Source organism: Magnolia sinica, chromosome 1, assembly GCF_029962835.1.
Source record: "Magnolia sinica isolate HGM2019 chromosome 1, MsV1, whole genome shotgun sequence".
NCBI classification, from domain to species: domain Eukaryota; kingdom Viridiplantae; phylum Streptophyta; class Magnoliopsida; order Magnoliales; family Magnoliaceae; genus Magnolia; species Magnolia sinica.
In genome coordinates, this window is record NC_080573.1 from 119176959 (window position 1) to 119321137 (window position 144179).

Below are 144179 nucleotides of genomic sequence, written 5' to 3' on the forward strand. Positions count from 1 at the left end.
CCCACTTTGATGTATCTTTATCCATGCCATCCAGGGCAGGCACCCCATTATGATATATATATCAGGGCCCATGGGTCGAGGCCCATTAGTGCTGCCTATTTGATACAACCCACTTGATGTGTACGAGGCCCATTAGGGCGGCCCATTGATGCAAGGCCTATTGTGACATGTATTAGGCCCATGACGCGTGACCCATTTGATGTGTATAAGACCCATGGGTAGGGCCCACATATTATGTATTTGAAGCCCATGAGCAGAGCCCACCTGAGGTTTATATATGGGCCCCATTAATGTGGCCCACTTGTATTTGAGGCCCACGGGTTGCGGCCCATGGGTCGTGGCCCATTGTGATATATACTCGGCCCATACGTCGTGGCCCATTGAGATGTGTTTCCGACCCATTTAGTGAGGCCATTGTGAAATATTCCTATTCTTGTGATGAGGCCCATTGAGATATATTTTTGGCTCATTGATGCGGCCCACTTGTTGAATTGAGGCCCATTGGTGTGGCGTGCGGCCCAATGTATCGACCCACCGTGATGTGTAGGTCCACGTGCTGTATGTGTAAGGCCCACCTGTGATGACTATTTGAGGCCCACTTGTTGGATATTTGGGCCCATCTTATGTTTGACTCTATGTGGACCACTCCTTGGGAGCAATATTGGTTAAATGTCCACATTGCTGGGCAGTGATGGTTGGATGTCCACATTGTGACCCTTCCTTAGTCCTTATCAGGCCCATTCTCATCATTCTCTTAGTGGGTTAACCCAAATAAGTGGGCCCCATTTACCATGGACGGATGGCTCCATGCTACCAGATTTGATATAACCATGGTCGAGGGTTGATCTTTATATTATGATTGATCAGATGTTCATCTATGGACCCAGTCTTGTCTATGTGACCGGTCGTCGGTGTTGATTATCGAAGCTGATTGTCGGTGCTAATTATCGATGTAGATTATCGGTGTCGATTTGTCGAGGTCGATTGTATTGGCCGGTTCCGATTGTCGAGGCCGATTCTGAGTATCGAATTCGATTGCCATGGCTGATTGTCGAGACCTGCATGATGTATATGTGACCCGTAGTTGAGGGCCATTGTGATATGTATTAAGCCTATGATGCATGGTCCATTTAATGAATTCAATACGCATGTGTAGGGCCCACATGTCCTGTGTTTGAGGCCTATGGGCAAGGCCCATTGTGATATGTATTAGACCCATGAGCAGGGTCCACCTGTTGTGTATATGTGGCCTTTGAGTAAGACCCATTGTGTTGTATATTAGGCCCTTGTGTGAGGCCGTGGGCCCATTATATGTTTGACTCTATGTAGGCCATTCCTTGGGGGCAATGTTGGTTAAGTGTCCACATGGTCGAGGTCGATTATCGATGCTGGTTGTGGATACCAGTTATGAGTATGTGACAGCATAGCATCATGATACATGCCCATACGCATCATCTGCATGTTTGTTATGAGAGGTGGTTGATCATTGCATATGTCATTGAACATGTTGTTATGAGACTCCCTGATAGGTGGAGGTTATCTCACATGAGCACACGGTATGTGCAGGACTGATGCATGACTGGATTGTATGACTCATGCATCTCATATTATGATTACTATACGCCCTAGCGACATCAGGGTCGTAGCCTCCACAGGCATATCGTGGATGGCCAAATAGACACCGAAAATATTTAGTTCTAGCATACGGGTGCCATAGATGTCTCTGGGTGAAAATTTCTAAACCTCCGTGGTCAGGAGACGCCCCGACGTCGAGACCGAGTGGATACATGAGGGCCCGAGTGCCTAATACCAGGAGGCCGCGTCTCCCACCGTGTCATGGTCGGTTGGGAGGGGGTGTGGCCTTACCTGCCCGAGGGTAGGGGGCAATACTAGCCTAGGTTTGACCAGCTCGTGAATGGGTCCGCTATCGACGTGCCAGATAAGTATTGGCATACTATTGGCCAGGTGAATAGTGAGGTTTCTTACGCTTACTTGGACTGTGCGGCTGGGAGAGCGACAGTGCCATTTGGAGTGTATTAAACCCCGGTGATGATCCCAGAGATGAACTGTACTGATATGTGGATTTAGTAAGCAGGAGTTGCATACTCATTCATGCATTCATCATTCACTATTTACTTGGGTTGGTGGTGCGCAACTATTTGTTACATATGCCTTCGCAATGGCCAGGATTTCGGTTGGGGCGCGCGACTAACCTGAGATCAGGAGTTTACCACATTGAGTCTGACTATCCAAATTTAGGTATGAGACTGGTTTGGATAGAAGTCTCTTGTGATGGACCCCATAGCCTGCGATACTACGTACTATCATCCCGACTTCACACTCCAGCATGGTCATTCCATTCGCACTGCACATTGCATTACATCCGCGGCATATGACATATTGGGTTACTGTGTTTCTACATTTATATGGTTTAGATATGGCTGACGTGTTTGTGAACACATAAGGAATTATATACCCAATTGCATTTATATGGTTATATGGTCTAGGGACGACTGATCCTATTTCTGTTACTCATCAGAAATGTATATTGTATTGCATCCTCTACATTTGATATTTGGCTCTTTATGACTCCTCGTTTGCGTAGCTGTTATATATTGCGTATATATCGATTGGCTCATGGACTTGTTCATATTTCCGCTTACTCTGTTATCGTATGATCTATGATCTTGTGAGTATTTCTGTTTACTCAGATAATTCATGATCTTGCTAGTATCTTTGCTTATTCCAATATTGTACGGTTTATGGATTACCAGTACTTCCAGTTTGTATGATAATGGCATTGTATCGAATACTTGGCACTTACCTTGTGCACACACTTACACCTCCCTCTAAGCTTTCTATAAGCTTATGCACGATAGATGCGTGCAGGTGTTTTTAGGTTGCAGCAGCGTTGAGCTTGGAGCGTGCAGTTGTATTCTGGAGCTTTGATTTCGATTTATGTATTTCCCTTTCAGCATTGTATTCAAATGATTATATTAGTGGATATGTGATGATGATGTTGCCTTTATGATTTGGGTATACTTGTGGTTATGCTTATTACGAGATAAATGTACATTGGCAAAAAAAAATCCTCCTTGTAGGATCCCAGGATCGGAATCTGGCGTGTGAACGCTAGGATCCGAGAATGGGGTACTACGGAGGCTGTCAGCACCAGATTCGGCAATCGGGATTTCTATGAATCCGATTTCCGGGTTTGGGGCGTTACACTCTCGGATGCTAATTTTTACCAAAATACCCCGGATGTTAATTTTTACCAAAATATCCGAAATACCCCCGGATGCAGATTTTCACCAAAATACCTAAAATACCCCCCAGATGCTAATTTTTACCAAAATACCCCTGGATGCTATTTTTACCAAAATACCCCCGGACGCTGGTTTTTACCAAAATACCCACAGATGCTAATTTTTACCAAAATAAGGAGTGAGTGACCCTGGAAAAGATCTGCACCATGGAATTCTCTGACCAATGCAATAGAATATTTTTTGTGCCTCAACAAGCAATATTACTATTAAAATTTTGAAATAAAATAACATAACAATTAACTGAAAATGTTAAATTTCAAGTTAAGATCACCTACTTTAAATTTTGAGGATCCGGCCCTTCTCCAATCTCTCTCTCTCTCTGATTCGATTGTTTCTTTATTTTTTATTTTTTTATTATTAAAGGAGGTGAGTAGTGAAATGGAAGAGTGGGGAATGTGAACAGTTTCAATTGGTGGAAGGGTTCAGTGCCCATTACCATACGAAAAAGAAGGAAGAAGGGAGAGAGTGGGTTGGTCGGCGGTGACGTGCTTTCACATGTCACTGGAGATAATTCATTCTTCTTTTTTTCTTTTTTCTTTTAAAGATGTGGTGGGTCTTACTAATAATGTTATAAATCCACTCCGTCCATCATCTTGGCTTGGCTATGAGAGGACATGAGGCCAAAAATGAGGTTGATCCAAAACTCAGGTGGGCCAAACGCAAGCGGACGGTGGGGTTGGTTCCCACAAAAAAAAGAGTTGTTACATTCTACCCCCCCTTAACAAAAATTTTGTTCTCAAATTTTAACATACCTATCATATGAAGAAATGAGGGTATTTCTCTCGTATTTCATCCTCTCATTCCCACGAAGCTTCATCCTCGCCATGATGCCCCCACTAAACCTTCACGAGTGGTATTGCTCTTATTTGAAGTACTTGCTCCTTTCTGTCGATATGTGAATCGGTTGCTCTTTGTATGAGACGTCCTCCCGAATTTCTAGTGGCTCCCAGTCAATAATATGTGATGCGTCTCTCTCATACTTTTGAAGCATAAATACATGAAATACGTCGTAAACGTCAAAAAGCTGAGGAGGTAAGGGTAGTCTGTATGCTACGAGATCTACTCTCTGCAAGATCTTGAATGGTCCAATTTTCCTTTTTTCCTAAATCATATTACTCCTTTCATCAGGGATACCTTCAGGAACACATGGTCTCCTGTGGCGAACTCCAAGTTCCTTCAGCGATTGTCGGCGTAGCTCTTTTGGTGACTATAAGCGGTACGTAGACGTTCTTTGATGACGGCAATCTTCTCGGATATCTCTTGCACTAGTTCCAGTCGCAACAATATTCTTTCACCCACTTCGGTCCAACAATTTAGTGATCTGCAAGGTCTTCCATATAAAGCTTCAAATGGCGTCATGCCAATACTAGATTGGAAATTATTGTTGTAAGTAAATTCTACTAAATAGAGGTAGTCGTCGTAATTTCCCTTGAAGTCAAGAATGCAACTATGAAGCATGTCCTTTAGTATTTAATTTACCTGCTTCATTTGCCTGTCAGTCTGCGGATGAAAAGTCGTGTTGTAGTCTAGCGTCGTTCCCAATGCCTTCTAAAGACTCCTCCAAAAGCGTGATATAAACCTGGGGTCTTGATCAGATATAATGGACACAGGAATGCCGTGAAGCCTAACAATCTCCTTGATATACCATTTTCTTAACTCGTCCAGGGATGGAGAAATACGTATAGGAAGGAAATGTGCTGACTTTGTTAGCCTATCAATGATCACCCATATTGCATCATGATGACGAGTTGTTTTCGGTAGTCCGACAATAAAATCCATCAACATGTGCTCCCACTTCCATTCTGTGACTCGTAACAGTTGTAAAAGTCCCAAAGGCTTCTGATGCTCCGCTTTAACCTGCTGGCAGGTAAGGCACCTTGCAACATAGTTGGCTATCTCCCTCTTCATATTACTCCACCATTATTGACGTCGCACATCACGGTACATCTTGATTCCTTATGGGTGGATAATGAATTTTGTACGGTATGCCTCGTCTAAGACTTCTTGTTTCAATTCAGATATGTCTGGAACACATAACCTCCCTCGCATTCTGATCCCACCATCAAAGCTTACTCGTCACTCCGAGTTGTCCTTTCCCGCTTCTTCTGTTATTTTCTCTTATACCCATGCATTATTCTTCTGCGTTTTTATTATTCATCGTACCTATAAAAGAAAATCCTAAATAACTACATCCTAATATAAGAATTAAATGGCTAATTTAAATTGATAATTAAGAGATTACTTACCAGAGTAGGCTGCACCCCTAAATTACCGATATAAGCTCGATGTTCATCAATACGAAATCTAACATCAAAATCTTTAACTATATCAAGCATCTCCCATTCTTTAATCATTAAACTTGCCACCAGCTTACGTGTCTTCTTGCTTAACACATTGGCTACAATATTCACCTTACTTGGATGATAGCAGATGTCGAAATGATAATCCTTCAAGAATTTCATTCATCTCCTTTGCCGCATATTTAGGTCTTTTTGATCAAAAGATACTTAAAACTCTTGTGATCCGAATATAGTTCAAACTGCTCACCATAAAGATAGTGCCTCCAAAATTTTAAGGCAAATACTACAATTGCAAGCTCTAAGTCGTGAGTGAGATAATTCTGCTCATGTGGTTTCAACTGCCTTAATGTAAATGCTATTGCTTTACCACTTTGCATCAGCACGCATCCCAACCCTTGATAAGATGTATCAATATATACCACAAATCTTTCTCTTTCAGCTGGTAAGGAAAGTGTTGGAGCTTCCGTTAATCGCTTCTTCAATTCAGAGAAAGCTTCCTCGCAATTTTCATTCCATTTAAAAGAAGTGTCATTCTTAGTCAAGTTAGTTAACTACTTTGTTATCTTAGAGAATCCCTCAATGAATCTTCTATAATACCCAGCTAATCCGATAAAAGTGTATACTTCTGTCACATTGGTGGCTGCTCCCAATTTAACACTATTTCGACTTTCGATGGGTCTACCGACACTCCTTTTTTTGATACTACGTGCTCCAAAAACTTTACTTCATTCTTTCAAAAGTCACATTTTGAAGCTCTGACATACAACTAATTGTCCTTTAGAGTCTGAAGAACTATTCGAAGGTGTTCAACATGATCCTCTTATGTCTTAGAGTAAATTAAAATATCATCTATTAATACTATTACAAATCGATACAAATACAGTTTGAAGACCCCGTTCACGAGATCCATAAATATTGCTGGAGTGTTCGTTAGTCCGTAGGGCATCACCAGAAATTCATAATGGTCATACCTAGGGGAGCACATGGTTTGGTTCGGTCCGGTTCTGGGGTAAAACCGGAACTGAACTGTTCCTACGGTTCCAGGATTTTCAGAACCAGAACCGGACCGTTAGCACCCTAAAACCGAACTGGAACCGGACCATGAAAACCGCTTCGGTTCCGGATTGGTTCCACGATTCTGGGCTTTTTATAATCCAGCCCAATTGCATGTTCTATTTTATAATTTAGCCCATGTCCATTCATGTTGTGATCTACTTGATGAATGATTTAGATATTGTATATGGTGTGAAAAAATACATTTATGAAAATAAGTAAAGGGTGCATTGTAAACCATAAATCATGAGTCAAATATACAATTAAAATATATTGTAAACTCACGGTTCTAGGTTCGGTTCCACGGATCATAAATTAAACAGTTCTTTAATTTTTGGAACCAAAACCGGAACCGGTGCACTCTAGGACCGGACCAAACTGGACCATTTGGTCGGTTCCGGTCCAGTTTCATGGTTCTACTGGTTCGATGTGCACCCCTAGTCATACCGAGTCCTAAAAGCAGTCTTGGGTACATCTTCATCTCTAATCCTCAACTGATGATATCCAGATAGTAATTCTATCTTTGAAAAATATTTAGCTCCCTTCAACTGATCGAATAAATCATTTGTCCTCGGTAAAGGGTACTTGTTCTTGATAGTCGCCTTATTAAGTTGACGGTAATTGATGCATAGCCTCAAAGATCCATCCTTCTTTCTTATAAATAATATTGGTGCACCTCACGGCGATGTACTAGCCCTAATGAAGCCTTGGTCTTGGAGCTGCTAAAGTTACTCCCTCAATTCTCTCAATTCAATAGGAGTCATACAGTATGGTGCTCTAGAGATTGGTGCAGTCTCAGGTACCAGATAGATTGTGAAATTAACATCTCTCTTTGGAGGTAATTTAAGGATATCTTGAAATACTTCTGGAAATTTATTAATAATCGAAATTTGTTCTACTCTTTGAGGTTTAACTTTTGAGATGGCTGACAAGCTAACAAGTACTCCCTTCCTTCGCATCCCATGGAATTATAACGGTGGTCGCCCATCGATATTTAATATGACTATCTTCCTAAAATAATCAATTTTAGCCCGATATAAAGATAACCAATCCATACCCAATATAATGTCGTATTCTCGCATCGGCATAACTATAAGATTAGCTGGTAAATTTACGTTCTCGATCATGATTGGATAGGATTTACAAATCTGACTTAGTTCTACTGAATTACAAGGGGGTTTGCTACTGTTAACTTTTTATCTAATAGAGTAGGTGATAACTCAAGTGAGCATAAAAGGTAGAAAGAAATAAATAAATGCGATGCTCCAAAGTCAAATAATGCTCTAGCTAAAGATGAATAAATGATGATGGTACCTTTGACTACATCGTTGGTTGTAACGCTCCGGTTTTCAGAACCCGAGTATAGAACTCATTTCCCAAAAACCCAAGTTTTAATAAATCTGGTAAATGACAGTATTGCAAAATCAAAGTGCGATAGCATAAACAAGCGTAGATAATATCATATAATCAAATATTAAGATCCTAGTCCACTTAGATGGGGACCTTAAATACAAAATTCATAAGTTCCAATGTACCAAGACAAACAAAAAAAAGTAATACTACAACTGCTGATTAAGCTCATAATATTTTATCACCTCCTGATGCGGCTCTTCTTCGTAGTACCCCTCCTCCGATCCTCATGCCACGACCTCGGGACTTGCACTGTAGTCACCCCCGTCTAAACCTGTATGCTCTGTGCGGTTGAATATTCGATGGATGAGTGACTAACTCTGTGTGAATTTTCCTCAAGATTACACACTGCCGCCTTATTTAAGCATTGTTTAAAAACAATAAGACATTCAAAACAAAACATAATGTAGTCTTATTTAAATGCATGGATGTGTGAATGTACATCGACTTGGGGATGCTCATCCAGTCAGACTTGGGCTCGTCACCCATGCATATGACTGGTCACCAGTGTAGCACATCACGTGCGTACATCACGTACAACATAATAACCAAGCCATTGTACATCATGTACGTAGGTCGATAGTCGATGATCTGGAAGTTAACGAAACGATACCCCACTAAACCTAAGGGCACGTGCTACGACATCCAGAATTAGTCACCTGTCATCGACAGTATGCTATGAATGCATGATTAACCAAACTATTATTATTCCAATTACAATCAGCCAATTTAAGTAACTCAATAGTCACTACGAGGGGCTCGTCACCTAGCTTAGGCTGATAGCTCGGGAATAATGTTCCATGACCACCATCCCTGGCCCATGAGATTTCCCCATCTTAGGATGTTTAATGGATGTCCGTCAACCAGTGGCTAATCAAATTCAATAAGGATTACCATCGCATGGGTATAGGCAATCGAAGCGACGCTGGGCAAACATCAAAACAAGGGACATGTTAAATCGCGGCGGTAAAAGGGTACTCGGAACATTAAATCGAGACGGCAAAGGGGCCAGTCAAGGTTAAATCAAAGCGGTTAAAAAGATGTCATTTCTAAGCCACTCAAGGCGTATAACCTATGGATGGTAAATCCCACATTAATGTTCCATGTCCCATATAACCTCTAAATCGAGGGTCCATTTTTTACCGCACTCCATCTTGTTACATCCTAAGTATGGGTTCACATACACAAGAGGGAGTTGCCCACTAGTAAGTGTAGTGAATAGAGATTCATAAGTGACTTACAATAATTCATGTGAAGTCATATAGTTGTAGCATACCAGGCGTATGTCAAGCATTAGATTCATAATAATTTCAATAGATCATGATACGAACTATCTATTGAGAATCAAATGGAAGCTATCATGTAAGTAACTATTGCATGCAATCATGGTTCATAGCTATGCACTATAAATCAGATATAAGTCATGTCTTAAGAATTCATAACTAGTGTAAGAGATCGCATGCTATGAGATAACAATTGTGATTATAAGAAAGACTATTACTTAAACTAATTTAGAAATGGAAAGCTTAAGGGGAAGAAGTCATCACCTAGCCCTATAGCTTGATCTAGTGGCAAGTTATCTCGCCTTTAGGCTATTCTTTTTTCTAACTAGCACAATCCTTTTCTAAGTTAGATATTTCACGACTGTTATAGGCTTTAGGAAGGAGTTTCATATGTCATTTCATATGCGTACCTATCAAGCCATTCTAATGAAGTTTGGCCTAATCACAACCTTTCTGTTGCGCCTAATTTGCTGGAGATTTGGGGATAAAAAGGTCCTGTAGTTGTAATGGAGTTAGTAACCACATATATTACAACTTCTTATCCTATGAGTTAGTTAGGCTCTACCTGTGTGCAAACCCACTATGGTTTGGACCTCAAGTCAGACTCAGCTGAACCTTACCCTAAAATGAGGAGTTGGCTAGATTAGTTTCGAGTCTGAACCAAGGTGACTTGGTTGAGGCCATCCTCATGGGATGGATCACATACGTGGGTAGAGACCTGGACCCATGGTTGATGGTTATCCCTGAGCTGGGCCGGGCTGAACTTCGTCAGTTGGGAGGCCCATTAGTTAGGTTGTTAACCATCTAGATACAACGTGGCCCATCAACCCAACTGACTGAGTTTTGACCCCGACTCGGTCCAGAACTCACTGGCGTGACTGGGTTTGGCACTACCAGTTGAGATGGGTTCTCCCAAACTCGGATCCACTACCCCAGACACACCATGCTGGCACGAATTGGAAACCATCTGTGTTTTCAAGGCGTCCTTGGGCCGCACCTACTGTTACGACTAGGTTTCGCTCGACAATCGGTTTCACCCATGGCTGTCAACTCCCATCAACATAGGCTATTGGATGGGGGTTAGATGGGCGAATGCACTTAGCTAACACAATGGTAGGGTGTTGGGACATTATCCGTGCTGTCCTTAGCGTCCCGTTGAGTCGACTCCGTGTGTCACACAATTGTTGCAATGGGTCGGACGACACCACACCTGGTACTAAGGAGTGGTTGGAGTTTAGTTACTCGGTCCTCCCTTCTACCACAATCAAGCCACCTGATCCCTGTGTGACTACGGAGTGAACCCGGAACTGGCCGAGTCGACTCGATGGGTTGCAATGGTTGGTAGCCTCTCCCTTCTCCACGGCTGAGAGAACCAACCCACTCCTTCTCTCCCCTTTCCTCTTATCTCTTTCTTCCTTCTGAATCCCCTAGACCTCGGAGCTACTGAGTTCACTCTAGCTCGGCCAGAGTCGAACCAACTCGGATAGCTCGGTGCAGTGTCGCACCGATGATAGCACCAACCTTTCCTTTTTCTCTCTCCCTATTTCTTTCCTATTTCCTCTCCCTCACTCCCTCTTTATCCCTTGTAGCGGTGCTACTGGTCTGTACTGACCTAACTCGGTCTGAGTTAAACAGGTCGAGTCAGTGTAGTTCGGCACCGAGCTCACTATTTCGGCACTCACCCTCTCTTTCTGCCCTTGGTGCGAATCCCGTGATGCAAGCCATCCTTTTATAGCCGAGAGGGGTGCTTGCATGGCCCATCCAATGGTCAGGATAGGTGGTTATATTTTTGTCCCCACCTTCGTTTCTTGGATGCATGAGGTCCATCCATCACGAGGGATGGACTTTTGCTGTCGCGAACCCTCATAAAAGCATCTTTCTATCGCCAGTGAGGCCCACCCCATCACGATGGGTATCTCGATCTAATAAGGAAGATGACGGGATGGTAATGGCAGATTTTTGGTTGTGACTTATCAGGATGATCTGGTCCATTTGAATGGCTCGGATAGGGCCATTGATCACTACGAGGCCCACTAATCCCGCCATTCATCGCCATTTCCCTATGTCTCACGAGATTTTTCGCCTCTGACGGTTTTCTCGTGAGATAAGAAGCTTCTGACTACAGAGCTGTTGCTGTCCTACAGGGGACGGCTAAGATTATCCTACGGGGCTCAGGGAAAGGCTTAGATCGTGCCAGCGGGACTTTCCCGAAGTGGGAACGTCTCCCACACCTTTCCGTTCCGCAATCGAATGTCTGTTCGTTCTTGGCACTGAAGGGAATGCTGAGATGCACCCTTTGTGGACTGTCGAGATCGAAGAGAGGCCTTTGCCTCAGATCACTGACGTGGCAGCCACCCAACTCTCTTCATTGGAGGGAGATCGACACACGCCACCGACTGGTTTCTTCCCAAATGCATGGGTCTACCTGATCGGCGTGGGTCCAGTTGGATCTGCCATCCGGTCAAGATGGAAGGTCCTGATCATGGTGGTGGGCCTTAGATGAGCATCGCCCAGTTCAAACTTTGGGTTGACAGGAAAACGAGAGAGTTCTCTTTTTACAATTTCTATGGGGTCAAATGTTGTTTGACCCGATGCTGTGTTCGGTGCGTGGCGGGTGTACGTCTCAAGTGCACACGCGCCATGAATGTGGGGCCCACCGTGATATCTGTGGGAGATCTGTTCCGATCATCTCCTTTGAGGGCCATTATCAGGGCCCTTGGTCGAGGATTGGCCATATCTAAGACTCAAGCGGGCCGAACTATGCGATCCTTGGCTCTATATAGTAGATTTCTAATAATCCCATGGTTAGATTGGTTTAAAATTGTTATCCAATGATCATACAAGACCCTTAGTAATGGTAGCAGTTTTAGTTAGTTATTCATTAGCTCCCTTTTGCGATATTTTTTATTGCATTATTTTCTTTCCTTTGCACTTCAGGATTGGATGGTCGTCCCATTGGTGAAGTGATGTAGAGCGGGTTTCGGACAGTTTCATGGCCAAGATGGATTAGAAAAGGCCCGGTCGATGACAGAAATGATTCGGACCGTCGGACCTTAGATCGGGCGTATCTCACAATCCGGAATAAGTTATCGGGCATAAAATATATGATTTTGGGGTAGAACGAGCTACTTTAGCCAACCAACCCACTACGCTAAGTTGCGCAAGCCGGATTTGCAAAATACCCCTGGATCGACAGTCGTTTCCCTATTTTAATTTCGTTTTTACTATAAATAGTAAGTTTTAGTTTGATTATAACTCTTCATCCGTCGGGCTTTAGGAGTTGCATCCAACGTGAAAAGAGCTTAGAATAATTAGGAAAATGGTTTGGTGAAACCAAATAGGACACTTACTATTTTTGGCCGAAAACCACGACCGTCTATAAATAGTAAGTTTACTATTTATAGTAAGTCGTAAATTTCAGGAGTTTTAGTTGTAGTTTGCTTCTGATTTCTCTCCCATTGTTTGGAATCCCTATTTAAAGGGTTGTGAACTCGTTTATTGATATTCATTAAATCAATTTTGAATTTATTAGAATTTATTTCTATTTTCTGCTTTCTTTCCTCGTGGATTCGAGAAGTCTTTGTGAGGAGTCCAGAGAAGCTCCATGGATTCAAAGTAGCTATCCTCTTGAGGAAGACGATGATCGACCTCATCACGTTCATCCCTGCGTCATGAAGGCTATTCTGAATCTGGGGTGGTTAGTTGTTAGGTTTACTCACGTGGCTAGTGTATGATCTTGTTTAGTTTCTAGGAGACTTCGGTGACGTGCTGATGTAGGGAAGGACCTGAGGCGAGCACCATCTTCCTCAAGAGGATAACTATTCTGAATCCATGGAACTTCCCTGGACTCCTCACAGAGACTTCTTGAATCCACGAGGAAAGAAAGTAGAAAATAAAAATAAATTTTAATAAATTCAAAATTGATTAATGAATTATTGATAATCGTATAATGCGTCTCCTTACACCATTAATAAAGAAACAATAAACTAAAATTCGTAATTACCAAAAATAGCAAAATTCTAACTCTAATAAAAATCCTAATTCTAATAAAACTCTTCTAATGCCTAATTTCTAAAAATAAAAATTCCAAATAAACTTTCTCTAGAAAAGTCCTAGTATAATTAAAAGTTATTTCTAAAAGGGAAGAAAATCTAAAACTCTAAAAATAAAAAAATAAAAAAATAATCGGAATTACTAAAAATAGTAAAATTTTCCTAAAAATCCATTTTTGAGTGGAAAGCACACGTTTTTTGACGAAACGGACAGAAGTGACCCACTATGTGGGTCAGTTCACCTCAAATGGCCCGTTTCAATAAAGATTGATAGCTTGTGCGCCCCATAATGATACCCGGATCAAAAGTTATGGTCAATTTACGGTCCATCTTCTTTTGACCCAACCATGCTAGGAACGTATCTATGACATGTTCTACATCAGACCCCTCCACTTGAAAAAAACTCTTCCTCGAGTTACTCAAGAGACTTGGCACATGAGTTTGAGATAACTTCTGACGCCGATGTTCATTAGCCCTTTTTTTGTACTTGGCATTAAGCTCTTAAGCTGACATAATACACGTACTCATGCTTTCCTTGACTTGACTAATATCGATCAGTTCCTTCACATCTGCCTTCAAGATCTTATATTCTTTTTGATAATTTGGGCAATTAAGCAGACTTGCCCTTAAGACAGGATCAACATGATTTTGTATATTTCGTATAAGAGGTAATTTATTAAGAAGTTCATCGAGCACAACGCCCTTGAACTCCTGCGATATTGGTTCCAAATCCTCTAAGATATTCACAGGCTCCACATATTTTTTCTTTTCACCTAATGGATATATATTTTCCGTTTCCTCATATTGTTTAACAAAGGCCTGTTCAATTCTGAGATATTGTCCCTCCACTTTAGAAGTCTTGGGTTGGTTCTTCGTTCCTATAGAGGCCACATGTTTGTCACTGATGAATCTTTTGGCCTGTCGTGTTTCCGTTTCGATGAGGTTGTTTCTCACGGACCAATAATAGAATTTTACTACATAACTTTTTACTGATCGACTATCCTGATAATAAATTAGGTTTTGTTGGAATAATACTTGATGGTAATCTCGGGGGAAGAATCGCATGCACAATAACTGCTTCATCCGCGGCCACGTGTGAATTGACGCTTTCATTTGTTTCATACGCTCGAGTTGAAGTTGTTCCCACTAAGTTGAAGTCCGCCCTTCAATTTGTAGGCCACAAGCTTAACCCTCTGTTTCAGGTATTTTCATATATTCAAAGAATCGCTCAACTTCATAAAGCCAATCAAGAAAATTCTTAATGTGAAGTTGGCTATTGAAGTTAGGAAGATCGACCCTTATCTTGAATTCTCGATCCATCCGATCACTACCTCGTCCAGGATATTGTGGAATCATGTTATTAGATCCCACCTTCTCAGGAGTGATCCTGTGGTTCACTATTCGCACTATCCTACGATCAGAGTGATTACGAGTGTCAACAATTGTTGGTGGCGGATCACCACCAGGAACATAGAGTTGCCCTAAGGCCTCTGCTATGCGATCTGCCATGCAGTCGATGGAAGCCTGCAGCCCTTGCATGGCTTGTCGATTCTCTCGTTGCGCTGCTTCGAAAGCTGCCGCCGTTAAAAGTAAATTTCCTGGAGCACCACCCATGGGATTGTTTCCCGACCTGTCGTTAGAAGCCATCGATCCGAGGAGAAACCTCGCTCTGATACCAAATTGATGCAGGGAAGGACGTGAGGTTGAACATCGTCTTCCTCAAGAGGATAACTATTCCGAATCCACGGAACTTCTCTGGACTCCTCACAGAGACTTCTCGAATCCACGAAGAACGAAAGCAGAAAATATAAATAAATTCTAATAAATTCAAAATTGATTAATGAATTATTAATAATTGCATAATGCATCTCCTTACACCATTAATAAAAGAAAAAATAAACTAAAATTCGTAATTACTAAAAATAGCAAATTTCTAACTCTAATAAAAATCCTAATTCTAATAAAACTCTTCTAATGCCTAATTTCTAAAAATAAAAATTCCAAATAAACTTTCTCTAGAAGAGTCCTAGTATAATAAAGTTATTTCTAAAAGGGAAGAAAATCTAAAACTCTAAAAAAATAATAATAATAATTGGAATTACTAAAAATAGTAAAATTTTCCTAAAAATTCATTTTTGAGCTAAAGGCGCACATTTTTTGATGAAACGGACAAATTGATCCACTTTTGTGGGTCAGTTCACCTCGGATGGCTCGTTTTAGTAAAGATTGATAGGTTATGCACCCCGTAACGATACCAGGATGAAAAGTTATGGTCAATTTACAGTACATCTTCTTTTGGCCTAACCATGCTAGGAACATATCTGTGACATGTTCTACATCACGTGCCTAAGTGTTGATGGATGGTTTCGACAAATGGTTGAAGGTTTCTCCTTGTCTTGGTTTAAGTTAGAACTATTTAGTAATTAGGTTCACGGTTATACTAGCAAGGGTTTAATAGTAACACCCATGTATCAAAGGTGGGGGGTGTTACACTGGTAACCTCGATGTCAAGCTGATATAATTTCATATGTTGGCGGTGTTGGATCTCATATAGGGGTGCGACATCATCATAAGTTTGAGTCACTTCATCATCAGACTATACTGGAACATCATAACTCTGAATTGGACCCTCATATTGTTGTGTCAAGTTTTCGTACGGTTGCATTGTGTTGTCTCTTGACTGTACTAGGGCATAGACTCGGCCTTGGGCTTATAGTTGTGGCACCTGACCTCCCTGCCTCGACTGTTGGTACTGTTGAGGTCTAACCGGTGGCTGTTGTTGCTGAGGTGGTCTTTGATATACTAATGAAGGTCCTTGCTATGGTGGCCTCAAGTACGACTATAGTGGCCTTTGTGTATATGACTGAGGTGGTCTTGAGGAAAGCTATGATGCGGAAGGATGTAATGGAGGTTACTGGGACATAGGTGGTGACACATGTTGTTGGGGAGGCCTGAAAGACTGATGTAACGGTCTCAACCTTTGTGGATACTGAGTGTACTGTGGTCTGGAATAGAAATGAGCGGTGTGGCTCTCGAGTCCACAATTATAGCAGAATCCCGAAAATCATGGTGCAGGAAGTGTTGTCGTCGGTCTGGCCATCGATGTCGATGTTGTTCTCTGTCTCTTAACTGCATCTTGTTGGGCTGACGATATGTGGGTAGCAGTTCTAGCACCACTCTTTATGTCCTTCTTTTAATCACGATTCTTCCAATATTTATTGATGTCTTTCTCCGCTGCTAAAGCACACTCCAACACTTCGGCATAAGTATTCTGTACGAAAGGGGCTAATCGGCTACGAATGGAGGTTCTCAAACCTTCCTCAAATTTTTGTGCCTTATAGGTTTCATCGGACACCAGAAAAGTTACAAATTGCGATAGCTCTGTGAACTTAGCATCATATTGGTGCACTGTTATGTCACCCTCCTCTAATTTTAAAAATTCTCCCACCTTTTGATTTTTCATATATAAAGGAAAGTATTTATCGTCAAACTTTTTGCAAAACCGGGCCCAGGTCTAGGCTTCAACTCTCAAGTTCTTCCTAACGACCGAGTCCCACCAATGGTCTGCCTCTCTTTCCAGCATATAAATAGTCAATTCTGCTTTTTAGTAATCATCGTACTTCATAACCGTAGAAATCTTATCAATCTATTTCTTCCACACTTCAGCCTCAAATAGGTCAGGCCCACCCTTAAATACAGACAGTTCTTGTCTTTTGAACATTTCCAATAAAGTTCTTATCCATTCGTTAGCTACGTGAACGGTTTGGGTTTGACCTTGCGTTTGAGTTTGTCTTATCTGATAGCCCACAAGAGTTGTAAGATCTCCTATGGCTTTAATAATTCCACTCATAAATTACTCGTTTTCAGTGGTATCAAGAACAGGAGCTCCTAATGAGGATTCGACATCAGTGTTGTGATCCGCCAATCTATGATTGATTAAACATGTAAGCTTTAGTGTGTGACAATTAAGGTAGATTGTAGTAACTAAATTAAATTCTAAGTATCATTAAGGGAGTGTATACTGTTTAAGGTCTCTAGGATCATGAAAATTTTATTAGATTGCAAGAAAGATTAAATATTCTAAAGACTTATATACGAAGGTTAAGATTATTCAAGCAATGATATGTATCAAGGTTGTAGTGTAGAAAATTAAGATTCTTAGGATATTATTCCCGTTAATGTTTCTGGTACTTGTAAGTATCGAATTGATCTAAAACTTTTTATGAAAATACTTATATGAGTCTACTATAATTTTATAAAATTTCAGCCCAATATAAAGTCTACAGAAAATTCTAAAATTCGGATAATTAGGTCTGCCCAGAAACAATTGATTTCTGACTAATATAAACATAACTTAACATTAATATAAAATAAATCTAAATTTAGATTTTTGAATTATTTTTTACTAAAAATACACTTGTTAATATACGACTGAGATTTTGAATCGACTTAAACGGAGCTATATTAATTAGTTATGATTTTTATAAGTTAAGTGTTTTCTACTTACAATTGTTGTCCAATTTATCGTAGTATGCTAAAAATTCTTAAAAATTTTTTAGGGTCTAGATTTGGGTTGTCAGTTCAATGTAAAGTCTAAACAAGATCATTTTTGATGTTAACATAGATGCAAATAATTCTTAAGTTTATATTTTTAGTTTTTATATCATAAAAGCAAATGAATTTATGTTTGGATCACTAATTTGAAAGACAACCCTAGGTCTACGGTTTTTAATCTAAACTTGGCTTTGATACCAACTTGTCATGCCCCGACATTCGGGTACCCAAATAGGGTATTCGGGACTCGAATCCCAAGTTTGTGAGTTTTAATATATTGATATTTATTACAATCTACGTGATTCAATCAAATTTAATAAATATTCAACATCATCTAAAAAGAAAATACTGCTGAAATGTTTATTAAATTCAACTCTCTTGATAGTTTTTCTGTTTTTTTTTTCTACATCAAAATCTAGAATTTAAACTAAAGCTAAATAACAAAAACTGAATTGAATTTAAACTATACCTAATTTTCTAGAAAAATAAAACTAATAATAGAGGCGGACCTGCTCATAGTATTCCAGCTATGCATATGTGCATTTTCGTAGTAGGGTGAACATAATAGCCTAATAAAATCATTTCTTACCCAAAATTTAACGTATTTAGATTATATTAAATTTTTATAAACAATAGAGAAAAATATAATACAGATAATAAAAGAACATAAATTTAAGCAATAAAATTGTAGAACTTTGATGTATGTGATACTTTTTATGAATTCTCATAAACAATATATATAATTTCATATAACATCGTATCCAAGTGGATGACTACGTTGCAATAACGCCCACGCACTGGTATCTTGTGGTGATGGATCCATTTATATATTAGCTGGTTAGACTACTGCTCCAGTTGTACCTCTGACGTATGTCCACGTACACAATTGTACTCATACGTCGTACACAAAGGAGACTTTAAAGGATTCAGTGGGTTCTAGGGTCTTTTACCAAAGGGACACAATCACCCTACTTGCTGGCTTTAGGGTCTTACACCCAAAGGACACGATCGCCCTATTTGCTTACATTACATCCAACATATAAAAAATGATACTCAATGAATGCTAGATATACATGTAAGATGAATCATTGTTCCGCAATCGAAAATATCAACGACATAAATTTTTATTTCTAATTAATAATTCTATATATAATTTTGTTAAAACTTTAATAATTAAAACATTTAAATAAAATATTATTTTTACTATTATTAAATTTAGAAATTACTGATTTAATAATGTATAAGAAATTTATTTTAAATTCTAACTTTAATTAAATCAGAATTTTTTGACTTAAATAATATTAAATATTAGCATAAAAATATTTATTATTTTTATTCACTAAATTCTAAAATTTAAATTTTATTTTAATTATCACATAAACTTAACATATATATATATATTATTATGATATTAAATTAAAATTTAATAAATTTATACAAATAAAGTATTTTTACAATTTATGAATTAATTTATATTTATTTGTTATTTTTATTCACTAAATTCTAAATTCTAAATGTTATTTTAATTATCATGTGTGTGTGTGTGTGTGTGTGTGTGTGTGTGTGTGTATTATTTTGATATTAAATTAAAATTTAATAAATTTATATAAATAAAGTATTTTTACAATTTAAGGATTTATTTATATATTTTTTATTATTTTTATTCACTAAATTTTAAATTTTAAATTTTATTTTAATTATCACATAAACTTAACAAATATATATATACATATATATATATATATATATATATATATATATATATATATATATATATATTATATTGTTATGATATTAAATTATAATTATATAAATTACGCAAATAAAGTATTTTTACAATTTAAGAATTTATTTATATTTATTTATTATTTTATTCACTAAATTCTAAAATTTAAATTTTATTTTAATTACCACATAAACTTAACAAATATATATATTTTTATATTGTTCTGATATTAAATTAAAATTTAATAAATTATTAAAGTAAAGTATTTTTACAATTTAAGAAATAATTTATATTTAAATTTAACTTTAGATTTAAATCAATCAATTTATAATCTAATTTATTAAATAAATTTCAAAGCTGATGAATTTAATTATTTTAATAACAAAATTTATTTAATTTATTAATTTCTAAAAGTTTAGAATTAAAATTAGATTTTTTTTTTATCAAATTATAATATAATTAAGATACACATACACAAAAATAATTTGAATATTAAATTAAAATTTAACTATGAATCAAACCAATTTAATTTAAGAATTGTTTTAAGGTATATTTCAAAATTTCAACAATAAAATAAAATAAATAAATAAATAAATAAATTTTAAATAAAAATTTCAATCACATAATGATTAATTTAAATAATATTACTATTAAAATTTTTAAATAAAATAACATAACAGTTAACTGAAAATGTTGAACTTCAAGTTAAGATCACCTACCTTAAAAAATCTGATAATCCGATCTTGTTCCAATCTCTCTCTCTCTCTCTCTCTCTCTCTCTCTCTCTCTCTCTCTCTTATTCGATTATTTCTTTATTTTTTATTATTTTATTTTATTTTTTAAAGGAGGTGACAACTAAATGGAAGAGTGGGGAATGTTGACAGTTTCAATTGGTGGGAGGGTTTTGTACCCATTACCATACGAAAAAGAAGAAAGAAGGGAGAGAGTGGGTTGGTCGGCTGTGATGTGGGGAGATAATTCATTCTTTTTTTTTAAAAAAAATATAAAGATGTGGTGGGTCCCACTAATGATGTTATAAATTGACTTCGTCTATCATTTTGGCTTGGCCATGAGAGGACATGAGACAAAAAATGAGGCTGATCCAAAACTCAGGTAAGCCACACACAAGCGAACGGCAGGGTTGGTTCCTAAAAAACAAAAGGGTTGTTACACTAAGAGCTAGATCAGGCGACAAATGGTCATTTAAGAGTTCGATCAAGTAAACGAGCAAAATGCAGTCGAATTAGAAAGGAGTGGATAAAGGGACATGTAGCAAGGAAGTCTCTAAAAGGTTTTGTAATGCTGAAGGGTCGCAATAACTATTAGAACGTGGAAAGCATCTAGAAAGCCAAGTAGTGCTGAACGGTTATGACAATCGTTACAACGTGGGAATGATGCAGATGGTCGTATTAAAGATATAAATAGTAAATGAACTAAGTAAGAAGATTTTGTATCATACCAACCCAATCAAGCCAAATATTATATTTTAATTACCACTCAATATACATTTCATAGCATAATCTTTTACTGTTTTTGTCAAGCAAATTACATTTCTCAGTGTAATTCTTTATTTCCAGCTTACTATTTAAATTATGTAGTGTAATCCATAGTGCTAATCAAATAACTGATAATTTTAGTTGCAATTTAAATATACGATCGCACGCTGGATTTAGTTATTCACTCAGGAATGTGTTTTGCAGTTGTTCTTCGCAACCTAATGTAAAAATCCTTTTATCATTTAAATTTATTTATACTGAAAAGTCATTTCGTACATAAGTCAAATGTGTAACCCTCATTATTGTTAGGAAAACTTCTTTTGGATACACCGAAAAATAAATAATAAAATAAATAAAATTATCACTAGGCTGAATCACGTATAAAATACGCTGTCCTTAAAGCGTGATTTGCCCCCTTATCAAATGCTGATGGGTTACAGGCGAATTGCTTCCAGGATAAGACAAGCCTTATCTGGATCCAGCGTGCAGCAATCACGATAGGTCCACTATGGAACAATTTTAACGCAGTAGATTTATTCTGGCAGACTTAGACTATGGAGATGATAACAGTATTCTAGTATAAAACTATGGACTGTATCTGATTTGATGGGGAGATGGTGTGTTAAGATGATTAAATCGGACTGGAATGGTCTAGTTTATATAGGCCTCAGGTTTAGACCCGTTGCTGTGTGGTATTCAATGGTCCAGAACGTTTGAAAAACGTTTCTGGCCGTTGTCCATTAATCTCAGACGTTTTTGGTCATTAGATTTGTAGATCTGACTGTTGGATCATTCTGGCCCGTCCGTTTTCGGACAAAATGAATCATCCCATTCATCTTTAGGCTAGCTATCTAGGCGGCCCAATATCACCACTTCCAAGCCGTCTGGGCCCAACAATTTAGAGTCTCTAAGCCATTGTCAAACCGCGACTCGCACCAGTCTCACGACGGTTTGTGTAAGGTTCTGAGGGAGTGACCCATCCGAGACACGATGCATAGGTGTGAAGTGCGCCACTACGACCACACTACCTCATATGGCCTTGCATCAAGACCAAGATTGAGACCATACCCGTGCACGCACGTGTTCCAGTGCGCGTGCGTGTGTTCCAGTGCTTCGCATTGGAACACGCAACCCGTGTTTCATCTCTTCTAAAAAGCTCCAAATAAGAATACCCTTCTCAACATCTCATATAAACTACAAAACTTTTCTCTGCATTTTCGATGTGGGACAAAACACACACACCGCACTTTTTAATTTAAAAAATTCAAAAGGTATTTTGGCGGGAAAATCCCGAAATTTTGAAATTTTTTGAAATTTCATTTTTTTAATTATTTTTTAAAACCACAAAAAAGCAATAATTATTTGAGGATAAACCACACCATCTGAATATCGCCTAATTCTGTTTACATATTGAGCGAGTGACTGAATAGGTGGCCGATATTATCAAATATCGGTCATACATTATGTTATGCCTATCTCGGCACTAGGGTTATAGTTGTTCAGCTTGAATTAAGCCGCACACATACAACCGAAAACTGACCACCAACAATTTGTTGAGCACAATTTTGTTTCTACTACATGTCTATGGCATCAGGCAGATCATGGACGGCTCTGACTACTCGTAGTCTCTTCATGTCGAACCCATAGGGGCGACCCACGCTGGTAGTTGTCAATCTCGATGGTTCCGGAGAAAAACCGATTTTCTTGCAGTTGGCTGCATATGCCTGAGCCGGCCCTCTAAAAATCCGCGCCTTTGTCGCGTAGTAGCATTGGAAACTGATGAAAAGTTCATCAGTGCCCCGCTAAGAGCGACATGGGTGCGTATTACGCATCACGCGTCCTTTGGCCACATCCCTAAAACACGAGGAGCCGTTTGCTAGAATACATCACAGCGTGCTGAGAAGGACACGTTGGGGATTTAGACTCGAGAACATGATCTTTACAGTGATCCAAACCGTTTATATGATGGGAATCACTTTGAGTGAAATACATCGAAAAAATTTCTTAGATTTAACCGTTTTAAATTTTGACTATTAAAAGTTTAAACCGACTGTCGAATTCTAAGGAAGAGAGTCAAATAATCGAAGGTTAGATATTCCAATCTAAGTGGTTTTATCTTTGGCTACCAGTGTTGAAGATGAGGTCCATCGTATAGAGAGATTGGATCGTTGAAATATTAGCTCAGATAGAAAGACTAGTGTCCTGATGTATCCTGTAGCAGTACATCGGGATGTACTGTAGATAACTAATGAAGATTAGTTATCTTGTTTATTATCACACGGCGAACGAGTGGATTTATTATAACATCTCCTTTAGTAACGAGGCATTTACTATACTCTACAGGTGTGTAGTCATATATAACGCACGTGCAACGCCATCGTTCATGTGTGGTGCGAAAAGTAGATCCAATCCGTCAAAATAGTGGGAACTGCTTAAAAGTACTCAATATAACATTATATTAAATGATTATCTTAAAAATTATTCTATAAAAAGGCATGGAAGAATCAATGGCTTATTAATAAGAAATTTAGGATTATCCAATGAATATAAGATTTTTTTTAATCCTTAAATCAGTGTAAATATAATTTTAACGGTTTAGATTGATGACTTTTAATGAAAAGTGTATAATTACTTGTGAATGTGTATGAGTATCCATACTCATGCGGAGTATATATATATATAAATATAACACCAAAGTAATTACTTGCCACTAGTGCTGGGTGGTTTTCTTCGATCTGGGTTCTCTAGAGAATCCCATCGATTTTCACGCCGGAAGTTTAAAAGAAGAAGAAGAAGAAGAGAGATTGCGGTTTTGGGTGGTTTCGATCATTTTTGGGGGTTTCTTTTTTAAAAATTCAGTTCCTTTTGAGCAGTTTTGGGCTGATAAATCAGCTTTGGGAGCATTTTCCCTTCTCGTTTTGGTCGTCTTTTTATCAATTTTGGGCTTTTTGTTCAATTCAAGTTGTCTTTGTAATGGTGTTTTTTTCTATCATTTAAGTGGTTTGAGGAGTTGGGTGTCTGGTTTTAGACATGGGTGCTGCTTCTGCTCAGTGCCCATCTGGAATTAAGGCTCTGATTCAGGGAGGATTTACTGTTTTACCCCCCAAGTTGGAGTTCTTTAAGCTTTCTTACAACCCAAGAGGAGAATCTCTGAAATTGGGTTTCTGCCCAAGTTCCGATTCCGTTAGTTCTTCCAAGGTATGTCGAAATTTCTGCATTTTTCCATGTTTATGTTCTTGAAATTTGATGGTGAATTGATTACTATTTTTGTCAATTTTTGGATGCATTATGTGAACAGAATGTGTTACATTTGCAGTATTGTTTGCTGATCGTTTACGGGCAAATTCTAACTTACCTGCTGTTCCATATATGTGTAATAAGTATGTATGAGATCTGGACCTCTCATCAGGCAGGCCCCACCTCGGATTTTTCCTGGCCAAAAGAAAAAGGCCCAGTTGGGTGATCCCAAGGATAAAAATAGGTTGTGTGAAAAGTTCAGTGTCTCTCCAAGAATGTGCAAATCCAGCAGTTTATACCATTCAATGGGCATTGAGTTTTGAGACAAGGCACATTGATGGTGGAGCCCACCTGATGAGTATCTCGAACTTGTGTGTCATGTATGCAGGGGACAGCAATTAGGTGTGCCTGTGAGTAGGATATGCGTTCTTCTAGTACGTAGGGACCACTTGGTTACCATCAAAGTTATGTTTGGGTAGGCTGCTCTGGACACATCAATCTAGCTTAAGCTTGTCTGGACAGGCTTGTATGGATAGATCACGATGTTGTATCGGTTGTAGTTTGTTAAATGCTGGGTATAAGGATGGATGGACAGGCAAATGCATCTCTTGTAAACATTCACATTGGCACATTTGGGCATGTGGGGTGCTTGTAGATTGATACTGGCATGTGTGGCACATGTGGGATGCTTGAAGATTCACAAGGACATATGTGGGTTTCTTGAAGATGTATGGTGGCACTGCGGCTAATGTAGGTCGTTTGAAGGAGGGATGTCCGACATGTGGGCTGCTTGAAGATGGCAGTGTTGTAAATAGCTACGCTGTGTAGTGTGTAGCTTACGCTACATAGAGTAGCATAGTCTTAATGCCACGTAGCATATGAAAATAGAAATCGGATTGCGTACTGAGTTACTCAGTACCTCAGTACGCTCTTATCGTACTGAGTAAACTCAGTTGGGCCCACCACGAATGCATGTGGTTTATCCACGCCGTCCATTCGTTTTTCCAGATCATTTTATGGGTTCAAACCAAAATTGATGCATATACAAACCACAAGTGGACCATACCACTGGAAAAAGTGGAAGTATTGATTTCAACCGTTGAAAACTTTCTAAGGCCCCCAGTGATGTTTATTTGTCATCCAACCTGTTCATAATATCAGAAAGACATGGATGAAGGGAAAACACAAATATCAGCTTGATCTAAAACTTCTGTTGTCCCCAAGAATATTTCAACGGCAGATGTTCAATTCACACTGTTTCCGGTGGTGTGGTCCATTTGAGGTTTGGATATACTCCATTTTTGGGATAAAGCCCTAAAATTATGTGTTAAAAGAGATGGACGGAGTGGATATAATGCATGAATGACACTGGGGCCCACGGAGTTTACTCAGTACGCTTACCGTACTGAGTTACTCAGTACGCAATCCGCTTCCATGAAAATAGCTTAAGTCGCCTGTATCCAACACTACATGATAATTTGCATGCGCTACACACTATATAGACTACGCTATGCTGCATAGCTCACACTACAAGTTATTTTTTACTACAATATTAAAATCAACTAAATTTTCAATGATTTGTTACATTTTTCTATTTTCAATAAAAATAGTTAATCTTTTTAATGCTTTTAGTAAAATAATATAATTAATAGTACTAAATCAATTTCGTTGCTCTTTCATTACCTTTATACTTAATCATTGCCCTTTCTATTACTTTAGGTTGTTTTTGGTTGCAGCAAATATCATGAAATTTTGTTAACTTTCATTATTAATCGGGTCTAATTTGGAGTAGAAATCATGAAATTGGCGCAACCAAGCACAACCTTGATAAAAAATCTAGAAGTAGCGTAGAGCTTATGCCTCACGCTTTAGAGGGGTGAATGCTACACTACACGCTATTTTCTATTTAAAACACTAGAAGATGGTTAGTCTCGCTTATGGTGCATTGGCATGTGTGGTACATGTGCCACACATGTGTACAAAGAATAACTATGCTAAAAACAAAATTTTATCCAGGTTGCTTTATGTAAGGGAACAACTATTTTTTGGGGTATCGTTATTTTTATGAGAATTGTTGCCAATGATGGTTGACAAACTATGGACATGCCACTATCTAGACAAGGTTATTGGACTAGAACTTTTAATGTGATTTCAGGGTATATGATGTAAATATTGGATTTATATGATATCAAAACCTACATGCTAAGGTCATTAAATTCAATGATGTTTAATCAGTTCCATGTTTGGTTTTGTATTTCTTTTCTTTGATCCAATATGATGCTGCTGAAGATCAAGGTGGCATATGCCATATGTAGAAGTCGTCGTCTCATTGCTTAAATGCGGTTTCTCAAGTTTCTTGTTGTTGATGTGGGGTCCTGAAACTTCAATACCGAGTTGACTCATGTTGGCCCTAGTCTTGACGATTTAGGGACCGGTTCTGTGCAGAGGAAAGACTTGGTGGACTGAATTGGATGAGCCCCTTGGTATTCATTCTGATTCAGCTGAATCACATGGTGTGACTTCTCTGTATTGACTATATGCACAGCGCGACTGGGTTGTATCAGCCATGTCACATGGGAATCATGGTATTGAAGTTTTAGACCAACTTATTGTGACTCTCCCAATTTGCAGGCAATACAACCTAGACACAACAGACAACACTGACCAATTCTGGCAATGAAACTGCTGTTTTTAATATATGGTTCTATCTTAGTTGGTCCACCAAGGCACTTGGCTTGGTTCTCAGAAACTTTATAACTAGCCCGTTGATGCAGGACAATTAACCACTTGCTCTAAAAGCTCGAACTGTTAGAGCATGACGAATTAATCCCTTTATCTCATAGCCCAGGCCCTAGATCCATGGGTTATGCTGGCCACCCACCCCGAGTGTGCCCCTACATCCCACAGGCTACTCCACTCGAGCCCGGTGTGAAAATGACCCCGCATTAATCGCCCTCAGTGAGGAGTCTCGAATATGAGACCTCTCACTTTAATACCAATTTGATGCAGGACAATTAATCACTTGTTCTAAAAGCTCGAACTGTTAAAGCATGGGGAATTAATTCCTTTATCTTATAGCCCAGGCACCAAGTCCATGGGTTAGGTCCTCGGCCAAACCCTCCCCGTGAGCCCCAAATCCATAGGTTCCGCTCCCTTGTGGGCCCTGAATCCATGGGTTATGTGGGCCACGCACCCCGAGTGTGCCCCTGCATCACACAGGCCACCCCAATCGAGCCCGGTGTGAAAATGCCCCACATTACCCGTCTGTAAGGATAGTCTTCCATAATTCGTTCTTTGATTCAACTCAGTAGAGGCTCGCATGACTACTAGAGTAATGATTGTTTTGATGAAATATTTGGTTGGATTTATCATTCGTAAAACGGAGAATGTAGAGTATTTCTATTTATCGAATCTAATGGGTGAAAGTCATGCTACCCTAACCATATCCAAGCCATTTAAGATTCCCTTTTTAGTTATCTTTAGTTTGAAACTTTCAATAATTTATTCCCCCTTTCTCTGTTTTATTTTATTTTATTTATTTTTACATAAATGTAATTGAACTGCAAGGGTCAAAACTAAGCCCCCAAGTAACTTGGATCAAGGCAAAAGGATTGAAAATCGGTTTTGGTGTATTGTTTCAGTCACCACCAACACTGGGTCATATTGCCTTGTATTTGGCTGTTTCGGGCTGATACAGCCATATTGTTTATGGATGAGATGACTTGGTATTGGTCAATTCGTACTGGTTTTGGATGATACCTTAAATCTTGATTGGAGGAGTTGGGTAATATTATCGTAGGATTAAAACAGTAGGCGCCGGCTGGAAAACAGGCCTAAGGGGCACTATTATTCTTTTATATAGAAAATAGTAGTTGTTTTGCTCTATGCCATTTTGTTTGCTAACATGGATTAGTTTATTCCAGTATGTAAGAAACCGTAGTTTTAGTTGACCTTATAGAATGTCTCTAAGTGGCACCTCTGGTTTTGATTTGCATCTATTAGGCATTCACGTCTGGGCTTCCCCTCGCTATTTAATGCTGGAGCCTGGAGGTGCTTTAATGTTTCATCTTCCTTTGATGTTCTTAAACAATGGCTTTACACATGTCATGGAGTTAGTCTTGATCCTTGTCATTGTTTGGTGCATGCAAAGAAGGAAAATATTGTGGACAAAACTAAGAGCTTCTCTTCCATCGCCCGAACTGTTAGATGAAACTTCACGTAGAAAGATCTTCTTTCATCATCATCATCATCTAAGCATTATCCCAACTAATTGGTGTCATCTAGAAGGTCTTCTTTCATCAAAGACTATTTTTTGAAGCAACAATCAATGCTGCAGGGGTGGTGTGGTTTGTAAAAATACGGTCTTCTTCCAATGTGCACAGGAGAAAATGCTTTGCCAAGGTAGTCATAACCAGTGTTCAAGTTGTTGGCGATATTATCGAAATATCGCTGATAATATCGGTATCACTAGTCTTGCGATACCGAAACCCCCTTATTTCGTTTCTCTTTGGATTATCGGCGAAATATCGCAGATATCGGTGAAAAATCGGAGATATCGGCGAAAATCTTAGATTGTCGCCAATAATATCGAGATTTTCGCACTGTAGCTACCAACCACGATCCCTATCACGGGAAAACTGTGGCCAACAACCCATAAATCCGTAAGAAAATCCCTCTTTCAAAAAAACGAAAAAAAATATCGGAAATAAGAAAACCCTTCTTTCGGAAACAATATCGGAATCAAGAAGATCGCCTACTTGTTGATCGGATCGGAAGTTGGAGCTCGGAAGAACGCATCGATCAACAGTGCCCGGTGCCATTCTGTTTGGATTTTCAGGTATGAAAATCCCCTTTCTGCATCAACCCTCTTTCAAAAATCTCATTTCTTCGGCGGAGATATCTCTTCCACGAAATTTTGGTTTTTTTTTTTTTCTTTTCGTAAAGAAAAACCCGTAATAGATATCGGGATTTTTTTTTACTTTTCTTTTCTTACCAGCCTGATGAGGCATGCGCACCTACGCACATGCGCACCTTTGTACACGTGTCATGGGAGTGTAATCTGGACGGTCCATGTGATGCGGAATCACATGAAACCTTGTAGGGGCAAATTTCATGCCGATCTAAAACTCTGGTAGGCTATAGAAAAGAGAAATGCAAATCAATAGATGAAACATTTTTCTTCTTTCATGGCCCACCAAAGTTTTGGATCAAAGTAAAAGTTTTACAGGTTTCATGGGGTGCTGCATCACGTGGACCGTTCAGATTTTAGACTCCCATCATGTATGATGGCCCACCAAAAAGTTTGCACCAGTTAGGTACGAACGCAGTGAGCGTATATCAACGCATTACGTGGAAAACAATCCGCGCGTGTATAAAGGCAGCCCGGCCACCGCATGTAAGGCCCACCATGATTTATTTATTTTATCCACTCCGTCCATACACGTTAACAGATAATTTTAGGCCTTTATATAAAAAAAATTTGAGGCATATCCAATGTTCAAATGGACCACACCATAAGAAACAGTTGAATTGAATGTCTACCGTTGAAAAATATTTGGAGGGCCACGTAAGTTTTGGATCAAGCTAATATTCGTGTTTTCCCTTCTTTCGTGTCATTTTTAACTTTTGAACGGGTTGGATTTCAAATAACGTTATGGCCGGCCTTAGGATAGTTTCAATTGTAGGAATCACTCTTGAACTGTTTTCTGTGGTGGGGTCCAGTACAGATTTTTATCTACCTCATCCTTTCGCTCATGCCCTAAAATGATATCTCAAAATGGATGGACGGTGTGGATACAACACATACATCGTAGTGGGGCCTACAGAACATGGTGACGTCACTTCAGTAGCCGACCGCTACTCAACCTGTCAGTATCTAAGCCGCGTCCGCGCGGATCGGAAACGGATTGGCTATTCCCCTGCCACCAGCCATTGCTCTGTGGGTCCCACCATGATGTATATGTTTCATCCATGCCGTTCATCTATTTTTATAGATAATTTTACGGTATGAGACCAAAAATGAGGTATATCCCAATCTTAAGTGGACCACATTACAGGAAACAATGTTGAATGAACATTGACCATTTAAAACTTTTTGGGGCCCATAAAACTTTTTGGGGCCATCCAATGAACATCTCGCCTCTTTTTTTTACTGTAAACATGTCTTTGATAGTATATCAGATCCATGAAAATGGTGGGACACACCATGATGATCAAGATGAACCGATTTTTGGGTGGGCCACAACTTCAAAATCAATGGGCAGCCGATGGAATACTTAGTGTACATGTGTGCCAGCCAAAAGAGTGGATTGATCTGATTTTCATTCCAGTTGATCATCATGGTGTGGTCCACCTTTGGCACGTAACCGATTTTGTATAATTGTGACACTTTTGTTAGAAAGAAATTATTGTATCAGAAAATAACATCCAGGCAGGCCCTAGTTTAGTTGAATGGGGATAATTTCTTTAAATTTCTACTCAACTCCTATTTTTGGGCAAAAAATAGAAAGCTCCAAAAATGATATTTTGCTGATTGGGTCAATGCATGCTTTTTGGCCCCCATTAAATGGAAACTTTTAATTTAATTTATTCTTTTTATAAATTTTTCATTCCTAAATATGTAAATATATGTATTTAGGCATGTCCTGAAGTTTCACTGAAAAATTCCACCATTTTCTCCATGTTTCCCCCTTTTTCCCTGCATTTCCGGTTATTGGCGATATTATCGGCGATAACGATATTATATCTTTATCTCCGGCCAGCGAAACTTGTAGCGACACCGGCAACTCGAACACTAGTCATAACAGGCCTGAGGCCCCTTAACCTGCCCCTTAACCATGGTAAAGTCACATCAAATCCACATTAGCTTTTCCTTAGAATTTAAGGCCAACAATGGGTGAACCAAACTGTCTTTTTTCAATGATAAAGACCATGTTTGGATTGGATGCACAGTTGGTTTTAATTGGGGACACTAATTCAATCACCAGGAAATGACAAAACAAAGAAAGAAGAAAAATGGATCCTTAGGATTTGAATTGCTGGTACTTTCTTTCAAACCTGACTTGAAAGCAATGCTATTGCAATTTGGATCCCAGATCTCAACATGAGTGCCAGGCAAGGAATCACAATTTTGTGTGTGTGTGTGTGTGTGAGAGAGAGAGAGAGAGAGAGAGAGAGAGAGAGAGGGAGAGAGTTTTTGATGCAGGACGATCTAAACTAGGATGCATGTGTGAGCACAAAAATTATCTAGCGAAATAAACTAAACAAATCAATTGAAATATTCTACATTCCACGTCATAGTAAAGATAATAACAAAGGAAACATGCAATGGTTGAAGACCATCGTCACAATCCTGCAGTACCGCATTTAAATCATGCGTGGATTGTATCCGGCGAGGGATGGGACCTCCTGATCTTGCATGGTTTCAATCCAACAATCAATGTAGCTTCTCTAGTCCAGGAAATTAAAGGATTTTTGGAATAAGGGACGACTGAAAAATATGAGAGAGGGTTGGGATCAATTATTAGATTTTCGGGGTAAGGGGACTAGGGCTATACACAAACCAATTTAGCTCGGTTAGCTCGCTCGACTCAACTCGAAAAAGCTCGATTTGTCTTGGTTCGAAATTGAGTTCGAGCCGAGTCGAGCTGATTTTTTAAGCTCGAAAAAATTTCAAACAGAGTTCGAGCTTGGCCGAGCTTGACTCGACTCGGATCGAACCCCAACTTGATTCGAACTCGGATCGAACCAGTTCGGTGACTCGTTTACTTTGATATTGATGTTGCTCACCAAGTGTTTGACGAAATGACTTAACGAAGTTTCGGCTGGTGGTAAGGAAGGTATGTATATGAAACAAATACGTTTTTTCTTGATTTTGATGTTGCCTACAAGGTGCCTACAAGGTGTTTGATGAAATACCTGTAAAACTGCTGCTGCCATTTTACATACAATGAGATTTTGAAGGTGTAGTCCATGCGTTTGTGGAAATGCTGCACAGGCGAATTCGGCTCGATCTTGGCTCAAACTCGGCTTGAATTGGCCCAAGCTGCTGACCGACCCAAGCTGAGTTGAGTTGAGTTCGAGCTGGGGTTAGCTAGTGGCTGAGCCGATAGATCGACTTGTGTACACCTCTAAAGGGGACTTCAAAGAATCTAATTGTAAACAGTAACAATTAAAAAATATTAGGCATAAAAAAAGAAGAAGAAGGTTGGAGGGCTAGAAACAGAATTTAGAAGAAGAGGAGATCATGGGAGGAGAAGAAATTACCATAGAGAGAAAGGGGAAGGAGGCACCAACCTTTCATTAAAAAAACATTATTAGGTTTAAGGTAAAAATCACCCTATTTATAAAATTCGGATTTAAAAAATGACTAAACTATCCCTATAACAAAAAAAAGAGCCCAAAACAAAGCCTTCTAAAAAATCCCGCGTAACATATCGGTCTTCTAACTCATCCTACACGTGTATCCTCTTAATGTGGAGCCTTCAATAAATCTAGGGACACATGTAAGGTCTTCAAAATCCTCCTTGGTTGTGCCACAAACCATCATCGAGCCATAAAGATGTATTCGTCAGCCACCTTCATCTTTGATAAACTTTGAAGGGTTTGATGTCCTCATCAGTTTTCCATCGTTCTAAAAAGCTAGCAAACTAACTGTGGGGATTGTTGACATTATGCCTTCTCTTTTCTGTTGTTTCCTTTATTTTCTTAGAGAGAAAGGGAGAGAGAAATATGGGATTGAGAAAATTCAGAGAGGGGTTTTGCTAGGGTTTTAAATGATGATTTGAACCATTTATGTTATGCATCCTATGCTACCTGGGCCATGGAAAGAAATATTTGTTGAACGGGTGATTGTGTATAAAGATGAACATTCAGTGTCTCATATTCTAATCAATGAAGCATGATTGTAAGACTTTAGCTTCCATGTGGTCATATTGAGAACATGGACGGTTCAGCTCAATCTAAGGATGCAATCCAGGGATGTAAACCAGCCACCATATCATATTGTGTTTAGGGGCGACCATACTGTAGCAAAACCCTTAGAAAAAACTCTTTTCGTGGAAAAATCCAAACCTATGGCAGGCTTTTTTCAAGTGAAACCTGAGCCATTCGACCGACAATAGTCACATTTTTCAGTTCCCAGAATACCCCTGACTTCGCTTGAAATGTCTTCCCATGCCTATTGAATATTCGAAGTTTTCTACCCTTCAAAACTAGTTGAGGGGGCCAAAATGTCCAAAAGCTGCTTGTGTTATATATATATATAGTATATATTTGATGTCTTTATTGAAGTGATGTTATGTACATCTTGATGCTGATGCAGGGGTCCCAGACGCGAGTTAGTGCTCTACCTGATATCGACGATTTCTTCTGGGAAAAAGATCCAACACCATTGCTGGATATGGTAAAAAATCCAATTCATTTGAAGAACTTATCTCCCAAGGTATTGATAGTTCTCTTTGAAAGCTTTCAACCATTCAAATTTGAACTTCTCTCAGGATTAGGTGATTATTTGAAATGGTTACAATGCAGGAACTGAAACAGTTAGCTGATGAAATCCGTTCTGAGATCAACTTTTCTATGTCAAGAACACGGAGACCCTTTAAAGCCAGTCTTGGGGTGGTGGAGCTGACCGTTGCAATACATTACGTTTTCCATGCCCCAATGGACAAGATACTGTGGGATGTTGGTGAACAGGTAGCTGCTACTGTTTAGAATTTCCTTACTAGGATAGCTGTTGGTATATTTGAGAACTCAGGAAATTTGGTGGCTCAATTGTGTTTCTGACGGAGTAAATTTGTTCATTTTGAGTAGTACCTAAAATGAACAGTACTATTTATGGGAAGGAAATTGGAAAAACGGCAACCCGCATGTTTGGATTTCCTTCTGGTGCCGCCTAAGACTTTCAGTAAATACAAGATGAATTATCCCCACCCCGCTGGCATATTCAATCAAACAATGATTTCAGTTCACTTGTAGGGGTGGTGTTAGGGTTGGATCCAGGCCCAGAATTCTGACCCAAGCCCAGCCAGTGATCCATTATCCTATGGCTCAATATGACCCTCTCAAAAATTGTCAGGCCCAACCCGTTGGAATTGGATTGGGGTTGCTCAACTACCCTGTATGACCCGACTCAGGTTATGAATGGATTATAGGGCTAAAGGTATGCCCAGACTGGCATGTTTAGTTGATACATACAGAGACACATACATCGTATGTATGTATCTATGCTTCTGTTCTTTTATTTTCTTTTGGATTTTGGGTCAAGTCAAGTTGGGTCATCTGGCTGACTCTACTGTAATCCTACTTGGCCTCTTAAAATTTATCAAGCCCAGGCCAAACCCATTGGAATTGGATTGGGCTCAACTACTCCGCACGGCCCAACTCAGGTTATGAATGGAATATGGGGCTGGAGGTATGCCCAACCTGTCTTGGTTAGTGGACACACACGCACACATCTTATGGATGTATCTCTGCCTCTATTTTATTTTGTGTTTTGGGTCAGTTGGGGTTAGGCCATCTGGCTAATTGTAATGATAACCTATATGAGCAGGTCAGATCAGGTAGGGTTCTACCTGAGTCCAACCGATTTACTTAAATCAGCCACATTTTATTGCCCGAGCCCACTGCCAATTTAGCTTGTCTCGAACCTGCCTCAGAAGCTGGTTGCACTAGCATGATCCACTGTCACAACTATTCACCACCATTTTAGAAGTGGTGGCGACTCATCGACCTTACACATGGCATGGTTGTACAGCTTTCCAGACCATTGAAAGTGCTGACCTATCGTGGATGGAGAATAGCCTAAAAATCACACTCTGAATGAATGATAGCAACTGGCTGATTTTGCCCGTTAAACTTGGACCACTCACCATTTTAGTTTTGACCATGCATTTGATGGCCACCAGTTGGATGGTTAGGAATGCTAGATCAATGTCATTTTTGAGCCATGCTCCATCCACATTGTGCACCACAATTTGGGTAATGTGGGTAGGTGTATGCTTGTGCCACATGTAAGGAGGTAGGGAGGATGAGTCACCACGTCCTGAAGAACAACTAGAGTCTTGTCCTTGTTTATGAAGGAATTTTTGATTGAAAGGAGATAAGTTTGGTTGTTTTGGTTGAACAGACATACGCACATAAGATTCTCACTGGAAGGCGATCTCTTATGCATACACTAAGGCAAAAGAACGGTCTCTCAGGTTTTACATCTCGCTCTGAGAGTGAATATGACGCATTTGGTGCTGGGCATGGATGCAATAGTGTCTCTGCTGGACTTGGTAGTTTCTCTTCCTATCTTTCTTTCTTTCTTTCTTTCTTTTTTTTTTATTTTTTTATTTTTTTATTTTTTTAAAAATAAAATTAATTAATTAATTTTTTCAGCAGGGATCAACAAAAACATTCATGCATGCATTTCTTGAATATCCTTCTCTTTTACATGCATTTCTTGGGGCATGAGTACTTATGGCCATTTTTGGTTGGAAGATGACGATTTTCCAACGAATATTTTTGTTCATTTATTTTTATTTTGAGAGAACCGTTTTCCATCTTCTGACGTCATTAAGTAAACCATTATAAAAATGTAAGTTGTTCCAAGACATTTAATGCATCGGCATTTTGACACTAGGCTCGAGCGAGGTGGTCCGTGGGATGTGGGGGCATACTTGGGGTGTGCGGCCCGTGGAACCCATGTGATTTGGGGCCCACGAGGGGGCAGAGCCCATGGATTTGGGGCCCACGAGGAGGGTTCGGCCAAGGACCTAACCCATGGATGTGGGGCTTGGGCTATCGCTTGGGCTATGAGATAAATGGATTAATTCGCCATGCTCGATCCGTTCGAGCTTTTAGAGCAAGTGGTTAATTGTCATGCATTAACATTGCAGAAGAATTAATATCTATTCCATGTTTAATGTGAGGAGCTTTTGGAGATTTTTGCCCCTTTAATTAGTTATACGGAGGAAAAAACCCTTTAGTTTTTTCATTGTCGTAGCCCTTCAGCCCAATGGCATTTTTACTCCTCATTCCTGGGAGTAGCCCACATCCACCCCTTCTCATGTTTGCATGTAGCCTATATGGAAGATTGCAGTGGTAGAGAGCTCGTGCGACAAAGTATTTGTGGGGCACATTGTGATGAGTCTGCAACATCCACACCATGCATATATTTTACTAGCTCATGTTGGGATGTCAGCCCAAAAACTAGGTGGATCTCAGGCTCAAGTGCATCACAACACTGGCAAAAGTGGGCATACATCACCCACCGTCGAAACCCTTCTATCCTCTGTGTGTGTAGCCCCACATACGTGTAGCTGCACCCTTACCCTCATTCTCACTTTGTTATTCTCTATCCTACTCTCTTTGCGTGCGTTGCACTTGCCATAGCCTTAGCAGTGTTTTAAATAGCTTCACTATGTAATGGTAACTCACACTACATAGCGTAGCTTAGCCGTAATGCTAGGTAGCTCATGAAAATAGCTTAAGTTGTATGTAGCTTACACTACATGCTAAATTGCTTATGTACACAAATTATTTTTCACTAAAACATTAAAATCAATTAATGTTTTCAATGATTTGTTAAAAATTTCAATTTTTAATAAATTTTAGTTTTTTCCTCATAGATAAGAATTTATTAAGAGGGGTATCAAAGGTTTGAAGAGAAACTACAAAAAAAAAAAAAAAAAACCCAAAGCCCAACCTGCTCACTACAAGCTACAAAAAACCTCCCATAAGACTACGGAGCCCAATTGCGAAAAAAGATTAAAATCTTATAGAACACTAACGCCGATGAGGCACTCTGGTTTTTGAAGACCTTATTATTCCTCTTAGCCCACACCCCCCAAAGAACAACCATCATAATAGCGCGCCATTTCTTTTTGCCTAGCGAACCATCCCACTCGCAGAACAGATTGTCGAGGGAAGGCATCACTCAGGAAATATCTGCCAAGCAAAGCACGCTCCACCAAAGGTTAGCAGAGAAAGGGCAGTGGAGAAACAAATGGTCCATCGATTCTTCGTTCTTAAGGCATAGGGGACAAGCATTCAGAATAATCATCCCTAGTTTATGAAGGTTATCTACTATGGTCAGAACTCTGTTTCTGATAGCAAGCCACCCGAATGCCGCCACCTTAGGCGGAACAAAGTAGGCCCAAACCGCACCAGTATGACAACAGGAGGATGATTGTCTTTTAGAGGAGAGGAAGTTGTAAAGGGATCTTATTGGGAATTTTCCAGACTTTGACGACTTCCACACCAAGGTATCTTCTGCGTTGGATCACGATGGAAATCCTGTAGAACGGAAAAGAGCGAAATGTCATGGCCTGAAATTCGAGTACAAAATGTGCACCCTCAGACCTGAGTTTCGAGTCGTAACTCGTACATTGTGTACTTAACTCATTCCATTATACGATTATTTAGAGGTAAAATAATATTCATTTTACATTCCAACTAGGTTCATTCACAATCATTCACACAAAATGATTTAAGCACCAACATTCGCCCATTCTCAACATCCATTAACATTCAATAAGCATAAATTAAGCATCATTCATCAGTCAATACAGCTTACTAATGAATACTTACTATAGATCTAGAACAATTCAATTAACAAATGTTTAAAATCCTATAACTAATACCATAATTCATTATATATAAATCAGACCATCCTAACAAGTAAAATTCTAATTAAATAATCAGGAACAGTCCAAATGCAGCCATTCCCTCTTCTGATAAGTACAACCACGTCTCACGTGGGTTGTGCACTAGTTCAGCCACAACTTCCTGTTCCTGCACCAACTCATCAGCGAATTGCTCATGTTTACGGTTTTTTCATCAATAAAAATGTAAGCTGGCCAGGCTTAGTGAGAAAACTCAGCATGGTTCGTGCTTATTGAAATTAAGATATAATAAAAACAAAGAATGCACAATGATATGCATCCCAATGATGTATGAATGCATTAGATAAGATGATCGTCCATCTGCTTGGGTTGAAAATCGTCAACTTGCTTCCACCCGTTGGGTAGGCTTCCACCTTCTGGTAGGCTTGGGCATAGCCCGCATCTGGTAGCGATTTACCAGGATCAACATTCTTCCACGGAGGTCCCCCAGGATTGATAACGTAATGTGTTTGTATGATGGATAATGTATGGATGCATCATTTTCATAACTGCCCATAGATACTTGTCTTGATCAGAATGTTTATATGTGAATTCAACGTACAATTTTCATAGTTCATGCAACTTGGCATGTGATTTACCATAACATATATTCACATTAGTGAAATCAACAACATTGTAACAAAACACTCCAAATATTACATCACTGATGTAGGGATGAATGTGATGAGGTCGATCATCGTCTTCCTCAAGGATAACTACTTCGAATCCACGAAGCTTCTCTGGACTCCTCACAGAGACTTCTCGAATCCACGAGGAAAAAGCAAGAAAATAGAAATAGTATTCATGAAAATTCGTAAATTAATTGATATATGAAATAAATGAGTCTACAACCTTTAAATAAGGATACCAAGCCTGGGAAGAAGTTTAGGAATTAAACTACAACTAAAACTCCCTAAACTTTGTAACTTACTATAAATAGTAAATTTACTATTTATAGTAATTGTCCTATTTGACTTGACCATATTATTGTCCTAATTATTCTAACCACCAGTGTTCGAAATATCGGTATCGCGTTGCGTATCACATTCTTGGGATACGGATGCGTATCGGTTATCGCATGGGATATATTAGTTGTATCGTGGAATGTATCGCTGTTGTTGGAAACATGGGGAAACATTGGGAAATTGGTCAAAATTTTCAATGAAACTTCGGTGATTGTTTAAAAAGACATCAATACAATTTATAAATTAAAACATTACAAAAAACAAGTATACATGATAGGTTTTCTTTGTATTGGGGTCCTAATCTATGCGTTGTCTAACTGAATTGATGCAAGTAAATTTAATGTCTATTCATATAATTTATAAATGTAAGAAGACATGTGCAAACACAAGCAATACACTCAAAAGCAAAAGAAGAATTACTAGATTAGGTTACATACATGTTTGATTTGATGTTTGGACACAAAGATTACAAACGATTTGCAAGAAATTAGGAAAATTTGATTTTTTTTTTTCAATTTTTCGCAACTCGGCCCATCTCCTCCAAATCTCGAAATCGAAGCTCCCAATCCATGATTTTTCATGCAAAACATGAAAAATCGTGGATTTGTAACAATTTGACACTAATTTAACATGATTTACAGAAAATAAAAGGACTGAAATTCGAAAATGCTCACCAAATCGAACATGTGGGATATATCGCACTACTTGTGCGTTTTGTATCGCACTGGTGGGATACAAGATATATCGTGGGATATATCGGCCGATATCGTCGATATTTAAAACACTGCTAACCACTTTTCATGTTGGACATAACTCCTAAAGCCCAACGGATGAAGAGTTACAATCAAACTAAAACTTACTAAAAATAGTAAAAACGGAAATAAACAGGAAATTCGACCGTCGATCTGATGGAATCTCGCAAATTCGGCATGTGCAACTCGGCATAGCCGGGTTGGTTGGCTAAAGTAGCTGGTCCTACCCCAAAATCATATATGGTATGTCGAGTAACTCATTCTGGTTTGCGAGATATGCCTGTTTTAAGGTTCTGACGGTCTTGATGACTTCTACCTCCGATCGTGCCTTCTTTGGTCCATCTTAAACATGAAAGTGTCCGCGACCTGCTCTACATCAATCAATCAATCAATCAAATAATCACAAACAATCTATTTTAATTCCAATGAATATGAGACACGATGGGATTACTCACCTCTGTCCAATAGTGAAGATTTTACAAGAGGATATGAATGATTTGTATCTAGAAATCCTAATAATTTATACCCATAATATCATTATTAATCTGATTATTTCACATTGGAGCCCACCTTGGATGAAACACCTTAGGTGATCTGACCATCTGCATGTCTTAAGATGATCAAGGTTTATGATTATTTTATATGATTTAGAAATTGAATGACAAATGATTAATTGGATTAGTGTGGCCCATCAATTTTGATTAATTAGATTAGATAATTGGAAATTTTGATATATTTGATTCCAATGATTGTTTGAACCAATCTAACCCGATCAATCTCATAAATTCAAGAGTTTCTACATGATTCGAAATTAGTATTAGATATATCATACTACTTGATCGGGTGGCCCACTGGATGATTAGATCATCCAAATTCTTGAGGTTTGGGTATATTTTGCCTTTACAAATTGGATGAACGGTGTGGATACCCATATCAACGTTCTATGCCAAGTGATGTCAACACTTGTGCATAAATTTAAGTTTTCTTTATAATATCCTCCAGCTCTAACAACACAATACCCGTACTCATAGAAGCAAGTAAGGCTCTTAGACTCGTCCCATGAAACTTCTCCCTGCACTTGAGGAACCCTTTCTAGATGTGTGATCCATTTTGAACAGGATTGATGTAGATGTCATGCCCATTAGGAATAGAGCTGTTCGTTCGGATTCATCAATAGCTAATTCCTTCCTTCTTGAAGCGGGTAAATCAAGTTTAGTCACTTCCCCATCAGCGGCGGCTCTTAGTGTTACGCCTTCGAGCATTCCAATTTTGAAGTATTTCTAAGGGCTCTTTTGATCCACATACCTTCTTATTTCTTCCCCACCAGCTCTTTGATATGCACCAGTTGATTAGTCTCTAATAACTACAGTTGATCCGTTTCATTCGTCAGAGTCCTTAGTGGTATATAAGGCCTTAACGAGTCCGTCAATTTGTACTTAAGGGGATTGAGATTAACGAATGGATGGAAACCTTTAGTAGGGCGAGCTATTTGACAGTGACTTCTTTCTTAGGGTAGGGCGATGAAAGGCTACTTCAATGACGGAAAGAGCCGAAAACTCGAGAGGGTCGCCTTTGGAAGGGTTCTTACTCATTTTTGTATGCAGCTTTTGATTTTCCAATTATTTCTTCAATTGAGAGAAAGAAAGAGAATAGTAGGAATTCTCTTATCCTTCAACTGATGCTCGGCTGCTCACTATGCTCCCCATGCGGCTCACTCTGCGTTGAGGTGCTGTGCCTCCACTAGCTCGGATGCTTCATTTGGGCCCGGGTATGAATCTGCGTATGTATTTGTATCCGCATAAAATACTGCTTCAACCATTTGATCAACTAGCTCTGCTACTTGCTCAGATGTTGCTTTGAGGGGAATAATGCAGAATTCATATGTTCCCAGTGCGAAGAATGCATCGTAACATAACAGATATGCATATTTGCCTCCTGGGGAAAAATCGATTGAAATGAATCTTAGTGACCCAACAATTGAGCCCACATTCGGAAATGGAGGAGATAGGATGAAAAAAAGAAGAAGAATGAATATCGACCATTCCAATATTCCCAATCGCATGGGAAAAATGAGAGGGAGAGAGACAGGTATTTGAGGGATATATCCATCCATATTGAATTGCAGATACATTAATGATAGAATCATTTCCGATTGGACCAAATATTGCAGATAGGCTTTACCTTAATTATCAAGATTCATAAAAACTCGATCTATCTTAGAACCATAAATTGAATCATTCATTATTGTACGAAGAAAGAAAATTTCTGCATGTAAGTTAAATTGTGCAGGAAAAGATACTTCTTATTCAAGCATGTATGATGGGTGTAAGGATAATCCAAACCGTCCATTGCACTGGTCTAACCAAATATTACATTAAGAATATTAAAATTACAAAGTTACTAACCTGAAGTTGCTTTTTCACGAATTCTCTCTCCTAGTTGTACATAAGGTATATTTTGGTTTCAATTGTAGTTGGATTAAAGCACCTCCTGCGACTCTTTTCCTTAAAAGGAAGAATCTGATAGGAAGTTGAGAGATACAGGGAGGGAGTTAGAGAGATAGAAGGGAGAGATATTATGGATAGATAAGATAAGAAGTTAAGACTAGATAGGAGACTAAAGATAGGGTTTTGGATAAGAGGGAGATATGAGATACAAAATCTTTTTCTATCTCTCCCAATTTCAAATTTAAAATAAGTATTATTATTTTATTTTATTAAAAACCACGGGCGTTACACAAAGTAAACTTGTGGACCTCATCATTTGAAAATTTTCTTCTAAAATAAGGGATCCAGATTCCACCACGCCCATTATGGTAGAAGCAATCTTGGACAGGAGTGAAGGGATTGGATGAGACAGCAAACAAAGAGGGAAAAGCCTCAGCCAATGTGGACAAACCACACCACCGATCAAGCTGAAATTTGATTCTATTACCATCGCCAAGGGAAAAGGACACATTCTGTTGAATGGTGTAAGACACCTTAACAATGTTTCTCCCAAGAAAAGAGGATCTGTATAAGGAGGGGACTCCTTCGTCCACCAGCCAGACATAGAGGTGCCATTGTTTGCCACTATCACCTGCCTCCACAAACTGTTGAATTCATTGCTAAACCTCCAAACCCACTAATAGCCGAAAGGGCTTTGTTTAAATATAAAATTTATTTAATCTTACTTAATTTTAGTAAAATAATATCAGTAACATAATTAAACAAGTTATGTTGCCTTTAAAAAAAAAAAAAAACCTTAATCTGTCTATTAATTATTATTATTTTAGGTTGTGTTTGGTTGCACCAAATATCATTAAATTTCGTTGTTAATTAGACTAATTTGGTGTGAAATATCACGAAATTTGTTGATATTTGGTGCAACCAAGCACATAATTAATTAAACATCTAGAAGTAGTGCATGCTATCTAGCTTATGCCTCATGCTTTAGAGGGGGTTGAATGCTATGCTACACGCTATTCGCTATTTGAAACACCGATCCCTAGTAAATAATAATGTATATCATCTGTTTCTTTCAAGGTTTGCAGATGTGGTATCTGGTATCGGAATAAGGTGGGGGCCATTTTGCTAAGTGGCCCCTCTGAGATAATTTGGAATTAGTAAATTTATACAATTGAAAAAAATTTAAGAATCCTAAAAATAAAATATTAGGAACAAGAACAGAACACTCAGCCTGAAAACCATATTAAAGGAGAACATATTTTCTGGCAATCCAAACTGTTCATGTGGAGGTCTGTCATCACGGATGCACGGTCCATATTATTTCCCATCAGAGGATTCTAATTGTCCGATTAATGGACCTTTCTCTGAATGCAGATGTTGTATCCTATTGAACCATGCATTTGAAAACCTGTAGACTGTAGTCAAGAAGGATAGCATGGTTTGATTGTAGAGATTTTGGTACCCTGATCATCTGAAGACCAGCTGACCTGCGTAACCTAAAAGGTTGGTAGGGTTAGGGAGACCAATCTTTTGCTTTTTGTAAAGGTAAGCAGAATAGATCGATTCTGTTGAGTTGGTGGCTGATTCACCGATTCAACATGGGAATTGGTTAGTTCAGGCTAATTCTGATCAATTCCTTGGTCATCCATTCAGACCACTGTCCTGGGTGCTCATTGAATTGGGCAGCTCCAAGTAGAGTTAATTGAATTTGCTTACTGAGGTGTCTAGTACATTGTAACCTCAATTCACTTCAAAAGATAGACGGCAATGTAACATCTTGTGATCCCTTTCTTGCTGACTTAGTGATTTTTCTTCATGGGTTTCAGGTATGGCGGTTGCACGTGACCTGAAAGGGAAGAAGGACCGCATCGTTACTGTGATCGGTAATGGGACGACTATGGCTGGTCAGGTCTATGAAGCGATGAGCAATGCGGGGTATCTAGATTCCAATATGGTTGTGATTTTGAATGATAGCCGACACTCTTTACAGCCAAAGCCAGAAGAAGGCTCAAAAATGGCGATCAATGCTCTATCCAGCACTCTAAGCAGGCTCCAGTCCAGCAAATCCTTCCGGCAGTTACGAGAAGCTGCCAAGGTATTCAAATTCATGCCCCCCCCCCAATGTAATTTTCGATGGTTGTTATTTTGGTTTTCTTCCTCCAAGAAAAAGGTCAATTTTCTGCAAATCACAAGTTAGCCAATGAACCCTTTTTATCCGTTTACAATGACCTTTAAAGAAGATTAATGTGTTGTTCCTTGTAATTATCCTAGAGAGCAAGACTCCTACACGTCTTTGTTACAAAGTGCTAAATTTCCGAGTTGCATTTTGGTTTTCTTCCTCCAAGAAAAAGGTCAATTTTCTGCAAATCACAAGTTAGCCAATGAACCCTTTTTATCAGTTTTCAATGACCTTTAAAGAAGATTAATGTGTTGTTCCTTGTAATTATCCTAGAGAGCAAGACTCCTACATGTCTTTGTTACAAAGTGCTAAATTTCTGAGTTGCACCCAACTTGGACAAGTCTTAAAACCATGGGTTAAAAGGAAAATGATTGGGGTTCCAAATTCAAGGGGCAAAATCAGATGGCTGTGATCTTTCAGGTTGTGCTCCACGCCTCCACCCACATTGGAGCCACAGATTTTGATGTTCTGGGTTGGTGTGCTTCCCTGCCATGTGGATCATGGATGAGTTGCCACCATTTGGTACTTTCTGGCAACTTGCATGGGAATCTAACCCCCTGGCTTCAGTGTGGCCAGGTTTTAGTAAATGTTAACATGGATTTACTAGGAAATTCTTTCTTAGAAGTTTTTTATAACTTCGATCATCCATCAAAAGAATCGATTTTTTAGGTGAAACTAATGTAGAGAATTGGACCTAATTCATGTTTGTTTATTTATTCAACTGCACATGTATTTGAATGTGGATAGTTGGTCGATTTTTCTAACCATCCATTTCTAGTGATGTGCAACCATTGATTAGTTGACTTGTCTGATTTTTGGGCCCAAACATCTACCTGTTGGGGCCTGCTTGGTGAGCAGCTTTGTTCTTGCACATGTGTGTCTTCACATGTGAGCCATGAGTCCCACGGCAAGTCTAAAGATGCATGTCGCACTATAGAATTTTTTTTGTTAATTTGTGATGGTAAAATCAAATATCTTGTTTCTGATACTGTTTATCGCACGCATTCGTGATCCCTATTATATTATCAATCCAACAGATTTTTTCGGCTTGCTTTCTTATAATCCATAGTTTCATGATTTATCTCCATTTCACATTCGACTTATTCTCTTGTTTCCTTGTATATGTACTACAGGGTGTTACTAAGAGAATTGGTAGAGGGATGCATGAGTTGGCGGCCAAAGTTGATGAGTATGCACGTGGTATGATTGGCCCGTTGGGATCGACTCTGTTCGAAGAACTTGGTTTGTATTACATTGGCCCTGTCGATGGACACAACATTGATGACCTCATCTGCATACTCCAAGAAGTTGCATCTTTGGATTCTTCTGGGCCCGTGTTAGTTCATGTTATTACAGAGGAGGGCGATGGTTCAGAAGAAGGCCACAAAAATGGGATGACAGTCAAACACCAAGGTTTGTGTGGACGGTCAAACAGTCAAAAGTGGCATTTACTTGGCGGAATGTAATGGAAATTTTCATGTTTTATGGGGATCATTGAAAGAGGAATTGTATGATCCTCCCCTATATGCATAGTATCCTTGGTTTCTGTTTGCACAGGTGGGCCCCATGGTTGGGCGATCCATACCATCAATCTGATGTGCCCCACTGTGGATGAACCATGCGCCAAAAGCTAACCAGAAGATCGTGTCCAGCCAATGCTTGCCCTTTTTGAGTCGAATGTGGATCGTGGCTAAATTATTTTCTTAACCAGCCATTTGCCACTACTAATGAAACCAAAGAGGAAATTTATAAGATAGCTATAAGACCGGCCTTTACGGGATAGGATGTTGGGCAGTCAAGGTACAACCTGTTCATTTGATGATTGAAACTGAAACAAGGATGTTGAGATGGATGAGTGGCAAAACGAGGAAGGACAGTATTCGAAACAAATGCATTGAAGGGAACTTAGGAGTAAAACCAATAGCTAGGTAATAAGAAAAGGGAAGTAGACTTGGATGGTTTAGCCATGTGCAATGGAGAACTAGAGCTACACCGGTTAGGAGTGAGTGGGTTCAAGTTGGAGACTCTAAAAGGGCAAGGGAAGGCTTGAAAGGATGTGGGTGGAGCCGTGGAGGTAGTAAGAAAATATTTGATGACCAATGGTTTAACTGAGTCATATGGTCCTGGATATAGTGGAATACCAGAGTCATGTAGCTGACCCCAGTTTGTTGGGATAAGCTTAGATGATGATGATGAAGCATCCATTTCCAGGTCACCAGTTAAAAAGGGTTAAGTTTGTTTCATGAAGGAGAATTTTTGGGGATTGTGGAGTGCATAGGATCATTGGAATTGGAATGCCCAACCACGGTCCCAATTATACAAACTAAGACCTAACGATATTATGCATTTGCTTTAGCTGAGAATCATATAGTCCCTCTCATCAAAATATCCATGATTTATGAGTGAAGCTTTTCTTCCATCTGGGATCCTTTATTGGGAGGCTAAAATACCATGGTCGTTTTGAGAGAGATTTTCTCCTTCCTAGAATACCCTGGCCTTGACTCTCTCTCTCTCTCTCTCCCCCCCCTAAATATCCTATCTTCTTCATATTCGATCATGCAGTGTTGATCAATGAAGAAAGAAATAAATACAATGTAGATTATGTATGATAACATAAACAGGTTAATGTAACTCAGGTTTGTCTCCTTCATACTCAAGCCTTTTGAGCAGCAGCCTCTCTCGGACATACAGCGATTGCTTTGTTGAGGCTTTAGTTGCGGAAGCAGAGAGAGATAAAGATATCGTGGCCGTTCATGCAGATATGGGAATGGATCCATCACTCCAACTTTTTCAGGAAAGATTTCCAGAGAAATATTTCGATGTTGGGATGGCTGAGCAGCATGCTGTAACTTTTGCTGCTGGTTTGTCATGTGGGGGTTTGAAACCTTTCTGTATCATTCCATCTACGTTTCTGCAGAGAGCATATGACCAGGTTCTCTCCCATGCCGACATTTGGCACTAGATATCCACTACACATTTCTCTCTTGCATGTACAGTGTACAGTCATACATGCATGCTACATGGATGCACGTGTACACATTTGTAATTGCTTGCATACCATTATCTATGTGCACGCACTCTAAATTGCTTACACACCATTCTCTCATTGTCTCACGGGGTAGACTATTATGTGCAATTTCCACCATCTCTTCAATTTGGCAAATTATCAACTGTATGCGGCATAAATGTTCATCAGTCCTGGCCATCCAAAACATGAGCCCCGTTGTGGATTGATCATATCCAACAAATCATCCTGGTTAGATGATCCTAGCCATCCATTTGGTGGTTGACAAGAAGAGAATGATCCTATGTTCGTGCCAACATGGTAAATTATCATGTTTACATCTTATGCAGGGCCCAAGATCGTGTGTGTATGACATCTAAACCCTGCAAGGTGCATCCACCAAGAAGAATGCCAGATGCAAAAAATCAGGCCTATCCAATGATCAAGTGGGCCCCACCATGGATAAGAGTGGACAACTACTCAAACATGCCCAGATTCACTCGAGGGCCCATCATGGTGTGTATGGCATCCAACCCGTCTAGGAGGGTTGCCCCACCATAAACTTGGGATGCCCCTAAAATTAGATTGATCCGTCATCATTTGGTGGGCAATCACATGAAATTGGAGGCTTTTTTTGTGTTTATTTTTTATTTTTATTTTCCATTGTTTTGATGGTGTGGCCTACTGGTGATTGGACTGACCTGATTTTTGGGCAGGATGTTCTTTTTTCCTTTTTCTTTCTTTTTTCTTTTGGGTGGGGAGTGGGTTGTGTGCATCTAATCCACAGTTTGATGAGCCTGCACTATGCTTTATACATAATGGAGTCCATGATCCAGGTGGTCTGGATTGATGTGCATCTATTGCATGCCACTAATTACAAATGATGTGAAATACACATAGCAGGCTCTTCTCTTGCCCTTTGCTCAATGTACATTCTCATAGGCTCTCATTTTCGGGCTGAAAAATTAATCCTCCTCTAAATAATGCTCCTTTCCTTTGGCCAATGGTAGGTTGTGCAAGATGTGGATCTGCAGAGTATACCAGTGCGGTTCGCTATCACGAGTGCAGGACTTGTTGGTTCTGATGGCCCTACACATTGTGGAGCATTTGACATAACATTCATGTCATGCTTGCCAAACATGATAGCCATGGCACCATCAGATGAGGATGAGCTTGTTCACATGGTAGCCACTGCTGCGTGCATCAATGACAGGCCTGTTTGCTTCCGGTATCCAAGAGGTGCTATTGTTGGGATGAACATCCCTTTATGCAATGGGTTACCCCTTGAGGTAATCTTTCAATGCTCCATTGTCTTTTGATTTTTTACGCAGGCAATTTCTACTGGGCTGCCTTCGGGTATCTCATGTCTTCCTTCTTTTTTTTTTTTACCCCCTTTTTTTAAGAGGGAGGGAGGCTGGGGCCTTTTGGAATCTTGTGTTTAGCTTTTCTTTTACGTGTTTGAGAGATCAAGTCTTGTGTGCCTTTTCTTTTGTGTTTGAGAGACCATGTTGTGGGACACACCAAGTCTCATGCGCTTCTCTTTTATGTGTTTGAGAGACCATGTTGTGGGACACTTCTAATAGGTCATCATACAAGATTCAAATGGATTTATTAGTGAGAAATTAAATGTTTTTGAATTTGAACCATTGATTGTTTGCATTTTGACCCTGTTAAACATCTCTACCAAGGCAGTTAGGAAAATACGTAAACGTAATTCTTAGTTTAAGAGACATCTAAATCAGGGCCCACAGTTTTTACCGTTCAAGTTTGATTCGTTACATGCTGCATGTACACTTTCTTAGTGCTTACATATCAACTATCAAACTCTGCCCGAGTATCAAAGTTTCCTTGTTTTAAAAAGAAGCAGAGAGTCATCCAGACAGCTTCATATTATGACCTTAATGGCCTTATTTCCTCACCATGCCCCTTAATAATGCATAGTTCCAGCCATCCCCCCCATGCTATATGCTATATCTTTAGTAGACATGACACGAAATCGTTGTCTTTTTTAATATAAGAAAACCAGATCAATATGGAAGATATGTTTAAAGCATTTTAAATTTAAGAACCACTACAGAAACATAGATTGTGTTTCTCTCTCTAGTAGTGAGTTGGTGAAACAAATGCATAATAACTCTAATAGGCACATATCATTCATCTTGCCTACATGAGTGGTATACTGCCATGGTATCTCTAATTTTCTTGATAAACTGTTGTTGCATGGAATAGATTGCTTTGTAGTTTCCGAAGTACTGTTTGTTCCCAAATCTTTAAGTATCAAGACACTGGGAAACTAAAGACCCTTAATTCAACAGGTGTTTTTTTGGTCTATGTTGCCCATATACTTGCATATGCACCACATATCATGTTGGAACATGACATGATGCTGACATTGGCACTGATGGTGGACACTTGTGGGATATGTTTAACTAAATCATATTGTATTAAGTTCATTATTTTTTATATCACAACAATTTTCTTACATTTGTTTCCTCACACAAACAAAATACTGGGTATGGCAGTTGGACGTGGAGAGAGAGTCTCACACACAAAGAAACTTGTGGGTATGGCAGTTGGACAAGGAGAGAGAGAAAAAGAGGGTGCATGCTACTCAAATAAAAAATTTTAAATGACAGAAATAACCCCTGAGTGGGTAAAATTGGCACTAGTAATTGGGGTGAGCAAGTAAAATCTGAACTATTGGTTGCTAAGCACGCAGAGACATCCATCACCTAAATATCCTTTCCTATGTTCAACATCTCTTCCAATTTCTATTCGAACCCAAAGTTCATGACTCTTGGAAGACTAATTGCATGGGTAATCATGTTTTATATGGTAGAGATGCATATGCATACACACATATACACACACATAGAATACGTATGCTGTAAAAGTTGTAAAATGATTTCACTAAATTAGCGTCCTAGAAAGATTTACCTCATTCAGTAAAATGAGAAGCTGCTAGAATAGGTCAAATGTTTCTATTGAAGTCATAAAACTAAGTATGAATTTCATGTTGCAAATGGCACACCCTCATCTGTATTGCCGGATCCTGTGTTTTTAAGAAATGGAGAGATGTATCCCCATATCTGGATATGCATCTATATGAGTATCTTTCTGGGTCTCGCAGAAATCAGCCCACACTGATCTATATCCCTTTATGACTGATCTAAGTCTCACATGTGAAACTTTGGTAACCTAGTGGAAGAAATTCCATCACCTACTCACATCTATCATCTCACCATTGAGTAACAATATGGGGACTGACCTTTTAACTAAGTAGACCATCTACATGGTTGAACCCCAGTTATATGGCATAGGTTGAATTCATCACTTTTGGTTACTATGGACTTGTACAGTGGACACGACCATAATCCGTCATTCCTCCTATGCACTTAAACACCAAGATGATTAATCACCTCAGCGGGGTAAAGAATTCTCTTCATGTTTACTCCATGGCTTCTTCTCATTCATTGAATAGGATTACATTACTTACCCTTCAGTGGCCTTCACCTATTGTGATTCCACTCTTGAAATGGAGCACACTTTCTTTTACTAGCAAGGAATTAATATCTCGAGATAACATGTTAGTGTCGGTCGTTTGATGGTTTTAGGACTCGAATGAGTCCGATACTACTTGTCCGAGTCGACTCACATTTGGTAGCACCTGGTCTGGTTCGATATCCCGAGTCACCCCTGACTTGGGTGAGTTGGTCCAATTCAGCCCCACCTTGGGTGATTCCCAGCTCGACTCAGGGTCGAATGAGTCGATCCGAGTTGCCCGAGTCTTTTAACCATGCTAGGTAGAGTTGCGAACAAGTTTGCTGATAGATTTGCTAAAGGCAGGAATGTAATTGGGAGTTGGGACCTCCGTACCCCATTGTATCTTTTCCCCTGTTTTGAATAAATTTGAGCCATCTTCCAAGGAAAAAAAAATGGTGCCATTTGGATTAGTGGCTATGACTCATGAGTCCAAGCTGCCATAGGCATCTCACACATGTAAACCGATGTATCTCACTGACGCCCGTGTTGGGTTTTCTAGGTTGGGGTGTATGACACCAACACCCTGGACATGTCTAAATCACATAGGTTATTATGCAGTCAAAAAGTTGATGTACTTTTTACAAGTAATCTCAAGTAGCTCCCGGGCTTGATTCTGGTTGCAAATGTGGTGTAGATCGGAAAGGGGAGAATTCTTGCAGAGGGCAAGAATGTGGCTTTGCTTGGATATGGAGTGATGGTTCAGAACTGCCTCAAGGCTCGCTCTCTTCTTGCCAACCTTGGCATTCAGGTGACAGTCGCTGATGCAAGGTTCTGTAAGCCACTTGACATCGAACTTGTCAGGCAGCTATGCAAAGAACATGAGTTTCTGATCACGGTTGAGGAAGGCACCATCGGAGGATTTGGATCCCATGTTGCACAGTTCATTTCACTTGACGGACAACTTGATGGAAGAGTTAAGGTAATATTTCTTCGTTATTTATTTCATTTCTAGGCTAAGAAAAAATGATATTAGGATGCTACAATGGTACACCTTTTTTCCTGTTGTATCCCCAAAGATGGGCGTATGCATAAGCAAATGGTGGATTGAAATTGTGGTTCATTTGTCCTAATACTTTTGGTGATGAGGAATCAACAAATCCTGATGCATCAAGATGTGAATAGTTTTCTTGATGTGACTTCACACTAATGAGGCCTTTGGTTTGGTGATCAGGGCCATTGATATGATGTTCCACACTTGGATGGGGATTTCCCCAAGAGTCTTCGAATCAAGCGAGGGGGATTCCCTAATAAATGTTCCGGATTGGAAGTTCTAGATATTTTAGTTTTTGGCTGTCTTCTTCTGAGCCATTGATGTACCCTTTCTTAGCTTTCTATTTGTTGCAACGATTCAGGGGCTGGGATCTTCCAATGTATTAGTTTTTTGGCCCATAGGATCATCAGTCTAGATCATCAAACCACATGCTCTATTTGTAAGGAATGGGCATTCGACAACTCATCACTTCATGATGCATCGGGGTTCAGGACCCAATAATTTCTCTTTAGTAACAAGCTCCTCAATGGGAGAATACAGAAGTAGAAAAATCACAGTGCAAGAGAATGCTAAAAAATGGCTGCAGAAACAGTTAGTTTTAATTTTAGGGAATTGATTTTTAGACCCACCATACTTGGTAGATACTGAGATACACCTTTTCTTTTGCTATTTTTATACAAGACAGGGTGAAAAACTTCGAAATATAGTTCGAATAAAGTTCATCATCATCATCCAAGCCTTATCCCAGCTACCTGGGGCTGGATACATGAATCTTCTTCAGCCATTCCACTCTATCAGTGACCATATCCTCAGTTAAACCATAGGCCATCAAGTTTTTTCTTACTACCTTCCCCCCCAAAATGTTCATAAATATCTGAAATTGGAAATAAAATTCCAATCAAGTAGCGAAATAAAGCAAAGAGTTCAATCACATGCATTCTCCATTTCAGAACCCTATGACAGTATAGGGTTGTATGGATGTTACAAATCTTATATATTTTAGCATCAGTTTGTCATAAACCCACAAATAGACATCTGATTAGCATTATGCATATACAATCAATCTTGTGGATCCTACAGGTAATCGGTCCATGGGATGGGCCGTCTGATTCTGTGGAATTCCACACTTTGGATTGGACCAGTGAATCTGTTCAGATCTTTCATCAGACCATGGATCCAATCCAGTTTCTCCCTAAGAACAATCTGAATACTTGATGTGGTCTGGCTCTCCAATATGGATGGCTGGATTTATTAGATCTTTAATCAGGGACCCTCTCTGATGGATGCTTGGTGTTGATGCATCATAGGAGGTTTTCTTATGATGCATCCAGGCCACACGTCCATCAGGATCCCTTTCTTTCTTTCTTTCTTTCTTTTTTTTTTTTTCTCCTTTTTTATTTAAATAAATAATGAGTATGCTTCATGTGATTGTGTAGGGAGATTTTCCCATATATTGGTTGTGGGCGGGAATCCTATGCACACTTGAATTTTGAGTCCAGTCAACTGTCCAGAAAGTGGGTCGTGCACAGGGATTCTTAACCACACATCAAAGCACGATGGAGATGTTGGTTGCACCAAATATCATGATATTCGGTGCAGCAAAATGCACCCTACAAAAATATTTGGTGGTGAATGTAAATTTCTTCATTTATATTTACTTTTGGAATCTGATCTCTCTGGAAATGGTCAGTGGCGGCCCATTGTATTACCCGACAATTACATAGAGCAAGCATCACCAAAGGAGCAGCTTGCTCTTGCAGGCCTTACTGGACATCACATTGCAGCCACAGCATTGAGTCTGCTAGGACGCACCCGGGATGCCCTTCTTTTAATGCGCTAAAAGATCTCTGCAAATGCTACCAATCAAAAGAAGCCCAAAGAGCTGAGCCCCATATCTCTGCCTCCATGTTCATATGAGCACTGCTGGATTCTTCCTCTCATCCCATTTCCTGCCTATATTTATAGGAAAGAGAAATGGCTTCCGATTCAGGTATGTTCTTTTATTGTTTGGTTGATGCTTCCATGCAAATTTAAGAACTGTTGGTAAAATGTGTTGTTATAATTTTCATATTAAAAAAAAATAATAAATACAAGCTAGCGAAAGGAAAATGGGTTGGAAAATGAAATGCAGTGATTGAATTACAGGAGTCTTTGATATCTGTTTGAGCTGTTCTTTTGAAGGTTCACCAACTTTTATTACGGAATATCGACCTTTTAATGGTAATGGTGTCCAAATCAGTGTAGTTGCTGCCCAGTTGCAGCCATTGGTAGAAATGATGGGTTCACCTGTTCTCAGTTTGGAACCAACAATATGAGTAGTTGGGTCCCATTTTTTCTTGGGTAAGTCCCATTTTTTCCACCAATCAGAGCCCGGGAAACCACTATTTAGGCTGGTGGACTATCAAGGGCTGCAAATGGGTGGGGCACTGGGGCTGTACATGTCAGATGCAATTGGAACTCTTCATGCGTTCAACCAGAATACAAAGCAGATCTTGGTTTCAGGACCTGATCAAAATAGGAAGCAAACTGCATGTCCATTGGGTCCAATCCAGATCTGAACCCAAGGGCAAGCATATCTGTCTTGGGGTGGCAATGGGTCAGGTTTGGGTGCGGTCGGGGTTAGCCTTAGCCTGATCAGTTTACTAAACAGGCCAATAATTCTGGCCCAAACCTAATCCGCAACCCATTACCGTCTGGCCTGACCTAACCTGCTTAAATTTCATCAAATCCAAGCCCAACCTGACCCGACCAATTTAATTGTAATTGAGTTGGGCTTGATTGACCCAACTCGACCTGCAATGACCACACTCAGGTTTAAGAATGGATTATGGTAAAGACATGCCACCACTGCCAAAGTAGTGGATGCATACGGACATCATGTGTATGTGTCTGTCTGTATGTTTAATTTCTTTTGTTTTTTGGGTTGGGTTGGATCATTCAGCCAAGCACATTGATAAGCTAGATGGATGGGTGGGTCGGGTAGGGTAGGGTTCAATCCAAGATGACCTATTTACTTAAATGGGCTATATTTTCTAACCCACAACCCATTTAGCTTGGCCCAAATCCGGATCAGAAGCAGGTTGGGCCAGTTGACCCGTGGGTCCCGATCCGTTGGATTGCCACCCCTACATTATTCTCTGCTCCCTTTGTCCTGTGCATGCAACAATGGTGATACCTTCTCTTTTCTTACGAGGTAAGCAAAAGGGATGATTGCATCCTGCCCCTGCCAGGACGGACTCAGGCCTAGCAGGGGCTCCGGGAGGCACACCGCGATATGTGTTTTATCCACATCGTCCATCCATGTTGCCAGCTCATTTGAGGGTATGAGCCAAAAAATCCCAGGCTCAAGTGGACTAAGTGGGGATTGAACACCCACCATTAATAACTTCGTGGGAGCCACATAAGTTTTGATCAAGCTGATATTTGTCTTTTCACTTCATCTAGGTCTACGTGACCTTATCAACAGGTTGGATGGCAAATAAACATCACGGCGGCCCTAGGAAGGTTTAACGCGGATGTCATTATCACCACAGCTTCCTGTGGGGTGTTCCACTTGAACCTTGGATCCACCTTTTTTGGGTTCATGCCCTAAAATTATCTGTCAAAATGGATGGATGGCTTGGATAAAACATACATCATGGTGGGCCCCACAGAGCCCCTGCCGGTGCCAGGTCTGCCCTGGCAGCAGCAGGAGGCAATCCGCGTATCTAAGCATTTCAAATTAAGAGTTGGAAATGATCATACACGACGTGTGCTGCAGATCTTAAATGCCTGTCTGATGTGCAATGCAAACAGGTTGGTTCGGACGAACGAGCCAGATGTGGGCCCCACTGTGGTTTGAACAGATTGCATGTAGACCTCATCCTCCTTACCGGCGTTGAACGAGAATTTTTTTATTATTATTGATGAATGTCAAGTGATGAATGTGGATTGGCCTTTCCTGCAATTCTATACAGGTGTTATGTAGCATATAAAGAATTACCTTTGACATCATTGAAATGTAGAGGTGGAAATTGGTCTAGTCATGGTTTGGCTAAGACTGGCCCATTTTTGAAGAAATCTTGCCCATATGTGACCCATGATCACAATCCACTTAAAATTTATCAAGCTCAACCCCAACCTGACCCGTTTAAATGTCATGGGATTATATTTGACTGACCCCATCCAACTGTCACAAACTGGCTTAGGTTTAAGAACGGAACTGTCTCAGTCTAATCAGTGGATATCTCCCTTTTTTGTTGGTTTTGGGTTTTGGGTTGGTTTGGATTGGGTCATCTGGCCTATATGTTGGTTCAGGAAAGGATTAGCCCAAGCCCATTTGCTTAAATGGGTCAGCTTTCCAGCCTGAGCCTGAGTTGGCACTTGTTTAGCATGGCCAGAAATTACACCAGATGAGATTAATTAGCTACATGATATGTACATCAAAATTTGGTCAGCTCTCTATTTTACTTTTAACCATCCATTTGATAGCAATCATCATTGGGATGGCTTGATAAGTATGATTTTAAGGATATGGTCCACCTCTACAATGTTCACCAAAATTTGAATTGATTTTGATAGTAGTACACAAGTGCCATGTTGGAGGATGGCTGACCACAAGAAAATGGAAGTGAACTATCATCTAGCCTCAGCTTTTAAGCTTATTCCTGTGGGTTAGCGCCACCCGGCTTGACCCTGGCCCTAATCAGACTAAAAGGGCCTTGGCCCTAGTCCTGTAGGCAAAAGAGAATGACATGATTAAAGATTTGAAATACCAAATCTAAGAATTTTTTTTTACATAATCTCTCCATCCGCAATGAACCTGAATCCAAAAATTCTTTTGGTTTACACATATATGTTAAATGAGACCACAAACAATTATTTTCAAATCATCTATTCTTTTATATAACACTGACTCACTTGATTATTTCGTCACTAGCCCTGGACCCAGCCCAACCCAGACATGGAACCTAGATTTCAAGCTCGTGCCTGTTCCTTGGGATGGGATTAGCGACCCAAGCCCATCCTACCCTATTGCCATCCCTATAATCTAATTTATCATTTGCAAGTTGCGATCTCAACAACTTGCATCTTGTTACCACCTAAGAACAAAACAATAAGATCGTGTCATGAATGTTAATGGGTAATTAATCTATAACAAGAAACAATGTCTGATTGATATTATTCCTTAATAACAAAACAAAGACCCAGCATTATGTGGAGAAAAAACCAGGTAGAATCCTCTTGAATTAGTTTGCACCGTGGAAGGCCTCGTAGAAAGGAAGTCTTAGATAGGCTCCACCAAGAAGTTCATGTAGCCCATAAATCAAGCCAGATTGCTCATCTAGTAGGCCACATTGTCGCATCAATGGACAACTGATGGTTTACTCTATTTCTTAAAAGGGTTAATCTACATGTTAGGCCTTGTCATTTCTATGGTACTTGTTATATGCACAAGTTTCATGTTCACGGGAAACTGATATGGTGCCAAAAGCTGCGTCTCGGTTGCTTAGGAGGGATGGTTTCTTTACTCTGCAACTTGGACCAACTGCTATAGTCATTAGTAAAAAAGCAGCGACTTGTGCAACTTGTAGTTTCGAGTCTCTTTACACCCATTTTTTTATACACCGATGTGGATAAATAAGAAGTTGTTGCATGCTGGTAATATGAGCTTAATAATGAAAGAATCCTACTCATACCTCAAGATATCTTTTGCCTCTTTTTCTTTGGTGATATGTTTTCTGTTATAAATGCAATGGCACGAAACTGTTCATAGATCTGGTTATGCTTGGTAAGGCTGTCTTTCACAATCCTTGCAAAATGAGAGATCTTTTCAAAGGTGTTTTGAGCTCTTACGGCAATTATGAAAATTCCGAATATCTAAAGATCAAACCAATATCTAAGTGGATGGAAACCAATGGATTGAGGTCTGATCAAGATCTGGTGGGATCGCTCCTACCAACTCCGCGAATATTCATGGTCACAATAGGGGATCATTGATTATGGCTCTGATCAAGTTTGGATCCGATGAGACAAAGCCTTGAAAACGATTTTTGATATACAAATATCATTGCAGTCGCATTGGCTAGAAATTCAAAAATGGTTTTATATTTACAAAAATCTTTTATGGGAAGACCACATAAAAATGATGGCTGCAAAGGATATTGAACCAATAATGAAATCCAACGAGAATTTTGCTGCCTCTAAAAGGTATAAAAAGGAGAACATGACAAGAGCTTTAGACCTATGCGAAACACAATTAACCTTTACCTTTATTTTTATGTTTTATCTAACCATAGCTTAATATAATCTTAGCTTAGATTGCTACTCTCCAGTGCTATCTATACAATATAATAGGAATATGATAAATATCCAAAACTTTCCGTTGTTGGATCCTGATTAATTAAGTTTTAACTTAGAAATCAAATATTCTGCGTCACGTTCTTATTGGCCATTCGCCTAGATCATGTGTCCATACGAACGGTATGGTTATTTATCTCTTTTTATATATTACTTTGTAAATTGTACAAGAAATATTTATAAATTAATATAAAAAAAATCAGCATTGTTTTAAGCCTTTTTTTCGTTTTAGTTTATCTATCTATATTACTTTAAGAAAATACTGATTATTGGTGAAAGAACAAGTACTTAAGACACAAGGTAAAAAGTATCCATAAGGAAAGACTAACCCCTATTAATTCACAAATCGCCTAATCACTATTACAATTGGTGGCTGAGTCCTGGAACTTGGTCACCCGTGTTCAATCAAACATTGAGTAGAGCACGACTCTGACACACCCATAATTCCTAATCGCATACATAAACCAAATACAAGCTCTGGTTAACATGTGTGATCTTTCATTTGAATGAATTGCACCGACAGAATCGAGGAGTCGGATCCGATTTGGACTGGGTGATCAACTATCTTTGATTAATGACTTGTAACAACTAGCTAGATGTATATGTAAAAAGTCCTTTTGCTGTCCAATAGAAGTAGCCGAATGTACGTACAATAAATCCTTTTGCGGTCTGGTGGCCTACGTCAATACAGGCAATAACGGACAGTCCTGATGTCCAAGACACAGAATGACCGCCACCTGCTGAACCACTTAGATGTTGGGGAACGGATTGCCTGCCAAAGCCTTTACGCGTGACCTTCCTTGGAAGGGAAGCTAGGCGGGGCTATTACAATGTAATTCTTGTGAGAAATCCGTCCATCCATCTGTTTTGCCTATTCATGTTAGGACATGGGCCTCAAAATGAAGCAGATTCAAAACTCAAGTCGTCTAAAGTGCACTAAACAGTAATGATTGAACATCCACCGTTGAAAATTATGGGGCAACAGAACTTTTGAATCAGGCTAACATTTTTGTTTTTTTAGTTTTTTTTAGTTTTTTTTTTAAAATCCATCCCAGTAGGAATGACCTTATGAACGGTATTGATGGCATATACACATATAGGTAGAACCCAGCGAGGTTTCAACGGTAGGTATTTCCTTACCCCACTTCTGTGTGTTTTAGACCTGCCTCATTTTTGGGTCCATGTCCTAAGCATGATCTGGACAAACAGATGGACGGGGTAGATTTCTCACAAACATAATAGTGGGCCCCACCTAGCTTCCCATAAAAGGAGGAACTCGCGAGAGGCTTTTGTCAGGCAATCCGTGTCAGATGTTGGGTGAAACAGTCGTGCATGTGCATGGGCCCACAGCTCAGCTAATAGATAATAACATCAGCATCAGCTTCACATGGAGAAAGTGAGCTTTTTGGACTTTTTGAATACTCTTCACTTTTTAACCTTCTCTAGTTGTTGCTTTCATGTGTCTAAAAGCCTACTTAAACATCTACGTCAACCATAAATAAAACGGACCACATCTGCCGAGAGTTGGTGCTTCACACGGATTGCCTGTGAAGCTGATTCCCCTGGAAGCGGATTAGCGTACTGAGTAAACTCTATGAGGTTCACCATGATTTATGTATTTGATCCACTCCGTCCATCCATTTTATTGGATAATTGTATGGCTTGAGCCCAGAAATGAAGCATATCTAACACTAAAATGTACCACACAACAGGAAACAGTGTGAATTGAACATCTACCGTTGAAAATTTCTTGGGGGCCACATAAGTTTTGGATCAAGATTATTTTTATGTTTTCCATTCATCCATGTTTGTATGATATTATGAACAGGTTGGATGACAAATAAACATCACTGTGGGGCCTGGCAAGGTTTCAACAGTGGAAATCATTATTCCCACTGTTTCCTGTGGTATGATCCGCTTGATCTTTGGATATGCTTCAATTTTGGATTCAACCCCTTAAATTATTTGAAAAAACTGATGGACGGCATGGATAGACTACATACATTCACGGTAGGCCCAACTGAGTTTACTCAGTAAGATGTGAGCGTACTGAGTAACTCAGTATGCAATCCCATTTCGATTACCCTGTAACCCTGGCTGTGGGGTCCACATTGACCTATGTGTTTAATATCTACACCCATCCATCCACTTCTCAGCTCGGTTTAGGATATGAGCCAAAAAATGAAGCAGGTCCTGAAGTGGACCACACAAACAATGGAGATAATATCACTCGCTGTTGAAACCTTTGTAGGGCCACTCTGATATTAATTTTCCCTCTAGCTTGTTCATAAGGTCACAAAGATATAGAGGATAGGAAAATACAAATATCAGCTTGATCCAAAACTCTCCGGGCCTAATTAACTTTTTAACGGTGGGTGCTCAATCACCATTATTTCTTGAGGTGTGGTCCACTTGAGCTTTGGATTTGCTTCATTTTACCTCTAAAATGAGCTTGAAAAATTGATGGACGGCATTGGTGGCCCCACAGCGCCTACCATTTCCTGGTGACCGGTGACCCCACCCAGGGTCACACGGATTGCCTAGTGAACCGGTCACCCGTATGTGGGTCCACCATGGTGTATATGTTTTATCATGCTGTCTATCCGTTTTTCTAGCTTAGTTTAGGACACGAAGCCAAAAATGATGAAAATTCAAAGCTCAAGTGAACTACACCGCAGGAAACAAGGAGAATAATGATATTCATCATTGAAACCTGGCCCACCATAATGTTTACTTGCCGTTCAACCTATTTATAAGCTCACATTGGATGAAAAGAAAACATAAATATCAGTTCGATCGAAAGCTTCCAAGGTCCCAGAAAGACTTCCAATTTTGGCATTTAACACATACATCATGGTGGCCCCACAAAGTTGGGTAACCATGTCAGCAGGCATTAGTCGTCCATAATCTCGTGTTGATAGGGTACGGTGCCAAGTGGCAGGGGACAAAGATTTCCTCCCAAAGCCTTTGTCAGAAGTTCCTGCGGCGCACATTAATGTTTGGGAGAATTCCACCTCATACATCCGTTTTGTAAGCCCTTTCTACGTGATGCGATGTTAGATGAGGAGGATGCAAAATTCAGGTGGGCCACACCGTAAGGAAAAAAAAAAAAAAAGAAGAAAGAAATGTCTACCGTTGAAACCTTTTTAAACTTCACCCTAGTGTTTATAAGTAACCAAGCCGTTGGGATAAAGTGAAAAAACAAAATATTTATACAAAACTATTGTTGCCACACTAATGTTTCAACGATGGTCGTTAAATTGGACACGGATTAGCTATTGAATTCCACGGTGGCCACTCTGAAGCGACATCACCATGTTTTATAGCCCCACCATGATGTACGTGTTGTATCCACACCGTCCATCCACTTGGAGAGATCATTTTAGGGTATGAACTAAAAAATGAAATAGATCTAAAGCTCAAGTGAATCCCACCACAGAAAACATTGGGGATCGAACGCCTACCATTGGAAACTTCTCTGGCCAGGCATCACTTTCATCACTGTTTTCTGTTATCCAAACCTTGGCTAATTGTGAGCCGGACCCAGGTCTGATCTAATCAGGTATGCGTGCCAATCCCATTCTTTGGATCTCACTTTGGAGTCCAGTTCGGATGGGTCCCGTCGGGCTGTTTGGATGGCAAATACATGGTTGTGTGGGAAGCGGATTGCGTACTGAGTAACTCAGTATGGTAAGCGTACTGAGTAAACTCCGTGGGCTCCTGTGTCATTCATTCATTATATCCACTCCGTCCATCTCTTTTAACACATAATTTTAGGGATTTACTTTAAAGATGGAATATATCCAAACCTCAAATGGACCACACCACCAGAAACTGTGTGAATTGAACATCTACCATTGAAAATTTCTTGGGGATAACAGAGGTTTTAGATCAAGCTGATATTTTTTTTTCTCTTCATCCATGTCCTTCTGATCTTATGAACAGGTTGGATGACAAATAACCATAATTGGGGGCCTTAGAAAATTTTCAACGGTTGAAATCAATAGTTCCACTTTTTCCAGTGATATGGCCCACTTGAGCTTTCTATATTCATCAATTTTGGGTTGAACCCATAAAATGATCTAGAAAAACGAATGGACAGCGTGGATAAACCACATGCATTCACGGTGGGCCCAACTGAGTTTACTCAGGACGATGAGAACGTACTGAGCAACTCAGTACACAATCCGATTTCGGTTGTGTGGGTCATAGAAGTGTGCGTTAGGAATTTTTTAATAGTAGACGTTCAATCAATTTAGTGTGGTTCACCTGAGATTTGGATCAGTTTCATTTTTGAGCTCTTGCGCTAAAATGGAATGAAAAAATGGATGGATAGTGTGGATATGAATTACATACATCAAGGTGGGCCCCACGGTGTTAGGTGAGCCCCTGGCGTACCTAATCCGCTTCACTGTGCGCACGTGTCTTGACGTTATAATAATGCTTCATTGATGAACCTGATCTTCGAATCTTAGCCGTGAATACCAGCCATTAAATATTCATCTTCGTGCACAATCATCCATTCAATAGAGCACAGAGTCCAGAATGTGTACGGTTCAGATCATCATTTAAAATACAATGGGGATGATAGAAATGGATGCGGATTGGGTATTTGCCTGCCTATCCTGAGCTGGGGATAAGCTGTGGCTTTTATCCACACCGTCGATCCATTTTTTCATATCATTTTGGATAACGAATCCTAAAAGGAGGCAGATCCAAGGCTCAAGTAGACCACACGCAGTGTTGCCAATGATGGCCACCGTTGAAATCTTAATAGGGCTCGCTGATGATGTTTATTAACCATCCAACCTGTTCATAAGATCATATAGACCCCAATGAGGGGAGATCAAGAATATCAGCTTGATCCAAAACTTTTGTGACCCCCAAGTAGAAATTTAATCCTTAGGGTTCGTCTAGCACCATTGATTTAGGGGGTTTTGAGGGGATTTCAAATCTCCTGGGTTGTTTGGCACCATATAAGTAACTGTGTATTTCAAATACAAGGGGTTTCAAATCCCCTCAATTAGGGGGCTTGAAATCCAAGGCGAGACCTTGGATTACATCTAAAATCATTTCCATAGTTGCATGTGTAACATGTGTATCACTAGACCGGTAATCCATTGGACACATGGCCCACTAATGATATCCTAAAATAATTAGATTATCAATTGCATCACTATAATTACTTTAATACAATGATCAACATCATCTAAACATTGTCCATGTAAATCAGCTGTTAAAAATCGTTGGTTAGTCACTCGGATGTAATCTTGTGCTTGTTGACCATCTGAGACTTGAAATTTCATCATTTTTTGACAAGGTGAATATTTCAGCAGGCTTATTACAACCATTGTATCAAAATTTACATACATTTACTAATTAAAGATATTAAAGTTGATTTAGTAATTAAATTCAAACCCTTGGAAATATACTATGAACTACTATGAAGAGCTAGTTCATAGTATATTTCCAACAACAAGAGGATTTCAAATCCACATTCCCAAACAAGCCTTTATGATATGGTCTACTTGAGTCTTGGATCTATCTTATTTTTGGACTTAAAACTTAAAATTATCTGAAAAAATAAATGGATAGTGTGGATAAAACCCATACATCACGGTGGCCATAAGAGTCGAATACTATGCTGAGCTTGGAAGTGATCGGGTAGTGCCCAAACTTCATCGGATGCATATATGCCAATGTGAGCGGATTTCTGCTAAAGCCGTTGATCTAATGGTACTGTGCTGGAAACTTAAGTGGGGCATACCATGATGTTTGTGAGAAATATGCTTCATCTATCCAGTTTATCATATAATTTTAGGAGTTGAGAACAAAAATGATTAGGATACTCGACTAAAGTGGGCTACACTAAAGAAAAAGGTGGGTAAGAAAATTTCCACCATGGAAACCTCACTGGGTTGACAGTGATAATTACATGACAATTTTAATGGCTAGAGTTAGCCCAGGGCGTGAGTGGTCACATAAGTAGGAAGAGTAGGTGATCGTGGGATTTAGCCACCAGCTAATTAAATCAAGAAAACTATAGATGGAATGCGATAACAAATCAAGCTTCTCACTCAGCCTGTCTTACTTGGGCTAAAGAAGGATCAGCCCTGCTCAGGTCCAGGGGGACTTGCGAAAGCTAAAATGATTAAATGTTTGAAATTAGTCGGTCTATTAAAATCTTTTGTAGTATTTCCTATATCAACAAGGAATCCCACCATATAAAATAATTTGGTCATAGAAATATGACCATAGATATGGAAGTAATATTAAACTAAAGGTTTGTTAGATGAGAACACCCATATCCATAGCTCAACTGGCAGACTTAGTGGAGATGCCTCGTTTCAACACTTGAGGCCTTGGCATTGATCCCAGTGGGGGTGGGAAACGGATTGGCTACTCCCCCTGACACCAGCCAATGGCGGGTGGTTGGTGCTCTGGCGTATATCCCAATCTTAAGTGGACCACATTACAGGAAATAGTGTTAAATGAGTGTTGACCATTAAAAATATTTTGGGGGCCATAAAAGTTTTTGATCAAGCTGATTTTTGTTTTTTCCCTTCATCTGGGCCTGTATGGCCTAATCAACATATTGGATGTCAAATAAACAGTACAGTAGGCCTTAGGAGGATTTTAATGGTGGATATCCAATCACTATTATTTTCATATGGTGTGGTCCACCTGAGATTTATACCCCTCTTGTTATTGCGATCAATTCATAAAATGATCTGTAAAAATGGATGAAACACATACATCATGGTAGACCCCACAGAGCACCGACCACCAGCCACGGGGCTGGTGGCAGGGGAAGTAGCCAATCCGTTTCGGTGGGGGGTGGCTAACATGGAGTGTGTGTAACATGGAGTGTGTGTACTTACATGGTGTGTACAAACAAGCCAACCCCCCCTCCCCCCAAAAAATAAATAAATAAAAAAGATGAGAGTATTCACATGCCTTGAAATCATTTTTCCTTTTATATAATAGTAACCTACTTGAGGGTTGGATTGAGCTTATTGGCAAATTGAGTTACCCTAGCCCGACTCATTTTAAAATTGGCCAGCGCGGTGAACCGGTTTTCTAAGCTTATTTTCGGATATCAACCCAAATTTGAATAGGATTCAAGACTCAAGTGAGCCGTACTAAAAGCAAAAGCTGGTTGGGAAAATTCTTACGGTTGAAACCTTCCTTGGGTTGAGAGTGATGTTTACATGCCATCTATGCCGTTCATAAACTCATTCCTACTTGGTTTAACTGAAAACACAAATATTAACATGATTCAAAACTTCTATGGCCCCACGAATATTTCAAATGTGGACGTTCAATTCTCATGTCATCAGCCCACTTAAGCAATGGATCCAGTTCATTTTTTCCCTAATATCTTAAAATTAACACAAAAAACGGATGAACGGGTGAATTTCTCATAAACATCACAGTGGGCCCCTCCTGGTTCCAGCACAAGAACTTTATGCCAAACACTTTTGCAGAAAATCAGCGTCCAGCTTTTTGGATACCTGGAGAGAAATGTGGATCCGGTGAGGCCGTAACAGTGTGGCCCACCTGGATATATATTTTATATATCCATGTCGTGCATTTATTCTTTTTGCTAGCTCATGCTTTCAAAAATAAAATAAGTAAACTACACACACACGGTAGTAATTGAACAGCATATAAGTAAACTACACACACACACACGGTAGTAAACTACAAAAAATTTCCAAAGGCCCCGGGTAATGTTTATTTGCCATTTAACTTATTGGCAAAGTAACACATACCTTCTTTCTTTTTTTTTGGACCTCGTGTTGAAACTCCTGGGAGGCTACTGCTGAGGTAAGGACCAGATGAAGAGCAAACACAAATATCAGCTTATCCAAAACCTTTGAATGGTAAAGATTTAATCACCACTGTTTCCTGTGGTGTGGTCCAGTTGAGATTTCGATTGACTTCATTTTTAAGCCCATACCCTAAAATAATTTATCAAAACAGATGGACCGCGTGGATATACAACACATACATTAAAGTGGGCCCCACGTTCACGATCAAGTCGGTGTTTGCCTGGCCTCATCGAAACCACGTTCCCTTTGTACAATACCTAACCCGAGAGACCCGGCCAATTGCCACCGCCTAGCCCAATGATGAGCGGAAGGTAGCATTGTCGTTTCGCTATTCCGGGAACGCGAATTAGGTACTACCCTCACCTGTGCCAAGCTCGAACATGCTGGGTCTCTGAGGAGCCCACAGTGATGTATGGATATATCAACACCGTCCATTCATTTTTTTAATATCATTTTAAATTATATAAAAAAAATGAGGCATATCCAATCCTCAAGTGGGCCACGCAGTATGGATTAAATGCTCACCATTAAAACTTGTTGCGAGCTGCAGAAGTTTTGGATCAAGCTGATTTTAATTTTCTTTTTTGACTTCATCCTGCTCTACGTGGCCTTATGAACAGGGTGGATGGCAAATAAACACCACGGTGGGCCCAGGGAAGATTTCAACTGTAGGCATCACTATCTCTTGTACGGTACACTTGATCCTTGTATCTGACTCATTTTAGGTTCATTCCTTAAAATTATACGGAGAAATGGGTGGACAGCGTTCATAAAACCATACTTCACAGTGGCCCCCTCAGAGCCGGGGCGTGTTTGGCTAGTGACTTTGCCACCAGCCAGGTTGCTAGTGGTGGGTGCAATGTGGACCCACCATGACGTATGTGTTTTATCCAACTAGTCCATCCATTTTGAAAGATAATTTTGGGATTGATCCAAAAACAAGGTAGATCTAAATCTCGAGTGGACCACACTATGCAAAAACAGTAGTGATTGAATGTCTATCATTAAAAACCTCATAGGATTGGATTTTAGGTCAAAATTATATCAACTTGATCCAAAACTTTTGTGTACCCAGATAAAATTTTAATGGTGGGTGTTCAATCAACTCCATGTAGTCCACTTGAGATTTTAATCAACCTCATTTTTGGTATTGTACCATAAAATGATTGGAAGAATGGGTGGACGGCATGGATGAAACACATACATCATAGTTAGTGGGCCCACAAAGCACCCACTACTAGCCATTGGCTAGTGGTAGTGGTATGGTCAGTAGCGAATAGAGACAACCTAATCCGCGTCAATATGTCGGGCCCATTTGTCTTCTTCTTACTTACAAGACAAGAGTCAAACCGTCAAAGACTCCATCCCAGCTGGCACGCGTGCCAGCTATGACCGACGAGAAACGCGCACCCCCGTGCGGCGCTCGGAAGCAGTAGAGCGAGTCTCGCGGCCCGCACGCATCTTCTTCGCATTCGCCTCTACAAGAGTAACACGTGCGGACCCGGATCTCGCGTCGAATACATGACTAAGATGGTCCCAACGCTCTTATTACAAGGAGAAAATATCAGACCGATCAGCCCTGTACAAAACAACGACCGGTTTAAAAGATCACACCAACGGTCCACATTCAAGGCGTCCATCTGGCCAGCCTCATAACTGGGTTCCACTCGATTTTTCTTCACATCCTATTAACTATGGATCTCACCTTACTGACAGATCAGATCTCCCACACATTTTCCGTATTAGCACGCATGACGCATGTGTAAATATGGTTTTGAAAGGCGTGCGTGTGGGCGTAGTTAGCTTTGGGAATGCATGCAACGGGAACGGATTGGCTACTCCCCCTGACACTAGCCATTGGCTGGTGGTCGGTGCTCTGTGGGGCCACCATGATGTATGTGTGTCATCCATGCTGTCCATCTATTTTTATATATCATTTTATGATATGTTAGAAAAAATGAATTATATCTCAATCTCAAGTGGACCACATTACAGGAAACAGTGTTGAATGAATTTTAACCATTAAAAACGTTTTGGGGCATAAAAGTTTTGGATCAAGCTGATATTTATTATTTCCCTTCATCTGGGTCTTTATGACCAAATAAATAGATTGAATGTCAAATTAACAGGACAGTGGGCCTTAGGAGGATTTTAATTGTGAATATCCATTCATCATTTTTGTCCTGTGGTGTGGCCCACCTAAGATTTATATCCCTATCAAATTTTTTATATTAAGCCCTAAAATGATCTGTAAAAATGGATGAACGGAATAGATGAAACACCTACATCATGGTGGGGCCCACAGAGCACCGACCACCAGCCACGGGGCTGGTGTTAGGGGGAGTAGCCAATCCTTTCCCGCATGCAACTGGTTCCAAACTCTCCAACCTGGGCAGTTTCGTTTCACGTCCTTTGCAGTTTCGTTTCACGTCCTTTTCTGTTAGCCGCAATCAGCGGTGCTTTGATTTCTAGGTTTTCTTTCCAATCACAAAAGAATATCTTCTCCATAATAATTACAAAACGCGTTTCGGTCGAAGGGATTCACTTGATACGCTGGCACTCATGAATTGTGCACGTGGCATAGATTAATTCAAATAAACCTAATTAAATTGAGGAACGTAACATGATTAAGTCCCAGTCCCGAAATTAGTTTGATTGAACAACCCTAACCTTCGGTATAGGACCATTAATTTTTTATTTTTATTTTTTTCATTTTTAACCGTGCAGTGCATGTCCCACCGATCGGATTGTCAGATAATCGGATAACCTTGATTTTTCTGTTCATGAGACATCTAACCGAGATCCATAATTTGGACGGTTTAATTTGAATTACTCGTATCCCGCATATGTAATTTTTAGTTAATTTGTAAGTGGCTGTGTATCATCAGAGAGCTCCTCCAGAATATCGAAGTTTTTCATTTATATAAAAATAACAGGTTTTTAATTTTGGAGAAATGGAAAGACAGTGACCTGTCGCACGTTTTTTTTGTTCTTCTTTATCGTTACAAAACTCGTCCACGTATTTTTGTATTACATCCGAACGAGAGCAGTTGATCAAGGAAATTCTTTCGATGATCCAAGCCGTTTAAATGATGGATCATCAAGTATGATCGATTCCCAAAAATTGAAAATCTCAGGTTAGATTATTTCAATACTCGATCATTTAACTTTTTTAAATATGAACCGTCTCCTTTAATCGTTGTTTTTATGAGCCATTTGGAAGTTTAAAGATCATGCAATCTTGAAGATTCTCTTTCATCATCAGCTGTGCATGTCGTCAGAGAAACGGTTTGGATTACCCTAAATAACCTCGGATCCAACGGCCCCAAGTATCCTCCGGACTGATTGTAGAAAACCTCTCATTAGAAATCTACTGAATAGCAATATATTTGTAACGAAAAACAATTTATTCTGGTATATCTGCCATATCTAATTAAAACGTGAGGAGAAATTAAAAAAAATAATCAAACAGGTGGACATTAATATCCATGTTTATTCATATAAGAATAAGATGATTTAACTGGATATTACAGAATTTCAGGGTTACTTTAGTCCATATTATTATTTTTATTTGATAGATTAGTCATCATTTTGTATTTAATCAGATGAAAGTAAAAGGATTTCGCAAGGAATGCCGCATTAATTCAATAGAGTAAATGTTCTTTCTGTCATTCGCTTTTAGACGTTGATTTGGTACTACTGAGCGGGTCCCAGCTCGGCACAAGCTAGAGCTTTAAGGAGCCAACCGTGATGTATGGGTTTTATCAACACCGTCTATCCATTTTTTTTCATATCATTTATGATATTAGCTAAAAAATGAGGCACATACAAGGCTCTGGTGGATCTCACCACAGGAAGCAGCGGTTATAATGACACCGACTGTTGAAGCCTTCCTAGGGTCCACCTTGATGTTTATTTTTCATCCAACCTGTTCATAATTTCAGATAGACATGGATGAACGGTAAACACAAATATCAGCTCGATACAAAACTTTTGTGGCTCACAAGAAAAAATTGATGGTGGTCGTTTAATCCTCATTCTATGGTCCACTTGAGATTTGGATATACCTCATTTTTGTGCTCATACTCTAAAATTATAAGAAAAAATGGATGGACGGTGTGGATAAACCCATACATCATAGTGGCCCCTTAGAGCACCAGTGTCGAGCACAGAAGCAGGGGTGGTACCCAATCTGCGTCCTTCGCTTCTACGCCATGGCAGATCTTCGGCAGTTGGATCCCACTGAATGGGTTCTTTGTATCAAGCGCATTTTGAGCGTTGGGTCATTTCTCTCAACCGTTATTTATATTTGTGTACGTGTGGCCCAGATGATGGACCGATAGATCTGCATTTTTGCAAACATGAACCTACAGACTGGACCCATCACTCGAGCGGCTTCGATTTCAAACATGTGGGTCTGGTTTCCACGTGTCAGAGGAAACTACTTGCTCGATTTCATTCGCTTTCCGAAAACTCGAAGAGCCTGTACTTGCGCGAGTAGGATTTTAATCCAATATGCCTGCACGCATCAGAACCGAGTTCTTGTTAGCGATCTGGGTCGTTCATCATGTGGAATCGTTCGTATATATAGGATGGGATCAAAACAAAGCTAGTTATATGATCACATAGTGGACACTTTCATGCTGAATGTGAGCCGCTGGTTAAGCTGTTCTGGATGAATGACCTTCATAACGACTGGATCAGAGAGATATTTGAGTATTCACAGTAATCAGTAAAAACAGTGGACCTACGATACGTCAGATCCGATAAATGTCTTCCAATCTGCTACCTATTGTCGCGAGTAGATCACCGATCCTCTTTTATCGAATGCTAAACGCATTTTGCAAAACCACATGCTTCGGTCATAACAAAACATTTCTCCCGTGCAACAGAAAGCTTTGTGAGGCCCATCGTGATTTATGTATTAAATCCACTCTGTCCTTAAGTTTCTAAAGATCATTTTATGGTTATAGAAGAAGAATAAAACATATGTAATATTCAAGTGGGCCACACCCTAAGAAACTGTGGGGATGGGAAGGGACGTCATTGAAACCATCATGGGGCCCACATAAATATTTTGTGGTGTAGATATCTATTTTTTACCTTTATCCTAATGAAAATTACCTTATGAACGGATTGGATGGAATAAAAACATCAAGGTAGGCCCTGGAATAGTACGAATAGTAGCCTTCCCCAGATCCACTTTTTCCCATGTTGTGACTTATTTATTTCCTAGTTGTGATAAGATTATTATTTTTGATAATAAATTATCTGATATATTTGATGGACGGATTAGATTCTAGAAATATGTTACTATGGTCCCTAGAGAGCTCTTTTGTTGCACGAGCTCCCTCTAACAGGTGTTTGTACAAGTTTCGCGTCCGAAGCGCGGACTGACCGCAACAAGAACCGCGCACCGCTCTGTCCACTCATACCTCGCCACGTGTCAGAAAAGGCGCGTTTCCAGGGTAGGGTATGTAAGGCCGTTGGTGGTCCCACATCCACCCCGCGAGTTTTGAAAAGAGCGAGCGAGAGAGGCATAGATTCGCGTCTCTCGCTCTCTCCCGCCAGATAAAGAGCGGAGAACTCCGATCCTCCGCCACCTTTCCTTTCCCTCCCGTCGGAATCTGACGCTTCCGCCCACATCTATCCTTTCCGGCGAATCTTGACAGGGAGTGAGAGATTGGGAATTTAATGCCTTTAAATACCGGATTAGGTTTCTAGGGTTTCCGGTCATCGACTTTCAGTATTCTCATTGAAAGATCTCTCGCTTCTCCACTCTTGCCGTTACTGACGGACGTTTTGGCGTCAAAGGTAAAGGTCCTTTTGTAATTCATTGTTGTTTTGAGGACCTTTTGTTCTATCTTTTTGGTTTTTCGATTCGAGATCCGGATTCGAGTTTCTCCTCTTTTTCGTGGAAAATCGGTTGAATTAGGATTATTTTGGTGTTTGGTGAGTAGATTTAATGATTTTTGTGTAAATGATGGCAATGTCAGTTAGTTCCACCGGATTATTGGATCCGGTTTTGAAGTTTTTTCATGCCGGGGAAGTTTGGATTGGCGTTTTCTTTATTAGGATCGGTAATGCAATGTGATGTAGGACGTGACACAGATACATTCCAAGCATGGTTGGATCAAAAGAAGGTGAATCGTAAATTGGCCATAACTTTTGATCAGGTATTGTTACGGGACGCACAACCCATCAATCTTTACTGTAACGGACCATCCATCCGGTGTGAACCGACCAAAGTAGCTCAATATGGAATTTTAGGAAAATTTAATATTTTTAGTAATTCCGATTTTTGTATTATTTCTTATTTTTAGAGTTTTAGATTTTTTGTTTTTAAGAAATAACTACCAATCATGCTATTTTAGCAAAAGTTTATTTGAAATAGGCTTTAGATGAGTTTTACTAGAAGTAGGACTTTTATTAGATTTAGAATTTTGTTATTTTTGATAATTACGAATTTTGGTTTATTTTTTTTCTTTATTAATTGTGTAATTGAGACATATACACATTCAATAATTATTGATTAATAAAATTCCGATTTTTTTTTTTTCTTGTGGATTCAAGAAAATGCCCTGGTGGAGTCAAGGTTTTAATCACTTAAGGAAGACGCTGATCTTTCTCATTATCACTTCACACTCTTCCCCGCGTCACAATGTTTCTTGTAATGTATAGAAATATTTGCTTTTGTTTTTGTTTTTGTTTTTGTTTTTGTTTTTTTTTTGTTTTTTTGTTTTTTTTCTGATTTTTTGTTTTATTTTTTGAATGCGATTTTATCCCATCTTTCTTGAAATCTATTGTGATTCATCTTTTTTTTTTTCCTTTATTTTTCGATGTATTATTGTTTTCTAGGTATTCTATTTGTTTTTTTTTTTTTTTTTCTTTTTTCTTTTTTTTAATACACGAGTCATTGGATTTGTTTCTTCAGATGCTCTGGTTTTGCAGATTTTATGATTTTTTTAGAAGGATTTTATTGTTGAAATGCCTGTTTATGTGGATTTCATGGTGATATCGTTATGTGTGAATATTCTGAATTTCTTGCTTCACTTTAAAAAGATTGATTTTTGCAGATTGTTTTCCAAGGTATCAAGGCTTTTTCTTTTTGAGAATAGTTCTATGATTTTTGCTTGCCGTGGTGATCCATGACATATGCATCAAAACAGCTGCATCGATCAGGTCCATTTGGTTTGGTGGGCCACTGAGAGATCTGGCCGTATCATGAAAATACTTGTGATTGGGCTGTGGTAGGCAGCCTGATTAGTGCGCTGGAAAAAGCTCAGTTTGCTCGAAACAGAGCAGCGGTCGACTTTCAATGGGTCGCAACAACTGGATGGTTTTCGCATATTGGGTAATCACTGTGAGTTTTTGCCCATGTGCCATCCATGTGGTGACCCATTAGATCAACAGTCCTGAACCATACATGTTCCAGACGTGTATTGTCGAGGAGTGAGGACAGATCAATGTGTAGTAGAAATGTATTTCTTTCTTTTCCCTACTGTTGTTTTAAATATATTTGAAGGTTCGAGGAGGATGGAGCCTCATTCGGTGTTTCTTTCCTATGCTTTTATTTATTTATTTATTGTTGCTGGCGGAATGCATTTCTCTGATTTGCTTGTTGCAGGGAATTTTCACTGGAAGAATATTCTAATTTTCTAGTTCCGTTTTGTTCTTTGGTCCCATGTGCTAAGCTTTCTCATTTTTGTGTCCTTTTGGCTTTATGTTGTCTGATGTGCTTTCTCTGTGTGTGTGTGGTCAATATTGGAGCTTCCATGAGATCGAGCTCTGGGGACCCCACTATGATTTATCTTGGATATCCACCTGATACATTAGATGCACCCTCCCATGGTAGGCTGTGGTCACTAATCTCAAGCCAATTTATCACTTGGGTGGGCCACACCATAGGGAATAGTTAAGAGTATATGGTCACCATTAAAACCTTCTTGATTGTTTGTGGGGCCAACTAGATATCTATGTTATGTTACAGATTAATCTTTTAGACATCGCTCTCAATATTTTTGAATTATGGAGTTGCCTTATGCTGATTTGAGAAATTTAAGATATAGTTGTTTAATTTGGTTATAAAAAGGCATAGACTAGGGATTTTGGAGAATGCTGAGGTGTATATCTTTTTAATCAGTTAAAAACTCAATTTTTCTCTTTCAAATGCAACTTTATACAATCAATCTTGTTTCCAGTGGATTTCTAGTGACTGGTGAATTTTTCATTATTGTTTTGTTTACGTATTTGAAATTACAAAAGAATTCTGATGAAGATTTTCTTCCTTTATTTTTTATTTTTTTAAATTTATTATTCATGGAAGTATTGCCAAGAATTTGTAAAATTTCACATAATTATTTCCTATCTTTTCATTTCTTTTCTTTTTTCTTCTTGCATTCAGCAATAGGTAACATGAAAGCTCCCTTCCATGGAATCGTCAAGGATATCAAAGGAAGAGCAGCATGCTATAAGCAAGATTGGGCAGGGGGACTTTGTACTGGCCTCAAGTACTTCCACTAGACATTCATGATCTTTTACTTGTTCATTTCTGTTATCAGGAATTTATGATTTTGATATCTTGTTAATCTATGTCAGGATATTGGCTCCGACTACATATGTCTTCTTTGCTTCTGCACTTCCTGTTATTGCCTTTGGAGAGCAACTCAGTAGGGAAACAGGTTGGTATATTTATTTTCTTGATAAAGGGAATTTTTGAGCCATCAATGGGTTTGAAATGTCATGATCATTGTATTTTGTTCTCTATAGATGGAGCCCTGAGCACGGTGGAAGCTTTGGCTTCAACTGCTATTTGTGGCATCATACATGCGATACTTGGTGGACAGCCAATGTTGATTTTAGGAGTTGCAGAGCCGACAGTCATAATGTATGCTTATTTATACAGTTTCTGCAAAGAGAGACCAGATTTGGGTGGTCACCTGTTCTTGGCTTGGGCAGGATGGTAATGGGAATAAACCCTCATCTCTTTATCCAGTTTCTTGTTATTCTTGTTTGAAATTTCTTAATTTTGTTTGGTATTTTTCTTTTTCAGGGTTTGTGTCTGGACAGCTTTCCTTCTATTTATTCTGGCAATATTCAATGCTAGTGCGATTATCAGCAGATTTACAAGGGTTGCGGATGAACTCTTTGGCATGTTGATTACAGTTCTTTTCCTTCAAGAAGCAATAAAGGTTAGTTTCCTTTTTTTAAAAAAGGGAGAAAACCATGAAGTTAGTTACCCTTGAATATAAAAAAATAATGTAGTTAGTTACCCTTAAATAACAAAAAAAAAGAAAAAAGAAAAAAAAGAAGAAGCTAGTTACCCTTATATTATAAAAAAATGAAGTTAGTTCACCCCTAAGGGAAGCTTGTTGATCTTGAACCTGTTGAATCACAGGGAATGGTGAGCGAATTTCAGATGCCTGGGCGAGAAGACCCTAACTTGCCAGAGAACCAATTCCAATGGCTTTATACGAATGGACTGCTGGGGGTAATTTTCACCTTCGGTGTTCTCCTCACTTCACTGCGAAGCAGAGAGGCAAGGTCATGGCGATATGGCACGGGTTGGCTCAGAAGTTTTATTGCAGACTATGGGGTTCCTTTGATCGTTGTGGCATGGACGGCATTGTCATACTCTTTGCCGGGCAAGGTTCCATCTGGAGTTCCTAGGAGGCTCTTTAGTCCTCTTCCTTGGGAACCTGCATCATTATACCATTGGACTGTTGTCAAGGTAATATGGTTTTGGATAGACTGCTCTTTTCATTGTAGTTGGCAGAATCTTCATTCCTTGCTTTAGACTAACGTTTTAATCCTACTAAGGATGTTATTGAAGCTTGGTTGAATGTCCCTTCAGAACCACCCTTTCCCCCTCTAGTTAAACAAGGTTTCATTAAATTGTTTTTTTTTTCCCTCCATGTATTTGCCTAGGAGGAATGTGTTCTGTGGCTGGCATTACCTTCCAACAATCCCCCCCCATTCATGTGTTAAAACATGTGCTACCAAAGTGAAACGTAGGAGTTTTTTTGCAATCGAATCATAGTCTTTTCTATATATGACCCGGAAAGTCAAGTCATGGTTTTAGTGTCCTCAACCACATCTTTAACAAGTGCGTTTCTTGGCTCTTGAATGTCAGAGACTTGAGAATGTTTCAGCAGGTTTTGTGTTCTTATGAAATGTGTCTGTTTGCTTTGCCTTGCAATTTTTATTTTATTTTTTTAATTTTCTGGAACTTGCAGACCCCTATTACAACTGCCTTATTAAATTACTTTCTTCATATTGCAATACTGCAGGATATGTTCAAGGTTCCACCAATGTACATTTTTGCTGCCATTATACCGGCTATAATGGTTGCGGGTTTATATTTTTTCGACCATAGTGTCGCTTCACAGATGGCACAACAGAAGGAATTTAATCTCAAAAACCCATCCGCTTACCATTATGATATTCTGCTACTTGGGTTCATGGTATAAATGGTTCCTGATTTTTCCTATTTGAATTATATCACTTTTGTTATTGCCATACTTTATCAAGCCTTCTGACTACTGAATTTACAACTTCAGGTTTTGATTTGTGGGTTGCTTGGAATTCCACCTTCAAATGGGGTCCTCCCACAATCCCCCATGCACACGAAGAGTCTTTCTGAACTCAAGAGGCAGGTGTGTTGAAGGATTACAACGATGTTGATGCCTCATTGTCTCTTAAAATGGATTACTTTTATTTCCTGATGTAGCCTAATCTTTTTTTCCCTGATGGATGCATAATCTTTGTGATTTACAGTTAATTCGCAAGAAGATGGTACGGCGTGCCAAGGAGTGCATAAAACAACAAGCCAGTAGCTCAGAAATCTATGGAAAGATGCAAGAAGTGTTCATAGAAATGGACGACGACAAATCCATCACTGTAAGTTTTCTGCTTGTGGACGAACTGCCAAGTGCCCCTTTGTTTTCCTGCTGAGAGACATTCAGACACACCCTTCTAAAAGGGCTTTCTCCACATGTTCCTGTCAGTTTGGCAAAGAAATTCTTATTATGATGATATGATTTAACATAGTTATGGCATAGCGCAAACGTTCTCTTTCCATGAATTCTAGCCTCATTCAGCTCTTTATAATGGTATGAATTCTGTCATGCAGAATGCCTCGGTAGTAAAGGAGCTGAAGGATTTGAAGGATGCAGTTATGAATGATGGAGGGCAAGCGAAGGGTGCATTTAATCCTGAGAAGGACATAGATGCCTACTTGCCTGTGCGGGTCAATGAGCAGAGAGTGAGCAACCTTCTGCAATCCCTTCTGGTGGGTGCTTGTATGGCTGCTATGCCTGTCATCAAGATGATTCCCACGTCAGTTCTTTGGGGATACTTTGCCTATATGGCCATCGATAGCCTCCCTGGCAACCAGTTCTGGGAAAGGCTGTTATTGCTCTTCATAACGCCTGGCCGTCGATACAAGTAAGTTTCCTGCAGTCTTTCTTCAAAAGTAATGCTAAGATAAGATGAATGTTTAAAACCTTCACTTGGTACTTGGCTGAATTTGACTCGGCTCAGCCAAGGGAGCGGTAATTTTACAAGCGTTTGTGTTATTGTGCACTCGGACTATTGGAGACTTTTATTAACCTCTTTCTTTTTTTTTGTTTGGCTGTTGTGATTTTGTTGGCAGGGTTCTGGAAGGGGATCATGCTTCCTTTGTGGAATCAGTACCCTTTAAATGCATTGCCACTTTCACTCTGTTCCAGTTTGTTTATCTTCTGATTTGTTTCGGGGTGACCTGGATTCCCATTGCTGGCATTCTGTTCCCATTACCATTCTTCCTGCTCATATCCATAAGGCAGCATATCCTTCCCAAGTTCTTTCAACCAAGTCACCTATGGGAATTGGATGCGGCTGAGTATGAGGAAATCGCTGGGGCCCCACGACGTGACCTCAGCCTCTCATTCAAGGTATGGCATTCTTCCATCATGTAGAAGATTTGGCAAGGGTGAGATGGGTATAGCTGATATGGCCCATTTAACATGTGTATGGACGGGGCATTACAAGATTTTCCCTACACGTGGATGTCAATGACTTCAAATTTTTTTTTTTTTACCCCTTTTCGTACCCTTGTCAAACAAGCAGAAAAGCTGGCAACTCCCAGCCGAGTGTTATTTTAGATGATCTCCTTAGCAAGATGATGACCACACATATCTTTTCTTTTGCAGGATCGGGAAGAGCTTAACACAGACAGTGATGAGAGCTGTGTGGAACTGTGTGATGCTGAGATATTGGATGAACTTACCACCCGCAGAGGGGAGCTTAAGCTTAGAACCACAAGTGTCAAGGAAGACAAGCGTTTCCAGGCAAGAAATGGCGTTTCTTTCATTGGGCTTCACATTTTACTAATGTTGTGTGTTTGTTTAATTACTTCAATGTATTTATCCGAGTGTTCAAATTCTCCTCTTTTTTATTTTTTTCTAAATTCTTACTTAGCCCATATGGTATTGTTACTGTATTTAAATATTTTCTTCTTTTTAATACGTTTCTGGTTTTGAGCAAAATTACCTTAACTCATCTGAAGATTTTCGTCGTTTTTGCATTTTGAACTGTTTATCCTACTATCTTTTACATTCATATTTTGCTAATGTGAATATCAATCTATGTAAAATTATGTACACATGCATTTGCAATGGAAACAATCATATATAGTCGGTACACAGAATAATTGGTACACATTCACCACCACCAACTGATTGTGATCGACTGTGGGCTAGATGATGGCCCACTCAAGTAACGTCCATGACTAGATCAGGTGGTTGGTGTGCAACTTTCTAAGCCTGGTTGTACTTGCAATGTATCAACATATGTTCATGTTGCCAAGCATGTTCTGCATAGAAGACATTGCAGGTTTGATGGATAAAGTTCAATTTTTCATGTCTCTGCAGGTTCATCCAGAGGACAGCTGATGCTAAAAATGGAGTGGAGAGCTGAGTTGAAGATGATTGTACTGGGAAATGGGGTGGTGGTGGTGGTGATAATATTCTTTGGAGATTGAGATTTGGGGATGAATTGTCCTTGAATCAGTCCGCTACATGGTAAAAAATATAATGATTATAGAAAGAGAGCAAAGGCAAACGCCAATGTGTAATTCTTCTATTTTTTTTTTCCCCTCTCTCTCTCTCTTTTCATTTTTTGGTATTGCCATCAGAATTGTGCATAGAGAGAGGGTTTTCTAAGGGTTTTTGCTAACCATTTTTTAATATTTTCTTCGGTAAAGAAGAAAAATGAAAAAGAGCTCCACCATTTTCATGCAAGATTGTGCAAACTGAGACCTATTCCTTTATTTCCTTTTTTTTGTCCTTTATAGTTCCATCTGACATGGCATCTCTTGGGCTTTCCCGGAGGTTGAATTTTTATTTTTTTTTCCCCTTATTTAAAGTTGACTTACATCAAAAGGGAAAAGAACGGAAATAATTGAACTTTCAGCTACTGGATCAGCATATGTGAGTGGAAATTTTTCAAATATGATTTATTTCCATTTTTCCACATCAGATAATATTTTGTTCATGCAACTGCTTGATGTTTGGTTGCAAGGGGTATTGGTATGATTGCTTGGTAGCAACAAAGTTTAGTACTGGATAAACCTATCAAGATTGAGCTCGTCCAGGTTTCCAATCTGGCTCAGCCATACTCAGACAAAGTTAAGTTATTCTCATGCTATTCATCAAGCATCTTAAATCCTTAAATCTTTTCAAGATTAAGTGCAGACAAGCTGTACACAAACCATGGATAAGATTTGCACCGACAGAACTTTCCCTGCTACCAAACAGCCCCTTAGTCTTGTCTGGATTGCTCAGAATTAGTTGTAGATAAATGCAATAGGTTATAGTCTTTTGGATTTGTCCTAATAATAAGAGTGATGAGATAGATGCAAGGTCGTATGGATCAACTACCCTTCCTAGTATGATCGATATAGGGCATTCATTTAATTTTTTTTTTTAAAAAAAAACTATCCATTTTCCGGCCATTGGTTAAATGATTAGCATCATCCAAAAAATTAATTTTTGAGAGGGACAGGCAATCAAAGGTGGGCCGGCCCTACACGATGGATCAGTCTTTTTTTTTTTTGTCATTAGTGTTGATGGTCTTAAGATCATGGGACCTTTTCTAGTATTATAAATATGGATAATCCATTTTCTGTCCATTCAATTAGGATTATGGTATCAGACTGATTTTTTAAAGGAATGGGCAATGAAAGTTGGACCTCACCTAACAAAGCTAGGTGTGTAGCTGGCATTAGTCTCATCCACTAATGTGTTTATTCACATTGTATGTGGACCGCCCTCCAAATTTATTGTGTTTGTACAACATTCATGGTAAGGTAATCTGTGACTATTGATCCTTGTGTCATCTCAGCATGGCTAGGTGGAGGTGTGCAAGCCACACATGTGGTTCTTTCCGTACACTTGGAATATGTATCAATCAGAGGAGAAAAGCTTCTTTTGGGCCTTACATGAGTAGCCCACCAGCACCATTTTTAGGTGAAAGAAAGGCAAATGGGTTAACCCTTTTCGGCCTACGACCAGTTATTTACAACCACTTGGGAAGCATTATGATATTTTCGAGGGAAAATTAACTAAATATAGATTGTAGCGTACGACCGGTTGAAGGTGATTATTTTTCATAGAAAAGAACAAAACATGCATGCCATTGCTTGTATTTCTAGCCATGTGATAAATAGGTGCCTTTGACATCGACCCAACTTCACGTGGGTTGATGTTACGTTGTCCAAGATGAACGTGACTATTGTGTGGTGTAGATTCAAGATGATGGTCATAGCCCATGCCTCAGTTAGATGGGCAAGAAATGAGAAAATAGATGAATGTGAATACCATCTTATATTCTTCAGCCTCTATCCATATTTCACCGTCTTTCTCTCCTTCCTTTTTCTTGCATCCATGGCTGTCAATGGGCTGGGCTGGCCCGTTTTGCACCACTATTGGTTTGTCAGTGGGGCCCATGCCTACAATCTAAGGCCACTTATTAATTGGGCTGTGTTTAAGGGCCTGTCAGCATGGTCCAATCCACGCTTCAAGCATACTTTTGTCATATATCATGCATGGTGGGCCACATTTAATGAACAGCCTAGATCTTGCAAAAAAAAAAAAAAAAAGTTGGCCTGGTTTTGGCCATGTATGATTATTACAGGCAAGGCTTGGGTCTATGTTTGAGTCAGCTTGCCAGGCTTGGACCAATCTAGGCATGTCCTGTTGACTGCCCTTGTCAGATGTCTCGGTTGGTATCATGGTTAAATGACAAAGTGATGGCTAGGATCTACTCATTCCTTCTCGTGTCAAGTTGGGACTCAGATGTTCCATTGGAGTGACCCAAAATAGAAAATTAAAACATTTTATATTTAACTTACAAGGTGAAAGAAAAGAAATTATCCACTAAGTGCCACGACTGAAGAAGCATTTCCATCCTGATGGTCCAATAAGCACTAGACCCTCTTGTGTGGCTAGGATTACCAACTTGAATATGTTACTGAGAAAAGTCAAGAAGCTTATTTGGCAGTGGAGTGTTAAGCTATTTTGTGACTGATCACAACATCCAATAACTTATTCATTACATCTTCTGGCAATTGATAGCAATTTGGATTATTTTAAAACAGTTAGTAAGCCCAGGTGTGACATTTAAACAATCATTAGGGGCTATGACACGTGGGATGCACGTCCATGGAAGAAGGAAGAGAGAGAAGATATAGACAAGGTGGGGTCGCTCTCTTTTTTTAAATGTAAGAGGATATCTTAAATTATAAGAATTTCCTCTATTTTTATAAAAATCTCTCTCATCTACTGCCATTCTCAAACTAATTGTGAATATTAAATTATTTTCAAGTATTGGCTTTTTTGATAAAATTTGAATTGTTTATTGAATACTTAAAACATTTAAAAAAAAAAAAAAAAAAAACTTTCCATATAGTAGTCGAACTTTAGTTAAAATGTTTTTGAATATCCTTTTTGAATATTTGAAGTTGAGGTTTGCCCCAATACAGCCTGATGCACTGGAATACCATGCATTTAGACTTTAGCCTTAGAATCCGAGTTATATTTTAATAGTCTAAACCATTTATATGATGAAAATTACTTTATATAGTGTAAAAAAAAGATTTGAAAGCTCCCTATTAGCTTCAATCCATTGATAATTTAACTTTTTCATTTCAGGGCATTATCCCAAAAAGGAAGCAGATCCAATTATTAGATGGACCATTCCATAAGAAAGAGTGGTGATTGACCATCCTACCATTAAAAACTTCCTAGGGTGCACTTTAATGTTTTCGTAGTGTTTATTTGCCATCTAATATGTTGATAAGGTCACATAAGCTGGGATGAAGGGAAAAAACAAATATCATCTTTATCCAAAACTTTTGTGGCCCATTAATGGTTAATGGGCCCTGTTTCTAGTGGTATGGTCCACCCAATAATTGGATCTGTTTCATTTTTGGAACAATGCCCTAAAATGATCTAGAAAAGCATATGGACAGCATGGATACATAATACATACATCAAGGTGGGCCCCATGGTAATCCCATGGTAAGGGTTGCATCATCTTGGGTGAGGCCGGGGTCTGGTATTGTACACTAGTCCAATCGAGTCGAGCTTGGCACAACTCGGTTTGACTCAGCCAGTAGCTAACCTTAGCTCGAACTCGGCTCGGTCCTCAAGCCTGTCTTGTTAGCTCGGCTCAGTTTGGTCAACAGATCCGGCCAGTTCAAGCCGAGTTTGAGCCTGTGCGGTATTTTCTCAAACGGGTAGAATGCATATTCAATTTCTCACCGAATGTAAAACAGTAACAATATTTCATTAGTATTTCATCAAACACTTAGAGAGCAACATCAAAATTAAACAACCGAGCGAGCAACTTCAAAATGAAACAGCTAATGTATCGATTCCTTCCTCGCCAACACTTCCTTGAGTCATTTCGTCAAACACTCGGTGAGCAACATTCATATTAAAATAACCGAGTCACCAAGCTAATTTGATCCAAGTAGGTTTAAGTTGAGGTTCGATCCGAGTTGAGTCAAGTCGAGCTCGAGCAAGATCGAACTCAGCTCGAAATTTTTTCAAGCTCCAAAAATCAGGTCCACTCGGTCTGAATCCAATTTCAAGCCGAGGAGCTAACTCAACTCGTGTACAGCTCTATCGGTGTCTCACCTAATCCGTTCTTACAGGTGGGACATCATTTAAAAATTAATTAGTGGCCGTGGTTTTCTCTGATTGAAAATAAGAGGAATTACTGGTCCTGATGCATCACCATGTGAAGGAGAATTATAAGTGGGCCCCAGGTTGGATGATCTAGACGGTTCAGATAATAAGATAGAAGACACTATCTAGTGGGCTTCCCCATAAATCTCTGGACGGTTCCTGGAGTCTTTCCTTGGCCATCTATTTAAAAGCCACTAATCAAAGGCCGGGATCATCTAAGCGTGCGGGTCTTCAGGATATATCCTATCGATGGTAGTTCCCATCACTGGAAAACCAAAATTTGGGCGGGACTTGAATGATCTAATGCATCAGGACACTATCCACCTCCTGATGAATCAGGGCCGTTGAAATTCCACTTTATAATATATTAGAAATAAAGAAAGAGATGGTGACGATTCAACATGAGCCTAGATAGGGAGTGGAGGCATCAGAGTCAATGGCTATTTAAGTAAATAATCGAATTCTCTGTGGCAAAATAATATACTTTGACCTAATCATGTTTCCGTATATAGCATGGATTTGACTTTGGACGCACTGGGCCCCATCTAAATTCAGGAGGTTTATTAATCCCACGCACGCGTGTGGCCCATTGACAATGAAGGACCCCCATCTGCTGATGTGATTCATGTACGAAAAATCGGAACCGTCCATTAGGTGGGAGATATGTGTTGATTTACTTATACGGAAATCAGATGGTCAACTTATCATGTGGTACGCGATTTATGAAATAAGTGGATGGCTTAAAAGTACCTGTTTGACTCTATTTGTTTGGTAGTAAAAGCCTGATGAGTGACGCAGCCGATTTTCTGGCCATGACATCTACAGGGCAGTGGACGGCTCAGATGTTGATATGTTTACCATTTTAACATATTTGTATATATGCGCGTGTGGAATTACGACATGTTGTCGTGGATAAAGTCGTTGGAACCATAACATACTCTGCAGGAGTATTGTATATCTTATGCATGCATGGACCCTACAAACGTATGCATGGCATGTACCTCAATCCAAACCGTCAAAATCATGGACCCCGTTACTAATGGGTTATGAGATAAGGCGTTGAAGTGATTGGCTGATTATATTAAAAGGAAAAATGAAATCAAAGAGCAAAGGAGTTTCCCGTACATAGAGCCTCCTAGCCAGTGGACGCGGTTTAGATGATGACCCTACCACCAGCCTTAAAGCGGGTGTCAAAAGTCTGTGGGGCCCACCACGATATATGTATTTTATTGGAACCGTCCTTTGATTTTGCAAGCTCATTTTAGATATTGGCCCAAAAAATAAGTTAGATCCAAAGCTCAAGTGGACCACACCATAGGAAACAGTGGGGATTTAACTCTTACCGTTGAAAACTTTTTTTTGGGGGTATTTTCATCTAATGCAAAATATATCTTTGGACCGAGCTTGAAGATTAACGGCTATTGGACCAATCTAGAAGATCAATGATCAGATGAGAAGGATGAATGGTTTCATTGGATGGACATTTACAATCAACATCCTGTATGAACTAAAATGGTTTGATTACATCCACCGACTAATAAATACTTGCACGCATTGCCACCCTTTAAATCCTAATAAAAAACTATCATTTTAAAAAAAATAAAAAATCACATCCATGTGAATTACCATATGTTGAAGCTACGTGGGGCGCTCTGTGACGTGAGAGAATTATCTAAACCGTCCATTAGGCGAGTCTTATGATAGTAGGCTTCTATTAAAAATATAGCCTAATCCATGACTTAGGTGGGCCACACCAAAGGGAACAAAGGGGAGGGGATCCCTACCATGAAATCATATTCTTTGAATCAAAGGTTAGGATTGTACAAGCAAACCGGTTGCTAAAGGGTCGATTGGTGACAGTGGACTGCACCATCTACTCGGTCTAATTTGAGTTAATATACGACAAATGTACCATCTACAAATACCCGCGTATCCAACGTCATATACAGCCATATACAGCCAGAGTATCAAATAACTCCCCTCGTCCTTAGTCCTGACACGGAGGGGAAAGTCGTCGAAACTATTGCAGGCGTTCCCCTCGTCCTTGGACCTTAGTCCTTGCACGTGCTCGTCAAATGGATGGACGGTTTGAATATAACACATAACTCATGATCAGATTCATGGAATTTGCCGACGGCAATACAGCATCTATATAGTTGGTGTGAGGTACACTAGTCAAATCCGTTTCCTTCCTCTGTGTCTGTATGACCTAATCAACCGATTGGATGCCAAATAAACAGTACAGTGGTCCTTAGGAGGATTTTAATGGTGGATATCCAATCACTATTGTTTTCCTGTGGTGTGATCCACATGAGATTTATATTCCTGTCATTTTCGGTTTCAGGCCGATCGGTAAAAATGGATGACCGGAATGGATGAATCACATACATCATGGTGGGGCCCACAGAGAACCGACCATCAGCCACGGGGCTGGTGGCAGGGGGAGTAGCCAATCCGTTCCCGAAATCGCCATATCTGTGTGGGGCCCAATAATGACGTATGGTCGGAATCAAAACCATAACTGGGTGAGACTTCATCTTAACCGTACATATCTCTGGTGAGACGCACCTTATGAATGGATTGGATGGCATATACAGTACATTGTAGACACGTATTCCATCTGAAAGTTTCTCTGGTAGGCATCACTGTCCCTAATGTCCTCGATCGTTCCCTTCGATGTGGCCTACTTGTGTCATAGATCAGTAGAATTTTTTGTCAATGGTCCTAAAATGCAGTTTCACGTCTAGTGGAAGGATTGGATGGTACCTAAATATCACAGTGGGCCCCATATAGCAGAACGTATAGTAATCAAACGTGAAAAGATGAAGACTACTCTACTCGGAAGCGGATTGCCTGCGACCCCTGGCCCGGGCACAGAGATATATCCATGACAAATCCACTCTGTCCATCTGTTTTGTAAGACCAGAATAGGACAGGAAACTCAGGCAGATCCAAGACACAAAACGGTGAGGATTGAACGCCTGTGATGATAGAAGTTTTGTATCATGACGATATTTGTACCTACAGTTATCTGACTGGTAATAACCCTGTGAACGGTTTGGATTGCATATAAACATCATCGTCAGCTCCAGGAAGGTTTCAAAGGCGGAATTTTCCATTTTAACTGTTTCGTTTGTGTGGCCCACATGAGTTTTGGATCTTCCTGATTTTTGGAATCCTATCCTTTTGTGGTCTTTCAAAACAGATGGACGGAGTGGATTTGTCACGGACATCTCTGTGAGCCCCACAGCCCTGGCTCTGGCATATCTATGTGCCAGGGTCGCAGGCAATCTGCTTCCATGCTACTCCGGGAGAGTGTAAAGTATGATACACAAGCAGTTAGAAATTAAATATATGAAATGTAATTAATTTAATTTAAACAGTCCAAATCATGTCCCTTTTTTAGATGTATCCTGATGCAAATATCATGATTGTTAGATTATTTAATTATCTGATTGGTGGACATCTATTGGACAGTTAAAATGAAAAACCTATGGTTCTGTTTCAACGAGTAGCCAAGAATCAAAGGTTAGAATTGTTTAAGCAATCTGATTTTGGACAGTGACTTGTAGTTAAAAATCATTTAGTTGGTTTAAGTTAATGGATGCCACATCTATAATTTAGTGAATGTGTAAACTTCCCTCTGGTGTGGCCCACCTGCGTTATGGATTGACCTGATTTTTGGCAACCAAAGTGAACACGAGGGGGCGCACATGATGGACGGATTGGATGTCATTTTTATGTCAAGGTGGGCCCCACAAATACTCTTATAGAATAAGGTCATGGTCCTTGTTTAGATATATCCTTATACAAATATCTTGATTATTAGATTATTTAACTATCTAATTGGTGGACATCTATTGGACAGTTAAAATGAAAAATCTATGGTTCTGTTTCTACAAGTAGCCAAGAATCAAAGGTTAGAATTGTTTTAAGCAATCCGATTTTAGATAGTGACATGTAGTTAAGATCATGCATGCGACGTCTACAATATCGTGGCTGTGTATTGGGTGTAGCATGCACAAAAAGTTCCTCTGGTGTGGCCCATCTGAGCCATGGATTGGCCTTGTTTTTGGCAAGCACAGCGAACACGAGGGGGTGCACATGATAGACGGATTGGATGTCAATTTTTATGTCATGGTGGGCCCCACAATTGCTCTTGTATCATAAGGTGATACTACAAAGCTTCTTGGTGGAAGCGTTAGTGGAAGCGTTCTCTAGAAAAGTTTTTTTTTTTTTTTTTCAAAAGAATGGATGAACATACCTTTGTATACAAACCCCCCTTGGAGACAGATTTTCCTTTGGAACTTTGAAAATGACGTGGCAAAAACACATTATAATCACCCAATCTCCCTTCTTTTATTGAAGGATGGGTGTTCCCCCCGACAGCTACATTGATCATAGACATTCTTCAATCTCTCAACTCCATCTACCTATTCATTCATTCAATTCTCTCCCTTCCACACCACGTCCCACTTCCCATTGACTTCCACACCAAGATCACCAACCAAAATCCAGTGATACCCATGAAAAACAGAGTGGCCCACCAGATCTCTTGTCCATCTCCAAGCTCAGTAATCCCACGTGGCAATCAATGGTCGCACCAAATGGCTGAAAAGCACATCTATTACCAAAAAAGATTGGTTTCCATGCACCTTTCCCACCACCCTTCATTCTCCTGTCTTTTGGCTGTCAGCTTCTCTTGCCCCATCATCACCAACAAGAATCAGATGATCACCATCTCTTATCAGCTCTATATCATCAATTTCAGCTCCATCTTTGGTGAGGACTTTGGTGGGCACGAACCCGAATTTCTTAGCACAAATGTCGAGCAGCTCTTGAAAAGATTCTGGAAGGAGCATGAGTTTCCTGGCCGCATCGCCCTTCTTGGGGCAGCTAATTGTGATCCTAGCACGGTGAATGCCGCATGGCCCAATGCATCTTGCGGGGCCCGCAGAATGAAGCGGGCTCCTCTCATCTGCGTGAGCAGCAGACATGATCCCAAACAGTGAGTTGTGGAAGTTGTTGATCTTACGCCTGCGAAGGTTGGTCCCCCAAGAGCCCCCATCGCCAATGAGGGGCATGCTGTCATGGGATGATGGGCGGATTGATGGCTCGCTCTTGAACTTCCCAATGAACTTCACGCTTGGAGGATTGGAGACCAGGATGGAGTGATCAGCACACTCTTTCTTGGCTTGGAAGAGGGCTTTTATCTCTTCGTGGCCCTGTTGATCAGCCAGAGCCCTTGCAGACCAACCTTGGGCATCGGGTTTGTCGATGTCGGCCCCTTGGTCTAATAGAAATTTGACTGTGTTGTAATTCCCCTCGCAGACAGCGACATGGAGAGCGGTTGTTCCATTGTTCTTAGGCAAAGTGACATCACCCCCATAACGGACAATGTGCTTGAGCAGTTCTAAGTTGTTTAGCTCAACAGCCGTGCAAGCAAACTGGCCCACATCACCAGAGTAGATATTTGCACCATTCTCCACCAGCAATTTGATCACCGATTCATGTTTTTGGAGAATTGCTTCCCACAGAGGGATACTTCCTTCTGAATCTGTGTGAATTTAAAAAAAAAAAAAATGATAAAAAAATAATAATTTGGGGTTGATTTAATGGACAAGTGGGGACGTATGTGCCACACCCAAACCCCGGGTTGTGTGGGCCTCACTATTTAGATGCTGTGACCCAAAATATAGGCCTGTCTAGTCATCAGGAGGGCCACTCATGTGTGAAAAGAATGGAAGGTTAGAGAACTCTCTTAAAGGCACACATTATATTTACATGTGTGACTCATATGATGATTCGATATCAGTCTGATTTGTTGGCAATAGATCTACTTGGTGTGGCTCACATGGATACCTTAGATGTGGCACACATGTGAGACATTCGTGCCTGTGGTCCGTGGTCTCATCCAGGCGAGCATGTAGAATTAGCGAATCTGATAATCATTATAGAACACAGCACTAGAACATATGGTTAATGGGGGTGGTTAATACACGAGCGTTGCACCATCAAGGCTGCGGGCATTAAAATAATAATAATAATAATACTGAAACCCATGTATTAAATGGTAAAATAAAGGGTATTTAGGCTATCTAATTTCTTTGAAGTAAAAGAACCCGATGTGAGCAAGATCCATGTATGTTTAAAACATTTTATCAAGACATTGCAACGAATGACGACTACAAAATGGGGTTGAACTCCATAAAATGCAAGAGCGGCAGTTGGTTCATCACCTATAATAGAGTAGAATATGGAAAAGGAGACGACCACAGAAAATAATATCGATAGACCTTCATTTTATAAGGGGAAAAAAAAAGCCCCTCACCATGAGATGATGGGCATTGATGACAAGAGAAAATGGGTTTTTGTAGATGTAGTGCAAGTAGTATGGTTCTATCAAAGTCAACACTCTTGAGTCATTAATGTATTCCATGAGGCAACCTTACAAAAATGGCAAAGGAGACATAAAGAAAGGGTATGTAGACATGCAGCCCCTTTGTGGATAAAGGATAAGAGAATCCATTTAAAACTATCCTGATTTCTATAGCAGAAAGTGACTCTTGTGGTTGATATTAAAATATATAAAAAAAAAATTTGAAGTCAACCAAGATTTATGAAGGACAACGCGTTTTCAGTTAATGGATTTCTTTAAAATAAGAAAGAATGTGCAAATATAACTGACATTCCACCATACCATTTTGGGTAGTGAACAAGGATATACCAAGAAGGAAATTGCACAAATCAACTGCAAGAGGAAGGAGTCTAAAGTACAACAACTGAAACATTGAGGAAGAAATCTTGAAATTGGGTAGGATGGACCGAATTGAAGTCAAAATTGGGTTACAACAAAATTCCTGCAGGTAAATTTGGAAATTTCCCCATTTGGTGACAGATGGGATGCGGTCGGCTGAAAAAACTAATGAGATGGGAATGTTCCTGAGCAGAAAAGTGTGGTTCCTGTTACATGAGCTTTGGCCCAAATGCAATAGTGGACTGGTTCCGCTGAAAAAGCTGAACTAAAATCCCGGTTCTTAGGTATGTCCAAATGAGCCCTAATGGACTCACTGAATGTGATCCAGTTTTGTTAGTTGTACATCTGCTCTACGAATTAAAAGAAGAAAAGAAAGAAAAACAACCCAAAGGAGAAAATGCAAAACACAATCGCAAAACAAGCAAACAGCAAGAGAGGAAATAAAGAAAAATGGGCTTCTAGAGTTTTTTTTTTTTTTTTTAAAAAAAAAAAAAATTTTAAATTGAAAGATGGCTTCTAGAGAATTAGAGTCTGCACAAGCATCAACAATTTCGGAAGTTTCCGAACATACCTCTGCTGTTGGGTTCCGCCCCATAATCTAGGAGGAGGAGAACACAGTTGTCACTTCCTTTTGATGCTGCTATATGCTGAATACATATAAAGAGCAGGGAGAAAAACTGAATCAGCGACCATTGGGAGAACAGATCAAATCATGTAGAATAGAAGCCAAAAGAAATGAATCTACGAACCAGTGCAGTGCGCCCGCTGTTGTCTGATTCGTTTGGGTCCAAGCCACGTCTCAATAGCTGGTGCAGTAAAAGATCATCTCCTCTGATTGCAGCAAAGCATAGGCTGAGAGGTAGGTCCATCCTACCCCGAGCGAGCATGTTCTCTGTCTCTGCTAAAACTCCCTCCATCACCGGGTCTTTCATCTCTTTCAGATGCTGAAAAAGCAAAAAAAAAAAAAAAGGAACCACAGAGGGCATCACATTACATAAACGGCATGTTGAGAGTGTAACAATATTCATGTCATACCATACAACTTTGTCTTTGTGCATTTTGGAAATAACTTCACGTGTTCTGTATACCACTTCTGAATTTTGTTCAAAAACTATAAACTCAACAAGTAAATGAAATTCTTCAAAAAGAAAATAGTATTCTTTGAACATCTTCTCTTGACAGTAATTATAATTTCAGCGAGGATTCTGATACATGCGGGCCCATGGTTCAATGACCTAGACCATGGGCCATACCATGGATGGGGAATGCTCCAAAAAGTCCCCATAGTCAAAGATCCTAATCCTTCAATCTTTGGTCTATTTTCCTTGAATGTGGACATTATTGTATTTTATCTCGTTTTACACCACCAAGGTTAGGAATAGGAGTTTCCAATGTAGGGGACTCAAGGTGTTCCTGTTCGTGGGTCAGTCCCATCAGATCAAATATGCGAATCGCCTAATCTTGGGCCTCACATGCACATAATCCAGCTCATCTGAGAACTCAGTTCACTGAGGCACAGTACCCCTATGATTCCTCTGCAGTAAGATACAATCCCATAATGACATGAAATTTCATATTTATGTATAATAATTGTATATGGGGTTCATGCGTTTATGGACCTGAAGGAGATTGTTCATTATTATAGTTCCATCTCCAACATTGGACTGAACGATGTTCAAGAAGGAAGTACGATTCAACCGCAGTAGCTGACACAACCGTTTGGTGCGGACTGTGAATAGCTGTGGCCTGTAACAAAGCACTCCTATCTCTCCGAAACAATCTCCTACCCTTGCCTCTCGAATAACCTGCACTCATGCATGCACCCATGTTAGAGGACACTCAATTACACTACAAGTTTTCCTGTTCTGTGTAACTGATATGGCACTACTTGCCTGTTCTGTTCCATTCCTGTATTGGATAAGTTCCTGCAGAGAAGATGCAAGAAACCGAAACTGTCAATTGTAGGAACTAATCGAGAAAGCAGAAAATTACGACAGACCACAAAAGAAGTTCCTAAGTTTCAACTAAAGTAGACCATCAGTAGGTTTTTTTGTTTTTTTTTTTGAAAGGTAACCGTAAAGGGATTGAACCCTGGATCACTCACATACACGACACTAGCTCTACCAGCTCATCTAACAAGTGGGAGACTAGACCAACAGTAGTTTGATACATTGGCCAACGAAATTTTGCTATGCTTCTGAGTTCTGATCTGGAGGAATTCTTGCAGACAGCCATGAACAGTCCCCAACCCAAATGCCAACACGGCACGAGCAAGATTTGGGCTGTTCATTACTGTGTTCTGGCCCCAAAAGAGGCCAGATTGATCATCAGGTTTCCAGCACATATTAACAGTGGGGCCCAACTGATGAACAACCAAGAATTGTGGCAGAAAATGTGCCGAATGAAGCAGTAATTTTATTTTATTTTTTTACTTTTTTGAGGGAAAATTTCCAAAAAAGAAGTTTGGAGTTTACCACAGCACCGGTCACCATTATGTAGAAGTCCGTCGGTGCTTCATTCTGCAAGATCACATCTTCTTTGGGAGGAAAGTACTCAGCTTTCATCTCTGAGACCTTCGAATTTCCACAATACAATGAGGCAGCATAAGAGAAAAATAAATAAATAAATAAAAATAAAAATAAATGAGAAGGTATTGGCAAATGGAATGGCGAAAATTTACAGCAGCTTACCAGCTGGAAAAGCAAGTCATTTGAAACCCCTCGGAACAAGTACATCTTATCGACAAGTTCGTAGAAGAGGAAATGTGAAATACTGGACCGGATGGCTTTTGGAAGGGAATCGAGAGTCTCTTGCTGCTGCAGCCCCTCTGAGTCCGTTCTGAACTTCAAACACAAGTGTGCAAGCATTTGATCTTGCAGCCGGGCAGGGAGCTGGTTTCGTTGCGCAAAACTCGAAGCTGCTTGAATTGTGTCTCTCTGCCATTGCACAAACATAAGGATCTCAGAAATCAGGGGAACACGAACCTATGAACCAACAATGCATCATCGCATACTTGTAAATATCATAGTATGTGTTTCCCACCATTTCTTAAACAGTGGTGATATCGACCATAAACATTGCATTCATGTCAATCAGGACCACCTAAATCATGGGATCCATTCTTTATGAAGCATAGACTGCAAATCACACAAACCAAGATCTTGACAGTCTGATATCAGCCATCAAAACTTGGAGCCCAACAGTTTTTCTTTTAGCTGTCCACTTAAAGGCCATCAAATGGAAGGTTAGGATTGTCTAATCAGTACAATTTTTGGGATATTTTCCATCCACAATGGGGATCATGATTCAGATGGCCTAGATTGTATGCCACATTTACTGTGCATGAAGCACTGCCATGTGGGAAATGGTGGAACTTGCACAAAGTAGTCTTGCCCATGATTAGAGTTATGAAATACGAAGGTGCATTCCAATAGAGCCTTGTTCTCAATATTTACTAATCTACGATTCAAAAAAAAAAGAAAAAAGCTCAAGCAACTGTGAGTAAGAAAACGCACAAATTTCCTAGTTCGACTGGTCCCATGGACGACCAAATTGGTCATGTTTCCGATCAGATAAGCTGTCAAACCAAGGTTGAAGAGCATGTAGAAGATGTCAAAAATCATCTCCCTCGTATTCTGGGGATGCAAATCGCCATACCCGACAGTCGTGAGAGTGGTGATCGACCAGTACATGGTAGTCACATAGCGGATCCAGAGACTTTTCTCACGGAAGTTGCCCATAGCCATCCCAATCCATGTGTTATGAGGGTCATGATACCTTGCGGCAAGAAGATAATAGAAGCACCCAGCACAATGAACTGCGAATAGAGTAACCTGCAAAAACATTCCGAAATGATTATGAGAGTTGTTAGTGAAAGATTCCCTTCCAAGAAAAACACCAAAAATACTTGATTTTTTTTAAAAAAAAAAAAACAAACAAATACTTACACAGATAAGTTTTGCACATCGGACCCAAAAGTAGTTGAACTTTCTGTCTTTCTCCAACCTGTTAAAATCAAAGAGCAAAAAGAAACATGTCACTCTTCTGAATGCTGAACACTATAGAAATGATCGTGAAGCCGCCATCGCAGCAAACATTAAACCAATTGTTCTGAATTTTTCCACAATCACCTATCTGTGGGCCCCTAATCAAATGGCCAGGATCGTCCAATATCCACAATTTTTTGAACATCTCCTGGGGATGACGGGGCCCTTCAGATCAATGGTCTGGATAACCGGACCAAGGTCCCCACTCACACAGTCTGTGTGCATCAACAAGCACATCTTGATGCATCAGGGACTTCTAAACCTCCTACAAAAGAAATTTGGAAATTGCATCCCATTTGCAAGATTCCATGAAAGAACTCAAAAGTCCAAATCCTTGTGCTAGTGCTTCACATCCAAATCAGAGAATTAAAAGTCAAGCAAAAAAACTATCTTCCATTTCTCTACCTAATTCCATGAGAAACTGAAATTGGTCATACCTGGCAAACATCGAGCTGACTCTGCGTAGACGCCAGAGCCGAAGCATGTTGAAGAAACCATATGACCGGAGCTTTGGTGGCAACATCAGCCGTGTCCATTCAGTTGGGACTGTGGAGACGACATCAAGAGCAAACCAGGTGCTCAAATACTTCCAAGCGATCTGCTTTTGGCTGTCCACAAGCAGATAAGTCCCTCTATCTAGGTAGGCCACGAAGAAAGTCAAGATGATATCTATGGCGAAGAACCCATTAACGACATTGTCAGCCACAGATAAAGCACCCTTTGGCTTCTCAAGGAATCCGAATTCGAATGGGGATACCCAAGCGGTATAGATGACTAGAATGATAAGAAAAGTCTCCCACCCTCTGCACAGATCAGATTCAATCCACATTAATTCAAGCAAGAAATCACATCATTTTTTAATAATCTCAGTACTAAACTCCAAATTCCCTCAACTATGACCATATTTACTCATTAGAGGACGGTTTTTTATCCAATTACAAGCACAAATGCTATGAAATCCTCAATACTGACAACTGTTTCGAAGCCTCGAAATGATCTAAACTTCAATGCAAAAACTTTTCTCTAATGAATCCATAAAGGGTCCTAAAAATCACGATGTTGAATATATATATATTCTTTTCTTTTTCCTTTATTGAGAAGATGTTGAATCATTTTCTACCATCTTATCAAGAAAAATTCTTTAAAAAAAAAAAAACAAAAAAAAACAACAACACAGCTAACATTTCCGAAAATTACACAGTAAGGGGAAAAAAAATTCCAACGCAGATGAGGGTGGTTTTGACCAGTAAAATCCTCAAAATTACAAGTAAATTACACAAACTTGATTTTGCATTCATAGCAAGTTTTTTTTTAACCTCCTTTTCTTCATCAAATCTACTAAAGGGCATACAACATGCAATAAAAAATCACGTAAAAAATATCTAAAATCCACAATTATTTTTTAAAATTTCTTTTAAGAGAGAATTTTGTAAGGAAAGGGTTACTTTCTTTGAATAAAATCAAGAAGAGAAAACCCAAAGAAATGATGATATGAAATGAAAACTGTAAAAACTAGAAGTGATTTTTCAGAGCAAAATCAAATAGTAAAACCTCATATATCAAAACCATTTTATTTTTAACTCTTATATTTCCATATACTCACATCAAAACGACTATTTGTCAGCTAATTATCATTGAAAACAGAACATGCAAAAACATTCAAGAAGACATACATCATACTAAGAAAAAAGATTAAAAAAAACCATCATTTCCTTCCTACATTTCAATATCATATCAACACAGAAAAACATAATAAATCACTAAAAAACTCTATAAAAAAACATATGAAAGAGGGGAAATGTCAAAATAAACAGAAAAAAAAGAAAAAGAAAAAGAAAAAAGAGAAGAAGCCACCAATCAAAACCGTTACAAGAATCCAAAATTAAATAAATAAATAATTTCAATCAGAATCTTGAACAACGAAAAGAAAGAATTAGAACATTCCCCAAAAAAGAATCAGAACATTCCCAAAATCCATTATAAAAGGACAGAAGAGACCCATATTCAAAAATCGAAAGAGACGAGAGAAAAAAGGAAAGAAAGAAGAGGAACCTGTAACGATGATCGTAAGGGGAGACGATGAATCTCTGGAGCTTGACTCTGCGATTGCTTCGAGCGCCTAGAGACGGAAGCAAACCACTCGATAGACTGTAATGGCTTCCGTCCCTCGACATCTGCTCCGCCGCTTCTTCCCCGCATACTGACACCCTGAATACTCCTCTCTGATTCCTCCTCTCCGTCATTGCTGCAACAGATCAAACACCTCTCTCTCTCTCTAGTTCGCTGGCTCGCTCTTATATAGGCATGTGTTCGTATGTAGCTCTGCTTTCGTTCTGAGTTGCTTTGCGGGAAAGGACCGAGGGATTTCTACTCGAGTTCGTTTTGCCTGTCGAGACTTCGGAGTCTAGCATCCGTCGCCGCAACCAACTGGCCCTACATGCTGGGAAGTTCCGATGATTTGAGCCGTCCAGATACCCTTGGCTGTAGTAAATAAGCTCTTATCCCCATCCTTCAATGATGATCCTATCCTTTGATGTTTTGAATTTAATGCTAGCCATTGAAAATTTTCCTTTCGGATGTTGTAGATTCATCTACAGGTAATGATGATCGGAATCATCCGTTTGGGGCTAGTTACTTGCGGTGGGCCATATAGCAGATTCTACACAAGATGGACGGTTCTGAACGTTGGAATATTCAGCATCTGTGGGTGGCAACACACCACTGGATCCTAAGTCGCGACGGATGCAAACGAACGCTTTGGTCATTCACGGGGGCGCAAGGACTGAATAAACCAAGAAGTGGTTTCGCCACATGTGTGACAGTTATCACACGTGTTTGTCCTTTGACGCGAATTGCATACTTACCCTGCCTGTAGTGACGTGGCTCCTGGTCGGTGCTCTCTGTGGGCCCCAAAATGATGTGTGTTTAATCTACATCGTCCATCCATTTTTTCAGTTCAATTTAGGGTGACCACACCACATCAAAGTGTGGTGATTGAATGGCCACCGTTAAAAACTTCTTTGGGCCACAAAACTTTTGGATTTTTCCTTCATCCAGATCGTGTGTCCTAATTAACAGGTTAGATGGCAAATAAACACAGTCGACCCTAGGAAGTTTTTAATGGTGGGCATCCAATTACCACTCTTTTCATGTAGTGTGGTCCACCTGATCTGATACAATGTGGTACGTCTGAGGAGTGAAACGGTCCTGATTGTTGAGTGAGTATATCTGATGAGTGTTCCCACCCGATGGATGGTTTGGATTTCCTATGCACGCGAGTGATTGCTTGCAGATGGGCAGTATCTACCGTGTCCACGCGTGTAGGGAAATTACATGCACGTTATACTCGGGACGCAGATTGTACACTGACCTTACCAGTAGCGGACTCCCAACTGGTTGGTGCTCTGTGCGCCCACCGTGATATATTTTTTCCAGACCGTCCATCCATTTTTTCATCTCATTCTAGGTCATGAGCTCAAAAATGAAGAAGATCCAAATCTCAGGTGGACCACATCATAGGAAACAGTGGTGATTGAAAACCCACCGTTAAAAACCTGCTGGGGGCCACCAGAAGATTTGGAATAAGCTGATATTCATGTTTTCCTTTCATCCAGGTCCATGACCTAATCAACATGTATGGATGACAATCAAACATTACAGTGGGCCTAAGGAAGTTTTTAATGATGGACATTCAATCACTAATGTTTTCCTGTGATGTGGTCCATATGAGATTTCAATCTGCCTCAATTTTTAAATCATGAGCTAAAATGAACTGGAAAAATGGATGAACGGCTTGGATAAAACATATATTGTTGCAGGGCCCACAGAACACTTACCAGTAGCAAGTGTCGCTCAAGGCGGGCTCAGCTTCCCGTCTGCCTCATACTTGGGTTAGTTGACGCTTTTGTACCCCCGTTGGAATTTTAGCCTTTGAAACTTTGAATTTGGGTCATCTTTCAATGAGTCTACCTTCATATGTTAAAAAGTCAATATAGCAAAGATTTTAATTGTATTATTTATACATTTTGATAATTGGTTCCTTTGCTTTGAGCATAAACAGTCCTCGCAACCTTTGTACCATTAAAGGGTTGGAATATTCAACATCAGATTCTTCTTTTTTTTTTTCAAATAAATAGTTTTAATTGATTATTAGAAAAATTAAATCCAATGACTAAAGCTTTGGACATATCATATTACAGGATATATTGGTGTAAACCTTGTTATCTAATATTCAAGCTGTGTTCCATGCTTGATAAACCAATTAAATTAAAATGTTGTTATCTAGGGCTTGTTTATTTCACTCGTTGTCCAGGTAACGTAACATAAATATGCAATGATTAGTGACTTGTTTTTAATGCTTGTGTTTGGTTTATTTATAGTAAAATGATAATAATTATATTTACGTTAGTTTAATGTCAAATTATCATCAAAATATATTAATATTTAGTTTGGATTTAATATTTTTATTGTAATTATTTGAATAACTATAATGAGTATAAATTACTCTTTTTTTAATGTATTTATATTTGACCAACTAGCAATGCTATTAGATGACATAATTCCCAAGGTGGTCTGAATTTTCATTTTTATTATAATTTATTATTATTTTTATAGTATGTTTGAAAGTTGGTGAGTACTTTTAATTTTTTTCTTTCGAAAAATAGTTTCAAGAAGACTGGCTTAAATTTATAAGCCTTGTTGTGATGCATGTGACATATCCATACGGTCTATTTGATTTACTGGAGCATTTTAGAACATGCGCCCAAAATTAAAACAAAACCAATGCTCAAGTGACCCACGCCACGAGAAATAGTTGTCGTAAAACTTTTGCAATTAGAAAGTTTTTTAGAGCCCACGATATTGTTAATTTGTTATACAACCTATTCATAAGGTTATATATACATGGGTAAGAGAAAAATACAATATCAGCATGTTTTAAAACTTTCCAAGGCTTCAGGAAGTTTTTAACGGAGGGAGTTCAATTCCTACTAATTCTAATTTTCTTATGCTTTGGGTCTGTCTCATTTTTTAACTCATGCCCCCAATATTAATTGACAGTAGGTGTTAAAATGGTAAGTCCAATGAAAAGGTCGCTGAATTTATATTGTCAAGTAATTATTATCTATTTATATTGTGAATTGAAAAACAAACAGCTCCGTAGGAAAATGAGGAAACGAACATGCCCGTGGTCAGTCTGAAGATCAGATTATTGCGAGGATTCTATCCTGTTATCCCACGTCTGTACACAAACTTCATGTTAGCCACCCCTACTGGGGATCGATGCCAAGACCTCAGGTGTTGAAACGAGGTATCTCCACTCTCTACTAGTTGAGCTATGGATCTCGGTGTAGTTTGGTTCATGATTTATATAGAAAGGGAGTCAGAATTTAGAGAGTTTAAGTTGAGCCACTTGCCTTCGCAGATGCAACTTCTAACCAACCTTTTTAGTACCTGTGCATCATCCATCACACTGTCCGAGTATCAAAAGTCTCTCTCTTTGGGCCATATTACATCTGTGGTGGGCCGTATCATACCAAAGGTGTGGGTTAACGAAGCACGTGCCCAGTTGTACGGACTGAAAAACAAGCATGACCTCAAGTAGACCACACCACAAATAACAGTGGGGATTGAACACGCGCCGTTGAAAACTTTGCAGTGGCCACAGAAGTTTTGGATCAGGATGAAATCTGTACCTACAGTTTTTCCCAGTTTCAATGACCTTATGAACGGTTTGGATGGAATATATAAACCATGGTTGGCTCCAAAAAGGTTTCAACGGTGAAAATTTTCATCCTCACCATTTCCTTTTATGTGGCCCACCTAAGTTTTGAGTCTACCTGATATTTGGACTCCTGTCCTATTATGAGTTTTAGAAAATGATGGACGTAGTAGATTTCTTATGGGAATCTATGTGGGCCCCACATAAGTCCCCACAATTCGCGTCTGTACTGTGCATATCTTCCGGAGTAGGTTAAGGATAAAACAATCCTCTCAACAAGGAAAGCTAGAAAAGGCATATTTTTGAATCACGCGTTGGCTCCAGTGGTACCGATTCCACTCCAATTAAAACTGCCACCCCTGTTGTGGGACCCACGTTTACTTTTCAGGGATCCGCCGTTAAGAACACGTGTCAGAGATCCTGGCTATTCACCAGGTAGGTTACACCGTGAGTATTCCACTGTGGTTGATCAGTCCGGTCATGTACGATGTAGAAAAGGCGACTAAGAAGAGAAAATGTGCAGCCCTAATTCAACGTAGATACATGGCCCACTTGATTAGCTCATCAACCTGATTTTTGGCATAATGCATGCTAGGCATGCACCCTACATGATGAATGGACAGGATCTGTCACAAGTGGTCTGTCCACACGGTTCTCAGGTACGTATTCCTCCCCTCACACGAGGGGCAGCTCCCATAATCACGAACATATACTGAAAAAAGGTTATCTCAGCAGAGCAGAGACTGTTGTGTACGGTTGTCAAATAGAGACGAATATTGATACTCTGAGCGACTGTGATGGATGATCCGCATGCAGATTCCGTCATGTGTCACACACCACCTCCGTCGTATGTTGAGGTTACCAAGTTCTGTGGACCCTACCATGATGTATTTGTTATATCAAACCGTCCATTCGTTTGGATAGGTTGTCTTAGGATATGAGCCCAAAAATATAAGAGATTTAAAGTTTTAAGTATACCACACATCACATAAATTAAACAGTGGGGACAGTGAGGCTTACCCTTAAAACCTTTCAAGGGCTGATGTTTAATTATGATCCGACCGGTTCATAACGTGCAGCCCTGAATGAAGGAATAAAACAAATATCAGCCTGATTCAAAATTTCTATATCGAGAAGTTTTCATTAACATACACTTGAGCTTTGGGTTACCTAATTTTTAGGCTCATGCCCTAAAAATTAATATCTCAAAAGTTAAAAGTATAAATTTGATATAATAAATATATTTATGGCAGGACTTATAAAACTTGTTGGCATTAACACAAATCAAATTTATGTGAGCCCTACACTGATGTATTTATTACATTTTGAGTTTCTAATATCATTTTAGAGCGTAGAATATAAAAAAAACAAGATATATCCAAAGCCCAGGTGGAATACAAAACAAAAAGTAGTGGGATAATAATTCACATTGTTAAAACAATCATAAGGCTTACAATAATGTTTATTTATGATCCAATCAGTTAATAAGGTCATATAGGCTTCATAAAGAAAAAAACAAATATGAGATTGTTCCATATCTCCTATTACTCTTAAAAAGATTCCAATGATTCCAATGGTAGACATTAAATCCCTCATAAATTTTACAGTGTGGTCCACTTTATTTTTGGATTTATCTTACTTTTGGGCTCAAATTTAAAATGATCTCACTAAATAGATGGACAATTTGGATATAATACGTAACTAATGGCTTGCGTGTTATCTAACGATCATCACTGTCAAAAATGAAAACCATCCTGTCTCCTTGTTTCAACCAAAAGTATCTACCAGTCAGATGTCAGGACTTTTCAACTAATATGATTTTGGACTGTGACGTAGTTTGGTTTGATTTGAGTTAGTGAATGGCACGTGTACACTTCATCAGGTGCCGACGTATATCAAGACTCATACGTCGCCTGTGTATTAACTAAAAAACAGAAGAGAAGTCCGCTGTTTGTGAAGTGAACGTTCAGAACAGCAATCACCTTCTTCCAGTATCTCTTTTTGGTAAACGCACTCTCTCACCTAAATATGAAATATGAAAACGTTGATACTCTGGTAAGATGTCACGGGTGATACGCAGGTCCTTAGAAATTGCATTCGTGGAGTATAAGCCAAATTGATCTGTACAAATTATAATTTACAGTCTGGATTTTCCATTAACAAAATTTAAAAAAAAAACGCTCATCTAATCATCTGTCAATCGGATTGGTGGACATTTATTGGACGGTTAAAATGAAAAGTTACAACGGTCCTATTTCAACAATAATTATCTATAAATTGGAGATTAGGATTGTTTAACCCATATCATTTTGGAACTTAGAATCAGTGACACTGGGTTTCACAACTTTTTCGGCTTAATTTAAATCTTCTATGCCACGTATACAATTCTTTAATGCCTGTGTATTAAGCATATTACATTCCGGAGTATAACATAACTCATAAAATAATGAGCTGTCCTCGAGGATTGTGCTCGACATTACCAAGAAGGGAAAGATGCGTCGAAATTGTAACCTCCATCGTAGCTGCCTACGGGCCCGTGTGAGCACGGGTGTAATCGTTCCGGGGAGTTATTTGATACTCTGGTAGAGCATGGAGTTTTATACGCATGCAACTAGAAATTGACAAATTGTACAGGTGAAATAATTAGATTGTGATTTAATTCATGGCTAGCTATTAGTTGAAATAGACCAGTGGATAAATTTATTTCTAACCGTCCAATCAACTTTCACTGATCGGATAATCAGATGATCCAACAATTTTAATTTTTGGTTGGTGATACATCTAAGCTGGGGCCATGAATTTGGATACATTATTTTGAAATACTTTTATGCCACATATTCAACGGTGAATTAATTTATAAGATACTGCGTATCGTGCATCACAATCCGCCCGAGTATCAAAGATTTTCTTGAAAATCTGTGGTTTTAATTCACGAGTGCGGATTGCAATAGGAGTAACATCTATTTCACCCGCGTGACACACGGGATTAAGGATCTGCTTGGTGAGCTGGCAAAGTACGAGGATGTAGACGCATACGCAGATTGGCTGCTATAGCCTTTCGTACGAACTTGCTACAACAGGAAGTTAACTGGGCCCACTGTGATGTATGTGAAATATCCACTCCGTTCATCCATTTTTAAAGATCATGTTAGGTCATGGGTCTAAAAAATAAACTCAAATAGCTGCACCATTAGAAAAAGTGGGTAAAGAAATGCCCACCATTGAAACCTGTCTGGGGTCTACTATGATGTTTATATGCCATCCATACCTTTCATAAGGTCAAAAACAGAAATATTAGCCTGATCCAAAAACTTCTTTAACCCCAGGAATGCTTCAACGGTGGACGTTCAATCCTCACTGTTTTATCTTGTGCGGCCAACTTGAGTTTTTGATCTGTCCAATTATTTTCGCCCCTGTGGTAACATCTTCTGGAAAATCGGATGGACGGGGTGGATATCTCACAAGCATCACGATGGGCCTCAGCTGGCTTTCGATCGTAGGAAGTTGAGGGAATCTGCGTCTATTGTGATGGCTCATGCCCATACACTCCGAAATGTACACGTGCAGTGTATTAAATTGTGATTGAACTGTCCAAATCATGTTCTCACCTTTAGAAGGTTCGTAAAACATTCACTCAACTGATGCCCTTAGCGGTGTATACGATGGACGGTTAAAACAGAGATAGTCAACAATTCAAATTCAACAAACAAAGACTCCTAGATTAGACGTTAGGACTTTCCAAGAAATCTGATAATTTACATATGACCTATCAAAAGTGGGCCCCACGATTTTGATGGTCAAAATTTGAGTTCCAAGTAGGCCAGAGGAAGAGTCTGTGAATGCATGTGTACGAACGTCATACTCTGCATGAAATAACAACGCGACGAACTGTGGGTGATGCAACAGCGATATGCTGCGGACGATTTCCTAGTGGCGCTTTTGCGTAATTGTCGCCACGCGTATCTCAAGTTACTTTCCAAAGCAAAAACTCTTGCTTAACTTGCGGGGGTTGGGACCCGGATTCGGTAGTTATAAGTCGGGTCGTCGGTGCTGAAATAGTTATGTGGGCCCCACCGAGATTGTGTTTTACCCACGCCGTTTATTCATCAGGAAACCGTGGTGGTTGAAATCCCACCGTTAAAAACTTCATAGTGCTCAGTGTAATGTCAGACGGGGTAGTATAGTAGACAGATGGGGGCGTGACTTTCGTTGACGCGGATAGATGAAATCGAGAACTTCAGGTGTGCCACCTTGTGTGCACGGGGGAGCGGATTAGGTGAGACTCCGGATCCACTGAGGTGGGTGGTTGGGGTCAACTGTGATTAATGTGACTGCATTCATGCCGTCCATCCGTATAGAAATGTCATTTTAGAGCATGGTATTCTTGCACGGGTGGTAGACTCTCAGGAGTTTCAACACCCGGTCAAGGGTTCGAGTATCCATACGTGGTGAAATTCCACTAGCGTGAGTGTTTGGGGGTGTGTGTGCGTGTGTTAAAAAAATAAAAATAAAAATAAAAAATGTAGTCCCCAATATTAATGGACTACAGTATAGAAAACAGTGGTGATTGACAGCTAAATAACCTCCTGTGAACCATAAAAGCTGTCAATCAAGTTGATATTTTTATGGTCTTTTTATCTAGGTGTTTTTGAGCTTACCAATGGGTTGGATGGCAAATAAACATTTTGGTGGAATCCGTGAGGTTTTTAATGGTGTGGATTCAATCGAGGCTGTTTCCTGTGGTGTGGTCCACCTAATATCTGAGTCAGCTTCATTTGTTGCATCATGCCTTAATATGATCTTTAAAAATGGTTGGACGGTGTGGATTTAAGGCGTATACATAACAGTGAGCTCCACAGTCATGGGTACCACCCACCTTGCACCTCGCCGGATCCGGGTTCCCAAATCCCACCTAATCCGCTCCCGTGTACGGGTAGCTGTGTCAATGGGCCGAGCACGGACCTGAAATTCTGAATTTTGCAGGGGCCGGCCTGAAACAGTTCGTAATCCGGGCCAATACATACCAAGCCTGGCCCATTGACAACCCAATATATGGGATTACCAAGGTGATTGGGATCTCTGACCGTGGGGATCTTAGTGATGTATATGCCTTAAATCCACACCGTTGAACCGTTTTGAAAGATCGTTTTAGAGTATGATCCCAAAAATGAAGCAGGTCAAAATCTTATGTGTACCATACCACAGGAAACAATAATGATTGAATCCCTATCATTAAAAACTTTATGGGTCCACCAGAATGCTTATTTTCCATCCAACTCATTGATAAGGTCACAGAGATCTGTATGAAGAGATCATACAAATATCAGCTTGGTCTAAAACTTTTGTGACCCACAATGAAATTTTTAATGATCAATTACCACTGTTTCTTAATGGTCCACAATGCTTCATTTTTTTAATCATTCACTTAAGTAAGCTTTCAACATGGATGAACGGAGCGGATGTAGTCACCTACGTTACAGTGGGCCCCACAGACAGGGGTCGCACTTACCTCGGTAAATCCAGGGTCTTACCTAATCCGAATCCCACCGTTAAAATCGTTCAAATTGCGTGTGGGGTCTACCCTCATGTGTATATGCCATCCAATCCACCCATTTGACACGTCAGACCAGGATTACTGGATTCCCAATAAATCAGGTATTCCAAGACTCTTGTGGGCCACACCACGTGAATTTTAACATTTCATGTTTGATATTATACCGTTCCCTATGGTGTGCCCTGTTTATGTCCTGCATTAGAGTGATTTTTAAGGCTGGTTGTGAAATTGTAGTGGCACACCTGATGAACGGGGTGGATCTGATGCATGTTTGTCCTATATAACTCACTTAGGCAATCAGTTTTGTACTATTTTAGAACTGATGGTAATTCATATCCCCACTTATGGCCCAGATGTATAGCTACGGTCCAAATTGCGGGTCCCACGTTGATGGAACATGGATGTAAGATCACATCGATCATTAAATTCTAACCATTCAATTAATAACTATCTAATGGATTGTTAAAAGTAGAATAATGAGTGGTCCAAATTCGAAGGAAAAAAATTAGATAGCTGTTATTATCTTCTCAGCTTAAATTTTTGTCATGATCCATCCATCCACATTTGGTCTCACAAAAGGGATGGATGAAGTATATTCTTCACAAACATCACAGTGGCCCCACCTCGGTTTCCAGCGCAGGAACTTCCGCGTTCATCCGTGTACGTACGGTTGCAATATCCAACACGTGGCTCTAGGATTTGCACTGCACATAACACCGTAATGTATCCAGATTCTATCCAAATGCATGGCACATGTAATCATCGTATCTGTTTCATCTTTTACGCGTGCCATGTAGACAACAAGGATTTCCAGATTAACGGCTCTTATCTTATACGCATGTGCTTTATTTTGTAAACGTGTGACGCGAGTACTCATAGAAACCATACTCACGCGAGTATACATATTATCGTCCCTCACGAACCACCAACTCAACCATGCCATAGTTCATCACACACCCTTTAAATACTGGTTGACTTATCCAATTCCTTAATGGCAAGGACGCCGACTGGGTACTAACCCCACCAGCCCTAGCTGGAGATGGACGGTCCTAGCAGGGGCTCTGTGATGCCCACCGTCAATGTACATGTTTTATCCACACGTTCATCCATTTTCACATATCATTTTAAGATTTTTTTTTAATAATAATTTTAAAAAAAAGATCTAAGGCTCAAGTGGACCACACCATATAAATCAGCAGTGACAATGACGTCCACTTGAGATTTCCATCTTTCTCCTTTTTAGGTTTGTGCCCTAAAATTATCTAACAAAATGAATAGACGGTGTGGATAAAGCACATACATCACGGTAGGCCCCACAGATTCCCTTCGAGGACCGTCCGTCTTTGGTGAGGTCTTGGCGGGGGTTGTACCCAATCCGCGTCTATAATGGCATATGATCCTGCCTGTGAATGGTAGCGGAGTGCGTACTGAGCAACTCAGTACGGTAAGCGTACTGAGTAAACTCATTGGGCCCCAGTGTCATTCATGCATTGTATCCACTCCGTCCATCTCTTTTAACACATAATTTTAGGGCTATATCCCAAAAATGGAATATTACAAACCTCAAATGCACCAGCCACCCGAAACAGTGTGAATTGAACATTTACCGTTGAAAAATTCTTGGGGACAACAGAAGTCTTAGATCAAGTTGATATTTGTGCTTTCCCTTCATCCATGTCTTTCTGATATTATGAAAAGGTTGGATGACAAATAAACATCACTAGCGGCCTTAGAAATTTTTCAACAGTTGAAATCAATGCTTCCACTTTTTCCGGTGGTATAGTTCACTTGAGCTTTGTATATGCATCAATTTTGGTTTGAACCCATAAAATGATCTAGAAAAACGAATGGACGGCGTGGATAATCACATGCATTCGCAGTAGGCCCAACTGAGTTTACTCAGTACGATAAGAGCGCACTAAGTAACTCAGTACACATTCCGATTTCCATGTGAATGGGCAGTCCACGACACGTGCATGGCATGTTTCATGGATGGCGGCCAAAGACCATATCTTCTACGCTGAAAATCATTTCAACCCACTTGCCAAGTGAGTGACCCATGCATAATAAATCTCAACCGTTGATTGCCATTTTTTTCTAGGTATCTTTTAGACATGCGTGACCCACTTTGTAAATGGAGCATCATAGCATTTGGGGTGAGTGACTTTTACCATTGGTGGCCGTACTAATTCCAGATCATGTTTGGCATGTGTGGTGGAACACATGTCAGACGTACGATGGCAGTTTGACTCGTCTGTATCACGGGTCCCACTGTTGATAAAGCGGGTCTCAGGACTCACAAGTAATCAGACAATCTCAACCATTGATTTCTTGATTTGAGATTGGAGTGTCAATAATTTGATCTTTTATCATTCATTAAAGGCATTGGCTTATTTACAAGAGAAGTGAACACCAACCTACAGGTGTTTTTTAGCCGTTGGATGCATTAACAGGGGAGATTAACAAATAGCTTGAAGTTTTGACACACAGCACCCTCTCGTTGGGCTTAAGGGCAAATGATACCCTCTTTTGTGTCTTTTTGTCAAATAACCGCTTTTGTTTATTATTTATGGTAAAAACCCCTTGTGGTTTATTCTGTCAAAGCTATTATCATTGTCGTTGGTTGACACTGAAAAAAGCTCTTTTAACCTTAGTTCAGGAGAGGATAGGGTTAGTGGTGTACATGAAGGTCAGCTCTAACTGGGCTCAGCTCAGCTCAGTTCACAGCTCAAGTTAGTTTGAGCCAAAATTGAGCCAAGATCCACCTAAACCTTCAAAATCTCACTGAATTGAAAAATTCTCAAGGCTGGAGAAGTTTTAGATCAAGCTTGATATTTGTGTTTTCTTTTCATCCAAGACAATATGGCTTTATTAACAAGTTGGATGACAAATAAACATTACATAAACCCTTAGGAAGCTTTCAATGGTAGACATTCCATCAACACTATATTTTCCTATGGTGAGTTTCACTTGAGATTTGGATCATCCTCATATTTTTGAGCTCATGTTCTAAAATGAGCTAGCAAAATTGGCGGATAGCATGGGTAAAGCCCATACATCATGGCGGGTTGATGTTTGAGTTCCATCCAAACCGTCCATTAGAAGCGACTCCCGGTTGTTAGGCTTATTTCGCCGGAGCCTCATCCATTACTCAAGTGGTCCCTACCAAAGCAAGCAATGAAGGGCTCTCAGAAGAGGGATGCCTACCGTAGAAATTAACGTCCATATCAAAGGTGGGGTTCTTAGTGTTTCTTACATGACTTCCAACCAATTGATTAGGTGACACCCACCAGGGATACATATCCTAAGACCAATCTAAAAAGTCAGGTGGGCCCTAGCACGTGAATATATTTCTAAGTGCCTCTCTATCAAGCATAGTGCACTGTCAGAGTATCAACTGGCTGCTTTCAAAATCAGCAGTATCTACTCGGATTCCATAGTAATCCCTATACTAGGGCTGTCAACGGGCCCGGCATGGGTAGGTCACGGTGAATATTAAACTGTTTTAGATCAGGCCGTCACGCCGGTCCTATTCAAAATTTTGAATTTTCAGGCCAAACCTGGCCCATTGACATCCCTACTCCAGACATGTGGTGGAGGAATCATTGCCAAATTCAAGTCTTTATTCTTTTTATTTGATAAAAAATTGTCACACAAATACTGTTGAGAAATTATACAGAAATAATATTTTCTGTAAAATATGAAAACCGAAAATAATTTGAAATCAAGAAAGGTTGAAGTACGTATGAGAACACTGTCCTTAAAGCGTTATTTGCCCTTAATCAAGTAAATTGAGTATGAAGAAAGGTTACAGACAAATTGCTCCTAGGATACGATGAGCCTGATGTGAATCTGCGTTCAACAAACACGGAGACCCACTAATGGAACTCTTGTTACACAATGTCTGGTAGAAAAATAAAAGAAAAAATCCCAGAAAAAAGAAGAAGAAGAAATATGAGTTAGACTGCATTGGCCTGTTCTTTAGCTAATGGTTTAGATGAACCGTTTTAGACCATACCGTTGGTTTGTTCTTTAGGCAATGGTTCAGATGAACCTTCCTATCTTGCTGGAATTTTTGGTTTATAAGAGAGGATATGGTTTGTATGAGTCTGCTTGAGTGTGTTTGTGATGGATTGTAAACCCATCCAGGCCTTATTTATATAGGCAATGGTAGCTGGCAGTTTTGGTCCAGTGAATTTAATCCATACGACTGTTTTCTAGCTGTTATGAGAAACTAGCCGTTATTGACGGTTTCTAACTATTGTGCATGTGGTGTAATGGTTACTACATGCAACTGTTTTTGACCATTGTGAGACACTGGCTAGCTGTTTCTAGCTATTGGGCTAGCCACATGCAGCAATTTCTACATGGTCAGCTATCAATTGCATGAGGAGTTACACCTCTCTGCAACAACTCTCTTTCTAGCCTCTATATAAGCTAAGGGATCTCATTCAGTCATCTAGATTTCCATCCACCTGCCTTAGCTCTTTGTCGTACCACGACTCGTACTCGTTTTGCGCCGGTTCGCGTAAGAGCGACTCTCTGCGATACGAAATGGATGTGCAAAATGCAAAGTGCGCCACTAGCGCCTCTACAGCCATACTGCCTCATATGCCCATGCCCTCGCACCGAGCCCGTGACTGAGACCAAGATTGAGACCGAGCCCATGCCTGAGCACGAGCACGCGGGTGTTCCAGTGCTTCGCACTGTAACATGCAAGTCCGATACTCCTTGGTTTAGGTGAGTAAACATTATAATACTCCACCTTTCTCATATATTCTCAAAATTCTTCTTTTCTTTTTTCAATGTGGGACTATTCCTAAAACACTTGAAAAAGGATTTTTTCAAAATATTTTATTATATATACATATATATATATATAATATTTTTTATTTAAAATATATATTAAAATCAATATATTTCAACAACCCCCGCTGGATTTTTAAAATATATTTTTCAAAAAATATCTCTGCCAGAATAAAAACAACTTATATGTATAAAGAAAGATATCTTTCGATTTGAATATTCCCTTAGTGTAAGTATTTTAAAGTTCTATCGAAATGACTGGTAGCCGTATCATTGAACCAGTTATTCCTAGATAACAAATCCAAAAAACTACACACATATTCATTATATATACTTTAGAATTCCCACAATCTTACTTGGCACAATTAATGGCCATATGCTCATTCTATTTCGGAAACAATCCCGAGAGAAAAGTCCAACTCTCATAAGAAACGGCACCATCTTTACGTCCACATAGGTAAAATCCTTCCAATGTCTTCATTACTTTAAGACACTTGTCCTTTAAACTTAATTTTATTAAGAGTTTTAAGACTCAACCCTCTTTCATAACGCTCAGCACTTATCTATTATAGATGAGGTTGTATATTATTTTAGTGCTGAAAACTTTCTATATATCAGTAACTTGTTTTTACCTATTAAACTCGAAATTAGAGATTTCTGATTTTAGGTTGAGTTACCATTACTAGTGGAACTTTGGTTGAAGAGTTTCAACCCCATCCCTCTAGATGTTGCCTTTACTACCTCTCTCTATAGGTGTTTAGTAAAAAGGTCCACTAGGTTATTGCTTAATTTTACATAGGAAATAACAATGATTCCATCTTAAATCATTGTCTAGCACAATTATGTCGTAGACTTATATGTCTAGACTTACCATTATAGGTGCCGCTATAGGCTCTATTTAATGTGGCTTCAATATCATAATATAGTGACACAGCTGATATAGGCTTTACACAAAAAGAAATTTCTAGTAAAAGATCCCTTACCCACTCAGCCTCTTTGCCTGTTGCAGCTATGGCTATAAATTCAAACTCTATAGTCGAGTGCATTATGATATTTATTTCTTAGATCTCCAAGATACAGCTACACCTCCTAGCGTGAATACCCACCCTGTAGTAGACTTGTTGTATCCTACACTCGATATCCAACTTGCATCGATATATTCTTTCAATATGGTAAGAAACTCTGAATAAAATAGCCTTAAGTCTTTGGTTGCTTTTAAGTACCCAAAAACTCTATTGATTACAATCCAGTGTTCAGTACTGGAGTTACTAGTAAACCTACTAAGTTTACTCACAGCATATGCGATATCTGGTCTAGTGCATTGCATAACATACATAAGACTCCCTATCGCACTTGCATACTCTAGTTGTGCAACTGCTCTTCCGTTATTCTTTTTTAGCTTAATACTTGGATCAAATGAGGTGTTTGTATCTTTTATATTCAGAGTGGGACTTGTAGATTTAAGCAAACCGGTGGACATGGATCGCGTCATACATTAACTGTCTCAAGCCAAGAGGGGGAGGGGGGCATTATCCATCCTTTTTCTCAGGCCATTTTAAGGTATGCTCAAGTGTACAGCTGGGTAGAAATGGGATCGATCCGATAGATTCGACTCAATCCGATCCGAATTGAAGGCCAGGATCGGGTCGGATCGAGTTGGCCCAGTCAGATCTGACCGTAAATCGGATCGAGTTCGAATCAATGGTTAATCAAAACTGATCCGATCCAATTCGATCTGCACAATGTTTATTTAACATTGTTTCCTGTAATGTTATGCACTTGAGATTGGGATATACCTCATTTTTTGTTTAATATCATAAAATGATCTAGAAAAATAGATGGACGTCATGGATGGAATAAATACATCATGGTGGGGTCCACAGAGCACCGACTACCAGCCATTGGCTAGTGGCAAGGGGAGTAGTCAATCCGTCTTCTCACCCTGGCTCAAGGTGCATCGGGCACCGAGCTCTCTGACAGATGCGGATTTCAAGCGAAAGCCTTTCGCATGAAGTTCCTGCCTGGGATGCTAGGTGGGTCCCACCATGATGTTTGTGATAAATCCACATCGTTCATCCATTTTGGGAGCTCATTTTATGACATGCGGCCAAAAATGAAGTGTATCCAAAACTCAAGTGGCCCTTACGAGTGGGAATAGTGTAGATTCAATGATCACCGTTTGAAACATTCGCATGGCCACAAAGTTTGTTTTTAGTGTTTTCACTTCATCCGAGTGGAAATGACCTTATAAACGTTTGGATGGCATATAAATATTAGGGTAGACAACAGGAAGGTTTTAACGGCAGGAAACTCTTTCCTCGGTTTTCCCTCTCGTCCGGCACACGCTTTGGATCCACCTATTTTTGGTATCATGTCCTAAAATGAGCTCCCACAACTGATGAAAGGTGTGGATTTCTTACAAATATCATTGTGGGCTCACATAACATCCTAATGCAGCCATGTAGGAAATCCTCATCCCGAGAAAAACAATCCAGACGCGGATTGGTAGGTGTACCACGCACCATGCCAGCTGGTCTGGTGTATTGACGTTAGCAAGTTCCGTGGGTCCCATCATGAGGTATGTGTTATATCTACACCATCCGTCCATTCGGCGGGTTCTCAAAGCTTGAGCTGAAAAATAAGACAGATCTAAAGATCAAGTGGACCACACTGCAAAAAGCAGTGGGGGTTGAACGTCTACCATTGAAACTCTTTTAGGGGTTAAGAAGATTCAATCTGAACCGTACCTAACCCGATCCGACTCGATTTCCTTGACTGAGTCGGACTTGGTTCGGGTCAGGCCAGCAGTGCAACAGATCGGATCGAGTCAGAGGACCCGAACTCGATTTCGGATCAGATCGAGTTCGGGTTAGGCATTGAAAATTTCGGACCGAGTTGAGTTGGGACCAATCCGGTCTGACTCGACTCGATGCCCACCTCTACTCAAGTGGACTACACCAAATCCCCTAAGTGGATTGCTAGATTTTTTAGAATGTTCAATTTAAGTGTCTTTAACTTAGCCGCAAGATCGGACATATTTATGATGTGCTCCCTAATTCCATCGTCACTGTATTTCAGAGATATACGTTCAATAAGAACTGTTGTAGTCTCTGCTTTATCATATTTGGTAAACCTCATTCTGATTTTCTTTGATGAATTATTTCATATTTTCCTTCTCAAGTATACCCTCATGAAAAGACATATGAATGAAATATCTAATGATCTTTATACTTAGTTTATTGATCCGTTTCCACTGATTATATTTAACAATATCACATGTAGGAATGGATTCAGCTGGTTGTGGAGGTTGATTATCATTTAAGGCCAAGTCTAATTATATATAGCCAAGAGTTATTTCTATTGCCTCTTTCCATTCCGATAAGTTAAAACCATTAAGGATAGGAATGCTTTTAATTTGAGAGAGATTAGATCCAATATTCATAACTTCTCACAAAAGATGAAATGACCCATTTAAACCTTAAGCATCAAATAAAAGGTGGTGAAATCCTAGGGTTCTAGTCCTTGCCCGAGTGGTAGACTCTAAGTAGTTCAACACGAGGTCTTGGGTTTGAAATCCATAGGTGGTGAAATCCCACTACGGCGTGCATGGGTGTGTGGTTGGTGCGTGTGTTAAAAAAAAAAAACTAGATTACTTGGGATGACATGCATAATCATCAAATTCTGGTGTGAAACTCAGTGCATCATTACAATCCATTCCTTTGGGCCGATATCCTAACATGTGAGTGGTCTTCACCACATGAGGATGGCTGAATACTAATAACATGGTGTGTTATCATTGAATTTCAAGGGTCGAGTGAATGCTCGACTCCCAAGTTTCTGGGCATCACTTATACTTTGCGGAAGCCGGTTCCAATTACTTATAGATTCGGTACTTGAGCATGTATAGAAATATACTAGAAAGTGTATCACAATCTGGGATAAACATAAATAAAGCAAGTGAATGAATCAAATCTTTGCATATAGTATGATCATCTAGAATATAATCCACAGCTGGGTCCGATACAAAAGTTTAAAGCCAAACAAAATGTGGTGTAGTGGTATCTAACTAAACCCAAATGCTCAACGTCCCCTGCCACATAGTAAACTGCCTACATCGGCTTGTTTGAGAGTTGAAAATAGAAGAGCTCCTCCTCGTCCATACAGGCCTGGTCCAATGCATCGACCTTCGTAGTTCCTTCATCTATATCAGCGTTTAGTTGGTGTTTTAAAACACCGTCCCAGAGTGGGAGTGAGTGATCAACTTAGTGGTTCCATAAAGCATGAGTTACACATATTGTTAAGTCTAACAGTACAAGAGTGATAAAGTAATGTAAACAGTCACTTCCTAATTACTTTTATTAATGCGCAAATGGGGTTTATGAAATGATGCATGCACTTACAATCTAACACTCCTTCAACACGCGACTTTGACCACCTAGTTTGCAAATGACAACACTCACTCAACATGCGACTTCAACTCTTAATTCGCCACATTTTATTCTAGTGCAATGCGGTGAATGATTATATTAGCCTAGTTATTAATTAAGCCTATTTATCTAGCAATTTGGGGAAGCTAGGGCACCTCCCTTTTAATCATCGGTCTCAATTGAATCACTAGGTATGGGATGGTGCCTGTATTCTTGATTCGTTTGGGTTCATCACTCTCAGCTGAAATACATAAGAAAGATAAGTTATAAAGGTAATGTTCGCGGTTGCTCGTTGCCCCAGCGTAGGCTGACAGCACGGACACGGTGTCCCACACCACCATGCCCAGCACACGAGTCTCGAGGATCGCGACGCTGATAGTTAATAGTAGACCTCTGCAAATGGTCAGGGGGTGTCCCAAATTCAAGCAATTGTGATCGTACATGGTGAATATATCGGCTCAATCGGCATGGAGTGCGTAAGCACCCCACATGGCCCAACCACTGTCAGTCATCCCTGTTCGGCCTAAATCAATTGATTTTGCCTAGGGTGGCCAGTCTAATTCGGTAAACCCACATCTGAAAATTTATTGACTACCCAGACTACTCTTATAGTTCTACTTTTTATTCTAATCAAATCAGCTAACATTTACAAATAAAATGATTCACATTTAATAACTAAATTTAGTAACATACTCATTCAGGCATTTTATCGAACACGTAGGTATCGCTATACTATAATTTGCAATTCATTGGACATAAATTGAAATACACCTAAGTTATCATGTAAATCCTACATTAGTAATCATAAATCATTAACTGAAATAGTAACATTGATAAATCACAACTTCAACACTTATGGTCCGCACCTATTGCTAGTCCTAGGGTTACATTTCTAAGGAGGGATCATTAGCCACCTACACGAGTACACGAGTTCATTAGGGTTGGGAAAAACCCTTTTGAAGATCTACATGTACAAGGAAGGTTCATAGCTTTACCCTAAATCGTCGCCGGAGGAGTTCCGACAGCGGGAATGGTAGCGGTTGGGCTCGCGAGTCAACGGGAAGAGGGGCAAATCTCTTTTAACAACCACACATTCGATCTCTCTCCTCCCTTTCTCTCGACTCCCTTTTCTTTCTCCCAATTTAGGGTTGCTAAATTTGGATGGGGAGAAATGGGTATAATTTGGGAGCTATTTATAGCTTCAGATGGTGCACAAATGGCCCTAGGGCCACTTCATTTGTCATTTATGCTCCATGGGAGGTTATTTCTAACCAATGGGGCCCCCAGGAGGGCCCACGGGCCCATCTACACCATGGGATAGGTCCTCTACCAATGGATCTATGCTAGGACACAGCCTTGGCACGATCGAACACATAGATCGGTCGTGGGGGGCCTGTGTCAGATTAATGAGCATTAATGCTCGATCAGGGTCGTTGTTATACGAATATGTGCGGGGAATTATCTTTACCCTATAAGTGAAGTTTGGCTGTAAACTGACGGTCCGAAACTCTCAACTTAACGAAAGAGTGCACAACTTAATTCACTTAAGTTTTATGTTCTTCTCTAGGATATTTGCACTTCTCATGCACCCGTCATCCGGTTTAAGTTAAGTGGTTCTAGACACTATCCAGGTTCGACTCCCGCGATGGACATCGTGCCCAGTAAGATGGGGATTGTTCTATAGTTTTGAGGTTAGTGGACCCCCGATGTGCGGTTTAGGTCCCTTACGGAGTTTCGGGGCACTCTCAAGAGGGGCGGACCCTTGAAATTTCTCTCAGGTCTCAATTGGTGTTGGGCCTAGTCGCGCTTGCGATCCTAGTGACTCGTTATTCGTAGAAATGGTTGCCCGACCTTAATTACTCTAACGTTAGGTACTACTATACACCTCGCCATTACTAGTTAGTCATGTATGGCCTTCGAACAGCTCCGCCTATGGTTGAACTCAGGTTTTGGTACGAAGTTTTCCAGGAAGTTACACATGGTAGTAAGAAAGAACTTAACCAATAGTTTAAAGTACGACTTTGATAGCGTGAAATGGCAAGACAAGTAACCGACCTCAAATTTAGGATTGGGCTTAGATGTAGTTGATGGCGAAGATGAGACGATACTCTAGTTAGTATTACACTTGCTACATAAGCAACTGTACATATGACATACATTAACTCAAATTAAACATACTAGATTGTGGAAGCCACTTCCACTGGGTCAATCCCAAAGTCAGCTTGGTTGAAAAATCAGACCTCTAATGCATAGACACTTGTTTGTGAAAATAGGATAATTAGATTTTTTTTCTTTTTTATTTATATTTTTAGTTTGAACAGTCCAATTCACCAATCTAGTAGCCAGGTAATTAAGGAAAAAGTGATTTTGGTTCATGGTACATCTCATCAAGACTCATAATTTGGATGGTTTAATTTTTGTCCAATTTCCACACTGGTCATGTTCATCCTTGGGCCCACCTTTTGCATGGAGCTGACGTCAGACCCACTTGCAAGGGTTAGAAGAACTTTACCTGGGGTATTTGAACACAACAACTCCAGGGTGCATGTACTTAATCATCAAAAATTAACCCTAACTTAACCCTATGTTGGTGAACAACCTAACTCACTCTTCATATCATATTATCTTACGATATTTCACCTATGATTGTTCACCACCATCTTAAAAAGAGGTGTCCTCATGTGGTCCCATACCACCACAACTTGTGGTGCTATGAGGCTACTGTGGGGCCCACATCACCTGTGCATCTGATCCACCCCGTCCACTGTGTTCTTCCCCTCATGCTCACCAAAGAAAAAAAATACTCAGGTGGATCGAAGACTTAAGTGAGTCACAACATAGGAAATAATCTAAAATCATGCCTAACCATGCAAACCTCATACCACTTGGGAGTTTGGACCACTCACTTTTTTTTCCCTTTTAATCATCCTTTAATATTTGATGGATCAATCCACCAAGAGAATGTGTCCCACAATTTAGAAGGATGGATGATTTTAAATGAGGTCACATGTGAGGAGCATTTAAAAAATGGTGATGGAATATGAGAGGAATCTAGCCCTACAATCTATAAAGAACGACAAGGAGGACTTTCGAGTGGTTTTCACTTTTCTAGGTGGTAATTGAAAGCCCTCCATATGCATCGAGACTTTGAATGATACAGTGTTGCCTTTAAAAATAACAGTATAATAATAATAAATAAATAAATAAATAAATAAAAGAAAGCAATTGAATGTCTAGAATCTACTAGGCTTCTTCTCTTTAGAAGGTAGTTTCTCGTTGTATATAAAATAATTTGGAAAATGGCCCACATCCTTTTTTGAATGAAACATCGTAGTCCGTCGGATTCTGTGGGTAGATTTCACTGTCTTTTTTGCAAATTATAAATATGTCAGTCACGACTAACATGGCTGACAGAGCACCTGGTGTTGATTTACCACTGGTGTAGGATTTTTTAAGGAGGAGAGTGAGTGAGATCTTAGGGGCTTGTGCGCCAATGTGGGACACGTGTGTGAGATCAGGAGCAGTCATTCGATTGGGCCCACACCTGATAATGTGCTGGTCCGCTCATCGAACGGTTTGCGTTTGTATGTTGGATATGGGCTCTTGGTGCTTTCTAAATAGCCATTTTTCTTGAGATGTGTGGCCAAGTTGATGAGGCGACTGGCTTGATTTTTGGGTAGGGGTAGGCCTGTCAATGGGCTAGGTCCAGGTTTCTGAATACCAGCTGTGGCCTGACCAGTTCAGCGGATTCGATTTCAATTATGTTCGGGCCTTTGATTACTGGAAAGTGGACTGGGTACCACTAGACGTGTGTACACGAGTCGAACCGAGTTGAGCTTGGCACAGCTCGACTTGGCTCCATCACTAGCTGACCCCAACTTGAACTTGGCTTGGCTCAGTCCTCGAGCGTGACTGGCCAGCTCGGCTTGGTTTGGTCAGCAGCTCGGGCCAATTCGAGCTAAGATCGAGCCGAGTTCACCTATGCAGTATTTTCACAAACATATGGACTGCACTTTCAAATTCTCATTGTATGTGTATTTGTTTCATGTACATATCTTCCTTATCACTAGCCGACACTTCTTTGAGTCATTTCATCAAACACTTGGTGAGCAACATCAATATCAAAGTAACCGAGTTACCAAACTGGTTCGATTTGAATTGGGGTTCGACCTGAGTCGAGTCGAGCACGAGCAAGCTCGAACTCGGTTCAAAATTTTTTCGAGCTTAAAAAATCAGCTCGAACTCAATTTCAATCCGGGTTTAATTGAGCTTTTTCAAGTCGAGTCGAGCGACCTAACCAAGCTAACTCGGTTCGTGTACGGCCCTAAGTACCACCACCATGATATATGTGTTTTATCCACACTGTCCATCAATTTGCTAGCTCATTTTCAGGGTATGAGCCAAAAAATAAGATAGATCCAAACTTCAAGTGGACCAGACCACAAGAAACAATGAGGATTGAATGCTTACTGTTGAAAACTTCTTAACGGCCACCGCAATGTTTTTTTTTTTTGCCATCCAGCTTGTTCATAAAGTCATGTAAACCTGGACAAGTGAAAACACAAATATCAATTTGATTTAGAGCTGAACAAAGTAAAAAACATAAATATCATATCTAAAACTTATGTAGCCTCTAATTTTTATTTATTTATTTATTTGTACACAAGGTGTTTAATTTCCGCTGTTTTCTATGTTGTGGTGGGTATTTCTTATTTTTGGCCCCATGACTCAAAATGAGTTGATCAAAATAAATGGACGGCCGGGATAAAGCACATACATTATGTTTGGGGCACAAGGAACTTTTCCAACATCTAGCCGGGTGGTACAGGGTTCACCAATGGTGTAGAGCACATCACGGACACTTTCATGGCAAACATGGACTAGAGAAGGCTCGATTGGAGGCGGAAGTGATTAGGACGGTCAAAACTTTAAAACAGTCATATCTCACAAACTGGAATGAGTTTTTTAACGTATCATATATAATTTTGGAAGTAAGAAAAGCTATTTTAGTCAACCAACCCAGGTATGTCAAGTTGCCCACACCAGATATGCGACATTCCATCAAATCAATGGTCAAAAGCCTATATTATTTTCGTTTTTACTATAAATAGCAAGTTTTAATTCAATCATAACTCTTAATCCTTTGAGTGGTAGGAGTCATGCCCAACATAAAAAAGGCTTAGAAAAATTAGGAGAATAATGTGGTTAGGCCAAATTGGACACTTATATTTTTGGGCAAAAACCATGAAGTAAATAATAAGTCATGTTTTTAGAGAGTTTGAGTCTAAAACTTCTTTTAGGTTTGAGTTCACTATTTAATATTGTAATTTCATTTTTTATTATTATTAATCAATTTATTTTAATTTATTAGAAATTATTTTTATTTTTATCTCTCGTAAATTCAAAGAAGCTTTGTGAGAAGTCCAGAGAGATCCATGGATTCGGAGTAGTTATCCAAGGAAGTGTAACGCCTCGAAAATCGGCACCAAAGTACAAAGACCCCGATACCGAGTTTCCGGGCGTTAACCTAATGAGAATGCACATGTGACCTCATTCAGATTCACATTCATTCCGCACACGGATAATTAAAGTAACGCAATTCACGTAGCAGATCCAAAGCGAGGTAGAGATGACGAAAGATTCAGAATTATAGGACTAATAGTAAAAAATACAATTTCAATAGTAGTGATCGCATAAAATGAGGATTATACAAGCCACAATTTACAATATACATATCCAAGACGGTTAAAGTGTAAAGCTTTCGGTTTATGCTCAATTCTCCAAAATATAACGATGTTAGCACAACCCGATATGAGCTTACTTGTCTGAGGTTTCACTAGTACCTACATCAATAATACGCCTGGTTGGTGTTTTAAAACACCGTCCCAGGTGGGAGTGAGTAGCTAACTCGGTGGTTCCATTAGTTTTAAGTTACACATGTTATTGACACAATCAGCGCAATTAATGATAAACAAGAAACTAAACAATTCCTAAATATTCTTGTTAGATGTCCATATGAAGATATAACATGATGCGTGCCCTTTCCAAACTACACTCCCTCACACGCGACTCCGACTACCTAGTTCGTAAATGACAACACTTCCTCAACATGCGACTTCAACGCCTATTTCGTAACATTCTAAACTAATGCGATGCGATGAATGATCATGTTAGTCGAGTAATTATTAAGTTTAATTTATCCAGCATATTGGCGAAGCTAGGATACCAACGTTATATCATGAGTCCTTATCCGGATTATGTGGCTCGTTGCTACACGTAGCGACTCCTTACCAATGTCTTTTGATCCAAATTTAGGTATCACCCATTTATATCATAAATCAATAATTTTAAAGATACGGTATAATACTTAAATGTATGAGGATCAATCCGGTATGGGTCGTCACCCAAACCGTATGATCACTAAATTCCGAGGTTGTAACAGCCCACAGCACGCTGTCCCAACAGACCGGAGCGTTATTTTTGAAGCTCGACCGATCCCACACATGGACCCGGATGACAACCCACGCTCGGACCACAGCCCAGATGAATAGTGGCTGGGGTGTTACAGAGGTGTGTGCTTATCACATTAAACCAAATCAATACAAAGGAAACGGCTCGTCACCCAATTCCATTCACGCCCGGTCGTTCGGACGGTACTCATGCATGGAAGCATCGGATGAGTAATTTGACGGGGGCCGTTTGAATAATGGTCTATCACCTCAATTAATGCTTACTGGTCACTATGGAAAGGCTCGTCACCCCAGCATAGGCCGACAGCTCAGACACGGTGTCCCATACCACCATGCCTAGCTCATGAGTCTTACTTGCTCACTGGTCACTACGGGGAGGTTCGTCACCCCAGTGTAGGCCGACAGCTCGGACACGGTGTCCCATAGCACCATGCCCAGCTCATGAGTCTTAGTGGGATCGTATCACACTAACGGTTATAAATGAACACATCCATTGGGAACAGGGTATCCTAAATTTTATTTAGTTGTGACATACATTGTGAACATACATGATCAGTTGGCTAGTGGACTAATTTGGTTGACCTAGGAGAACCACGACATAACCAGCATTGGGTGCAAGCAGCCCATGTAGTCCAGCTACTGTCGGTTGTCCGTATTCAACCCAGATCGATCGAATAAGCCTAGGGTGACCGCTTTAACCTGGGCCACTCCTTGATTTGAGTGATTTACTGACTGACTCAACATCATGCGTTTTTATGGACTTAGCTTTGTATCAACAACTATAACGTAAATTTTACTACGCAACTACTTAGGTATTTCATCGAACACATGAACATTCATAGGGTATTACATTCATTAAAGCATTAAATCAAACATGTGGGCATGCATAAAGTAATATAATCACTTAGGCAATAAATCAAGCATCTGAACATTGACAAATCAACACATTCTATCACTTAGACATTTCATCAAACATGTGAGCATCCGTATCCAATCAATAAAATATAATACAATCAAATATGAAATGTGAATATGCTAGCTATTACAATCCATTGAACACAAGATATCATTAACTGAGACCCTTAAGGATCGATAAATGGAAACCTAGAAATAATGGTCCGCACTTTAAGAGGGAATATTCGATTTTGAGCTCTTAAGATTAAGGATTTGGAGAAAATCACAAATTCCTATATAAACACCAAGGACTATATGATATTCATGTAATTCATTTTAGAAAAACCTAGGTTAGGAAGTAGGATTTGTTTCTTACCTCCCAATCACAAGTAGGGTGGATTTGGTAGAGGAAAATGATCAAAACCAGGGCCTTGGTTGGAGGAGATCGATGAAAGGAAGCACCAAAACCTCCAACTCCTATTCTCACTCTTCTTCTTCTTTCTCTCTCTCTCTCTCTCCTTTAGAAAAATGCAAATTCATATGAAGAGATGTGGTGCTCAAATGAAGCCCTTATATAGTACCAGATTTGGTGTAAATGGCCCCAAGGGCTGGGTTTTTACCATACTAGCCATACGTGGGGTTTTTCTAACATCTAGGGCCAACTATGGGGGTGTACATATTGATATCCATCGTAGGATAATTAGCCCTAATGACGATCTATGTATGGATATGATCTGCCAGCTATTTGGATGTGCCGATCGACAAATATGATTAGAAGTCTGTTCAACGGTCACCGATAGTTGATCGGTGCCGTGACTATATGGATATGTGTAGGAAAATTCCTTAACTCATACCTCGAGTGTAGTTGCGATTTAATGGTCGGAAAGCCACAACTTCATGAAAGAATAAAGTGACTAGTTTCACTTAAGTTCCAGATTTCAACATAGGGGATTCACACATTTGAAACACTTAGATTCTGGCCCAAGTTGAGTAATTTTGGGCACTATCTTGGTTTACCACCCACGATGGGCATCAAGCCCAGCAAGGCGAACATTATTTTATAGTTTCAGAACTAGTGCCCACTAATAAGCGGTATAAAGCTTGTTCGAAAAATCGGGGCATTTCTTGAATGAATTAGGTATCAAAATTTCTTGTGCGTAATTATTAGGGTTTAGATTAACTACGTTCACATTGTGGCTTATTTATAATTAGTGAAAACGGCGATTTAGCCCTAAACCGTTGGTTTTTAGGCTAAATGGGTAACTAGATTGATTTGGTTTGTTAATTAAGATCTGACCCCTACTTGTCTTGGCTTTGGGTAGATCTTTATTTAGTTACGATTGTCTCGATTAGTCAGTGATAGGTCGACTAGATTTGGACCCTACGTGAAAAAATCCCGAGGCTAAGCTCGATGTTTAAGTGATCGGGCGGATTCGTTGGCTTTCTATGGTTGATTATTAGGATTTGTACGGTTCTTTACCAGTACCACCCGTGTATAGGCTCACTTCGAGCCTCAAGGTTCAATAAGCGACAACGTAGGCTGGTCATATCAAAAGTTTTCAAGGGTTTTTGAAAATTCAAAATAACGAAAATCTGAGACGTTACAGGAAGACAGCAATCGACCTCATCATATCCTCCATCCTCCCTATTTCAACCACCCAATCAAATCCCTAGAGCTGTACACGAGTCGAACTAAGTCGAGTTTGGCACAGCTTGACTCGACTCCACCACTAGTTGACCTAGCTCGAACTCGACTCGGCTCGGTTCTCGAGCCTGGCTGGCCAATTCTGCTCTTTTTGGTCAGTAGCTCGGGCCAGTTTGAGCTTGTGCGGCATTTTCTCAAACACATGGAGTACTATACCTTCAACATCAAAATTAAGATACAAGAGTAGTTTTATCATATAATGTCTTTTTTTGTAGTGATTTGTTTCATATCCATATGTTCCTTGCCACTAGCTGATCCTGCAGAGAATGTGTGTACCCGAAACAACATTTCATTGAGTCATTTCATCAAACACTTGTTGAGCAACATCGATATCAAAATGATCAAGTTAAGAAATTGATTTGATCCGACTTCAATTCAAGTTGAGGTTTGATCCGAGTCAATACGAGCTCAGAAAAGCTCGAACTTGGCTCGAAAATTTTTCAAGCTCCAAAAATCAGCTTGACTTGGCTCAAATTCAGTTTCAAACCAAGTCCAATTGAATTTTTTTGAGCCGAGTTGAGCGAGTTAACCAAGATAACTCGGTTCGTGTACAGCTCTACGGATCTCTAACAATTGTATTTCATGGGGACCACATGATGAACGTACTGATAAATTGGAAAGTGTGCCATGAAGTTCTTTTCTCAAATCTTTTTCCGCAATTAAACTCCTTGGGTCTAATCCGTGTCTCGACTCGGGACCAGTCAACGTATTTGCTTGAAAAAAAGAAGAAGTCATTAAAGGCCGTCAATTTCTTGATCACAGAGGAGATCATCAACTAGATGCCTTCCAAAAGTTACTCGGAATCCAATATCAATGCATCTGGGTGCATGCAACCATTTGCAAAAGATTTCACCACCATTTTATTTTAGAGAGAATATCCAATGAACGGTCATGCTTTAGTTATCAAGCACACGTGTATGAAATCTGGAGCAATCTTTCTGGTCCCTGCCGTGAAATTGTTCTTTCCTAAAAATGGCACCAATCAAATGATCAAATCCACGTACTAAGGGACTTCCATCAAATGCACACCTTTGTTGGACCTTCTATCCAACGGTCCATAAGTAATCACCAGACATCCTCCAAATAGTGGCTGAGATCTTTTGATCAATGCCGTTGGGCAGATGAATGGTTGGGATCCAATGCACGTGCCAAATGGATTGCCTAGCAGGATCTGTTTAGAAACCTGTAGAAATGAGGCCGATTTTCTTGGATGTGACATGTTCCTGCGGCTGCAAAAACAATTTAAGGGCCTGTTTGGCCGGCCGGATTAGATGGGCTTAGGTGGGAATGGAATTGCATCTGGTGGTCTGCCAATTCCACTCCATGTTTGGAACTGCATGTTTGGAAAGAGTGGAAAAGCTTGGAAGTAGGCTAGATGGAATCGAATCGGGTCCCGTGCTAATATCACTCAATGTTAGCAAGTTGTGTAGGTCCCACCATGATGTGTGGACTATATCCACACCGTCTACTCATTTTTCGAGATTATTTTAGGGCATGGGCCAAAAATCCAGGTAGATCTAAAGCTCAAGTGGACCTCACCATAGAAAGAAAATGGGATTGAATACTTATCATTGAAAACTTCTTTGGGGCCACATAAGTTTTGGATCTACCTCATTTTTAGGCCCATTTCATAAAATGAGGTTACAAAACAAATGAACACTTTAGATATAACACATGTGTGTTATTGCTAATAGTTTCAAATGATGGTGGGTATATCCTTTCAATGTACCACCATATTGCAAACAAAAAAGGGAATTAAGCTTATCCCATGGTTACAGGAACAGTCCCTGTCATGGGTAATAATGATGTTTTTTGATTCCCATCCCACCTAATACCGTGGGATCGGTCCGGCCAAACATGCCATAAGTTTCTCGTGATTTTTTTTTTCATGGCTTGGAGTATGTATTGACATAATATCATTTTTAGAAAAATAATGTTTTGTTATTTTCTTTTCATTTTCAATTCTTAACAAAATTGTCAATTTTTCATTTTCTTGCCTATATTAGTGAGATAGTTTTTTCAAAAAATGGTAGAAAATAACTCTTTATTTACTAAATATCTTATACGATACTACCATCCATCTTAAAGCACCACATATATGCCATTGCGCAATATTCACATTGCAGGCCATCAACCGCCTTTTAATAACATACCTTTTAATATACCACACATTGCAATGTAACCCTTATCTTCAAACACCCTAAATGCATCACATGTTGTTGTGTCACCTGCCGGAGGGTCATTGTCCATCCTTAAATGCTTCACATGGGCAATATATGCAACATATGCCCGGTGTACCATTTGTTACATGATTCATCTTTAAGTACCACACATGCTAATGTGCCACATGTGTGATATGTAAAACCATCCACCACCAAGTTTGATCACATGCCACACTCCCTCATGCGCCACATGTCCAACATGCCATCTTTGACTTCAAGCACTCATTTGTCCAAACGTATCACATGTGCTATTATGTTGCGTTTGTCACCATTCATCTTTAAGCGCTCCACATGCGCCACAAGCGTTAAAATGCCACATGTGCAACATGCGTCTTCATTTGTTTTCAAGTATCCCACACATGTAATAACATCTTTTTTGCACGTGTTACTTCCTAGTTTTGAGTAAAATTTAATGAAAAATTCTTTCTTTTTTATTTTCCAACTAAAAAAATTTAGGAATGAAGAGTTTGTTGTGTTTTTTAGAATAAAAAATAAAATTCAAAAATAAAAGTTATTTTTAGAAAGTAAATAAATATATTAATTATTTAAACTTTTCATAAATAGTGTGTATGGCCAGTCGGTAAGAGAAGGGGTTTTTGCTTATGCAGCCAGGGTTCAAATCTCCTCGAGGACGTGCGAAGCATTCGCTGCTTCGCATTGTCCGCGCGCGTCACATGATCACAAGGAGCAATAAAAGCCTTAGTCTTTTTGACACACAGTTCAATTTTTTGGGCCATGGTACCTTGATGTTTTATTACCCTTTTTGCTAATTGAGAGTAATTGTGACATGATTGTACATGTGGCACATATGCCATGTGTCGCTTATGTGGATACAGTTTTTTCTGTTGGATAATTGCTCCTGTCTGAATGAGTACAGAAATAACTGCCAGACATAAAGTCATGTCCTTTCATGGAAAGACAATTATTTGTTGTGAATGGGTATGGATTTCTTGAAGAGGCTCTTTAACACCTTTTCAGGAAGAAATCCATGACCCTTCAGTTGATATAAATCCTGGATACTATAGTCCAGAAATATAGATTCTTAATTCTTAACATTATATCATCTTCTGTGCAATTACTCTCGATCTAATCTCTTACTAAGTTTTTTCTGAACGTCGTAAGGCATATGGGTGTCAAAACTAGAGATCTGTTTAACACGTAAATGTGCAAATTTTCATTGTATCCTGAAGACAATTTGCAGATTTCCTTCGTTTACACTTACTGAAATTTCTAGAAAAAAGGGCAGCAAATCTGTCTTGAGAAATCGACTATTCAAGTCGAGCCTTGAACTCGATAAATCTGATCGTTTTCTTCTATCCTCCATTGTGTATTGATTTTCTAACAGAGTTTTTTAAAGAACATCTCTTGGAAACAATCAAAGTAAATGACTTTTCATTTCTCATTGTTCTTTAGAAATTGTGTTTTTTGAAAAATACCAATTTCCTTATAATAAAAAAATACAACAAGGTAAATGGGCCCTTAAAAAAATAACAAATTTTATTTCCACTTTAAAGCTTATTAAATCTACATTTTCATGGCTATGAGCGCTACTCTCAATTTTTTAAACCATAGACCGTTTTACCGTTTTAGCGTTTACATGGAAACCATCAATATTGAAACAAATAAGTTAACATATATGGGATATTTTCCAAATATTTCTCTTTCTTGTAATGTGATGTTTGATATTCCCTATTCACATTTTAATGTCCACAAATTCAATCTTGTTTAAACCTACAAAATACTAATGTCAGTGTTGGAAAAATTATCGTCACCTCTAATATTAATATATTATAAATATTATAAGTATTTAATATTAATATATTATAAACATTGTAAGTTGAGTAATAAAGAGTTGATGACATAACCATAAGTTTACTGTTTAAGCACCGTTTAAGATCCAAACACAAATCAAATACAATTTAGCAGATTAGGTCTTATTCATAGTGCAAGAAAGTGAAAATACTAAAATGAAGGAAAAATATTCTACCTCTTCCAATATCTCCCAATATGATCCATTTCAGTTCACTTTATCAAATTCTGCTCAACTTTTTGTTGTGATCATTAAAATAATCTTACATCTAATTTAAACTTAGTTTTTAAGCTTGTTTTTTTTTTTTTTTTTTTTTTTTTAATGTTTGATATAAATAAAGAAAGGAATTTACAAAAAATAAAATTAAAATGGATAATTTATAACTGGTGGCCTTTTATTTATGTCAGACCATTCTTTGGAAATATAGGAGGGTAGTTTGGTCATTTGCATGGAACAGAGGGTGCCGTAATGTCTCTCCTAAAGACAAAAATAGAAAAGGTTGAATGATTTTGTCTTTCCTTTGTGGAGGGAAATGTCAGAAAGTGGCACATTTGCATGTGTAAGGGGTGTTGCATTTTTAGGAATTGGAGTACACGTCCAATGAATCTTTCTCTCTTTGCACTTGCCTCTTGGGTCCACATCAGGGCCCACATCCCACACCAACGGATCCTGTCTCCTTGCATGGCCCATGTGGGATCTTCATGTCTTTTCACGTGTTTAATGGAAGGTCTTTCGGTGCCGGGTTCCACGCACATCAGGCCCACCTGCTACTACGGCTCTAAACCGTTTCAACGGGTTTAACGGTCATGGTGTGGCTTTTTTATTGCCTGGTTAATGAATGGACGCGAATTCCGTACAATTGTTGTAGGGTGTCCGTCCAAAGAAGCTCTGTGGGACCCACTTTGGTGTGTACGTGACATCCTGTCTGTCTGTCAGTTGTGCCAACTCATGGTAGGGCATGAGACCAAATCAGGCCTATTTGAAACCAAGTGTGGAAAAACAGATAGGAAGTGGGGATGGGGATATCTACAATTCAGATTTTTTTGGGCCCACTGACGTTTTGGATTAGGCTGAAAATTTAGTTTTTACTTTCATCTTGATGAGACTTTACTTATGAATGGGTTGGATTGCGTGTAAACATCAGTGTGGGTAGAGGAAGGTTTTAATGGTGGGTGTATCAATCCCCGGCCCACCATTTACTGTGGTGTGGCTCCTTCAGTTTTGTATTTGGAATGATTTTTATTTTCACGTGTTAAGGTGAACTAATGAAAATGATGGACGGAGTGGATTCTACACATGCATCATTTTGAGCCTCACAGAGCTTTTTGTTGCACGTTCTCCCTTAGACAACTCAATAACATGATGTGGTAAAGTTAGCTGGGGGAGGGGTACATTTAAGTGGATACACGCGCAGGATCTTTGCCGCTCATCAGATGGGGATGGTAGGTCTATGCCGTTCATCAGATGGGGGTGGCACGTACATGGTCCGCACAAAAATAGGCTGGCATCTTCATCAACTGCTCCCTACGGTTATAACAAAAACTCTCTAGAAAAAGACAACCGGTAATCTGACATAAATATTCGGGCCACCTGATTGGTGGACCCGCCTGATTTTTTGGGCCAGGAAGTGAACAAGGTGGGCCTTTCCTGATGAGTAGCTCCGATGTGGGATCCAAGTCATCTTTTCAATGGCTTCTCAGACAAAGGTTACTCTTACAGCGTAAGGTTCTAGCTACGTAGAGAACCCCTTTAACGCGAACTGCCCCTGCAGAGGACGCGGACCGCGTAGGTACGTGCTGTCAGGACTCTGTGGTGCCCACCTGTTGTATCCACGTCGTCCATCCGTTTTTAGAGATTATTTTAAGATCATGAGCCCAAAATTGAAAATTTCCAATGCTCAAGTGGACCACACCATAGGAACAGTGGGGATAAGGACGTCCACTGTTGAAACCTTTCTAGGGCCCATAAGTGATGTTTATATGTCATCTAACCTGTTCATAAGGTCACAAAGACCTGGATTAAGTGAAAAAACTAAATCCAGATTGATAAAAAACTTCTGTGCCCCCAAGAAGTTTTCAGCGGTAGGCATTTTATTCCCATTGTATCCTGTGGTGTGGTCCACTTGAGATTTGGGTATGCTTTATTTTGGTATCATACCCTAAATGAAATTGAAAAATGTATGGACGGCGTGGATAAACCATATCCATCACTGTTGGCCCCCACAGACTTCTGACACCACGTAGGTACGTGGCAATGGTATCACCGCGCAATACGCGTCCGCCAACAGCAAGTTCCCGCAGCGACAGATGTGTGGGGTCTACCGCCATGTTCGTGAGAAATCCATTCCGTCCATCAGTTCCGAAAGCTCACGATAGGTTAGTATTGGAAAGAAAAACACAAACAAAACTCAGGTGGGCCACACAAGAGGAAAAAGTGGGATGAAAAACTCTCACCATTGAGACCTTCCCAGAGCCCACCATTATGTTTATATGCCACGAAAACCGTTCACGAGCTTATTCCCACTGGTACAATACAAAAACACAAATATCATCCTGATCCAAAACTTCTATGGCCACCATGAAGTTTCCAATGGTAGACCTACAATACCCACTCTTTCGTGTGGCGTGGTCTACCTGAATCTTGGATCTACCTCAATTTTATTTTCCAATGCTTTCGAGGGCTTTAAAAATAACTGGACGGAGTGGATTTCTCACCGACATCGTGATGGCCCCCACATAGCTTACACCCACAGGAACCATTGTCGGCAGGGGGAGCAAGCAATTCGCGTCCGAACCGTGTAGGGCCAGTGTGATGTATGACTGCTACCTAACACGTCTATATCTCAGGTGGGCCACACAAAGTGAGTCAAGGGAGACATTGTGGAGGGTGGCGCCCAACAAAGAAACCTCCACATGGAACGTGGATGGACGTACGGTGTTGTTTATTTGTCATCTAAGCCGTTCATCATGTGCGGTCCACACGATGAACGGACACACCGAAAATCTAGTCATTCCAAAACTTAGGTAGGCACTACGGACACACTATACTCAGTCCATTCCAGATCTTAGGTGGGCCACAACAAGTGAAAATGTAGCACATGATTGTGATAGTGGGTGAATTCCCATCCGTGGGCCCACCTAGATGTATGTGCTGTATGTACAGCTCTTCATCTGTTTTGGCCATCTTATTTTAGAACATGTTTTAAAAGATGAGGCTGGTCCAAATCTCAAGTGGACCAGACTTCTCAAGGGCCCATATCAACACGTTGGATGGCTAATAAACATTACAGTGGGTCCTATGAAGCTATTAATGGTGGACCTTCGATCAACACTGTTTTTTTTGAGGTGCGGTCCACCTGAGATTTAGATCTGCCTCATTTTTGGGACCATGCCCTGAAAAGAGGTGGCAAAACGGATGGAGCGTGGATATACAACACATATAATGAAAGCCCCAAAGTCAGGGCCTCACCCACTACGCTGTTACACCTGCCTCGCCTAATCCATGGATGTGGATTGCCTGGTGGGGTGCACCACGCACCCCAGTGGTGTATTGATGTGGCAAAGTTCTATGGCTCCACCATGACGCACGTATTATATCCACACTGTCTATCTATTTTGTTAGATTTTTTAGGGCATGACCCCAAACATTAAAGCAGATCAAAATATCAAGTGGACCACACTAAAGAAAACGATGGAGATTGAACTCTTATCATTGAAAACTTCTTGGGGCCATAGAAGTTTTCGATCAATATGATATTTGTGTTTTTCCCTTCGTCTAAGTCTTTTATGACCTTATGAACAGGTTGGATTGCAAATAATCATCATGGTAGGCCCTAAGAAGGTTTCAATGGTGGGAATCATGGTCTCCCCTGCTCTCTATGGTGTGGTCCACTTGAGATTTGGATCTGCCTCGTGTTTTGTCTCATGACCTAAAATGAACTTGTAAAATGGATGGACTTTATATGTGGATTTAACACAGATATCATGTGTGGCTACACAACTTTGCCACATTAACACACCGAGGCTGATATATTGCCACACAATCCCTTAACTTTATAGTGATTAGACAATAATCTATTGATTAGATAAAACTATGATAGTTATAAATGACTTGTATCAAGATATGCTTTACATGGGACTTTAGTCTAGAGCTGATTACCTAATGATTCGGTATCTTTTGTGACTTGATAGGATTTGATTGGATGACCTGGCATGCTATTGTCAAAGAATGTGCTCATCATTGAAAAAACTACTTTCAAACATACTTTCAGTGGAACCTTCTTTAACAGCATCACGTTATCCAGAAAAGTCTGCAATACGATTCTCACTAATTGACCAGGAGTGAGGCCCACTAAATGAAATGCAGGGTCAATCCGGCTCCATCAGCAGTGACGCATGCATGACCACTTTCCAAATTGGAATATTCATGCTCTCTTATTTTTGGTGCGAGTAAGCTGCTACCTAGTTGAAAACTTCTCATCTCTCTTGTTTTTTTAAAGGGTGAAGCCTGCTTTTTATAAGTGTCAGGACACACGACCCTTCTTCAGTCCCGATTATTAAAAGAGCCAAACACATGTTATGAAAGAGAATAATTTCTTCCGAGAAAGAAGAGATTGTACTCTCTATGATTTATTTTATTTTAGCAAAGAAGAAAATTCTGAATGATTACATCATTCGGACGTAGGCAAATTACCAAATCACGTAGGATATATGTTTCTCTTATTTCTTTCTTGGTTTGCTCTTTTCCTCTATTAACGACCCCACACCGTTGAACATATGGTACTTGCCATAACATAATAGTCATTGATGAATAAGTTCATGACTGTTAAAAGGTACTGCTAGGCAGGCTCAGCATAGTGCGAGAGGTAGAGTGACCTTGAGTGTTACGGGGCTTCCCCAACTCATATGTGAATATATAGCTCATGTTTCAAATCTAGGGCATTCATCAAGTGGGGAGCAGATTTCTAATCATGCTTTGACAAAAAAGTTAAACTAGTTTATTTATATTTATCATTAAGTGGGTTATTCCTACTTTTTCTAATGTTGTAGCTAACTAAAATTTCAAATCTACTTTTCTTTTGAGCATTAGAGAATAAGCTGTTGTGGATATTATCTAGTCATTGCGACGACCCCTAAGAGACTTTGTTCCATGGCTTTCTTAATAATAAGGGTATTCCCATTGACTACAGCTAATGAAAATGAAAGTTAAGGAGGCTACTTGCAAAAAGATCTGAAAGGACAAATGGCCCTTTTTTCCAGTTGAAGGGCTAGTTGTATATAATATAGATATTGATAGTTTATTATGCATGCATGATTAGTGGACTGCCATGATCTTTTAGAGAGTGCATCATGACATTACATCTTGACCAACTAATGAATGACCCAATGTACAATGCCTACGTTTCATAGAGAGAGTTAGACCGTCCATCTAATTACGAATATTATAGATGGCCAGGTTCAAATACACATGGATTAAATGATTCTAGCATTCCAAGTGCTGAAAAATGAAAATGGTTTCAAATATTAATGCTGAAATTTAAAGAGAAATAATAAATTAAAGTAAATGGATGTATTTTTTTTTAAATAAGCCATCCTTGATATGGCCCAGCAAATGAAGGAACCTGATTGATAAGTCATGCTGTCAGTTGTAGACTTATAAACAAAGCTGTGTCAGATTATAGTTCATCTTGCACCATGTACTAGAATTCGAGATCATGTTTAAATAATCCAAACCGTTTGTATGATGGGTCTCACTGTAGGTGTGAGAAATTTCAATCCTTTGATTGTTTACATCTTTTTCTTTAAATATAGACCAGTCATTTAACCATTTTTTATGGGCCATTGATAGGATCTTAGAAAGTTAAGAAGATCTATTTGGATACTCCTTATGTAGTTTGGATCATTTGAAACATGAAATCAGATCCAATGGCTATATAGTACCAACGACTAAAACCAAAAAAAATAAAAAATAAAAAAATGGTATATGAGGTTTTCTGATTAGATGCGTGTGGAGTAGATATCTCAGTACATATGCAGGCACACGTGCGATTATGGAACACATGTGCGAGATCTAAGCTTTTTATCCAGTTGGAAACAATGTCTAGACATTCTTATCTCAAAATGCATGTAGCTTTGTTTCTCATGTGGGCCACTCACTGTTAGGTCCATCAAATTATTATTTTTTCTTGTTGGCTTCTTTAATTTTAAACACATTTTAAAGAAAAAAAATGGTATACTATGAAGTCGACCACATTGGAACTTCGCATGAGGTCGAGCTCTGTGGGCCCTACGATGATGTGTGTCGGTCATTCACCCCTTATAATTAGATGCACCTGGGGGCCATGGGTGTAAAAATTAGGCTAATCTATGACTTGGGTGGGCCATGCCACAGACAACCATTGAAATTAATGTCCACCCATTTAAACCATTTTAAATGTTTATAGGGCCACTGAGATGTGGTTTAGACCCTCAACCCACCCATTACATGACCAGGGTCACATCAAATTTCAGGCCATCCCAAAACTCAGATGGGCCGTACTAAGTGCTTTTAGATGTTTTATGCATGATTTCACGTGGTTTTAGATGGTGTAGCCCACTTGAGTTCTAGATACGTCTTATTTTTGAGATATATCCATATGGTGGATGTCCAACACACATCGCAATTGGGCCACAAAGCTTGACCTCACGAGTCAACTTCATAGAACTACTCTCCATTTTGAGGACTCAAAACCGAGTTGAGCTTGGTTCCAAATGAGTTGAGCCACATGGTCCGATTGAGCATGCCCATTCATCGTTTTGAAATCGAAGCCACACCTCATAAAGATGCAACAGAAGGAAAACGGATAGCATTGCAATTGTATTAGGCTTGACAAGTCCAGGTCAAAGTCCAATCCATTCCCAGTGAATAAGCTAAGGATTAAGGCTCAGATCAGATCCGACCAATCAGCAAAACACTCAGCCTATTAATGTAATGTTTAAAAAAAAAAAAAAGCCATGATATCCAATATTGCAAACAAGATGTTGGAGTAACTCAAAATAAAATTCTATTTCATTTCTAAATACATAATACATACAACAGTTTAGTTATATTGTTACATTTTCAAAGAAAGACTAACTTAAATGGGGTGTAATTTCTCTTCTCACTTGGCTACCTCAACTTAAGGTTCTCTGAAAAAGATAAACAATAGTTGAAATGAGCTTTATAAGCTCAGTGGGTATATCGATACTTAGTAGGATAAACTACAATCATGGATGCGATGGGTATGAAAACTACCTCCAACATAACCATCTCCATCATAAGCATTTGGATCACAACATAATAAACTACAATGTATACAATAAGCGAAATGTATAAACGTGCAACCATAGATATCAAATACTAGAATCAGTAGAGTGGAATCATGGGAGCGTACTTGATTATGGGTTTTGATGCACACTACCTAGCACACATAAGTCAAGTAGGTTTATTCTCCAAGTACTGTTCAAGCATTCTCCCTAAATATATTTGATTAAGCCTGTTTAGCCTTTAATTAGTTCGTGCTCGAGAAACTAGCTTAGGCTTAACAATCACAAGGTTAAGCTACTAATTTACACATTGTTCTCGTGATTAAACGCTAATCCTCACCACTACTTTATGCATCATGTTTTCTGGCTCGAGGTCCCATGTAATAGTGGGCCATGTGTCCAAGTGGGTTACAAAGGTTCTAGTCCAAATGGATACGAGTATTATCCGTTCGTCTCGATCGGCCCGCATGATTGTATCAATAGGTCCTAATATTTGTATTTTTCCTTTGTCCAGTTGGTGGGCCCTACAAGTGATATTAATTTGATATTTTCCATTCATTCAACCTGAGTGACCACATCAACGGGCTAGAAGATAAATGAACATCATGGTGGGTCCCACTCGTGAGGCCACATAAGTCTTGGAATCAAGCTAACATTGATATATTCCATTTCATCCGGACTTATGTGACTGTGTCAAAAGGTCGGCTGGAAATAAGGATCATGATGGGCCCCATCCCACTTCGTGGGACCACCGAAGTCTTGGATAAGTGGATGTTTGTGTTTCTCCTTTGTCCTTGGATGACAAATAAACATCATGGCCACGAAAGCTTTCGATCAAGCAGACAGGTATTTTTCCTTCAACTGTGTTTGTGTGTGATGTAGAGAGGGTCGTGGACAATACATGGCCAACATGGATCAAAATAGGCCCGGTCGACGACAGAATTGATTCAGACCGTCGGACCTTAAATCAGACGTATCTCACAATCCAGAATGAGTTATCAGACGTAAAATATATGATTTGGGGATAAAACGAGCTACTTTAGCCAACCAACCCGGGTATGCCGGGTTACCCAAGCCAGGTTTGCGAAATACCACCAGATCGACGGTCGTTTCCCTATTTTAATTCCGTTTTTACTAAAAATAGTAAGTTTTAGTTTGATTATAACTCTTCATCTATTGGGCTTTAGGAGTTGCGTCTAACGTGAAAAGAGCTTAGAAAAATTAGGAGAACAGCTTGGTGAAGCCAAATAGGACACTATTTTTGACCGAAAACCTTGTGCACCAATAGACATCACGATCATCTATAAATAGTAAGTTTACTATTTATAGTATGTCGCGAATTCTAGGAGTTTTAGTTGTAGTTTGATTCTAATTTCTTGATCATTGCTTGGTACCCCTATTTAAAGGGTTGTGAATTCATTTTTATTCATTCATCAATCAATTTCGAATTTATTAGAATTTTTTCTATTTTCTTGCTTTCTTTCCTTGTGAATTTGAGAAGTCTTTGTGAGGAGTCCAGAGAAGTTCTGTAGATTCGGAATAGTTATCCTCTTGAGGAAGACAGTGCTTGACCTCACGTCCTTTCCTGCGTCAGTTTGGTATCAAAGCGAGATTTTTTCTTCGGATCGATGACTTTTAACGACGGGTCGGACAACAATCCTATGGACGGTGTTTTAGGGAATTTACCTTTAACGGCGGTAGCTTTCGAAGCAGCGCTGTGAGAGAATCGGCAAGCTATGCAAGGGCTACAGACTTCTATCGACCACATGACGGATCTCTTGGCGGAAATCCTAAGGTAACTTCGTGTTCCTGGTGGTAATCCTCCACCGCCAATTGCTGAAACTCGTAATTGCCCTGATCGCAGGATTGTATCGGCAGTGCATCCAAGGGTCATTCCTGAGGTAGAGGGATCCAGCGAAGAGGAGATCGATGACATAATCTTCCAATACCTCAGACAAGGCGGCGATCGAGTAGATCGAACAGATCGGGAATTCAAGATGCGGGTTGATATTCCTAACTTTAATGGCCAAGTACACATTGAGGATTTCCTTCATTAGCTTTCTGAAGTTGTGCGATTCTTGGACTATATGGACATCCCTGAAGCAAAGAAGGACAAGACAAGTTGAAGGGTAGAGTTTCAGCTTGGTGAGAATAACTGTAACTCGTACGAACTAGGCAAATGAAAGCACCAATCCGCACATGACATCGAATGAAGCAACTGTTACGTGCCCGCTTCCTCCCTAGCGATTACGATAAGGTATTATTCCAACAATACTAAAATTGTCGACAGGGTAATTGGTCGGTGAAAGAATATGTAGAAGAATTTTACCACTTGGCGGCGTGTAACGATTTGGTTGAGACTAAATCGCAACAAGTCGCCCAATTTAATGGTGGATTGTGTATGGCGATCCAGGATCAGGTCCAGATGCAGTCCGTCTGGACGATGGATGATGCAATCAAGTTGGCTACCCGGGTGGAAGCGCAACTTGAACGTCCTAACACACGGACCTGCCCTATTGCAAGGGTCGTTGTGGTAGGTCCACCCCAGGGAGCTCCACAGCCCAACCAAAAGGAGCCCGTAGGAGCACGCACTCAACCTCCTACATCTGAGAGTCGAGATTAGGGAAGCGGACAAGTTAGACTCCAAAGGGGCGTATCGACTGCTGCTGGTCCAAGTAGAATTTTGAACTCCTATACTCGGTTAAAGCCCGACAACTGCTATCGTTGTGGCTAATTAGGCTACCTATCAAATACTTGTCCCCAAAGAAAAAATGGCGAACCTCGCCATCAATGATGGTAGTGTTGATAACACCTATGAAGATCCAAATGTTAATGAACATGAGCACACCACCAAGGACAAGGCAGATGAGTCAGGTTGGGTTTCGCAAGATCACGACGAGTCGCTCGTCGTGAGGCGGCTATTATATGCGCCAAGAAAAGAAGTGCATCTACAACGGCATAATATCTTCCGAACTAAGTTATAGTGAATCGAAAGGTTTGTGATGTGATCATTGACAATGGAAGCATCGAGAATATCACTCCAAGGTCATGGTGGAAAAATTACAATTGAAAACGGAGCGTCATCACTCCCCATAAACAATTGGTTTGATCAAGAAGGTTAACGAAACAAAGGTTACTGAACGATGCATCATATCCTTTTCAATTGACAAACATTATAAAGATGAAATAGTATGCGATGTGGTTGACATGGAAGCATGTAATATACTACTCAGTCGACCCTGACAATCTGACCATGATGCCACTTATAAAGGGCGAGATAACATATATATCTTTGTCAAAGACGGCTGTAAGACCATATTGGCCCCTATAAATCTAGAGGGACCACCTGAAACTTCTAAAGTAGATGGTTGTTTTCTCTTAACTATAAAGGACTTTGTGGAAGAATCTAAAGAAACATGATAAACTTATGCATTAATTGTAAAAAGGGAGGAACTCGAGCTTACCATCATCCCTGAAAGATTAATGTCCTTGTTACATGAATTCAAAGAAATTTGGTCCGATGACCTTCCCGATAGGTTACCCCCATGCGGGATATCTAGCATTGTATTGACTTTATCCCTTGGTCCAGTTTACCCAATCGTCCTCACTATTGGATGAGTTCAAATGAGTGTGAGATTCTACAAGGGCAAGTGGAGGAACTAATCCGTAAGAGTCTTATTCGAGAAAGCATAAGCCCATGTGCTGTTCCAGCTCTATTAACTCCAAAGAAAGATAAGAGTTGGCTCATGTGTGTCGACAGCCGGGCCATCAACAAAATCACCATAAAATATAGATTTCTCATAGCACGGCCGGATGATATATTAAACATGTTTGAAGACGCGAAATTATTCTTTAAGTTGGATCTGAGGAGCGGATACCATCAAATTCGAATACGGTTAGGTGATGAGTGGAAGACAACCTTTAAGACCAAGGCAGGATTGTACGAATGGATGGTCGTGCCCTTCGGTCTTTCGAATGCGCCTAGCACATTCATGAGATTAATGAACCAACTTCTGAAACTTTTCATTGGGCGGTTCATTGTGGTTTATTTTGTTGATATTTTGATATACATTTAAGACGAAACTACCCATATGGAACACCTCCAGAAGGTCCTTCAAGTACTCATTGAAAATAAACTGTATCTCAATTTAAAAAAGTGCAGTTGCATGACTAATAGCCTGTTATTTTTGGGTTTCGTGGTAACATCCACAGTAATTTGGGTAAATGAAAAGAATGTGAAGGCAATCAAAGAATGACCGGTTCTCATAAATATTCACGAAGTGCGAAGTTTTCATTAACTAGCGACATTCTATCGTCGGTTTGTGAAAAATTTCAGTACTACGGGGAGTCTCGTCACCCCAGCGTAGGTCGATAGCTCGACCACGGTGTCCCATACCACCATGCCCGGCTCATAAGTCTTAGCGGATCATGGTACCATGGTTGACCGGGCTTTACATTGGTAAGTGATACCTTATATTCAAGCACTAGCGTCCATATATGGTAAACACACAATAAGTCAATCGGTATATTAGACAAGTTTGACTGGTACGAGCGTACATTGAATTAATCAACATGGAGCACATAAGCACTCCACGTGGCCTAACCACTGTCAACAATCATCGTACGACTCGGATTCACCGAACGCATCAAATGTGGCGAGACTAATTCGGTCACTCAAATAAGAATTGTTACCGATTGCTTAGACTACATAGTAGTCCTAATCATACTCAAATACAGCATGTGGAGACATGTGATAATCATATAGGCATTTAACAAATAATCCAAGTACAACGCTCATTTGAGCATTTTATCAACATATTGAACATGCTACCGAACGTTTCAATTCATCCATAAATTGCATAGTTGAAATTAAGATTACATGAAGAAAATTATACATATAGATAAGGTAATTAAGAATTCTATCTTAACACCCTTATTAAGTACAATTCATCAAACAATATCTCATTCAAACATTTTATCAAACACATAAAACATGTTATTATACATATGCATTTTATACATAAATCACGTAGTTGAAATTAAGACTGCATGAAAGAAATTATACATTTAGATAAGGTAGTTGAGAATCCTATCTCAACGCCCTTAATAAATACAATTCATCGGACAATTTCTCGTTCCGACATTTTATCAAACACTTAGACTACACATTACCACATATATGAACTAAATTAGTTATAGTATATATTATGGCAAATCCTTTCACAAAGGAGTTGTCATACATACAACAATCATATATTCTAGGTTAATAGTCATGGCAAGCACAAATCATGATAGCAATTTCATTCAAACATTTCAACAAACACATGGAATGCGTTATATATTCACATAATTTACACACATATATTATTTATCGAATACATCATAACTGAGATTATATGGTGGCAAACAAGTCAGACATAAATTATTAGTTGACATTAAAAGCGTTAAAAACCATAACCTAAACGCTTATAGTTCACATCTTTCATCGGTTTGCTCGTTTTGAACTCGGTTCGAAACCTACGCTTCCGTCTACAGAATAACGGCTACCTAAATCACAAAACAGGTTAGCTAATACGTCGATTACTCTGTTTAGATTCCTAAATCAATATTAGGGTTAGGATCTCTTACCCAATCGGAATCGAAGTAGGTTAAATAGCGTAGTAGAGAGGTGAATTAGTGTGAGGAGTTGTGGAAAAAAATCCTAGCAACTATCTCCAAGAATCCTTCTTCCTTCCTTCCACTTTTCTCTCCTTTTCTCTCCCTCTCTCTCTCTCCCCTAGGATTTTTAGAAAATTCGAATGAGGGAGAGAAGGGGTGGTTTAAGGGCCTTATATAGGCTCAAAACTGATGTCAATGGCTTAAGGGCCATGGTATACTTAGGTTACAAACAAAAGACATTTGTTTCGGGCCAACGGGACTTATCTGGAGGTCCATTACCTGTCTATGTCAAAGAGTAAGTTCCCTGACAATGAATCTAGGCCAGGATATGATTTCAGTCCGATCGGATTAGCAGATCGACCGTGGAGGACCTGTATCAGATCAACGGTCGTTGTCACTCGATCAGTGCCACAAGTATACGGATAAGAGTAAGAAAATTTTTCTGATCTATGGGTAAAGTTTGGTCAGATTCTGACGGTCTGAAGTCCTCAATTTCGCCTGCAAGCAAATGACCCAATTTACTTAACTTTGAGACCTTTTTCTAAAGATATTCACATTTCTCATACACTTCGCTCAAGTCTTAAGTTGTGTGTTTCTAGATACTATTTGGGCTCGATTCCCATGATGCTTGTTAAACCCAATAACGCGGTCATAACTTTATAGTTTCATGGTAATCGGACTTTCGACACACGGTCCAGGCCCTATACGGAGTTTCAATGTGCTCCCGAGAGCAACTGGGTTTTGAGATTACTCCCAGGTTTTTAAGTAATGTTGAGTTAGCAATTTTAATGATTTTGAGTTTTTTAATTTATATAGAAAGTGGTTCAAGCCAAATCCGTCGATAATTTAGTTTAGTACTTAACTAAATTCCGCCCTAATTACGACTGAATAAGGTCCTAAGGTAGTTCTATGCCCCTTTTTGACACTTTTAGTTAGTATATTATTTTAATTATTTTTTAATAATTCATCATCAAGTTTACTTCATATCTACCAAATTTTATCAGATTTCGTTTTGTAAAAAAATTCTAAAAATTCTAGAAGTAGCAGCTGTCCAGACCAATAATTTTTGGATAGTTGTCACACTAACGTAGATTTAACTATATTAAAATTTTTATTATATTTTTTACTTATTTTTATATGAAATTAGACTTATCAAGATTTAATCTGACTTTTGAATCACCTAAATCGGAGTTATAACGAGGGAGATATGACTTTTTGAAGTCGGTTGAAAATTGTAGAAAACTGCAACGAGGATCCACCGAATTTTTGGTGCACCTGTGAGGCATCGCGGTCTGCTGGACCCGACTGCGATGCATCACGGTTGACGCGATGGCATCGCGCTCACCTGGTGGTGGTTTTACCGCGTAGATTTTGAAATGGGTATATCTTTCAATCCGAAATGAGTTACGCGACATGCCATATATGAATTTGGGGTAAGAGAAGCTGATTTATCCAAATAACTTATTTATTTTGTAAGATTTTATAAGGTTAATGGTCAAAAGCTCATTTTATTTATATATTTACTATTTGTAGTAAATTTTAGTTTAAGTATTATTCTTCATCATTTAAACTTCATGTAAACTTTAGGATTTGTGTCTAATATGAAAGTATTTAGAAAAATTTGAAGAACAAGGTGGGGAAAGGTGACATTTTGAAGGAAACGGGTTGAAAGAGGATTTGAGACTTTGGGATTAAGTTTTAAGAAGTTGATAAGGTGTTATGATAGACCCATTGCCTAAGGACGTCTAATTCCAGGTTGGCAAAAATTTGGGACGTTACACATAGCAGCGGATGAAGCAACTGCTACGTGCCTGATTCCTCCCTAGCGATTACGATAAGGTATTATTCCAATAATACCAAAATTGTTGACAGGGTAGTCAGTCGGTGAAAGAATATGCAGAAGAATTTTACCGCCTGGCGGCGCGTAACGATTTGGTCGAGACTGAATCACAGTAAGTCACCAGATTCAACAGTGGATTGCGTATGATGATCTAGGATTAGGTCCAGATGCAGTCCGTCTGGACGATGAATGATACAATCAAGTTGGCTATCAAGGCAAAAGTGCAACTTGAACGTCCTAACACACAGACCTACCATATTGTAAGGGTCACTGTGGTAGGTCCGCCCCAGGGAGCTCCATAGCCCAAGGGAAAGGATCCCGTAGGAGCACGCACTCAACCTCCTATATCTGAGAGTCGAGATTAGGGAAGTGGGCAAGCTAGATCCTAAAGGGGCATATCGACTGCTGCTGGTCTAAGTAGAATCCCGAACCCCTATACTCGGCAAAGGCCTGACAACTGCTATCGTTGTCGCTAACTGGGCTACTTATCAAATACTTGTCCCCAACGAAAAATGGCGATCCTCGTCATCAATGATGGTAGTGCTGATAACGCCTATGAAGATCCAGATGTTAATGAATAAGAGCACACCACCGAGGATGAGGCAGATGAGTCAGGTTGGGTTCCGCAAGATTACAGCGAGTCGCTCGTCGTAAGGCGGCTATTATATGCGCAAAGAAAAGAAGTGCATCCACAACGACATAACATCTTCCGAACTAAGTATACAGTGAATCGAAAGGTTTGTGATGTGATCATTGACAATGGAAGCAGCGAGAATATCACTCCAAGGTCATAGTGGAAAAATTACAATTGAAAATGGAGCGCCATCCCTCCCCATATACAATTGGTTCGATCAAGAAGATCAGTGAAACAAAGGTAACTGAACGGTACACCATATCCTTTTCAATTGACAAACATTATAAGGATAAAGTAGTATGCGATGTGGTTGACATGGAAGTATGTCACATACTACTCAATCGACCCTGATAATCTGACCATGATGCTACTCATTAAGGGTGCGATAACATATATATCTTCGTCAAAGACAGCCGGAAGACCATATTGGCTCCTATATATACAGAGGGACCACCTGAAACTTCTAAAGTGGATGACTGTTTTCTCTTAACTATACGGGACTTCGTGGAAGAATCCAAAGAAACATGATAAGCTTATGCATTAATTGTAAAAATGGAAGAACTCGAGCCTACCATCATCCCTGAAAGATTAAGGCCCTTATTACATGAATTCAAAGAAATTTTGGCCCGATGACCTTCCCGATAGGTTACCCCTCATGCGGGATATCTAGCATCATATCGACTTTGTCCCTGAGTCCAGTTTACCCAATTGTCCTCACTATCGGATGAGTGTGAGATTTGTGTGAGATTTTACAAGGGTAAGTGAAGGAACTAATCCGTAAGGTTCTTATTTGAGAAAGCATGAGCCCATGTGTCGTACCAGCTCTATTAACTCCAAAGAAAGATAAGAGTTGGCTCATGTGTGTCGACAGCCGGGCTATCAACAAAATCCCCATAAAATATAGATTTTTCATAGCACGGATGGACGATATGTTGGACATGCTTGAAGGCGCGAAATTATTCTTTAAGTTGGATTTGAGGAG

General features: G+C 39.6%; 3 protein-coding genes across 6 annotated transcripts; 2 read left to right on the forward strand and 1 right to left on the reverse strand.

The window, feature by feature from the left end:
- Positions 1-23925: 23925 nt before the first annotated feature.
- On the forward strand, positions 23926-55960 carry LOC131255716 (probable 1-deoxy-D-xylulose-5-phosphate synthase, chloroplastic). Of its 4 annotated transcripts, none has more exons than XR_009176312.1 (11): positions 23926-24398; positions 33760-33879; positions 33969-34133; positions 35566-35716; positions 44077-44345; positions 45563-45842; positions 47066-47361; positions 48444-48722; positions 51611-51895; positions 53658-53961; positions 55763-55960. XR_009176312.1 is itself a non-coding variant. In XM_058256514.1 (10 exons), exons 1-10 carry the CDS (start codon positions 24231-24233, stop codon positions 53805-53807), a joined length of 2163 nt encoding a protein of 720 aa, XP_058112497.1. In that variant the 5' UTR covers positions 23926-24230; the 3' UTR covers positions 53808-54153. The 4 variants fall into 4 exon arrangements, 1 of the variants encoding a protein (XP_058112497.1); XR_009176310.1 differs by having other exon boundaries at positions 53658-53957; positions 55728-55960; XR_009176306.1 differs by having other exon boundaries at positions 53658-53957.
- Positions 55961-71650: 15690 nt separating this feature from the next.
- On the forward strand, positions 71651-79421 carry LOC131255724 (boron transporter 4-like). Its single transcript, XM_058256528.1, has 13 exons — positions 71651-71955; positions 74546-74651; positions 74740-74822; positions 74911-75103; positions 75194-75332; positions 75539-75871; positions 76431-76604; positions 76701-76796; positions 76918-77040; positions 77273-77586; positions 77795-78074; positions 78333-78470; positions 79053-79421. Exons 2-13 carry the CDS (start codon positions 74557-74559, stop codon positions 79071-79073), a joined length of 1989 nt encoding a protein of 662 aa, XP_058112511.1. The 5' UTR covers positions 71651-71955; positions 74546-74556; the 3' UTR covers positions 79074-79421.
- Positions 79422-87600: 8179 nt separating this feature from the next.
- LOC131255730 (potassium channel AKT1-like) lies at positions 87601-96605 on the reverse strand. The gene is made up of 11 exons (XM_058256533.1): positions 96228-96605; positions 94613-94978; positions 94077-94134; positions 93645-93962; positions 92820-93065; positions 92604-92702; positions 92022-92054; positions 91749-91934; positions 90879-91073; positions 90701-90776; positions 87601-88929 (listed from the first exon to the last, which is right to left on the reverse strand). The coding sequence occupies exons 1-11, from the start codon at positions 96416-96418 to the stop codon at positions 88043-88045; spliced, it is 2655 nt and encodes an 884-aa protein (XP_058112516.1). The 5' UTR covers positions 96419-96605; the 3' UTR covers positions 87601-88042.
- Positions 96606-144179: the final 47574 nt, after the last annotated feature.

What these genes read in the sequence shown, in the direction of transcription:
- LOC131255716 (XM_058256514.1), top strand. Translation starts at nt 24,231, where the DNA reads ATGGGTGCTGCTTCTGCTCAGTGCCCATCTGGAATTAAGGCTCTGATT. An exon ending in ATTCCGTTAGTTCTTCCAAG is followed by an intron (nt 24,399 to 33,759) that starts GTATGTCGAAAT and finishes ATGCTGATGCAG; the next exon opens with GGGTCCCAGACGCGAGTTAG. An exon ending in AGTTACGAGAAGCTGCCAAG is followed by an intron (nt 44,346 to 45,562) that starts GTATTCAAATTC and finishes TATGTACTACAG; the next exon opens with GGTGTTACTAAGAGAATTGG.
- LOC131255724 (XM_058256528.1), top strand. Translation starts at nt 74,557, where the DNA reads ATGAAAGCTCCCTTCCATGGAATCGTCAAGGATATCAAAGGAAGAGCA. An exon ending in TTCTTGGCTTGGGCAGGATG is followed by an intron (nt 75,104 to 75,193) that starts GTAATGGGAATA and finishes TTTCTTTTTCAG; the next exon opens with GGTTTGTGTCTGGACAGCTT. An exon ending in AGGAAGACAAGCGTTTCCAG is followed by an intron (nt 78,471 to 79,052) that starts GCAAGAAATGGC and finishes ATGTCTCTGCAG; the next exon opens with GTTCATCCAGAGGACAGCTG.
- LOC131255730 (XM_058256533.1), bottom strand. Translation starts at nt 96,418, where the DNA reads ATGACGGAGAGGAGGAATCAGAGAGGAGTATTCAGGGTGTCAGTATGC. An exon ending in TAATGGTGACCGGTGCTGTG is followed by an intron (nt 92,055 to 92,603) that starts GTAAACTCCAAA and finishes TCTTCTCTGCAG; the next exon opens with GAACTTATCCAATACAGGAA. An exon ending in ACAGCGGGCGCACTGCACTG is followed by an intron (nt 90,777 to 90,878) that starts GTTCGTAGATTC and finishes ATATGTATTCAG; the next exon opens with CATATAGCAGCATCAAAAGG.